The following is a 142,603-nucleotide window of genomic DNA, read 5'->3' as shown; positions in this document are numbered from 1 at the left end:
ATTTTTGTAATGGCGGTGTGAGCCAAGCGACTTGTGTCCTCAGTATGGACGAGAGTAGAGAGATTCTTTCAGCTCTTTGTAACCCTGATTTTGAATAAATCACATGGAACTGCATATGCCTTTGCGTAAGTAGGTACATTGCCAACAGAATGAACACAATATTACTAAAAAGAATATTAAAACATCAAACTGAACCTATCCCAACGTTTAAAAAGCCGTAGCTACTAGCTAGTTGTGCCACCTGCGCCGGGCTAGGGCGAACAAATATACAATTTTTGTTAGCGTTAACTCTTACGCTGGCGTTACCTCAGCTGCCACGCTGAAAGGACAAACACTTTATAAGCATTTTATTATGAATAATTTAGCCGGAAACGGGGTGGCCGGGCTTCCCCCGCGCCCGGGGTTACCCCGGCTTCCCCTAACTCCTCTCTTGACAAAGTTATAGCGAAAAAAAAACTTCAAAATTGATGACGTCAAATTTTCGAACTCAATTTTTAGCAATTCTAGACTACGTAGCGCAAAACAAAGACCAATATTAGACTTTTAGTGACGAACTGCATCGAAACGTTACCCATTTTATGCAAAAATATCAAGGTTGAAAATTGAAATTTGACCTAATTTGACCTGATCTTGATTTGACCTTCACCAGAACATAACTTTCACTGGCCCTAAATGTTGACTGAACCACATAATTGCATTGGTCATGTAAAATTGACAATAAAACATGCATCACACGACACTTTCGTAGGGGAGGATGGGGTAATTTGGCCGTTTTTTAGGAAGCGCTGTAGCTCGAAATTGGCGACATGTTTCTGCACTCTCTCAACGGTGGCAAGTGTAGCATTCATTTTACTTTCTTGCAGAGTAAACTGAAAATGATAGGGCAACTACGTCTCCCTGAATTTTGATGTTTTAACTTTTACAAGCGTCTGCAAAGCGGCCAAATTGCCCCGCTAGCAGGGTTATTTGGCCGGTGGGATGGAGCAATTTGGCCGGTGTTTTTAAGGCCTACAGGGTGTCCTAGAATTACCCGAACATTTATTTTCTGGCTAAAAGTACGACTGCGCTCGATTCTAATGATAGGCAGGGGCGGCGGATTCGGGGGGGCAGGGGGGGCAGCTGCCCCCCCTGGCAAACTCGTGGGGGGGCAAAAGTATCTTTTTGCCCCCCCCATAATTTGTGACATAACTTAGACAAGAAACCATATACCTGATTATTCTGTTCGATCATCTGAAGATGTAACCAGATGAGCTATACCTTATCAAACGTTGCCAATGCCTTTCTTAACCCGCGCCCCGCTGGGCTATTCAGCCATACGCGCCCTGCTGGGGGGGGGGGGGCAGATTCTGCCCCCCCCCCTGTCTAACTTCCGAACCGATGGTCGTAGAAAGACGGGGAAAACGGCAATCGAAAGCTCTCAACAAGGCGGATCTTAAGAGCCCAAATTTTTTTTGCTTAAGTAGGTCAGAGGTCAGGTCAAGGTCAGGTCAAGGGTACAAAATGCAAGTTTCTACAGTATCGGCCTTGCACCGTAGTTGCCGAAGAATGGACTGAGACTGATTGCCCAAAACGTGTTCTTAGACTACCAAGACAATATTCGTTGCACACAATGTCATTCAAAGGTCAAGGTCAAGGTCAGGTCAGGTCAGGTCAGGTCACCAAAAACAAAATATAGAAAAGGGCATGTGCGACACATGTTTTATGGGTCATTTTACTCATGGAATTCAATAGGCACACTCAATAAGTGATATGGACCACCTCTGGATGAATTTCGGGTCGAGGTCAGGTCAAGGTCAGGTCAAGTGAGGTCAAATTTTGAAGTTGGTTGTTAAGGCCTAAAAAGGTGTCTATCCGATGCAGTTTTTCACGGCGAATCGAATGGTGCTATTTTCGTTTCCGCACGAGGTCTAGAACTTCCAAAAAAATCATTTTTCAAAAATTTTGTGTGTCGTGACGTCATAAAATTTTGAATAACTCCCACATTTTTGAACCGATTCTTCTAAAAATTGGTATGTAGGTGCACATAGACCTCGTCTTTGACATATATTCCGGTTTTTTCGATAAACTCAAAATTTTGGATTTTATAAATATTTTCCCAAAAAAGTCAGTTTTTTGGAAAAATTTTGGCCAAAATCCAAAATTTTCAAAAAACCGAGATAGCCATTTGATAGACAAAGTAGAATCACGTATAACCTTTTTTGTTACGTCTTGATTCCTTTAAAAATGAAGATGTTAGCGGCGTTTGAAATTTTGCCGTTTTTGAGGCGAAAATGGCGAACATGACGTCACTAAAACGTCAATTTCTCAAAAATTTTTCGACGGATTTCGCTCAAATTTTCAGGGAACGTGTCAAATTGATGTATGATAAGGTACTGAAAGTTTGACGTCACTGGCGTAACGCGTTTAGAAGTTATTGGCGAAAAACGGGAGGGGGGGGGCAGATTCTGCCCCCCCCCCAGCGGGGCGCGGGTTAACCCGCGCACCGACGGGGGGGGGGGCGGATATCCGCCCCCCCTGAGGTTTTTCGCGAATAGCGGGAAAACCGCGGCGCGTAGCGCCGCGAAATTTGGTATGACTATAACCTCATCAATTTTACACATGGTGTGCAAGTTTGAACCTCCTACCTTTTAAGGTCAGGTCACCAGGTCACTTTGAATGACCCAACCTCAAGTCACTTTTTTGCAACTTTGTCACCGTGCCAGAGCTGCAGTACATAGATATCGGAAGCCTTTGAAAGTCGCAGGATATTATTAGGTCATTAGTAGCTACAATTTGTATATCTCGGAATTTTGATATCGGTGACCTAAGGTCAGGTCAATTTCGCGACCTCCCCATTATAAGTCAATGGTGGAAAAATCAACTCCCTGTTTTTACCACTAAAACGGGTCGGAATGGCCCCATATACCATACATGACTTCATATACGATCAACCTTCACTACCTTGAGGTCTGTTTTGCTGTTGGGCAGCTGTGAGGTCATGTGACGTCATCAAAGGTCACCAAAGGTTTTTGGCCAATAACTCCGTACAGGAACAAGATACAGACGCGTGGATGGTCTCATTGTGTTCAGCTCGTCAAGACGCATCGAATGATATACATGATGACCTCGAGGTCACGTGACCTGAGGTCAACCTTTGACCTTGACCTTTCGAGGTCAACATATATATCATTCGATGCGGATTGACGAGAGGATCACGATGATGCCGTTAGTTTGTTCCTATCTTGACTAATTCGAAAGTTATTCGAGAAAAACTCTCTCCATATCTAGCGCCGCCATTTTGACTTTTTCGACCCCTGTGACGTCATCTTTGACCTGACCTGAAAATGACCTTAGTAAAAATTGTAGATCTTGGCCGTGCGTATCCGATGCCGTTTACCGCTTGTCGCCATCTTGCTTCGTTCTCGAGATCTCAGGGGGGGGCGGTCATCCGCCCCCCCCCCCGTCGGTGCGAAGTTGGCGCAGACCCCCGTCGGTGCGCGGGTTAAATGACAAGCGTTCGCATTCAATTGAAGTTTTCCTCTCTTCAACCTAGTTTTGGAGGTATTATAAGCGTCAACGTGACGCAGCGGGGCAACCCAGGCCTTCAGTGACCGCTTACAGGGGCGACAGATACGGGGCGGCAGAGGAGACATCGTTCCCTAGGAAACTTTGGGAGGAGGGGCAAACGTAGTATTCTTGCCCTTCCATAATTTGTGCCCTCAACATGAGGAAAATTTCCATAACCTGATAGTGCAGCTATGCGCTCCTACAGTTTGTCCAACGGTGCCTTTTGAATATGTGTAAGTGCTAACCATTTCCGCTTTATAGCTCTTTTTTCTTTTCAGATTCGATTTAGAGATATTTTAAGTGTGCAAGAGACGCAACTCATACCTTCAGTGGTCGTTTGCCGCTATTTTGTACTGTACCTATGTACATAAATGCCAAATCGCAAGCGAGCGGAGACGGAAGGGCTAGCCATTCGCCTGCGGGTAGTTGACTGTTGAGCGCTCGTAATAAGTCACACCCCTGATTTTTTTCGAGCGCAACAGTTTCCAATGCAAGTAACATGGTAAACGCCGAGGTCGTACTCATTGACCACATTGACCAATGCACGGTATGACACCCAGAGGCCAGTCATCAGAGATCTGCTTTGGGCAGGGCTGCGGAGTCGATGGATTTTCGGCGACTCCGACTCCGACTCCGACTCCGGCTTTCAAAAACCAGCTCCGACTCCGACTCCGACTCCGGGCAGAATTGTCGACTCCGACCGACTCCAACTCCCGACTCCGACTCCGCAGACCTAGCAGGGCTGCGGAGTCGACAGATTTTCGGTGACTCCGACTCCGACTCCGGCTCGGGTTTCTAAAATCGACTCCGACTCCGAATCCGACTCCGGTCACAACTGTCGACTCCGACCGACTCCGACTCCGACTCCGACTCCGACTCCGCAGCCCTGGCTTTGGGCATTCGGAGTTTTGTGTGGGGCCAGTGAAAAAACTGGATGTTCACAGTTCAGTATCCGCTTTATTTCAGTTTTCACTATTAATTAACACGCGCAGTGGAAGGGAGGGGGGGGCGGATTTCGCCCACCCCTCCTGTTTTTCGCCAATAACTCGCGCCGCAAGCATAATATCAATGTGAAATTTCGGCTACCTGTCCAGAATTGAACTGCGGATCTTCTCGTGCAAGAAGTAAGAAAATCGGTTCACAACTTTTCTAGTAATAGCGGTGTAAAGTCAAACATCCTGCCGCCGCGGCGGCGCGGCGGCGCGGCGGCCGGCGCTAGCCGTTACGCGCCGCCTGAATTGTAGACTGTGCCGGGCGGGACGGTTCCGTCTTTACATCGCGCTCCTTACCGCTGATTATATTAGATTCGCGTCAAATTCGGTGAGAAGACTGAGAAATGTACAGGCAATCATATGGTCAAAGAATTTTGAAAATCGGCCGGTAACAACTTGAGTTATGAGTGTGTAAACACAAAATTGTGATTGCCGCGTTTCCCGCGTCGGCCGATGCCGCTTCAGCCGGCGACATCTTACCCTTCGCAGGCTTCTAACTGCCATATTTATTGTTGGATTATCTAGAAATTCACCATACATACTTACAAATGTTTTCTCTTTCGTATAGTGAAAGATTTTAAAAAATCGGCCGGTAACTTTTTGAGTTATCGGCGTGTAAACGCAAAAAAGTCGCTAATATGGCAAATTTGACCACATTTGACCTCATTTGACCTTGAAGATATTGACCTAGGGTCATGAAATTCACACACAACAGAGTTCCCCATGGCCCCCACCTACCCTCCAAATTTCGTCTTTCTAGCTCCAGTGGGAGCTGAGATCTTAGGGGGGGGGGCGACATCCGCCCCCCCCCCTTCCACTGGGCGTAGTACTCGCAACCCTTCCACTGCGCGTGTTAAGTAAAAATTAATGTTGGAAACTTTTGAGGGCTAGGGCACTGATCATAAGTGGGCCCCCTCTGGCTAAAGGCTGGCTATAGAATACAGAGCATCGAACACGAAAGCAAAATCTAAGGCATTTTGGAAAAATGAGCATGCCCCGCAGCGTCCGATAACTACCAGGTCTTCTAGTGGATCATGCCAACGGGGTCCAAGTCTATAAGAGCACGATAGCACTAACCTTGTCTCACTTTTCGTTGAAGTCTGTTCCGAATGGTTTCGGCTACAGACTGGCTGCACTGAGGTCGTTTGGTATGTGCATGCTGTAATTAAAGCCACCTGAGGCGCCCCATGACACCATGGCTGAAGCTGGGTTGGAAATGCTTCGTCTTTGCATGGATATCACTAGCCGCTGATTCTCGAGTGCCTGGACCGGTAGATGTCGTGGCAAAATTTGGTGTGATAATTTGGACCTTACCGCAGTCAGCGCACCCTAGAGCCCTAATAAGGAAATGTAGCGGGGTTTCGCGGCGTTGCGGGGCTAACCGGGCATTCGCTTCTCCAGCAGGTGGGCTGGCTCGAGCGGGGGTGTTAAAATCGGCCTAGTCAGTGCGCTTCTACTCGTAAAAGCCCTTCTCGGTTCAGCCCCTCGCGAACTCGTCCCGACTCTGTCTTTACATTCTCCGGGGCGATCAATCATCGGAAACACATAGGCCAGGGTTAGGGAATGGGAGATAATGATAAATGATAATCAATTACCCTCGATCATATTGGTATAGAAAATCAACTCTATTTAACAAAAAGTCCCACTCTCAAACAACAGCGCCCTTCCTAGCTGAGGGCTATCTCCCACCGGATATACACAACAATCATACTTCCACTCGTGCATCCCTTCTCACTTCTGTCATACGTCCAGTTATACCTCATAATTATCAGAGTTAGCCGTCTCCGATCCCTCCCTCTTTGCCTAACTTCCCCCGGTGGTGCTAAGGCGTGCGCAAGTCGTTATTGAGTCATTGGCCTTAAATTTCATTAACCGTTATCCCTTCATAACCACAATGCTCCGTACATCAGACAAACGCTTCATAATGCTCACGCTACACGAATAGAATATACGAACCACCACAGATTTCGGCACTCCGCCCTTGAATTACGCGACTTATAGCGGGTCCAAGACCATGCCGAACTACCTACACACAAATAATAAACACACACGCACGCAGGTTATTGAGCGAACAATGGACTTACAGCATGGGCCGGTAAACCTTTGCAACAACGTACGCAGCCCTTGTCTTACTGCCACTCACGTGTGGACCTACCTTCTACTGCCAGTGGTCAGTCAGCATCTCTAACACACTCCAGCCCACGGTTCCGGAGCTAGAGCTCGCAGGGCACTCAGTAGCCCGGGCTTTCCGCGGCGGACGTATCTAAAATTTGAAAGCCGGGTTGGGTAACTAAAGTCCGTCCGTGATACTAATGACCGCATCTCGCACCAGCCATAGTTCAGGGTTTCCGGGCCAACCCGGCGACCTAAAAAGGGTTAGCTCTCGTCGGCTAACTACAAAGACGACACGCGTCTTCCACGCACGCAGGTCCACTCGGGGACATCCTGCACTCAACACACATCGTCGACTACCAGCGCATAGGCGTCCAAAGCCCTATCTATCCGTGGCTGGTAGTTAAGCTGTCGTCACAGACCTATTCGAAAGGACCAGAGCATGGCCGGAGCTACTCGACTGACTGCGGGTGGCCAGCACCGTCTGACTGCGATCACCCGACTCGAATGCTCGGTATCTAATGTTCACCCCCGTCTTGCGGCATTATACGTTCCTTCGCGGGGCATTACTCTTCCGGCGGCATACGATTCCCTCGCTAAGACGCCCGGGGTCCTAACCACCTCCGAAACTATCGCTCTTCAAATGACGTCCCGCGCCGACCACTTGAGGGACCGATAGCGGGCCTACCTATCTTTTTGAAACCGGGCTGGGTAACTAAGGTCCATCCGTGATACTGATGACCGCATCTCGCTCCAGTCATAGTTCAGGGCTTCCGGGCCAGCCCGGCAGCCTAAAATCTGCCCAGCCTCCGAGGCTGTTAATCCGAGACGGAACACCGTCATCTCGCGGCGGCCCACCCGCCGATACACATCCCAGGCGACGGCCCACGTGACCTTAATTATCACCCAGGCCTACCCTGGGCCGGAACAATCGGGCCACTGGTCCCGTGTCCCGCTAGCCAGAGGTTAGACAGACTACAGCCCGTCGTCCCCTCCGAGCCAGGACACGAGGCTGACCGGGTAACATTTCTTGAAACCCTCCTCGGCGGTCTGTGCCCGACTCGCCTTCATCCTCACGTTTAATTTCGCGACTTATTGCACGCATCCAGGGCTTACTCAATCGAGGCCTAATATCTAGTGGGGTCTGTCCGAGTTTAGCGTCATTCGGGAAACCCGATTTATCTATTTGTACAGTCCCCCTCCCTTTCACTCGCTTCTCATCTCCCTCCTAACCCGTAGCCGCGTCGGTGGACTTTCCACGCACAGGGGCGTGACGTGCATCATCTATCCCCCCCCCTGAGTTCCTTATTCATCTTAGGTGTGGGCTGACTTTAGTGGGAATGATTTACTGAGACTCTAGCTGGAACTAACAACTCATCTTTTCTCGTTCTCGTCCTCCACCGTCACCCCTTTTTTCAAAGTTGAGCCACCGACAGTGCGGACCAGGCTGAGCGGAAATCCCTTAGTTGAGGCCGTGCTGGGTTGGAAAATGGGAACGTATGACCCGGCCAGTGCTGACCAGACGAGAATAAGCAGCTCCTGTGCGGGCGCTGTTAGGCAGGAGGATGAACAGCTCCTGTGCGGGCGCTGTTAGGCAGGAGGATGAACAGCTCCTGTGCGGGCGCTGTTAGGCAGGAGAATGAACAGCTCCTGTGCGGGCGCTGTTAGGCAGGAGAATGAGCAGCTCCTGTGCGGGCGCTGTTAGGCAGGAGAATAAACAGCTCCTGTGCGGGCGCTGTTAGGCAGGAGAATGAACAGCTCCTGTGCGGGCGCTGTTAGGCAGGAGAATGAACAGCTCCTGTGCGGGCGCTGTTAGGCAGGGGAATGAACAGCTCCTGTGCGGGCGCTGTTAGGCAGGAGAATGAACAGCTCCTGTGCGGGCGCTGTTAGGCAGGAGAATGAACAGCTCCTGTGTGGGCGCTGTTAGGCAGGAGAATGAACAGCTCCTGTGCGGGCGCTGCGTTGGTCTTAGGACAGGAGGATAAGCAGCGTCTGTGCGGGCGCCACGTTTGTTAGGCAGGAGGATAAACAGCTCCTGTGCGGGCGCTGCGTTGGTCTTAGGACAGGAGGATAAGCAGCGCCTGTGCGGGCGCCACGTTTGTTAGGCAGGAGGATAAACAGCTCCTGTGCGGGCGCTGCGTTGGTCTTGGGACAGGAGGATAAGCAGCGCCTGTGCGGGCGCCACGTTTGTTAGGCAGGAGGATAAACAGCTCCTGTGCGGGCGCTGCGTTGGTCTTGGGACAGGAGGATAAGCAGCGCCTGTGCGGGCGCCACGTTTGTTAGGCAGGAGGGTAACCGGCCAGCACTGACCAGACGACAACAAGGGGTGGAATCGGTTCAGATGTTTGAGGCCAGCCTGGCCACTCCCGTGGTCTCCGAAACGTGTATAGTTCTGGTCGTCCCGTACGCTGTACTACCAAACCACTGAGCCAATCACTGACGGCCGCGCCGGCCGGCTCCACCCACCTTGAGCGGGATCGGGCCCCACGGGCTCGATAAACTACCTGGGCCCTATCGGATTTGGATGTCCCTTGAGAACCAGGCAGACGAGAAGAAGAACTGTTCTGTTACCAAATACTATAGCGAAATGGATACCTCGAAACCACTTCCTCTCCCGCAACGACTTCCTCTCCGGCTGTGTAGATGGCATATGGTCTGTGACATTTTACTCTCCGGTCCTTTCCTTTCACCACTCCTTACACTCGTATTACAATATGTACAAGTCCCATTTATTGACATTTTCTGACACAATGCTTTAAAATCCTGTACATGTCAAACTTAAAAGAAACGTTCTGGGACCCGGCCGTCCAGCAACTGAGTCTCACACGCCGCACGGTGCGGTGCACAGCCGCCCGTCCCTTTCCCGACTCCCCACGGAGCATAATCCCCTCCATCCGCCTTAATCACCACGGGGCGCCGGACGAGGGTCCATTACACGTCGGCACGCGTCTCGCACCACGCCCATAGTTAATTAATTGACCGAAATCGGATTGTTAAATTAAGCTACCTATAACTGAAGGTTCTCAAAATAAATTGAACTACCTAAACTGAATGGCGCCTTAATCACCACGGGGCGCCGGACGAGGGTTCATTCCACGTCGGCACGCGTCTCGCACCACGCCCATAGTTAAATAATTGACCGAAATCGGATTGTTAAATTAAGCTACCTAGACTGAAGGTTCTCAAAAATAAATTGAACTACCTTAACTGAATGGCCTAATCTATTGCGCAATGACACAAAAAAAAGAAACATAATGTGGCTCACATAGCAGTAACGAAGGGGGGGGGGGTGATTATTTGAAGGATTTAGGGACAAGGTGCGTGCCCGTGATCACCGTGACCTTACTTGAGATGGAGTCGCTGACATGATGGCCGTGTCCGTCCAGCGCCCGACCAGGCGGCCGGAGCCGCCGCCGGCGCCGTGATGCCAGCCGCTGGTGTCTCGTGGGCTGTCCACGATGTCAGATGTGAGCCGAGAGCGAAGAGCGGCGTCGAATGCGTCGTCCGAGGGAGTGCCAGAGAGCGTTCCAGTTCCGTTTCATCAACTTATACTTCTGATGACGTCATACTTCGGAGGGCCGGGCAGCATCTCCTTGTCCAATCTTCGTCCTCCATTCTCAGAAGCTGCACTCGGCTCCGCCCTCGAAAGTTCGTGATTTGCTGACAAAGTTCGGTTCCCCTCCGGCCATGGCAGTCGCACCCTTTCACGCAGCGATCGGGTGGAATTCGCCGCCGGCGCTCTGCGCCGCCTGAGGCGCCAGGTGGCGGCCGGCTCTGCGCCCTCCTTTCTTGTTTTTAGTCCTGCGCTCCCCCCTGTTTTGAATGTCTCCGGCCAGGTGTCCTTCTTCCATGGCGGTGACCGAGTTCCATTTCATCCTGTTTTCGTACAAACCGGGTCGGTTCCCGCTCCCCTTTCTTGTTTTGGTTCAAATCAGGGCCGGTCTGCACTCCCCTCTCCTTGTTCTTCTCTTCTGGCGGGGTGCCGAGCGTGGGACAGAGTCTTGTTTTCCAACGGCTAAACTGATTAATGGCTCGACACCGGCAGGATAGTGCGTTTCGGTATGCTATTTGTTGGCTTCAGATCCGGGTTCTCATGAAGTGGGGTGGTCATCTATAGAGGACCCCTGTTTGTCAGAGCCGACTGCGCCGTCTGTGTGGACGCCAGCTGGGACGGAGAGAGGGTATCACAGCCGATTTAGCCGGCTGACCGTGTCTGTGCGGCGCTCGCAGATGGCCGTGTTTCAGCTTATGGCACAGCTTGCAGTTCAGCATGAAAGATGAAAAAAATGTAACGCATCTGCGTTACATTTTCAGACCTCTTTTTATAGTCGCGCCCCGCGACTAAACGTTTGAGAGCCCGCTTCTGCCGTGCTATTTGGTGCCGTTTCGTCGTGTTTTTTGGTGACTTCTTTGACGAGAGCGGGTGGCCGTCTTCTAATGGATTGGTAGCTATTTCAACAGGAGTGTTCGGTTGGGGAGGATGGTGTAATACGAGCTTGGATGATTGGGACATAAGGAGTGCGGGTTTTTGTGTCATTGCACAGTATTTCAGGCCATCCTTACATTTCCAGAATTAAAACATTCACGTATTATCCCGTAAAACACCACTAACTACACATCAAATAATTTGCGCGCAAAACAATGGAAATTGAATGAAACCATTGAAATAATTAACACATGACAATACAAAATAACATTGGTACATTTGGTTACTATAATTCAGATCAAATTAGCGATAACATACCGGTGCAGATTCTGGTATGCCAAAGAAGTGAGCCCGGCACCTGATGGTGGCTCCATGAGCCACGACAGCTCCGGTCCGGGATGGCCGCGATGACGGACTGGCGGTCGTCCGCGATTTGGTCTCGAACCGGCCGGCTGCTGCTGTAGTCGTGTCCCAGTTCCGGATTTCCCCAGTCTCGTAGTTGCAGTCGTAGTTCGTCATTGCTGCCGATTGCGGCCGCCCTGGTGAACTGTCCGGCTTTGCTGCGATCGGGTCCAGAACTGGTCGCCTGTGGCTGGAACGTGGCTCCATCGTGTTTTTAGTTGTCACCACCGATCTGGCGGCCGCCGAGGTTGCGTTCTGGTGCGGACTGCCGGTGATGGAACGGCTGTCACATCCAGTGGCAGACTCGGCTACTGGCTACACTGTAGCCTTTCCGACGATTTTGCGGCTGTTGTAGGTGGGCCACAGCTCTGGCCTTCGCCGGCCTCCCAGTTGGTCTGGTTGTCACGGAAGTAGTAACCCAGCTTGACTGTCGACGCTGGAGCGGATGCAGTCGATGAAGCAGCTGTTGTCCCTGCAGTCTGCTCATGGTTGTTTGGCCGTGACTATGTACTGGCCCCGTGCAGGTCTCGTGGGTCGATCTTGAAGTGTGGGAAGTGGGGACCGCCTGCATTTGATGTAATGCCAGGTAACCACTTCCCAGTGCAGCGGGCGGCCCCGAAATGGGCTCGCAGGCTGATCCGGTCCATTACGGTTGTCTATTTCGCTCGAAACAGGCAGCATTCAGATCTGTCCGAATTGTCTTATCTAATGACGCTCTATAGTTGTAGTAGTCGTCACCATCACCCCAGTTGCTGCCTGATTTTGTTGACATAAATTGGTTATCAGTTTCTCCTCCTCCTGCTTCCGGTCTCTGCATTGTTATTTGTTTCAGGCGTTGTCTTCATTTTGAGTTCCCTCGGGCACTGGCTATCAGCATCAGCCAGTCGCTGTTGATGACTAGCTTTTTTCTGTTCTTCTGTCGGCATCTCTTCTTCTCTCCGCTGCACGTTTGCTCTTCCAACTGGCTTCGTGATGTTATAGTTCTTCAATCATTTGCATTTTGCTCTTCTCAGCTGTCGTTTCCTTTCTGTGATTGCATGTTTCCATTGCCATGTAGTATCAACGTCGTTTCCATCGGTATACTACTTCAATGTCTTCTTTCTTGCCGTCACTCGGTTGTGTGTTGTCCTTCTTGTTCTTCTATCGCGTGTTTACTCTCCCAACTTGATTCGTGATGTCATTATTCTCAAATCATTTGCATATTGTCTTCCCAGCTGTTGATTTATTTCTGTGATTTCGTGTCTGCACTGTAATTCAGTATCAGTGGCACCGTTTTCATCGGTCTCCTCCTTCAATATCTTCTCTTCCCGCCGTCATTCTCCGTTGTGTGCCCTCCTTCTTTCACCTTATTGTTCACATTGCTTCAATAACAATCTCGATCATCTTCAATCTGTGCCGTCACCTTTATTTCAATATCATACGTTCTATTTGTCATTCTTGCCTTCTTCAGCCCTGATTTCATTCCACAACATTCAATACCTTCATAGCGTCGCGCTCAGTCTTATCTTCAGTATGTACATCGGGTTCGGTAACACGTGACAGCCTGTTCTGTAACGGGGTTTCCCGTCGGGGAAAACGGCTCGTGGACGGTTGCCGGTCTCCTGTCAGTTCTCTCCAGAGGCGGGTCAGTCCACGGGTCACACATAGGTCACTGCACCTTTTTGGTATAGGATGGGTTCAATCTCTTAAAAATTGGGTTAAAATGGCATCCTCGGTGTGATTACTCTAACTTTGGATCACGGGATTTCACTCAAGGTTAGGGTTCGCTAGATGTGAGCCACATAAATTTAGTTAGCGATACCTGTAGCCGAAAAAAAAAACTATACTAAGCCCGCTCGCCCATCACTTAAAATTGATTCTCGAGTTACCCTTATCACTTCATGATATATACTCCCTCCAGCAATCCACGCTTTCTGATTTCAATCAAATCAATTTAACCCGAGTAACGCTGCACTGGGTGACCAGCTCCCACTGCATCTAGCTCAGACATAATAAGTTTTCTCACTCACGCTCGCATTTCCTCTGAAATTTTAGCATTGGGTTCGGCAATGCACGTCCGTCCACCGACTTCATGTTTCCTTTGATTGATCCTACCCCACGTTGGGTGCGCCAAATCTGTAGCGGGGTTTCGCGGCGTTGCGGGGCTAACCGGGCATTCGCTTCTCCAGCAGGTGGGCTGGCTCGAGCGGGGGTGTTAAAATCGGCCTAGTCAGTGCGCTTCTACTCGTAAAAGCCCTTCTCGGTTCAGCCCCTCGCGAACTCGTCCCGACTCTGTCTTTACATTCTCCGGGGCGATCAATCATCGGAAACACATAGGCCAGGGTTAGGGAATGGGAGATAATGATAAATGATAATCAATTACCCTCGATCATATTGGTATAGAAAATCAACTCTATTTAACAAAAAGTCCCACTCTCAAACAACAGCGCCCTTCCTAGCTGAGGGCTATCTCCCACCGGATATACACAACAATCATACTTCCACTCGTGCATCCCTTCTCACTTCTGTCATACGTCCAGTTATACCTCATAATTATCAGAGTTAGCCGTCTCCGATCCCTCCCTCTTTGCCTAACTTCCCCCGGTGGTGCTAAGGCGTGCGCAAGTCGTTATTGAGTCATTGGCCTTAAATTTCATTAACCGTTATCCCTTCATAACCACAATGCTCCGTACATCAGACAAACGCTTCATAATGCTCACGCTACACGAATAGAATATACGAACCACCACAGATTTCGGCACTCCGCCCTTGAATTACGCGACTTATAGCGGGTCCAAGACCATGCCGAACTACCTACACACAAATAATAAACACACACGCACGCAGGTTATTGAGCGAACAATGGACTTACAGCATGGGCCGGTAAACCTTTGCAACAACGTACGCAGCCCTTGTCTTACTGCCACTCACGTGTGGACCTACCTTCTACTGCCAGTGGTCAGTCAGCATCTCTAACACACTCCAGCCCACGGTTCCGGAGCTAGAGCTCGCAGGGCACTCAGTAGCCCGGGCTTTCCGCGGCGGACGTATCTAAAATTTGAAAGCCGGGTTGGGTAACTAAAGTCCGTCCGTGATACTAATGACCGCATCTCGCACCAGCCATAGTTCAGGGTTTCCGGGCCAACCCGGCGACCTAAAAAGGGTTAGCTCTCGTCGGCTAACTACAAAGACGACACGCGTCTTCCACGCACGCAGGTCTACTCGGGGACATCCTGCACTCAACACACATCGTCGACTACCAGCGCATAGGCGTCCAAAGCCCTATCTATCCGTGGCTGGTAGTTAAGCTGTCGTCACAGACCTATTCGAAAGGACCAGAGCATGGCCGGAGCTACTCGACTGACTGCGGGTGGCCAGCACCGTCTGACTGCGATCACCCGACTCGAATGCTCGGTATCTAATGTTCACCCCCGTCTTGCGGCATTATACGTTCCTTCGCGGGGCATTACTCTTCCGGCGGCATACGATTCCCTCGCTAAGACGCCCGGGGTCCTAATCACCTCCGAAACTATCGCTCTTCAAATGACGTCCCGCGCCGACCACTTGAGGGACCGATAGCGGGCCTACCTATCTTTTTGAAACCGGGCTGGGTAACTAAGGTCCATCCGTGATACTGATGACCGCATCTCGCTCCAGTCATAGTTCAGGGCTTCCGGGCCAGCCCGGCAGCCTAAAATCTGCCCAGCCTCCGAGGCTGTTAATCCGAGACGGAACACCGTCATCTCGCGGCGGCCCACCCGCCGATACACATCCCAGGCGACGGCCCACGTGACCTTAATTATCACCCAGGCCTACCCTGGGCCGGAACAATCGGGCCACTGGTCCCGTGTCCCGCTAGCCAGAGGTTAGACAGACTACAGCCCGTCGTCCCCTCCGAGCCAGGACACGAGGCTGACCGGGTAACATTTCTTGAAACCCTCCTCGGCGGTCTGTGCCCGACTCGCCTTCATCCTCACGTTTAATTTCGCGACTTATTGCACGCATCCAGGGCTTACTCAATCGAGGCCTAATATCTAGTGGGGTCTGTCCGAGTTTAGCGTCATTCGGGAAACCCGATTTATCTATTTGTACAGTCCCCCTCCCTTTCACTCGCTTCTCATCTCCCTCCTAACCCGTAGCCGCGTCGGTGGACTTTCCACGCACAGGGGCGTGACGTGCATCATCTATCCCCCCCCCCCTGAGTTCCTTATTCATCTTAGGTGTGGGCTGACTTTAGTGGGAATGATTTACTGAGACTCTAGCTGGAACTAACAACTCATCTTTTCTCGTTCTCGTCCTCCACCGTCACCCCTTTTTTCAAAGTTGAGCCACCGACAGTGCGGACCAGGCTGAGCGGAAATCCCTTAGTTGAGGCCGTGCTGGGTTGGAAAATGGGAACGTATGACCCGGCCAGTGCTGACCAGACGAGAATAAGCAGCTCCTGTGCGGGCGCTGTTAGGCAGGAGGATGAACAGCTCCTGTGCGGGCGCTGTTAGGCAGGAGGATGAACAGCTCCTGTGCGGGCGCTGTTAGGCAGGAGAATGAACAGCTCCTGTGCGGGCGCTGTTAGGCAGGAGAATGAGCAGCTCCTGTGCGGGCGCTGTTAGGCAGGAGAATAAACAGCTCCTGTGTGGGCGCTGTTAGGCAGGAGAATGAACAGCTCCTGTGCGGGCGCTGTTAGGCAGGAGAATGAACAGCTCCTGTGCGGGCGCTGTTAGGCAGGGGAATGAACAGCTCCTGTGCGGGCGCTGTTAGGCAGGAGAATGAACAGCTCCTGTGCGGGCGCTGTTAGGCAGGAGAATGAACAGCTCCTGTGCGGGCGCTGTTAGGCAGGAGAATGAACAGCTCCTGTGCGGGCGCTGCGTTGGTCTTAGGACAGGAGGATAAGCAGCGTCTGTGCGGGCGCCACGTTTGTTAGGCAGGAGGATAAACAGCTCCTGTGCGGGCGCTGCGTTGGTCTTAGGACAGGAGGATAAGCAGCGCCTGTGCGGGCGCCACGTTTGTTAGGCAGGAGGATAAACAGCTCCTGTGCGGGCGCTGCGTTGGTCTTGGGACAGGAGGATAAGCAGCGCCTGTGCGGGCGCCACGTTTGTTAGGCAGGAGGATAAACAGCTCCTGTGCGGGCGCTGCGTTGGTCTTGGGACAGGAGGATAAGCAGCGCCTGTGCGGGCGCCACGTTTGTTAGGCAGGAGGGTAACCGGCCAGCACTGACCAGACGACAACAAGGGGTGGAATCGGTTCAGATGTTTGAGGCCAGCCTGGCCACTCCCGTGGTCTCCGAAACGTGTATAGTTCTGGTCGTCCCGTACGCTGTACTACCAAACCACTGAGCCAATCACTGACGGCCGCGCCGGCCGGCTCCACCCACCTTGAGCGGGATCGGGCCCCACGGGCTCGATAAACTACCTGGGCCCTATCGGATTTGGATGTCCCTTGAGAACCAGGCAGACGAGAAGAAGAACTGTTCTGTTACCAAATACTATAGCGAAATGGATACCTCGAAACCACTTCCTCTCCCGCAACGACTTCCTCTCCGGCTGTGTAGATGGCATATGGTCTGTGACATTTTACTCTCCGGTCCTTTCCTTTCACCACTCCTTACACTCGTATTACAATATGTACAAGTCCCATTTATTGACATTTTCTGACACAATGCTTTAAAATCCTGTACATGTCAAACTTAAAAGAAACGTTCTGGGACCCGGCCGTCCAGCAACTGAGTCTCACACGCCGCACGGTGCGGTGCACAGCCGCCCGTCCCTTTCCCGACTCCCCACGGAGCATAATCCCCTCCATCCGCCTTAATCACCACGGGGCGCCGGACGAGGGTCCATTACACGTCGGCACGCGTCTCGCACCACGCCCATAGTTAATTAATTGACCGAAATCGGATTGTTAAATTAAGCTACCTATAACTGAAGGTTCAATGTAACGCAGATGCGTTACAGAAACACCCCACCCAGAGCTTCTGGATTCTCGTTCCAGTCCACCGTTCCTTCACCCTAGCCCGCCGCCGCGCTCCCTCACCTCAGCCCTCCGTTCCCAGCTTAACGAGCGTTTGGGCCTTAGCGTTTAGGCTTACTGTGTAAACCCATCGAGACAGCCCGTCTCCGTGAGCTTAGTTGGCGAGCTACTGCCTTGGGGTGGGTTTCTGGCGGATCGCTGTCCCAATAGGTTTAGATGCGACCGACTGTCTCTAGATGTGTGAGCGGTCTCCTCACGCTGTGAGCTAGTTTCAGTTGATATCTGTCTCAGAAATACTTTAAAGGAAGGTTAAACGGAAATCGAACGTAAGCTGAACAGAGTAGGGGAAGCCGGGGGAAGCCCGGCATAGTAAGCTCTTTTTCATTTTTATTACATACCATACGTGCTGTATAAAATGTTGGTATCCTGCTAGCTAGCTAAGTTCATTGGCCGTGTTTTCCCAAAAATTCGGTTTCGTGGAATAAGTATAAGGTTGAGAAAATCGAGTTTCAAAAAAATGTTTATTTTTCTGGGGTAAGCCCGGCATAGGGGTAACGCCGGCCACCTCCCCAGCGCTTTACAACGAGTTGATGAAACCATTATGTGTTTTCCAAATATTAACGGAAAGTGAAATATTAAGGTACTGATTAGCTCTGGACATTTTAGAGTTTATGTCACTACTGGTATTTTAGCTAGCATCTACTACATATCCAGTACAGGTCGATGAAAATCGTGATGCAAAATTGACAAAAAATGTGTATTTCATAATTCCTTAAAATTTATTTTTCTTTTTACCTTAATGCAACATATTGCATATCATTCGACTCGGCTGATGACGAAGAACACAACGACACCATTTTTGAAGCTCTAGCTTCATTGTCTGTCGCGTTATCTGCAAAAACGTAGTTTGACCCTAGTTGACCTTAAGTGACGTGACTGGCTTTGTCTATGATAACATGTTTATTTTCGAAATTTATCTTTGATCTAGGTGTAAACCAAACCTGCTCAGTACCTATTATCTCATGGAAAACATTGGTTTAGTGGCATTGCTCTCGGTTGGGGGTAAGCTTGGCCACTCGCCCGGGGTTACCCCAATGTGCTAATTTTTATTTCAGAACAGCGATATTGGAAAAAAAAAATGTCATACTTAGCCAGCCTGCCTCGTCACCCCTCACTACAAACACTTAAACGGTCCTTACATAACATTCGTATAAATATTAGTACTGTATGGTATAACATTAACAGTGCAAGATATCTCACTTTTTAGCTAAAACCCCTTAAAATATCATTTTTGCGCTATAACTTTAACAATATGCAATTTTTGTGAGTCTTAACTTTTTTGCTGGCGTTACCTTAGCTGCCACGCTGAAAGGACAAACAGTTGAGCATTTTATCGTGAATAATTTAGCCGGAAACGGGGTGGCCGGGCTTCCCCCGCGCCCGGGCTTCCCCCGGCTTCCCCTAAATGATAACGAGTTACCTCGTTGAAGAATGGCGCTCGCCTACTTCAAAAGGTTTGGCACCGTTCTTCAACATCTGATATGCGATCGGGTTATGGCACAATTTTTCCCATTGGAGCTTTTTTTCTAATACAGCAATACGAAAATCGTTACGTCGTCCACTGGCGGATCCAGGGAGCGGGCATTTAAAGCATTACTCCCCCTCCCCCTGCATCGCCCGAAATAGACAAAACGTACCTTATGTTTCCTAATAATAAATCTTTTATCAGGAATTTTTTGCTTTATACTGTTCAGCAGTATAAAGAAATCGGAATCCGAGCAGTTTTTTTTAATTTAGACACTTTTTTGGGGGGGTATCCCCTACAGCGTCGAAAACGCCTTTCTGGATCCGTCTATGACATCATCTCGACTGGGATCTTGCCCCCCCCCCCCCACGCCAAAATCGAATCCGCCGCCACTGATGATAGGTATACAAGCATCATACTTTTATAAGATATCCCTTAGCTATCGAGCTTGGGGACTGTGTGCTTTTGGTGACTGGTAACGACTCGAGTCAAGTATTATCCAGAGTCAAGTAAGAGTAGTCCTTTTCCGTTTTCAGCTTAAGCCACTAATAGGCAACCATGGTGAATCAACTCCCGTTTTCAACTTTGTAAACGGACTTTCGGCATGGTTTTTGCTGGAGAGCTTCAGCAGCTCATCTGCAAGCAGTTAGGATAGAGCAAAGCGCCATTATATCAGCTAACGAAGCCAGAGAGAGCAAGAGATAAATAAACCTGATTGACAAGCTTGGGCTCGGCCAAAAAGGGCCATGCACCAGTTGTCAAACGGGTGGTTGCTTGTCATGGACAACAAACGTCACTGATCTAGCTAAAAACTAGCTAAACGATAGATCAGGATTATCTAAAGAACATCAGTCTACTTTCCACCACTATCTTCGCAAAATTTTGAAATTTGGGGTCCCTCGCCTGAAAAATATGCGAAAACTACGGGAAAAACAGCGAAAATCACTACAATTCATCCCAAAAATATAACATATACAACAAAAATTATATTGAAGCACACTTTGTGGTCTAACGAAGGTAATCTGTCATTTGAACCGCCCGAAAAAGGCGTGTGTGAACGTCAGATGGCTACAACGCCCCAACAGCAGAGACGGCCAGGCACCCGTCGAAAATCAAATTGTGAGACATTTTGAGCCACCGTGCACTCATTGGGCTTGATATGATGGCCCAAAGACAACCGTTACCACAGAGTATTACTGCAGTAATATTCTACCAGTAAAAAAACTGGATGCCGTAAACCAAATGGCCATGAACGGGTTTGTTTTGGAAACCAAATCTGTTGGAAGCCAAAGGTCCCGCCATGTTCAGACATGGAGCTTCTCCACTTCAGATGTAAAAAACGCGGCAAAAGTGGTGTAGGCAGCAATTTTTGCTTTGGGGGATAATGCCTTATGACCCGGGAACACTTTGATGTTAAGTTTATCTTATATGATCGTATTATCCTCCGGCAACAGGTCAAAGAAAACAGGCCTTCACCCAGTTTCGAAATTTCGGGAGAGCCGTCAAACAACTGAGACCAGCAATGGCTGGCATTTTCAATCATTGTCGGCTGATCTTGTAACAAGCGTATCTATTGCATGTGTTATTTCACAGCCACCCTAGTTGACTAAATAGAACGATAAAAAGAAAAAAAGCGCAATCATATTTGCCTTATTTTATACGCTTTTTAACAATGTTCGGGTAATTCTGGGACACCATGTATATTTTATGTTACAGGCGAGTCAGCTTCAGCATTAGCAATGGCGTGTGTCCTATGCGCATGTTTAGGCTGACTCGGTGTCGCACTGCTTATATTCGAATATTTTGCCTCAGGTTATTTCAGCATTTTCCTGCACAACTGAAAATGCGCTTCCTTTACATACACTACTCAATCAAACCTTTGCATTTCATTTGTGATAAAAGTATTTTCACAATGAATCCAAATAATTAGTGAATAGTGAGAGGGCATTGTTTGGGAAAAACGTTAACTTTTTATTTTAGTAAGGAAATAATCGACTAATTTCACTTAAAAATTCTTAGCAATCAATGAAATAAATCAACTCACGGTCTCAAATACTCACATCTCGTAATCTTCCAATGTCTGCAAACAATTTGTCGATAGGCTGCTCCACTAGCACCGGCCAAATTACCCCGCATTGCCATTCTGAAAAGTTTTACATCCCCTCGCCCGCACATGGGGGTGGGTGGTTGCCATCCCCCCCCCCCCAGGTAGTTTTTCTGCTCTGCATTTAACATTTTTAGAGCTGGAAGCCTGATTTTTCGCTTTGTTCGACATCTGGCTGTGTAGCAGGATCATTGAAGACATTGCGTGCGGTTATTGGCTTCCCGAAAAGCAGCCGCAACACGCGTAGGAGCGCTTAGAGTGCCAGAACTTTTTGCGCACCCTGTACGTAGGGGAAAGTGGGGTAAGACGGTCAGGGTAGGTAAGACGGGCACCCCTTCTGCAGACCAAACCAATAGCGCTACGAGCGAGAAAAATTAGGACCAGAATTGCCTTTCCCACTACACACCACCATTGAAGTCTGGTGAATTTGTGTTCAGTCATAATCTTTTGTTTTGATTTCTTTAAAGCACTCATTTAATTGAAAACATCCATAATGTATTGTGCAAGATTTTGTGTGCAGCACTAGAGTTAAAAACTCGCAATCACTTGTGGTACACTCATATGCCATCAGTGTTCATTTACCGCGGATTTGCTTTGTCTGCATCAAATTGTCCACAGAGAAAAATCGTGCTGAACTTCTGACATTGAGTTTGAGGTTAAGACGGGCAACTATGAATCCAATGGGTCTGTAATGGTGAAAATATTTTTGTTGCTGTAGGAAAAAAAAGAAGCATTTCTAATAAGAATATGTTCGATTCCGATACTCACAGACATGTTAGCAATATTCCTTCGGCACAGTTTATTCTCGAATAATGAATGTGAAAAACGGCTCTACATGGCTTCTGAACTAGGGCCTATAGAGCATACACCTTCTGCACGAATCACTCGTATGCTGCCATTTCCGAAGCACTTGAGACCAACGAGCGACTGTATCAATGCGGCTAATCTCGGGCATTTGCTGCGAGCTGTGCTGGTCGGTGAACGAAGCTGGCCGTCTCGCCCTACCCATGTGACCGTCTTACCCCATGGGTTTTTGCAAGATTTTGCAAAATAGCTGCAATTTATTTGTTGAATCAGGTCTAAGTCTCAACTTCCGGCAAATGGAAGTAAAATGTCTAAAAAAGGTTTTCACTCAGTTTCCCGTTTCTAATGTTTCTAACCGGCCGAAAATGGCTCCAAGATTAAGGTGCCTCTCTTACCCCCACTTTCCCCTAGCTCTGAAAAGTACCTATTAGCCGTTTTCACGACGGGCTATCCGGCGAGTGCACCTCATTTGACCAAATCTGCACCTAATCTCTTTTACAGCAAATACCTATTTTTATTTTATGAATTTATTTTAGTGTTTTAATCGATGATACTCTCTGATAATATGACAAAGCAGGCATATATGCAATTAGTGCAACCCTAGCTGATAGCTACTAAGAGACACAGTGAACCTAATTTGACCAAATCTGCACCTAATCTGTGTCCAGATGTGCACCAAATGTGTAGGTACCAGATGGCCGTCGTGAAAACGGCTATTGAAAAATTTCTTTGCGGTGATCTGTAACTCCATCGTTGGGACCGAGGTCAATGCAACTGGGTTACTTGGTAAATCCATACCCGCTATCGATGGCCTTTTCAGAATTTTGAAAATCGGCTCGGTAGGTTCTGAGATAGCATAGCAAAAAGTCGAAACACTCCTGTAACAATCATGAAAATGCCTAATCCGTCTCGGTGCCTTAGGACGGCCGGGTTGGGTCGGGCCAGACTGAGTCGGCTTCTGGCCGAGACATAGCTTCGGGCTGTTGACCCGAGCGACCCCGGTCCGCTCCCACCTCCCTGCCCCACCAGTCGGCCGACTGACCCACCGTCTGGTTTAGCCTCTGCGCTGGTCACCCATTCATGCCTGTTTAGGTACGCTACGCACCCTACTCGCACTACCGTTCCGTAGAAAGCGGCTGCCAGCTGAGCGCATTGAAGGCATGGCAAGGACGGCTCTGGGAGGGGAACAAAAAGAAGTTAGTCTCAGGAGTCAGGACGGAAAATACAAACTTTTGTTAATTGCGAAGGAGAGATCACACGGAAATGTTGGTCTAGTCAACAAGGAGCTCCAAAGTCGTGTGGTATTGTAAGACGCGAGTCCTTCCGTTAGGACTTCCGCGCGCTAGCAGAGCTTTTGAGATATTGTTTGGTTTTTCTGAAAAAAAGTATTATCTACTTACCACCAAGCCCGTATATAGGTATATACCACGCCGTATATACCACGCAGTGAGCAGAGGGCTGCACCATAACTTGTAACAGTCGCGTTTGCATAACATTTTTGACGAGGCTCTAGCTCATTTAGTTTGCGATAATTTCGTTGCAGCTATCTTTACATATTTATAGGGGATAATTTTGTAGCTTGTAAAGCAACATTGGCATCATTGGCAACATAACAGGCCGAGCTATAAGCTTGCAACAATCCTATGTGAACGGGGCTTATGCTGAACATCGGTGGTTCTGTGGGAAAAACAGCCACTCTAAAAGTTTAGAGACGAAATAATATTTTTCATCTTCATTTAAAAAAAAATGACATAAAAAGGACTTTTTTTCTTGTCAACAATATTTCTTTTGAAATGTTCAATATTTCACAATTTGTTACATGCTAAATATCTACTTTATGGCGCAAGAACTTGGTTTGTCTAGCACTTGCTTAGCATGACGTCATTTCCGCTACAATGCTAGGTTTTTGACAGTTTTTCTTATAAATAGGATGAATAAGATAAAAATGTTTATGGCAAATCAAAAAATAAAATATTTCATAGTTCAAAACATGTTTAAAACAAAGCAACATAATTGAATCATAAATGAGCAGCCCTAGTATCATCATCGCGACATCCTAAAACAGCACCACCTACTTCCGTCCTCTTTCTAAGCCGGCTCGCTGTCAGGTAGGACGTGTGTTGTGTGCTGTGAAATTCATTGGTAAATATCTGCGAAGTGGCTGTTGTTTGATCGTTCTTTTGTGAATAGATGCGAGTCTCCATTTAAATATGTCATTTCCTAGCTTCTAAAAGGTTGTTGTTCGTTTCGGTTATTGAGATTTGTGACTAGTTTTGCGGGCTTGTCCGGAGGTGCTGTGCCGGCTCCGCAGGCTCTTTCAAGTGATCCTGGCTTGTCTGGCTCTTAATAATCCTGGATATTGGTATGAATTATAATTATGTATTATATTAAGCGATCTCTGTATTAAGATTTCTCGTTTTGGTCTAAATTTTTAACTGACTGTGCTTTGTGACATATGTGGCGCCACATGGTGTCTGCGGGCCTGAGCATACTGAATGTGCAATCTATACATTAGAAAGTACTTCATACGTCAAATGTTAATTGTCCATTTCTTGTTCCAAATGATATTTGGTGATGTAATTGTGGTGGCTCTGTTGTGGTCCCATTTGATGGTTAGTGGCTTGTGTAGATCTATTGCAGAGGGCTGTTCGGCTGCTCATTGAAAATTAAATGTGCTGCATCATGTATGCACAGCTCTGCCTGCTAGTCCTGGCCACACTTGTGTGCCATCTCATTGCGATGTTTTCTACTGTGGTTTCTTTGACATGCGGCTCAGAAATTGGAAGCATGGTCCCTTATTTCCAATTTAATAAGGCATGATGGTGTTTTTATGGGTGCGTTTTCCTTGTCAGTGACACACTGCCATTAATCTCTTACAAGTAACAACTGCGTGAAATTCCAACCCTGGTTTAAACCATATTTAAATGACAATCACCAATGAAACCATTAGTCCCATGCCATGGTCTTGCTGTGCATGAAATATGCTGCAACAGCTCCAAGCAGTGCAGTGCTGGAGGAGTGTGCAGAGCCAAGCAGCTGAAGTCAATTATGATGCACACAGTACAGATCTATTCTTAGCTTGCAAAGAGCCGTTTTTACCTCATTGCCCGAGTGATGAAAGCAGCACAACGCTGCTCATACCTGAGCAGCCCTCTGGGCTCAAAATTGATAAACACCATATTGTCAACCTTAAACTGACCAAGAATATTGTCAATATGATTAACTGCTCCTTGAGTGATAGGTGCACTTAAAGGGACCCTCCTACCTTCAAAAAAGTTAATGAATTGGCATGAAAGTGATGTCCCTTGGTTCAGAAAGAGCGAAAACGAATATCTACCAAATTTCACCGAAAAATATTCACTGGTTTTCAAGATATTAGGCTTTTACTTTTGTTTACTTTTTGGGATCTCCCCTGTTACTAGCGACTTTATTTGGAAGCAATAATTTGGCAGCCTTAAAGTGCGGCAGACGTTGCGCGCAAAGCAGCGTATACCACCACGTGTTAACGATGGTTTTAGTCTAAGATTTAAAAATCGTTAGATCTCCGGTGACGTCACAAATTCTAAGGGGGCATTCCAATGCATTAGCCCCTTTGAATCTGAAAACTGCAAGTTTGAAATTCCATATCTTCAAATTAAAGCATTTTTCGATGTTGTGAGTGCCCAAACCGGTATTTGCAGGCCATGGCCACCAATTTGGCTATCTCAACTCAAAACTAATGTTAAGGTGGGAGTGTCCCTTTAAGGCATAAATGTCGAGAGGATGCTAAAGCTCATGTAGTAATCATTAATCTTCTGCTGTTGCATTTAGCTTAGCTGTGGTGTTTCATGGGTTGTCTTTGGAAGTGGGGTCTGATGTAGGTACACTCTGGGGCAGATTGATGTTCCACCACTCCCTACCCATCGGGCTCCCATGGATCAGCAGTGGCTGCTGCCAGTGTTGCCTGCCCTCAGCACTGCTCAGCACTGCCTGCCAATGCCAGTGCTGCCAGTCCTGCCACTGACAGCAGCCAGTGCGGGAGCCATGAGATCCCGATGGGTAGGGAGTGGTGGAACATCAATCTGCCCCCGAGTGTACTTATGGATTGATGTGTTGTGTCCAACATGTGTGTTGTGGTCGTTTGTGTAGCATTACTGGCTCAGCTGTATTGTTGTGTCCAACATGTATGTTGTGTTTGTTTGTGTAGCATTACTGGCTCAGCTGTATCAGTGGAGCAGCTGAATCCTAAACTGGAAAAAGTATGAAAATGGTTCATTTATCTTGCAATGTTGATGTGTCAACGTAGTTGACGGTTGAAGTATAAAGTTGAACTATGAAGTGCAGATAGGAGGTTTGAATGTTGATAGCAGCAATGTTCTTAAAAGGGAGATTCAAATTTACCATTGCAAAATTGCTTGTAAGGTTGTCAATAAGTTGCTTACTTTCAGTGAATGTAGATATTATCTCCTCTGAATCATTTGGATGAAAAATTTCAGTTGTGTGGTCACTAAATTGTAGGGTAGTTGACTGATGTCTGCATATCACATGATCAGGGCTGCGGAGTCGATGGATTTTCGGCGACTCCGACTCCGGCTTTCAAAAACCAGCTCCGACTCAGACTCCGGGCAGAATTGTCGACTCCGACCGACTCCGACTCCGCAGACCTAGCAGGGCTGCGGAGTCGACAGATTTTCGGTGACTCCGACTCCGGGTTTCTATAATCCGGGTTTCTAAAATCGACTCCGACTCCGGTCACAACTGTCGACTCCGATCGACTCCGACTCCGCAGCCCTGCACATGATATTACTGAAACGATTATCAATGTTGAATCATTTCTTTGATTTATCTATTAGGCTATGATCTGTTGAAGGTGGGATATATGCATTGAAAAATGAAATGGAATGGGACTTATGTCTCCAGCAATCCTTACTTTTGCCCATATTTAGTAAATGCATGCCTGAGCATGCAACTGATTGTGTAACTTCAATGCTTCAGCTTCTGTTAGCAATGAGTTATGGCTGACTCATATGTTGTGACTACTGGTTACTTGTCTAGTTGTGCCAGTCGTCAATCTGGAGATCAGTTTTCATCAAGTTTTGTACTTCCTTCTGTAGTGCAGTCAGTTTGGAATTGGTTGCAGCTTGGTCCTTATTGTTATCAGACGATCTTCATTTTGGCGGTTCATAGCTTTTTACTGCCTGAAACTCATTGCGAATGTCCTGCCATGTGATACAGTCCCGACATATCCTGTTTGGCATTGCTATTGGAATTGAGATACTTAACATTGCGCGGACATGCTTAGGTATTGCAATATATTTTTTCCAGAACAAAAATGGAGGCCCACTCTACTAAATTAAGGATGATTGCTTTCTCAAAGTTGTTCACTTAAATACTATTCCCTTGGCATCCTCTCAGCCTGCCCTCCTGTCGCACCAACCCAGCTAACAATTTTTTTTATTTCTTTGCAGTCTCTTGTGCTGGTAGCCTACACATTCCGCCACCATGGGAAAGGAGAAGACCCATATCAACATTGTGGTCATCGGCCACGTCGACTCCGGAAAGTCGACCACCACCGGTCACCTGATCTACAAGTGCGGTGGCATCGACAAGCGTACCATCGAGAAGTTCGAGGCTGAGGCCCAGCAGGTAATTGTCAAGCTTACGAGATGTGATATAGTGCGGGAGCTATGAAGCAACGTATTCAGACGAGTTATGTCGTCTTACAACAAAAATTCGGGAAATTAAAAAAGTATGCGGGCGGCTGTTTTGTTTTAAAACATTGTTCACTACTGTCCAGCAATGTATACACACGCTACTCCCATGCACATTGCCTTGAAGCCCCATCCCCATTCCCCGCGTGAGGATGTGGTAGTTAAAATTCTGATGATACAATTTCTTCCTTTCAGATGGGCAAGGGCTCCTTCAAGTATGCCTGGGTGCTGGACAAGCTGAAGGCTGAGCGCGAGCGCGGTATCACCATCGACATCGCCCTGTGGAAGTTCGAGACGTCCAAGTACTACGTCACCATCATCGATGCTCCCGGCCACAGGGATTTCATCAAGAACATGATCACCGGTACGTCTCAGGCCGACTGCGCCGTGCTGATCGTCGCCTCTGGTGTGGGCGAGTTCGAGGCTGGTATCTCCAAGAACGGCCAGACCCGCGAGCACGCCCTCCTTGCCTACACCCTGGGTGTGAAGCAGATGATCATCGGTGTCAACAAGATGGACACCACCGAGCCGCCGTACTCCGAGGCCCGCTTCAAGGAAATCGTCTCTGAGGTTTCCACCTACATCAAGAAGGTCGGCTACGACCCCAAGACCGTGGCCTTCGTGCCCATCTCTGGATGGCACGGCGACAACATGCTGGAGGCCAGTGACAAGATGCCGTGGTACAAGGGATGGGAGACCACCCGCAAGTCCGGCTCTGGCTCCGGCAAGACCCTGCTGGAGGCCCTCGACAACATCGAGCCGCCGACCCGCCCCAGCGACAAGCCGCTGCGTCTGCCCCTGCAGGACGTCTACAAGATCGGCGGTATCGGAACGGTGCCCGTGGGCCGTGTCGAGACCGGCACCATCAAGCCCGGCATGATCGTCTGCTTCGCCCCGTCCGGTCTGACCACTGAGGTGAAGTCCGTCGAGATGCACCACGAATCTCTGCCGGAGGCCTTCCCCGGCGACAACGTCGGCTTCAACGTGAAGAACGTCTCCGTCAAGGAGCTGCGTCGTGGCTACGTCGCCTCCGACTCGAAGAACAAGCCGGCGACCGGCTGCGAGGACTTCACCGCTCAGGTCATCATCCTGAACCACCCCGGTCAGGTGTCGGCCGGCTACACGCCCGTGCTGGACTGCCACACGGCCCACATCGCCTGCCGGTTCGCCGACCTGCAGCAGAAGGTGGACCGCCGTACCGGCAAGGTGACTGAGGAGGCCCCCAAGTCGCTCAAGTCCGGCGACGCCGCCATCATCAAGCTGATCCCCAGCAAGCCGATGGTGGTGGAGACCTTCACCGACTTCCCGCCGCTGGGTCGGTTCGCCGTGCGCGACATGCGGCAGACGGTGGCCGTCGGTGTCATCAAGGGAGTCACCCCCAAGGTGGTGTCCGGCAAGGTGACCAAGGCTGCCGAGAAGGCCGGCAAGAAATAGGTATTTGCCCCCCACATGGATGCCACTTGTGAGACCGCAGGTGTTTGCTCTCCGTACCGTAAGAAGGGATGCATTTCGTTCTGTGTCACCGCCTGGCCATTTGGCGAGAAAAAGCTTAACTGTTCGTTTTCTCTGTCTCAGTGGCTTATGTCGCATTGTCACCGCAAGGAGTTCCGGAGGAAAAGAGTATGTGGAAACTAGCCCATCAGTTTTTTATCGACTGACCCATACTCTGCTATCCATGTGATTGTGTCACCTGGGCGTATAAATAAACCTATGGACAATACCGGGTACGTGGCCTTTCTTTTTTCCCGTGTGAAGGGTGAAAGGGTCAGATAGTAATTGGACACTGAATCTGTATACCGGTGGGGTGGGGGGGGGGGGGGATCGCAGTTGCAATTTGCGGAATGGAGATTCATAAATTAGGGTCACTGCCTTGAATGATCCTGTCTGTTGGATCACCGTTTCGTAGCCGGCGGGCTGTGGGTAGTGGTGTCTGGGGGAAGCGTGTGGCGCGGCGATGACGTCACGGTCGGCGGCGTGGGCGACCCAACTGGCCGGCCGGCGTGGGTCCACGTGTCGGCCGGCTGGTATGCGTTGGCATGGGGCACCATACGGGGCTCGGGACACCGCACACTGCGGGGGAGGACGGGTGGCAGGAATCGCTCGTCTCCCAGGCCATTCATTAGTAGTTGGAACTGAGTAGCACGGTGAATCAGATTCGCGTTGTTCGAGAAGCTCGCTGCACAACCGTTAGGTGACTGCTGGTTCCTGGAAAAGCCTGGCTCTGGGAACGGGGATGCTGATGCTTTTGAAGTTCTGATCATTGCCGGTCAAAGTATGCATCATATTATTTCCGAATGACTATTAGGATCATTCACTTTTGTCCGGCTCAACAATTCCTCCAAGGATCTGCAGATCCCTCGTATGAATCTTGAACCGAGTGATCCTGGTACGCCGGTCCGGTGCCTGATGTGCTTGCAGTTGAAACCGGGGCCCGTTTAGGTAGCCTGGAGTCTGGGGAGTCGAGTCGGTCGGCACAGCTGGAACCGCATTATTGATCGAATGAGTCATGTTCCATGGCGCCTCGGGGTCACCGTGTCGACGGTTCGGTAAACTCGGACAAGTGCCTGCAGTCTTTATACTAAAAAGACTTCACACAGTCTGAAAATCGCACGCTAACATATACACCAAACGCTCGCATGGCATGGATGCGTTATGTAATTGAGAGCTAATCTGCAGCATCTGGGATTTAGGTAGTGGGTATAAGATCTAGCATGCGCTTTCGACTGACTGCCGAAGGAGCCTGTCTTAGCTTTGACGAGCACCAAGATGTGGACGGAGAGACCAATGCAGTGCTTACTGCTCGCCATCTAATCCTCGTCTCCGGCATTTCGCTGGTCATGAGCTGAGAATTTCCCTCTGCCGTGCTCGTCTGGCGGAAAACCGGCAGCTCTGGCTCCCCTCCAGTCTCCACGGCCAAGGTCATAGGAGCATTGATCGGACGGACCTGGCGGCCGGCCAAGTCTGCCGCGGTTTTTGGGTGGGCTATCGGTTCGGCCCGTGGTAACTGGGGGCGAACAGCTGAAAATCTCTCCAGTCTGGGGGGGGGGGGGGGGCGTCTGGCGGTGCGGCGGCGCCTGCTGGCTGCTGCTCCCGGTCGAGAGGGTCGGCGGCCGTGACGTGGCCGCCGGCCGGGCGTGGTTCGTGGTTCCGGTACAGATGGCGCTGTCGGCGCGCCCCCAGCTGATCGCCGCCGCTGACTGGTTTCGCGGAGGCCACGTCTGCCATCCGCAGCCATATGGCGGCGCGCCGCCAGCGCCCGCCCGGGACGGCGGAACCCCTGCCTCAACAGCCCATCCCTCCCCGGCCGAGTCTCAACGGCTCACTGAAATCGGCTGTGGCGAAACGTTGTCCAACAGAACTCATCTCGGCTACCAATTTACCAAATATTTATACAGTATCTTGAAGCAAAATTTTCGTCAATACTGCCTATTTCATGGCATCTTTGGCCGTTTTTTAGGCAATGCCGTCCTTTCATTCAATAGGCACCCTGGTTCTTTCCGCGCGGAGAACCCGGGCCCGGTTCATTGCAGCGACACGAATGACTGAACATGATTCACAGGCCACGGCATGCAGGCTGCTGCCGCGTGGCAGCGGGCGACCGCTGCAGCCGCCACCGGCCGGGGCGGCGCTCAGACGCGAACAGCTGGTGAAAAACCCAGCCCGCGCCGCCCCGCACTTTTTGCGAGCTAACGGCCGGACTGGTGCCACATCGACAGACTTCAGAACTGATCGGGTCGATAATAACCAGTCAATATTTGTGGTTCAGCTGGCTGTCATACATTGCCCTCACTTCTTGCATCTCACTACACGATCACCTCGACCTGTAAATGATTTTACATCATTCCTCCACTTTCTAAACTAAGCAGCCGGCGCGGACAAAGTCATCCACTCTCCTACTGAAGCGAAACCAAACACGCCGATAGGGCTTTGGCCCGACTGAGAAACACGATTTCGTGAGACGATTTGTCGCAAGTTTGTGCAACACAGGCTCGTAGAACTTTGTTCACCAAACACCATTTTTTTCCGGTATAAAACATTAGACCCATAATCACTTTGACAAAACTATATTAGTCTTCGACGAACATAATAACCGTAAAAAACGAAATCAGTTTATACTTGTTTTACAAAGTGCACATTCTTGTAAATTGTAGGAAATATCTAACACCGACTCGTGACGTTAGATAACGTTCCCGAGCCGCTCTCCACGTTTCTCGACGTTATCGATCGACAAACAGTCATCTCGGGGACCGCAGTGCCGGGAGGGGGGGGGGGGGGCCCGGGGGGGGGACGCCACAGGACATCGCTCGCCGGGGGCAGATCGATCTGTGTCCCTTCCTCCCCCTCCCCTCCCACCAGCCCAGCTGACCGAGAGGGCAGCCCAGACATCGGACTGCAGCACCCGTCCATTGGACCGCACCGCTGCGGTATCCGCGTCACCTCAACGGCGACCTCTATACGACCGTTATACGACACTGGATGACCGCAGCAAACTCAACAAGACCGTCACAGGGGCAGGGCACTGGGAATGACAGCGGCACCAGTACACCAACAAGCGGACAAGGCAGGCTGGAAATCTCGCATGACTCCATATAAACCTCAGTGGCGAGCGCGTCTGCATCCGATAACAACCTAATCGGATAGGTCCGAATCATCAACTCCGAACAGACCGAACCCGGCGGCGGCCTTCGGTTCCGTCTGCGGCTGTGGCTCACCGCCGACCTCCGGCTGCGGCTCCAGCTCCTCTGGCTCCGGCTCCGGCGGGGCGGGCGGCGGAGTAGGAGGCGGGGCGGCCGCCACAGAGACCCCATCCAGTCGCGGCCGCGGCAGCTTGCGCGCCGGCTCGTCGGGCGCGGCAGCGTCGGCGTCGGCGGGTCCCCGGCGCCGCTCGGCCCGTCGCGCGCGACGCTGGGCCTCCTCCTCGCGCTTACACAGAGAGAAGAAGGACGCTGCCGGCGACACATAACGTTCTCAGACTGGTGGGGAAATCAACAAACGAACAGCTATTCATGGTGAGGTTAATTCGAATACCGTAAAGTGGGGCTATTTGAGACAGTGGGGCTATTTGAGACAGTATTTAAAATCGCTATAAAATGAAGAGCGTTTGTTTTGTATGTGATATTTTTGCTCAGGAAGGTGTGGAATCAAGCGGTAAAGCGCCTGAGCAAAAATTAAACATAAATTTCAAACGGTTTTTATTTTATAACAATTTTAAATACTGTCTCAAATAGCCCCACTGTCTCAAATAGCCCCACTGTCTCAAATAGCCCCACCTTACGGTATATCGAAGCACAACGGGGAAAATTAGTCAGGACAAGCTCAGTGTTTCAGCACTGAAGTCATCAGGTTAAAGACTGTTCAACTGCTTCAGTTCAACTGCAGCTCAAAACCCAACCCCCCAAACAAAACGAAAACTAGCATCCAATTGCATCCGAACACTCTTCCCATTGAAATTAGGCAGGGGCACATTTTTTCCGATGATGTAACTAACCCGTACTACAAACTAAGCGAAATGTCACTGGTTTGTACAAAGACCCAGAACAAAGTGGTGCTTTTGTATTCAAACGGTGTTTCTTTGGAGTGTGAACTGGCCCACATTGACCAGCCCGTGGTTGGTGAGCTGTGTGTATGGGGGGACTGGGGTTGGGGGTATGGTGATCTGCCCTGAGGGTCGGCCGCGTACCCTCTATACGGTCGGTGCGGTACTGCTCGGCGTGCTCCTCCGTGGTTACCACCAGCACGGGGAACTCGATCACCAACTGCTGCCTCAGACACTCGGCCAGCGGCCGGCTCAGCGGCAGCTCCAGGTACCTGAGCGCAGAAAAACCGAGTACACGGGTCTGTCAGGTACACACGCTACAGTACTGAGTACACAGGACAGAGAACACCGAGGTCAGGTACACACACTACATGATGCTGGGAACATATGTCAGGTACACAGGATAGCATACGATACTAGTACACGGGACAGGTATACGCAATGCACGAAACTTGATACACAGGTCAGGTACCTGGTAAACTGAGGTTAGGTACCAGATACCCACACTCCACAGTACACCCAGTCACACATGCATGGGATATCATTGGTATGCAGTACCCACTACCCATGCACCACGCAGATGCGCGGCATTGAGCAGATGGCTAGGACTTCTCGTCAAATACAACACCCCCCTCTCAGCAGCTTCCCTCCCGCTCTTCCCGTCACCGCAGATCATCCCTCCTGTTACCGCAGACCATCCCCTCCTGTTACCGCAGACCATCCCCTCCTGTTACCTGTCACCCTGCTGCACCCGCTCCAGGCGAAGGAACACCCGCACGGAGCCCGTCTCGAAGGCAGCGCGGTAGAACTGCAGCGGATCCTCCTTCAAAGCGTTAGTTGCCGGCCCGACCGACAGGTGTCGCCCCAGCGCCTCCGATAACTTCGTGGTCTCTGGCACTCTGCGAGCGGAGAGGAGAGAGCGCTAATAAATCACAAACGGAGCTGAGCTAGGACCACTCTACTCAAAACTGCTGCTTCATTATGTGGCGCCATTGGATGCTGTCAAACCAATAGAAAACATTATTGTACCATGCAAATGCCGATGCCTTGAAAGCATGGAGACGAGTAACATAACTCATACATTCAAATGGTTCCCAAAAACTTGATAACTCCTCCAACCTCCACCTGAGACTCCATCACACTCCCTACCCACACCACAGCCCCCCGCACCCGCTCCACTAACTCCCTCTAACATTTCCTCCCTCTCCCCGGTCACCCACTTGTCGTCGGTGACGACGGCATCGGCCAGCGGCAGGCGCCACTCGACCCTCCAGAGCAGCCGCTGCTGGCCGCCCGGATCCACCTCGGTGGTGTTCTGTCGCCGGCGCTCGAAGCTCTCCGGCAGAAAGTCGAGGCGCACGCCGCGCTTTTTGGCCAGCCTGCGCAGCCGGTGGAGGGCGGGCCGGAGCGGCGGCGGCGCGCCGTGGCGGCCGCAGCGCGGCGCCGTGCGGCCGGCCACCTCCACCTGGCGGCCGATCTCCTCCAGCAGACGGTAGTCTGACCGAGGGGGGCGGGCAGCGGTCAGCGGAGGGGCGCGGGTGACTGCGAGCGAGGGGCGCCGGCCTCTAACAGTCGGTAGTCTGACCGAGGGGGGCGGGCAGCGGTCAGCGGAGGGGGGTGACAGAGGGTCAGAGGAGGAGAGTGGGAGCAGGACACGTGGTGGGACTGGGAGAGTGGAGTGTATTGCTCATAGGCTTGAGTCTCAAGCAGCATGGTGTGCAATTGTTATTATGTCTCCAAAATAGTCATAAAACAGTTATACCAATTGACAGTTGGGGCATTCCACGACAAATCGACCAAAAAAATCGCGAAATAACACCCTACCTCTCCAATTTTAATGAAATTTCGGCTATGTGGTTATCTAGCCCGGCGATTCGTTTTGTGACATTTTCAATCACATCCGTCGAATACTTTGGGAGATATTGCCCCAGGCAACTTAATGACTAGCATAAAAACTATAAATTTCATCCGCGGATATTTCGCTAAATACTCATAAGATTCATATAAAACTGCATATCCCCACAATTGGAATTAAACAAAGATTTGTGTGATATCAATTATTTTGGAAAATTTTCGATTTTTATTTTTTTTACATATGATTTATTTGTAAAAATCAAATTTTGAGAATGTGGCCATCTTTTTTTGCAATTTATTTTTGCAGTAAAAGTCTTCTCAACGCATTGCCATTGAATGATGAAAATATTAAAAAGGTGTTTTTCCTCTTAAGGTCGCTATACAACATTAAATTTCGTCGTACAGTGGAAAAAATAACAATAACTGTCAACTGGTCCGAACTGAGAACGGTCAAATGTGATTGAGAGCTCATTGCAACTCTGTTAATTTTTTCTAAAGAGACTTAGGACACCTACGCAAGCTAAGCTAGGTCCCAAATAGTCAAAGACGTCATAATGACGTATTGTTCTCAAGAGAGCGAGGTTAAACCGCATGTGGCCGTGGGAGCGAGTACTATCCGCCTCTGACGGTTTTCTCATCACTGCTAGGGACGCAATGGCGATAGAGCGCTGAAAGTTATTATAACTTATCTTCGATTTAGCTTGTGACACCAAACGAACTTTATATAGGGTCACTTCACTGAACTATTACGTCAAATAAGTAAGTCTATGTAATGTTAAAAATGTCGCAAGAGCGAAATGCCCTCATTGCCAACAATTATTTACGAGGAGAATGTACTTCACGCATTCTTTGCTAGGTCCGATGTTTCAGTTTTGCTCCTGGACCTTGCGTGACGACATAAAAACGGAACGTCATTTGTGACGTCACTAAGGCTGTTTGATGGGATAATTTTTCGTCAATTGATTCCAAACAAAATGAGGGCATTGAGGGAAGGGTCATCAATGTAGGTACTCAAAATCATCTCAATCGACCAGATTCGTAACCTGAACGACTTCGTTCTGACCTTGACCTGAAGTAAGCACGTTAAGCTGAGCTTTCCAAAATATCAGCACACCATTCTTCCCGGCGGAGCATCATAAACACGATGGTGCCAGATAAGTGTCAGGTACTGAAATGACGGTGCTGCGACCATTTGGGGATTTATTGACAGAAAATTAATCCCTGGTTCAGGGCATTTGACCTGACCACAGAGGTCACCAGTTGACCGTAATGATATAACTGTATTTGGAAGAGGTCAGCTGGTGTTTTCCTCAGGTCGAAGTCACATCAAAACCGCTGAGGTCAAGATGAGCTGGTCAAATGAGGCCATGTATCAGCCGTTTTCATGGCGGATGTCAGACGAATCTAGCCAAATCTGTTTTACTGTATAGCTATTTTCATAACGTAATTTTGTTCAAATGTTTGATTTAAAAGGAACGTCTGATAATATGATAAATAAGGTCAATAAGCAACTAGTGCAACCCAAGCTAAAGCAATTGAGAATCAACTATGAACCAAATTTGACCAAATCGCATCAACTATCAGTAAATGTGTGTTAGATACTTGTCGTGAAAGCAGCTATTTTAGGGATATGATTAGGTTCAGCAGGGTTCCGTGAGTTCACGCACTGGTGGCTTATTCGACTCGCGAGATTAATTCCAATCAAGGTTATTGACAAAAAGAAAAACGATGACCTAAAACGACCATACAAAGTACTAGCAATTAGCATAGGTATACGACGTCATGGAAGGTCCCGAAAAATCGCCCTCTGCAAAGTGTATGGAATCACGATTACAGGTGTTTGATAATTGCTGACAGGCTTCGTTCGTTTCCGGCATCAAAATAATAGTTTCAATGTTTCAATATTTCCCATTGACTTGTAATAGTGAAGTCACGTGGCCAGCTTGACCTCGGGTGAAAGTTAAAGTTGGAGGAATTGATGTGAAATCTCAAGAGCCGTTACTATATGCCGTTACTTAAGTTTCATCCCCTGCAAAAGGCTCACTGAGGGCGCTGTAAAGCTGCAACTTTTTGCATCGTTCCGATATTTATTTGTGCTGTCATAGGTCAGTAAGCTGACCTCAGCCTCAAAATTCTGTTGGCGTAAAAAAATCCGGCTTAAGTCAATGCTCAGGTAGGTAGGAAGGTATGTCAATTTCAGCTCTCCAGCCTTACAGCGTTGCAAACGATCTCGAGAAAACCGTTGGGGCTGCACATCAAACCTTCGGCCAGGTGGAAATAAAAATGCTATGGAAGTGAATGTTAGTGAAACATGGAGCATCCCAAGCCACTTAATACCTTGAAATACATTAATCCAAAACGTTTGAGATGCTTCCAGTTCCAGGCATCACCGTTCCGTGCTTCTATGCTCAGGATACAGAAATCCTTCTCCACGCCGCAACCCCCCTCCGGGCTGGACAGGCAACTTTATCTCATGCGGGCTGCTCCCTTGGAGCGGCACCGCTGCTCCCGTGGGAGCGCACAATCCCGGCCAGTTTTCACGTCGGTACTTGTAATTTTGTTATCTGCACCCTCTCTGACCTGGTCACGCCCCAGTCAATTGCAATGAATTGCTTCCAAATGCCGCACTTTTGTCTGCATATATTTTGTGTGTGGCATATTCAATAAGCAAACTCACTGAAAGCCCATTATTACATGGACAGAGCGAACTTCATGCGATTACTAGGGTGAGCCTTCTCCTCATTTGACCCTAACACAGCCTCGGCTGTTATGAGCGTTTACACGCCGATAACTCAAAAAGTTACCGGTCGATTTTCTTTTTTCTTTCACTATACGAGAGAATATACATTTGTGAGTATGTATGGTGAATTTCTAGTTAATCCAACAATAAATATGGCAGTTGGAAGCCTGCGAAGGGTAAGATGTCGCCGGCTGAGGCGGGATCGGCCGACGCGAGAAACGCGGCAATCACAATTTTGTGTTTACACACTCATAACTCAAGTTGTTACCGACCTATTTTCAAAATTATTGAACCATAGGATTGCCTGTACATTTCTCAGTCTTCTCACAAAATTTGACGCCAATCGAATATAATCAGCGCCGGAGCGCGATGTAAAGACGGAACCGTCCCGCCCCGGCACAGTCTACGATTCAGGCGGCGCGTAACGGCTAGCGCCGGCCGCCGCGCCGCCGCGGCGGCAGGATATTTGACTTTACACCGCTATTACTAGAAAAGTTGTGATCCAATTTTCTTATTTCTTGCACGAGGAGATCCGCAGTTCAATTTTGGACAGGTAGTCAAAACTTCACATTAATATTATGTTTGCGGCGCGAGTTATTGGCGAAAAACAGGAGGGGTGGGCGAAATCCCCCTTCCACTGCTCGTGTTAAAGGGACTATCCCACCTTCTAAAATGTTGTTAAAACCAGTTAAATTGTGCCCGACTTTATAGATTGGATGACCAGGAACACGGTTCTGGCATTTATTTTTCATTAAACATCTTAGGCTTCCCATATTCTAAACACAAACTTTCAAATATGTGACGTCACAGCCCAAAATTACCTCCTTCCCCAGGCCACATTACTGTCATAAAGCTGATTCTTTTTACTCTGTAGGCACCACAACAAAGTTCAGACCAAGTTTTAAGCGATTTTTCAACACACAAACCCATTAAAATCAGAATGACTAAACGAGGTGACGTCACACTAACGGTCGCTCCATGTTGAAGATAGGGCCTTGTACAAGGCCCATTTTCAAATGAAGGGAACGAATTTCTTCAACACCAAGAGGCCGCGGGGGTTGCAACCTATATAGATAGTGGTTTCTGAACCTCGCCGCAAACTTGGCTATCTCAACTCAAACCCCATGTTAAAGGTGGGATAGTCCCTTTAATATTGCCGTAAATAAAAAATTATATAAAAAGTTCAAGGCAAAACACCTCTCCAAATTTTTGTACATCTAATTTTCATATCCAGAGGCATCTTTTGGCATAATCTTTTTGGCACAAATTTAATGGCCACATTTTGAAAATAAAAAATAAAAAATGTATTAATTAAAAAAATGTTGAGATTTTGAAAATTTTCAAAATATTTTGATTGATTATTTTTCTTCAGTCAATGAGAATTTCAATGATATACATATTAATTGTACGGTAATTGGGCGTGGTCCGCGCGACGACTGCGCGTGCGCGGGAACCGCGCGGCGGCGCGCGTGCGCGGTGCGCGTGCGCACCGCGCCTGGTTGTTATGCTGTACCGCAGTGTCATCGTCCGCGCGGGTCAGTTGGCCCGCGCGGCATTCTGAAATAGACCGGCAGACCGAACAGCTGTGTTCCTCTACAACTGGCGACGAGGAATACGGACAGCCAAAGGACGGGTGCTGGACTGGGCGTGGTCCCGGTCGCCGCGGACGGCTCTGGTATTGAACCTGTCGGACACTGAGGCGTCTGCAGCAGCAAAATGGGTGAGATCGAACCATTTAATCCCGATACGGACTCATGGTGTGAGTGGGAGGAACGTTTTGTGTTCCTCTTGGAAAGTAAGCAAATCACTGATGGTACCGTCAAGAGAGCTCGTTTGTTGACTGCTTGTGGGAAGAAAGCGTATACATTGTTTCGCAGTTTGGTGTCGCCGGCTGCACTGCATGATAAATCGTTTGAAGAGCTGTTGGCAGTGATGAGAGCTCACAAAGATCCCAAGCCATCGAAAATATTGAGCAGGTTTCGATTTAGCCAGTGCCATCGTGATCCGTCTCAACCTGTTGCAGACTTTATCGCCGAGCTCCGCAAGGCAGCAGAGCACTGCGAGTTTGGAGGCACACTGGAAGATCGACTGATGGAGCAGCTGGTGTGCGGCATCGCTGACGAGCGCATCCAGAGGCACCTCTTGGCTGAGCCGCAGCTGGACTTCTCCAGAGCTCAGCAAGTCAGTCTGTCGCTCGAGATGTCAAGTAAGGACGCTCAGGTCATCGCAGGTCAGTGCGGGGGCACGGGCCACGCCACTGTCCATGCTGCTGCAGCGCAGGCGAACACAGAGCCTTGCTGGCGTTGTAATCGTGCCAATCACAGTCCGGATATATGCAGATTCCGTAACTTTAAGTGTCGAAACTGTGGTCAATTCGGCCACATTCAGAGAGCGTGCAGGCGCCGCCCACGGAAGACGGCCACTTCTGGGAGGCGCCGTCAGTCGGCCAACAATGTCACCGGCTCCGGCGATGAAGAGGACTGGGAGAGCTGGGTGGAAGCCGAAGAAGCAGTTGGCCAGATCCGTCGATCCACCGACACCGGCCCTGCTGACGTCAGACAGGTGGGTGGCTCACCTCCGTTCACGTGTGATGTTAAACTGCAACAGACTGATGTGACTATGGAGATCGACACAGGCTCTAGGTACACGCTCATTGGAGAGAATACTTTCAGCATGTTAAACTGCAGGCCCAGACTGAAAGAGTGTAGGGTTCAGCTCCGAGCATATACACATCAGCCCATTCCTGTGCTTGGGGAGTTTTGTACGTCCGTCGAGCACAATGGTATGACGTACCGTGGTATGAAGGTGATCGTGGTGAAAGGCACCAGATCCAGTCTCTTGGGCAGGGACTGGTTGGAGGCTATCCGAATCAATTGGTGCGAGGTCAAGGCGGTCTTCAACTCGGCCATCGACCAGCTGAAGGGAAAGTACCGTCAAGTGTTCGAGCCGGGGCTCGGTGAGTTAAAAGGGGTCGAGGTGAAGCTGGAGGTGGACCGCTCTGTGACCCCCAGATTTTTCAGACCCAGATCTCTGCCGTACGTCTACAGGGAGAAGGTGGAAGAGCAGATCGAGAAGGATGTCAAGGCGGGCATACTGGTGCCGGTGCAGCACAGCCAGTGGGCTGCACCACTGGTCCCAGTGCTGAAAAAGTCTGGTGAGATCAGGGTATGTGCCAACTTCAAACTCACTGCCAACCGTGCCGTCAAACTGGATCAGTATCCATTGCCGCTTGTTGAGGATCTTTTTGCTCAGTTAGCGGGAGGAGCGATTTTTTCAAAGATTGATCTGGCACAAGCCTACAACCAGATTCCCATTCATAGAGATTCGAGAGATGTTTTGACGATTAGTACAGCTAAAGGGCCCATGTCCTACACGCGCTTACCATTTGGAATATCAGCTGGGCCTGGGATATTCCAGCGAGAGATCGAGAAGGTGTTGAGCGGCATGCCATCTGTTGCCGTGTACCTCGATGACATTTTGGTGAGCAGCAGGTCCACTGAAGAGCACCTGAAAACGCTGGACGAGGTCCTTCATCGCCTGCAAGAAGCTGGACTGAAGGTACGTGCATCCAAGTGTCAGTTCATGATGCAGAAAGTGGAGTATTTGGGGCATCTGATCGACAGGGACGGCATCAGACCGACGCCAGCCAAAGTGAGTGCCATCAGAGATGCTCCAGTTCCTAGAAATGTCAAAGAGCTGCTAAGTTTTCTCGGAATGGTGACTTACTACGCAAAGTATCTGCCCTCCCGTGCTGACAAGTTGGCCCCGTTGTACGAGCTTCTCCGGAAAGATTCCAGATGGCGCTGGGGCACCGAGCAGGAGAAGAGTTTCCAGTGGGCGCGGAACGCGCTGACGTCGGACTCGCTCCTGACGCACTACAGGAGTGGCCAGCAGCTCGTCCTGGTCTGTGACGCCTCTCCCGTCGGCATCGGCGCGGTACTAGCGCATCGAGAGGCTGACGGATCAGAGAGGCCTTTGGGGTATGTATCGCGTACTCTGACAGAGTCAGAGCGCAGATATGCACAGATTGACAGAGAGGCACTAGCCATTGTGTTCGGCGTGTGCAAATTTCACAACTATCTGCTCGGAAACCGTTTTAAGCTGGTAACGGATCACAAGCCACTGTTAAGACTGTTCGGGGAACATCAGGACTTACCGACCATGACCTCTGCCAGGATCAGACGGTGGGCGCTGAAGCTGTCGACCTACAGTTACAGCGTTGAGCACAGACCGACTGATCGCATGGGAAATGCCGACGCTCTGTCTCGTCTTCCGTTGCCCTTAAACAAATCATGTGAACCGGAGGAGCTGGTTCTGATGGTTGACAGTCGCGTAATTGACGCAAAGAGGATAGCCCGACTCACAGCTACCGACCGAACGTTGAGCCGAGTTCTGCAGATGGTGCAGTATGGTGATTGGAGTGAAGGTGACGATGTGCCACAATCATTTACCGACAGGAAACTGGAGCTGTCAGTCACCGCAGGCGTCCTCATGTGGGGACACCGTGTCATCATTCCAGAGAGGGCACAAGGCGAGGTACTGGCCGAACTACATGCCGCCCACCCCGGGATGAGGCGCATGAAGGCGTTGGCACGAGGCTACGTCTGGTGGCCGGGCATCGATGCCGCCATCGAGGAAGCCGTGCGGAGCTGCCAGCCATGCCAGGAGAGCCGCCCAGCACCGGACCGCGCACCGCTGAGTATGTGGCCCTGGCCGGACCGCCCGTGGTCCAGGATTCACATTGATTACGCTGAGCCGGTAAGAGGACGGTACGTATTGGTTGTCGTGGACGCCCACTCAAAATGGGTAGAGGCTGAACTGTGTCACAGTATTGGCTCGAGGACCACCATTGCTCAATTGAGAAAGATGTTTTCACGCTGGGGCCTTCCTGATGTACTCGTGTCAGACAATGCAACAGCATTTACTTCTGAGGAGTTCCAGGATTTTTTGCGTGAGAACGGAGTAGAGCACAAAACGATAGAACCAGGACACAGTCAAGGGAACGGTCTGGCAGAGAGGATGGTGAGAGAAGTGAAGCTGGCGCTGCAGCGCTCCGGCGGGGGACAATGGGATCTGTGTCTCGCAAACTGGCTGCTTCACCAACACATTGTCCCTCAGTCAACAACTGGTGTTCCGCCCGCAGAGCTGATGCTGGGCAGGAGGCTGCGGAGTAAGCTGGATCTTCTACGGCCGAGCATCCGGGCGACGGTGGTCAGAGGTCAAGTGAGACAAAAACAAAACCACGACGGTAAGCGTACGCTTCGAACTTTTGATATAGATGACCAGGTTTATGCAAGAAATTTTTCTGTGGGTCGTCCTTGGGTACCCGGCACTATTTGTGCGATCGATGGACCAGTGTCATATGTGGTACGATTAGAAGACGGGAGATGCTGGAGACGCCACGTCGATCAACTTCGTGAAAGGGAACGAGACTCAAAAGAGATCGATCTCCCAGTCGATGAACTGAGACGCAGACCCCTGTCCACAGGATATCGTCAGCTACCTGAGCTGAACCGGAGCGGAGAGGTGACACCTGGCGGCAGCGCTGACGGAGGTCACACGTCTGTCTCTGGCTGGCTACCGGCTGCCGCCGCCGCTGTTCAAAGGCCGCTCGCCGCGGCGCACGTTCGGCCGCCGGCACCTGGTGTTGCTGCTGAGTCGTCTGCCGAGCCGCCTGCTGGGTCGTCTGGCGAGCCGGCTGGTGCTGGTGCTGGGCCGGCTCCGCGCGAGGTCTCGGGCGCTGCCGTTCCGTCATCGCCACTATCTGGCCGGGTGCCGCTGTTGCAGTCCCAGCGGACGGCTGACCTCATCGGGCCGTCGTCGCGGCCCGATGACGCGCCTGTGTCTACGGGCACTCGCAGTGAACTTGTGCGTCGCTATCCGACTCGTGTAAGGAACAAGCCAAACTTTTACGTGGGAAAGTAATGTACGGTAATTGGGCGTGGTCCGCGCGACGACTGCGCGTGCGCGGGAACCGCGCGGCGGCGCGCGTGCGCGGTGCGCGTGCGCACCGCGCCTGGTTGTTATGCTGTACCGCAGTGTCATCGTCCGCGCGGGTCAGTTGGCCCGCGCGGCATTCTGAAATAGACCGGCAGACCGAACAGCTGTGTTCCTCTACATTAATGTAAGTTACAGACCATATCTTTATATAATGTGAGTCAAGAAGAGGGTTACTCTGTGCATTTTGAAAAATGCCACAGGCTATAACTCGTAAACTGTTTGTAGTATAACGCTGAAAATAGGAGATTAAGAATCTACGGTACAGATAACCCCCTAGACGCAATTTCATCAAAATCTGAGAGGTAGGGTGTTATGGCTTGGTCGATCTGTCATGGAACGCCCCAGTTCCACCAGCCCCCACTCAAGATGGAAAAATCTGTCTTTAGTCATTTAATCATAAAAGATAGCTCCAGTTTGCATGCTGGAGCTGACTTCAAGTTCCAATCACTGATGGTGTCCTCACCATTGAGGATGTCCAGATCCCCCAGCTGAGACATGGGCTTGTATTTGACTTTGTCCCGCAGACCTGTGCACTGTGTCTCTTCCTTGTGGCGCTTGATGCATTTCACACTGCAGGTTCTCCACAGGCAGCCTGGACATGTGTACTTGGCAGGCTCGGAACACTGCTGGCAGACAGGCGACCTGAAACAAAACAATCATGCTCCAGTTGGTTTTCATGTAAACATGAGCACCAAAAATTGACTAATCAACCTGTATCACACACCTTCACTTACCTATTTTGGAACCCCACAAAGTCTTTTCTCACATAACAAACCATGGAAAAAGGATCAGAATCCCACTCATTTTTTTTTTTGGAAAACCAATGCATTCGACATTGCATAATCATTAATTTTCATATCAAATGATGATATGTACCAGAGATTCTGCCCTGAATATGTAGGTAGGTGCCTACCTAGCTACCCACATTGCATAAAAGCTTCAGGAATAAGATATTATTCACAAATTTATCATTCAAATAGATAAGGTAACTAATTTATTTTTTACACTAATTAACATGCGAGCTGGAATACAAGTTTTTTCCTAGGTGTGTTTTATCATGAAGTGTTGATCTAAGGTAAAATACATGATTAACTGTCAAAAGTCCGACTAATTAGTAATTTGATCTAAATTCAAACTGACTTACTTCAATGACTTGCTCATCTCCATGTCTCTCATCCTTTCTGAATCCTTGATGACTTGGTCTTCCTGCACATCTCGCTCATGCCCATTTTCAGACATTTATTTTACAAAATTTTAACTGAAGCTCGCAAAGTAATCAATCAAAATCAGTCAAATCTCCAATTACACCTATTCCACTACCGTCCAAAACACGTGTGTGCCGTCGCCGTGTGTGCCCACTCCACGTGGATTTGTTTTTGAGGAGCGCCGAAAACGTCGGTCCTGCGGCGAGGCTGTCTCATTTCAATATCAGTTATTTTGCAGACGTTTTTCCAAATGAACCAAATGACGGAATGTTAGCAAAAATCAAATATCCGTAAGAGGTAAATGCATGGAAAAACAGAAACTTTGCGACTTGCATGATTTGCATGAAACCCGTGTTTCATGCCATCGTGATTTCTGATTTTAGTGCCTTTTTCTGCCCTGACGCGCCCTGCGGGCTGCGCTGCGCACACCGTCGTCATTGTTGCTAATTGGCCATTACACGGTAATTTGATTATAAAGCCAGCCGGCCGAGCCTTCACTCAATATACCCTGGGCCAGTCATACGCTTTTGGCGTTCATTCGGACAAAAGATGACCTCAGTATTGTACAGCACCTCCATCACGTATTTCGACCCCAGACTCCAGTCAAGCCTCCTAACCTTTCCTGACATTATGCGCTTACCCAGATGGGCGCAGAGTGGGTACTTCATTCTGATCCGAGCACATTTCAGCGGCCGCTCCGTCATATGTCTACAAATGGACAAGCTAGGTGCTATAATTGACATTGCTTTTGTTTTCAGCGAACCATCCTATTTGGCATATTGACACTCATTTCCATAATTCGACGTGCCACTTACGTTTTAAATATACGAGATGCATGAGAGTAGTTGGCTTTACAGCCATTGTACAATACTTAATCCCCGGCGAGGATCGTGGACCCTGCTAGTTGTCATTACGCGAGATCGGCCGTGGATCCTCTCAGCCTTGCTGTATAACGAAACCCCACTTTGCTTCAGCATTCGCCCGCATTTCGTTTCAGAACAAAAACAGCCATCAACAGGTCACTTTCCTCATATTATTAACACAGTGAGCGCGACAGACATTTGTACCAGCATCCTCGTGTCGTATGGCGTGCATCACTCCAAATGGCGCCTGGGGCGGGCCCACATACCCGCCGGCCGGCTCCGTAAACGGGCGGCGCTTACCCTGGCGGTGAGCCGCCCGCCGCCGCCCGGCGCGCACCGCTCACAGCGCGGCGCAGCGCCACAAAACCGGCACGTCCCGTCCACCCATATCACATACTCGAGGGGCGCGCGCCACCGCCGCGCCCACACAGCTATACACACAAACGCCAGCGCACGGCAGGCGCCGGCGAGCCAGCCGCGCCGCCGCATCATAAGGCACCAGGCGCGGCGAGCGCGGGCGCGCAGCTTTGAACGTGGCTCGCCTGTGGGCCACAGTGAGCCCCGTGCTATAACAATATCGGAAAGTCTTCTGGTTCTCGGCGCCCCGAGATCAGCAGGTCCCCATCTCAGTAGCTCTGTAAAGACACAGAAACACACCAGTCCGTCAACTAGAACCGCCCGAACAAACAGCCGCTGTTACACGAGCAATGAAACGTTACACAATGCAAGTCGAGCGATACCGAGTATAACCATATATGGTGTGGTAGATTTTTCGTCTGCGAGGCCCAAGAACTCAACTAATGAGGTTGTCAACAACCAGACAGTCACAAACAATGACAAGTGCTGAGCGTTACTTCTTTTCGTTGAACATTCAAATAAGTGAGAATTCTCCAGTTGACACCAGGGTATATTTTGGATACTCGGTCGCCGAGAGCGCCCCATTTCTAACGAATCGTTCGTGCCGACATCCCAATTCGTTTGTGGCCACACAGAGCCGGTGACACTCGGCCGATGTGAGACCGAATTCGATCCCTGTTTGTGTTGGCAAGGGGCGCTGACAAGCAGGCGACGCCCGCAGGCCTTCGGCGAATTAGTACCTCTATTGACGATTACCACATGCATGTTTGCGACAAATAAACAGTGGTATCAGTGTCTAGCAGAAACTAGCAGTGGCGCTAGCGACGAGCAGTGACTCAAGTGAATTGTCAAGTGGCCTTCAACATAGGCGGCGGAACGGGGCGGGCACCGGGGCACCGTGCCCCCTTGATTTGGCCATTTCAACATTAGCCCTATGGGCGTTGAATGGAAAGAGTGGGACCAAAAGTCGGCAGCAACCCCTCCCCTTAATTGAAGGTGTTTTGCCGCTACTGGCCTTCAACCACCAAGCCGGGCGATGACGGCGGTTAAAACTGACACTCACCTAGTCATCCACCCGTATAATCTACTTTCGCTACCTAAGCTAACCCCTGCTCCCATTCCTAAGCCTCACCGTCTCTTCCACCTCACTGAACTCCTCTACCTAACCGTTCCCGTTCGGGTGAGGAGAGCACCCGAACTGTCTCCCTCGACCCCTGACTCTCCCTCCCTCCCTCCGTCCCTCCCTCTCACCTGTCCGTTCAGCCGGAGCGGCTCCGTCGGCTCCTCGTCGGCCTGTTCCTGTTTGAGCGGCGCGCAGAGGCCGCCCCCGCCCCCGCCGCCGGCTGCGCTCGCCGACCGATATGTGAGCCGCTGGGCGGCGTTTGTACTCTCGTTTGTGCCGTTGGCCGGCGGTGCACGGAAAAAGTCGGCCGGGAACTGCGGCCGCGGCCGGCTCGGGTCGGCGTTGCCGCGCAGCTTGGGGTCGATCTCGAACGGGTAGCTGCGCGGTGGCCGGCCGCGCCGGATATCGTCAAACTTGCGCCGCCAGTCGGCCATCTCGGCGTGCCGGTCCCGCTGCAGCAGTGTCAGCGACAGCTCCTGCCGAGGTCAGGTCAGAGGTCAGGGGTCAGATACAGCTCCTGCCGGGTCAGGTCAGGGGTCAGATACAGCTCCTGCCGGGTCAGGTCAGAGATCAGGGGTCAGATACAGCTCCTGCCGGGTCAGGTCAGAGGTCAAGGGTCAGATACAGCTCCGTCGAGGTCAGGTCAGGGGTCAGATACAGCTCCTGCCGGGTCAGGTCAGAGGTCAGGGGTCAGATACAGCTCCTGCCGGGTCAGGTCAGAGGTCAGGGGTCAGATACAGCTTCTGCCGAGGTCAGGTCAGAGGTCAGGGGTCAGATACAGCTCCTGCCGGGTCAGATCAGAGATCAGGGGTCAGATACAGCTCCGTCGAGGTCAGGTCAGGGGTCAGATACAACTCCTGCCGGGTCATGTCAGGTCAGGAGTCAGGCAGCTCCTGTCTGGGTCAGGTCAGGTCACTTGGTAGGGCCGGAGCCAGGCGACGTCACGCAGCAGGTCGGTCTGCCCGAGCCGGTCCGAGATTACCGAGTGTCCACAGCGAAGGCCGACACGACCACATCCGGCGACCAGGGACCGCAGTCAGTCCATTGCCCGCCAGCTAAACGGATTGGGACAACGGAATAACACGTGGTATTGTCTCCTGACGCACGGCTGAGACCAAAATCAGGCGCGAATACTGGGAGGGGCAACACCTCGCTTGAAAATGTTACTACTGTTACCGTCAAGTTATCCTTTTCATTCGCCATGTTACGCCTCAAAATCTTATTCCCAAAGCTATAACAAGCTTTGAATGCCTAGCTCATTGATTCATTGATCCATTCATTCATTGATCGATCAGTTGATTCCTTCATTCATTTACTCCGTCAATCGTATCTCCCTAGTCTTTGTCCGATTTCCCTTACAAACACGGCCTACATAGATTCCATCCAAGACTAGCACACAACTTTTCTGACACTGGATGAAACACGCTCCGGCTCGACCCACTATTTGCCACCGACTGGAAGCTGGCCTTGACTGTAACAGTAACTAACAGTCCGCCACCGGGCTGTCCCACATACAGTCGTGACTATTGGACGCTGCCTGTGTTCAGTCGTGTAGGAGCTCCAGAGCTCCCGTCACCCGTACACCCGCTGCCGGGCTTCACATGACTTTCCAGCCGCGGGGAATGTCTCCGGCGCGTCACCGTCCCCAAAAACAAGCCACCGAACTGGCAGTGTGTCACGAACGGGCCACAACACCGGCGCCGGGCGGGGCGACGGACGGTTCTCGGGAAAGAAAATCGTGATTCGCCTATTACCGAGCGGGCCGAGCGCCGCGGAACCGGCCGCCGCTCCAAGGCTATTTCCCCAAAACAGCGATCGTATCGGCGAAAAAACGCCGAATTACACGTCGCCCAGCGGCGCAACAATACGTCGCACCCGATTCGAGTTTTTTCTCTCCCACCGCCTATAGGCAACTGGCGTTACTACTTGTTCGTTTTCTCACCTGCAGATGGCAGTAGTTGGGCCAGGTGCCCTCCACGTTGATGCTGTCCGCGCCGTCTGTCCTGCCGGGCACGCCGAGCGCCTCCAGCTCGGCGTACGTGCCGCACGGCAGCCAGCCGGCGTTCTCCAGTCCCATGATGTGCGTCTTGCACCGAAAGTGTTTGTGCAGGGTGCCGATGTTGTGGAACCCTCTCATGCAGAACAGACACTCGTAGATGCGCCGGTCGCCCTGCGGCTTGCCGAACTGCCGGTGAATGTTGGCCTGCCGACGAAAGAGATCATTTGGGTCAGTTAGGTCATCGGAGTCACACGAGTCAGGTCACAGCAAACATACGTCACACGGAGTCGGTTGACAAATACACAAGGGGTACGCGAGGCCAATAATGTACAGGGTGTCTCAAAAGTTCGCTTACAGGTACCAGCCATGCTTTTTTGTCAATAATTCTGAATCAACATGAAATTAACAGTCGAAATTTTGCATGGGCATTGGTAACAACCTTCCTCAAGCAGCTTCATTGTTTTCAAGCGCATTCGACCCTTCATGAGCTCACAAAAAGGGTTCACCTCTGACCATGGATCAGGCATGAAAATGGAGGTCGCATACTCGGGTCGGCTGAGAAACTCTCTGCTTCACGAGTAATGGGAATGGTCAGGTCGGAAATGACACATGGCAAAGTGTCGGCGAGGATGAGTACAACATGATGGTCATCTAATAAAACGGTGGCTAAAATTTTTGAAGGACAAAACCATGCGAGACTAACAGCGCTTTGAACGACCCTTGTACCGCAGCAGACTCGTGCTCCGGAAAGCAGCTGAAAATGCAGTCCTAACTATTGAAAACTGACTAGAAGCTCACAGACAGAGGTTACCCAGTTTCAAAAATTGCAGGTCATCATAAAATAAAGACAAAATATCATTTAAAATTGTTTATAATATCTATAACGCTAAATTTTGAGGGAAAACAATGAGAAAATCGTCAATGCCGAGGACAAGTGACCCTCCAAAAGTGTCAATTAATGTAAAGTTTTATCTAACGAAGTTTCAAGAGGCAGATCTGGAGCAAATAGCTTTCTTTTACACACAAAATCCGGACAAAACCGCACGATGGACAGGTTTTGGCCATTTACAAAGCAGAACCTCTCCTGAGGAAAACACTCCGGAACCCAGCGAAGGTCTTGGCATTGGGAATGACGAGCGTTCGGGATTTGCAAATTTTGCAAAATGTGTCTAAGAAACAGATGGCCGACACATTCTGCTACGATATGCTGCGAAAAATTTGCCCCTGGCACTTTCCATTTGTTCAGGAATGGGGTTGTTTTGAAAAGGAAAATGGTGCTTGGGAGGTCGGCGCCAGTCATTCATGAAGGAGTTAGCGCCAGAGAAGACCTACAAAATACTCACGGATGGTGTCGATGCAAGCTATCGGCTTTCAGGGAGAAGCGGATGTTGCCGGGGAGCTCGTCAAACCTAAATCCGACGCAGAAACTGCGGGGGATTCCCCTACAAGAGCTTGAAAGCTGGTAACCTTTTATCAGCCTCCGGCAGCTGACGGAGTGACGAAAATCGGTATGGGCAAATATTTTTGGAGATACAGCAAAGGGTTTGGTTTCCAACCTTCCGAATCAGTTGTCAAAGCATGCATATTTGTCTAGTGTACACACGGACACCAAAACCTTAGATTTTTGGCTGGTTCTTATATGCTTTATTGACATGGGAAATGTGTAAACGAACTTTTGAGACACCCTGTACGTACAGGGCACACACGGTCCGGACCACTAAGGTCACTGGGGTCATGTCACATCAGCTCCAGCAGAGAGGGGAGGGCAGGGGAGGGAAGGAAGTGAACTCCGAGTTGGCACGGCCCCTGAGGGCGTGGACCGCCAGGGAGGATCACTGACGTCACTGCCACCGGCTCTGTCGGCAGCGGGCGGCGCTCCGAGCCAATACAAACGACGCCGTCTGACCGGTCAGGAACGATCAGACCCCCTCCCAGCGGGTCAGACAGGGGGCACGGACCCACCACCGAGTCTCCATCTGTTCCGCCAGGCCTGACCACACTTATAACGAGGTTTTCAGCCACCAATGGCCCCCGCATGAGTTATTCTAACGATGAATTACCACCCACTGATTGGTCTATTAGCTGGTACACTGAACAGAAAGCGAGGGCACCAGCTGCTGCACAATCCTGACTCGGCGATACGGCATCAGGTCATGGCTTATGTACTAACAGGCAACAGCTCAGTCTCGGCCGGGAGCTGGCGCCCGCAGACACTCGTTGTCGTTCACAAATAAACAGACTGTAGTGCCAGTACTGACGAGCCAGAGACGAACAACAGGCTATGTCGGCATGATGTGGAGCATTGAGACAAACACGTCTAAGACAACGACTAATTGGGTTAATAAAAGGTTTCGCGTAATGAATTGGTTGAGATCCTATTACAAGCACAAACGCTCCAGTCAACAGTAATGCTGCTAGCGGACAACACTTGACTGGCGCATCACTGAATGGGAAGATATGCTGAGTGCTGACAAAATCCAGGCCGGTCGAATGGGCGCCAAATAGCCTAAATATACCCTCACGGAGCGGACTGGCGCGGGATTTCCGCCGAGCTCGCTTCCCGGACCGCCCTGCGGCGCCACACGGCCCTGGTTACTCCTGTCGCAGAGCTGAGTCGGACGCTAAGCCGATGGACACGATAGAGGCGATACCAACACCGGACCGGACCGGGTGAGAGATGGCTGACAGAACATCTCCAGCCCTCCCACCAGTGTATCTGAGCTGATCCCATCCCGTCACCGACCTTCCAACTCATCTCCGCTCCGGTTCCGTCCCGTCAAGGCCGTCCCCCCCCCCCCACGTCACCAAACCATGTCTGACACCCCGAACCGTTTCAGACGCATTTCCCCAAACCGTCTCCCATTCCCGTCTTAGTCCCATCTCTGTCTCTGTCCCAGCTTCAACAAGTCTCCTTCATCCGTCCCAGTTTTTTCTCCATCTCCCATCTACGTCTCCTACCCGTCTCTGTCTATCTTTGTCTCCATCTTCATCTTCAGTCTCATCTCTGTCTCCCTGTCCGTCCCCATCTTCTTCTCACGTACCTTCTGCAGATGGTCGTTGCTCTTCCTGTGCTTGTTGAGCTGCTGCTCGGAGCGGAAGCTGACCTCACACACGTCACACCGGAAGCGTCGCTGGTCCATCTGGTGTGTCTTGGTGTGAGCCGACAGCTGGTTACGGTTGACAAAGTCGCGCTTGTTGCACACCGTACACACCAGCCGGTCCGAGTTCCTGAGGGGGGGGGGGGGTCAGAGGTCAGCGGCAGGTCAGCGACGGCGGGGTGAGGTCAGCGGTCAGAGGTTATCGGCTGTGTCAGCGGCGGCGGGGTGAGGTGCGCTCGACAGGTCAATCGTGGGCTAGTGCTAAGAGTGGTGAAGAAGGGAACCGAGGAAAAGGAACACAGTCACTATTTGATGCATGAAATAGCCTAACCAGCCTGACTGCTTTTACTATGGGAGTGAAAACTTTATTTGATTGCTGATTTGCCAGTCCGTAGTGAGCAGGATTTGCATGGCGGTCGCGTTATGCTCCCCCGTCCGGCGGCCTGCATGAAAGATCACGAAGCGCGAGTGGCCCCAAAGTCGGCAGCGCGGACCGTCTCGCTACTAAGATCCCGCCCCGATAGGCGCCACTCCGGTGTTCGAGCCGGTGACAGCGGGCCCCGCTGGCGTGTACGCCTTGTCAAAGGACCGCCGCACAAAACAGCTGCTTTAGAGACGGTTTAAGCAAGTTTTTAGGCGCCGCAGAGGTGACTTTTGTCGCACTCTTATGATGTGGCCAAAACGGATATAGATTGGCTCAACAGATCAAGGAGTTAAAGAATGCCGGATGCATCCGAAAGTCCCCGTTAGAAATAAAACACGACGTTGACTAGCGGTACACATTTGACATTTTTCATTCATACCATATGTAGGCGTTTCAATATACTTTTGGCACGGTTATCGCAAGCCCTAAGTGCCTATCACAGTCAGAATCACATTTTCCTGGGATCATAGCCCGCAATCACAGCCATTCTCGTGACAGCCTAAGCAGTAAAAGTAAATTTAACTGTAACGCACAGTCGTACTGTTTGAGAAGGCCCGCTGCTAGTCAGGTTTTAAAAGCACAACCTTCGCATACTGCTAACACCCTGGAAAACTCGCAGTTGATCGCAAGAAGCACGTTTTCTGTGCTAGGGCGGCCAACGCACATGCAACTTGATAATTTAAACGGGATGAAATACGCCTAAGGCCTGAATGCACGACCGTGAAATGAACAAAAGTTGCTGTGAGGCCTTACTTGGTAACGCGTCATACCAAGTGTGCGCAAACTTTACCAATAGACCATCAGTTGATCGGCACAAGCTGATTATACCGGAAAACTGCGTCAGAAACATACACTTCTCTTTAAAATAGCTCAGAAGAATTAACATAAAACGTGGCAGCACATTTGTGAGCACGTGCATTCAAGAGGCAAAAACTACTGGCAAAGTATCTCACGCGATGACGTTGGGGGATTACAAATCGCCCGGAACAAAGAACAAATAACTTCAGACATAACTAAATTCAGACAGACATGCTTCATATAGCATCCCCTCGTAACGCACAGCCCTAACCATTGCTAAATCTTCCACCCAATGCACAGTTATATGCCTATGTATATCTCGGTGTGCGAGCACATAGATACAGAAGGTGTATGGCAACAAAGCGCACATCGAACCCATCTTCCGCTGAACCCCCAGTGTTCCTAGCCCGCCGCCTGGTCAGCCAGAGCTGGTAGTGAGTGGCCCGCCCCGAGCCGGTGGTGACGGGACAGCCCGGACTACTGGTAGTGACCCACCTGTTGAAGAAGGACGAGTCGCTGTGCTGGGCCGGCTCGGCCGGCTCCACCCGCTGCGTGGGGCGCGTCAGCGCCAGACCCGGCTGGCCGGCCGTCACGTTCGGGTGCATCAGGCTGGGCGCCGAGCCGGCCGGCTCGGTCGTCCCGCTGGCCGCCGCCGCCTCGGGCCGCGAGGGCGCGAACCCGGCGCTGGCCCGCTCATGGCGCACCTGGTTGAAGATGTCCTTCAGAATGGCCTGCATGCCGCCGGCGGGCGGCGCCGAGCCGTCGGCGGGCGCCACGCGCGCCGGCTCCGACACCTCGTCTCCCGGCGACACCACGTCGATCTCGATGTCGACGTCTGAGCCGGCGTCATCGGTCCCCGCCGGGGAGATCGCCCTCGGCGCCGGCGGCGGCGGGGGTGGCGGGGGTGGCGGCGGTTTCTCATCCGGCATCTCCTCCACAACCACCGGGAGTCGACTGCTTTCGGCGGCCGGCTGCGGCGGCTGCGGCGGGGGCGGCAGGGGCGGCGACATGGCCTCCTCCTTGACCTGAGGTAGCGTCCGGACCACGGCCGCCACTCCGGCCGCCAGTGCAGTCACCGTCACCGACGGCGGCACCGGCGCGGCCGGCTCGGCGGAGACGCGCCGCTGCTTGGCCGGCAGCTCCGCGGCGGTCGGCGGCAGGCGGAGGGGCGCCGGCCGCTCCTCCCGGCTCACGTCCAGCCGGCCGAGCACGGCGTACATGATCCCCAGCTGGTCGGCCTCGGCCAGCGGCCGGAGCACGTCGGCGGCCGAGCGGCGCGGGACGGCCGCCGGCGCCGGCTCGGCCGCCGCCTGCCGGCCGCTGCCCACCGACAGGTCGATCGGCCCGTCCTGCTCCTCGTGCCCGGCGCCGGCAGAGCCGCGGAAGGTGACCAGCGTCTCTGCCGCCGCCAGGTCCTCAGCAGAGCCTGCCGGAGCGGGCGGCGGGTCAGTACGGGGCGGGCGGCGGGTCAGTACAGGGCGGGCGGCGGGGGCGGGCGCCACCGGACACCGAGCCGCGTGATCTCATCCAGCGACAGGGGTGACGTGGCGCCCGCAGTCACTGAACATGGCTGCACGGAGCGGGCCGCTCACCAAAAACCGGCGATACAGTGGCTGGGCCAACTGGGGAGCCAAGCAGCGACATGATGTGCAATGTATTAGAGACGGGGCCGAGGGAACAGGATAGGGCATGGCGAGGTTGTGGTTAGAATATGCCTAGGATATGGGATTTGGATCGTTGAGAGGGAAGTATTAGAACTAAGCATGCAACCAGGATGTTCAAGATATATAAGATCAGTGTCACAATGGCAGTGAATCACAATCCCGGCAGCTGCTGGTTGGAAGTCCATCCCATCCTCACACTGAAACCAACCCTGCCTTAGAAACGGCCCGAGTTTCAGAGATTGACTGGCCCGCTACCCACCCCGTGATCTCCGGGAACAGCATCGGCCTGTATCGGCCGTGGACAGTGGACAGACAGTGGACAGATGCTGGACAGGCCGTGGAATGGGTGTGGACATCGACTCGACGGCAGCCGCCACACCTAGTTCCTGCAGCGAAAACTAGCAACCGGCCCGCAGCAAAGGGAGTGGCACCGGGCGGAGCGCACACCCTGCATGGTGACCGAACACACGGCGATCGGGGCTGGACTCGCCACATCGGAGCACCGGGGAGCACCAGGGAGTGACAAGGAACACGGAACATCTCAATGGGACAGCGTCGACACCTCAAAACAGCACAAAAACACCACACAATATCGCATTCCGACAGAAAGTCCCGATTACGAATCAGCGCGACACCGCAAAAAAAAATCACACACCACAGAACAAACAACACCTGGGCTCCGAGCACCGGCAGGGCGCTGTGACCAGATCCAATCGCGGCCACCATCTTCACCGACACGCCCGCACCGTCAGGGGAATTCCATGGGAAACATGGCTCCGTCTAGGGGGAGGGGCGCTGACAAAGCACCTTCCTCGACGAGTCACCGGGGTGGGGGTGGGGGGAGGGAGAGAGGGCAGGCTGGACGGTCAGCTGGTCGACAAAGGACACACCCAGACCTGGCTGGGTGGACAAACGCTCACCCCGTTAGAGGAAGCGCCATCGATCCTGACCATCCCCACACTGCGCGGCGCTGAGAGCTGTCCCGTCCTGTCCCCTGGGTGCTGTCCCAGCCCGACCCGTCCCCGCGCCGAGTTACTCTCTGCGGTCCTCGGTCGAAGTTACCTGATGCGCTGCTGAGGCGCCGGTGGCGCGGACTCCGGCTGGCCTCTCGGTCCCGCTCGTCACCGGCGCTGTCCCAGCTGCTGCCCCAGCTCGGCGGACGGCCGTTCCTCTGAGGGGACAGAGCAGATACACGTCAGTATAGCCACATATTAAAGACAGATTCCAGTCAGGACCGTCCCACAATACAGTCAGACACACGTCAGGACACACATCACCTGCACAAGGGCTGAACACTGAACAGCAAACTCCGCAAGTCGAACACGGCGGTCCTGCCACCCGTACAAGCATCTGACACAACATATCAGCAAGCCACATCACGATACAGGCGTCATGCGGCACGGGACTAAACCGAAGCCGGGAGGATAAGTCAATCACGTCCGTTTGAGCCGATCACAGCATCAAGCACGTCAGCTGGACGTCAGTTTCACGTCAGTTGGCCTGCGCACGTCACTAGCGCCTGTTGATCGCGGCAGTTTGTGTTTTGACGTGACGTACTTACTACACGACACGGAAAACAACACCTAAACGCTACAGAATCGATGGTGCTTCATTGACGCTGCATACCGCTGCCCCGTAACGCCTGAGAGATCTCATGAATACCTGCAGGGGTGGAATTCTACGAAACCGTCCAGCACACAACGCTCCGCTGCATGCAGGCAAGGATTCATCAAAGTTCCAGCGCTGCAGGATCTAAATAGCTAAATATTTTTGGATGCATCGAATGCGCTCCAGAACGCTGAATGTGGACGGATCGGCTCCAAATGTGGCACAATGAGTCTCCAAGAGCATTCATTGTAACGGTGCCGGACAGGCGGACAGAAAAACCGGCGGACTTGAAGGCCGATCGGGTTTGTCGATGACTCAGTGATTGAATGAACAATGCTATCGCGGGAGATCGCAAACGGCCGGGATCGATCAAACAACTCGACACGGCTGCAAAGGATGTGATTGACCCCGCTCTATCCCGGTTACGACGGCTTCAGTCATCAGCTATATCGGACATGATTCCACACATCAATGCAAACATCGCACTAGAGCCACAGAGGCGCAATTATCTGACCTAGCCAGGGCAATCAGCAAACACCATCGTATAATTTACATCGGCTTAAGCTTACTCACGAATGTTTGGACAGCACGAACAGACTGCCATTGTCTAGAACATGCCACGAGCCATCAGCTGAGATGAACACGAGCCTTAAAGCGGGTACAGTATGAAAGGGAGGAGAGGGGGACAACCCATCCGACTCGCTCCGCCGCACAGTCACACTGTGCTGTGTTGTCCCTGTGCCCCGGGCACTGAGCTGTATAACAACAGAGGAGCTGTGCTGTGCTGTGCGGTGTTACATTGTGCCGCGTAATAGGGATACTCAGCTGGGCTGTGCTGTGTTTCAGGGGGGCTGGGCCGAACTGCGCTGTGTAACAGAGGTACACTGGGGTGAGCCTCAATGGATTCCCGCTGATGTCACAGATACATGAGATGCGACAAGTCGTGCTGCTGCATTTGGCAGACGTGTCTGCAGACTTATGTAACTCCTCCGCCGGCCGCCTCCGAGTCAGTCCTGTTTTATGCACCCTGTGACCTGGGCGGCTGTGGAAGGTGCGCCGCTCCCGCTCTACTGCGCAGGGCTGGGTGACATCGCACGGGTCCCACTGTTGGTATTTACCGCGGTTCGTATGGAGAGGTCGGCCCCCAGCAGGCGGCTGTGGACGGGTCCTGCTCCTGCGCTGCTGCTGCTGCTCGGGTACCGGTCCCGGCGGTCAGAGCAGGCCGCCGGGTCCGTCCTGGGGGACAGAGAGCACGGGGAGGGTCAGAAGGGGTCACAGGGCAGATGAGGAGAGTCAGTACAGGTCACAGTCAGAGGTCAGTACAGGACACAGGCAGAGGTCAGTACAGGTCACAGCCAGAGGTCGGTGCAGGGCACAGGCAGAGGCCCGTTCTGGTGGCAAATATAGTGTCAATGTGGGTGACAGGACACATACTCGTACAGGAGTCACTGCGCATCACCGAGCACAGGGAGAGGAGGTCAGTTCTGAGGACATAGAGCACAGGTAGGATCACTGCAGGTCCCACGGCACACAGACAGGGATCAGCACAGACCGCAGGCTCGCCGCTGTCGTCATGCTGACACATGCCAGCACCACGTCACTACCCTGTTGCTTAGTTACCAGGGCAACAGTCCCCTGACGGAGCGGGCGCGACTGTTTCCCTCGTCCGTAACAAAGGACATTCCGAGCAGCTGACATCACGTCCCGCGAGTCCAGCTCACACTCCGTGTCACCCTCCCGCTATCCGGGGATCTGACGGTCTCGACTGGACAGTACTGAAGCTAGGAGGCGAGCTGTGTGGACGGGGTGACTCCAAACAGCACTGATAGATCCCCGTCCCGCCCCTGTTCTTACTACCCCGTCGCGCCCCAGCCGTGCTGTTCATCCGTCCGGCCCCGCCCCATCCCCACCCACCTCAGCTCTGCTCAACGACTGTGCATTGCAAGCCGCATCACAGCTTATGTTTTGGCTGCGGAGAAGGATGAGGGTAGTGCTGCTCGTGATACAAGAAGGGCAATTCATCGAACCTTCTCATGGTCCAAGATATCGCACCAGACCTATCCTCAAGGTAGTTGGAAAGCAGTTTAGGCAAAAAAAAAAAACAAAAAAAAACTAGCGAGCTCCTCTTCGTCGGCTACCTTAGGATAGTTATGTAGGTGGGGTGGGGATTGCTCACACCCGAACTGGCCAGTAAGGCCTCCCGTCCGTATAACCTGGCCATATCCGTATAACTGGCCGTCCGTATCCATATCCGTACAGCTGGTCAGTAGGTCCTTGAGCCGGTCGCGGGACACCAATCCGGGCCCCGGGGTGCACCTGGGCGGTAAAACGGCCACTGGCGGCCATCGACCGGTCCCATCGACCTGCCGACCCCCAGGAGGAGGGGGGGGGGGGGCGTGACGCAGTACGGTGACTAACGGGGGTGGGGAGGACCCCTCCCCACCGACCGTCCGCGTCACAACACGGAACAAAGCTGTGTGGTCGGACACAACGGGTGACCACGTGACAGCCGCCCCAGGGCACTCTCACTGCCACTGTCGGCGTTTGTGGAATGGAACACCCGGAACCTCGAATATGCATCCTGACTGAGTCTCACATTTCAACACTTGCCTCATATAACCCCCTCTTACATTAACGTTCCAAAATTGCACTGCAGCGACCCAAACTAACAACTTCCCTATGGACTCGCACTGGACACCGACTCCGCCCTGAGCCTTGACCTTTCCACCACCAAACACCTCCCCCCCCCCTCTACACCGCGGCAGACCCCGTGGAGCGCTATCCATCCAGCCCCTCCACTCGATAGGTTCGGCGGTCCTGTGGCCGACCCGGGGACGGAAACGGGGACGGCCGGCCGTGTCCGTCGCCCTATCTGTCTGTGACGCTCAGATAAGGACAGCGGGGTGACCCTCCGCTCTCGTCACCGAGCACCACGAGTGATAACGGCCGGCCGACGGCCTGGGAAACACGAACGGCACAGGACTACAAGTGGTAGGAGACGTCAGTTCGAGACACAGCCTCACTACTGGCAGGTTATCTTCCCCGCTCCATCTTCAGGGGTCGGAGGAAAAAAGCTCAAAGTTGAAGCATTCGTGGTCGTAATCACTTCTAGGATTGTGTAGCGGATTTCGTACCCCAGCTTCAACGGTTAGAAACTCCCAATCCTGCCATTCTGTTAGTTCATTGAGAGTCTGAGACTCTCGGGCGCGTCGATTATGGGATCACATGCTAGCAGTGACTATAGTACATCCTGTCCTGTATCCCTCACGTCGGTACCCGAGCCACCATTCCGTCCCGTTCCCTGCGCCGGGCTGCCGTCTCCGTCCCGTTCCCGGACATGCAGCAGGCGCGGCTGATCTCAGTCTGGTTCCGTGACAAGGTCATCCGGCGGCCGATACCGACGCCCACGGGGCGGGACGGGGCGAAAACACCGCCGGTGCCAGACGTGCACACGTTACCGGAACGCTGCACACACAGCAGAGTCCCCGCTAAGAGGACTTACATGCATGAGACTTTTGTATTCTCAAACTTCCAAGGACTACGGTCCCGAGCGCTCGAGGGTTTTCAGCAAGACGCCATGCCATATGCTCGTTTCGTGGAAGTTGGCTTAAAGTTCACAGGATGTTGCGTCAGCCTATCTGCTCTGCTATTTCACCCATCCCTCTCTCGCTCCCTTCCTCTCTCCTCCCTATCCCACTCGCTTTTCCCCGGTCTGTCTGCGCCGGGCGCTCAGAAGCTGACAGCTCGTCCCGTCCCGGGTCAGCCGCTCTTCTCCTCCGTCCCGGCTCAGCTCCGTTCCGGCTCGTTCCGTTCCGTCTAATTTGACGGGCAGGGACGGAGGCGTGGCCGGCCGTACCATCGCCCCGCCCACAGCAGATGACCGCTCACACGTAGACCGAGTCAGAACGGCCCGCTTACCCCGAGCACATGCGTGTGCGTGTGTCACGCCGGCGCGGCTGTGCGTGAGTCAGAGCACTCAATATACCCTGAGTCAGAGCTAGCGGAGTTCCGCGCTGAATCAGCCAGCACCTCCCCCTCCCCCTCCCCGCGCGTGCCGTACTCAGCGTCAGCTGTCGCCTGGCGCGGAGTCGGCTCGGTAAAACGCCGACGGGCCGACGGAGGGCGCGGCCAAAAGGGCACGGCCGGGAGCGCGGACGGTGACTGACGAGGGGCCGCCTCCCTGACAGGTGTGCTGAGAGATCGAACAGATTACTGGCGCTTCAGTGCTGCTCTGGTGAGGGAGGAGACATCACAGCACAGGCGGGATAGTCCCCGACACTCTGGACTGTGTCGATAGCAGAGTGACAAGGACGACTCTCAGTCCCGGAACAGGCCGTCAGCGCGCCACACTGGACTCGGCGATAGGCCGGCTATCGGAGCCGGCAGGGCGGCACGTGCTTCCACGAACGTCCCGTACCACCCGCGGCTGTCGGTGATAGACCCGCCTGTCCCTCCCCACTGATATCAGATGCACCATCCGCTATCGGAAACACACAGAAACAACTATCTGAGGGGGAAGAAAACAATATAAAAATGCTCAATTTTTGCCACACCATGTGCCAGTCGATTACAACTGACATTCAAAAAAACTCTGTAGCCGAAGGTAACTCATAAATGAAGTTTCCGTTCCGATGAAACCTGTTCTGCTCACACGGAGTGCAATGCAGTATGGCTTAAAGCGTCCGCCATCATATCCTATTTCGGGCATCGTGCAACTTGGTGAACCTGGTATCGCCCATCACTTTTCTGAGAAGAGAGCTCCCACATCCAGGCCCAGAAGATACTGCGGAGGCTGCCGTGTTTTCTGACAAGCGAATCAACCACGGACCGCCAAAGTAACTCCCCTGGGATGCAAAAGTTGGAAACGTTGCCTCCCTAGCGTTCAACCCAATCACGGTATCCTCACTAGAAAAAGCTAAACACATATTATTACAGGAACACGTATCTCGAGATCGAGCTGAGCTCGGACAAGGAACCGTACTCCAATCAATCCACAACGCTCGCTTATCCCATCCAATGACGACACGCAAAGGGGCAGCATACCAGCCTTCCGGCCCAACTGTACATTGCACCCGCACACCTCCGTCGTTCGCGGCGCCGCGATGATTCCGTCAGAGCTAATCACCATTTCACCCCCACTCGGAGCAGCCACAGCGAGGCGTGCACACAATTAAACGCTCAACGAGACTCGTCCAGGAACCGGGCCCTCAAAGTATTCCACAAAACCACTCTTACCTCGAAGAATCCACCTCGATGCGCTTATCACCATTTGAACTATCCCTTGACATGCTAGCCAGTGCAGTAAATAGAGCCGTAAAAGCCGATATAAGCCGGGTAGAGCGAACTCATTAGGCGATTCCGGCAGTCGGGTGGTGCAGACGGCGCCGGCCGGGCGCTGCCGCGGTCTGCCCTCACGGTAAACACCAACTTCCCCATTCTGCAGCGGTTGTTTGCCCTATCCGGCCAGCCACCCGTCCTTCACTTAAATGCCCGCCCATCCCATAAACCATTCAACTATTAAACATCCAGTAGCTGAATAGCTGCTTTCTGCACTTAACCACCACATAACCTTTCCCATATTTTAACCCCCTTCCATCACAGCCCTCGTCGTCATGCACGAGCTTTCCCTCACCCACCCTATCTCCCCCCATGCCTTTCCATGCGAGTCTGTTCTCGCTGTATGGAGTCCCGTACCTGTCTGAGCAGCTGGGGCAGGGCAGGGAGGCGCCGCCGGTCACGCGCGAACAGGTGCAGCCGGCCGCCGACCGCCGCTGGCCTCCCAACTCCGTCTGTGGGAGTAGACGGACACAGGGGTCAGCTGGGGAGCCAAGGCAGCGTGGGACAGCTAACGGCAGCAGTTTGGGGGGGGGGGGGAGGGTGCTTACAGAAGTTCATGGTGACATGACACTCAGAGACACACTTGCTTCACACGCAAGCACTACCCAAATCGCAGCTCTGCGCCCAGCCCACCGACCGCTGCAGACACGCAGACTGTCTGCCGTCATCTGACTAGTAGTGCGTGTTTTGTGAGCCACACACCCTACACACACCTCAGCTCCATCAACATGTGTCAGCACGGGACGCGTCTGTACGGGGCCGCTGCAGAGCCAAGGCCAGCCGCCTGTCGCGGCGCGCTGGACCCCTTCCAGCAGCGCTGGCCGCGAGCCTGCGGATCGGGAGCATCGGCAGAGCCTTACGTCACCGCCTGCAATATCTCACACCGGGCCACCGCCGCAGATACGGTCATTACTGCCGACGAGCTGCTCATTTCTCCTCGCTGTTCCTCATCCATCCCTCTCAGCCGTAGTCTTTCATCCTTCAGAAGCGCCGCATTCCGCTGCATCCCCCCAGAGTGCCGCCGGCTGCTGACGGCCCACGGTCGGCCGGGGCGGCGCGTCTCACGCTGACACTAACGGCCGGCCGGCGGCCATCAGCCGTCAGTGACGGCTGCCGTGGACACGGGCCGTGCACGGGCGGCCGGGAGCGCCGAGCCGGCGCCGGGAGCGGCGGCGGCGCGCGTGCCGACCGCCGGCGCCGCCACCGGCCGGCCGACCGGGGCGACACGGCCGCCGCGCCGCGCCGCTTCCACGAACCCACCGAATTCCATGTGAGGCGCGCCGGGTGCAGCCCAGCGGCCGTGCAGCGGACAGCATCGCCGACCGGCTGCATGTTGTGGTGTGCTGTTGTATGAAGTGGTGTTGGGGTGCAGTCCAGTTCGCCGAACAGATGAGAGACGTAGGATCAGCTGACTGCCGAGTCTCGCTGTTCACTGACAACAGGACACGGCAGGCGCGGCCGACAACAGCAGAGACAGAGGCCCGTTTGCACGGCTCGCCACTGCACAGGAGGGCCATGTGGCTATCCAGTGCACAGCTGACCACAGCCCATCATCTAGCCTCCATCACCAAGCAGCGAGCAGGCGCCGTCGGCCGAACCCGTTCCAGGAAAACGTGCGCGCCAGACGCCGCCAGACGAGCATAAATTAACCTGCCGGAATGCTCCAGCGAATGCAAACAAAGCCGATCACCATGGGCCGTACAAATATGGCACCTGGCTCCATTGAACGTCGCGCTCGGCGTGACTGGCGCGCCACCATCTCTCGCTTCTGCCGAGTGCCACTGCAGCTCTGGGACCGTCCGGCCGGTCGGCAGCGGCCCCTGTGACCGCCCGGCGGGTCACTGCAGCGTGCACCCGCGGTGACGCCGCCGCCGCCGCCGCTCCTGTTACGCGGCGCGTTCCAGAGCGCTGCATGGGCGGCGCGGCGCGGCGCCGGCCGGCCGGCTGCAGGCTCCAACAAGGTCACATTCATACCGCAGAGCGGTGCGTCATGCCGGCCGAGTTACCACGCCAGCTGGCGGCGGCTCGCACACACCGCGCCGGGCAATACGGGCGGCTCGGGCAGCCCGGTCACGAACAGGGGCGGGCGGCAGGGCGACGGACCGACAGGACTCGAACACGAACACGAGCGGCCAGCGAGAGTGGCGCCAGTCCCAGAAAAGGGAACTGACGCGGGAGCTCCGGACTCCGGGAACGGGAATCCCGCTATTATCAGACATGCAGTCAGACCGTCCGGGACAGGGGAATTATGAGGCCAAAACACGGAGATATAATGGGAGCACGGCGCCGGGGGCGGATTTCAGACGTGTTCTCAGCTGCTCATATCGCAGCCAGTGACTGCGACTCAGCCGTAAACACCAAACCGGTGTCCTGCGCAGTTGTCTGCTCGCCACGGCTGACAGAAGATAGCGCCGTGGGCTGGGGAGGGGGAGGGGAGGGCACGGGTCCGAGTGGCCCGGCTGCATCACAGAAGCTGCAGCGGACCGCCCACAGGGGGGGGGGGGTGCAGGACAGCCAGACGGCGCCAGGAGTCGCGCCACGCCGCCCGCCGGACGCGGGCAATAACAGTCCGACAGGGCGGCGGGCGCGGCGACCGGGCGCCGGCCGCCCGGCTCCGGCCGGCCACCAGCAGACAGCCGGCGGCGGCAGCGGCAGCGGGCGATACACAACCAGACGGCCCTACTCCATAGAAGGCAGTCCGGCACCACCGTGCACCCGCTCGCGTGAACAGCGAATTCCAGGTGCAGGCGCAATCTGCATGCTATTTCCCGGATTAGTCGTTACACTGACGTAATGACCAGCCGACGCTTGCATGAAAATAGCCAATCATTTGTTTATAGCCGCATATAATGACGCATTGAATACACCTCAGTCGGACACGGAAACTGAGCACTTACCACACATCCCTGCTCAGTTTGGGTGAGAAGACCATTACAAAAAGACTGGAGGCTGCCGACAGCCATTAATCCCATTACACAAAAACATTGCTGACAGAGAAACAGAAACGGCCACACTCTGAGGCTTCGAACGGCTCATCATTTCCACCCTATGGCTTGAAGTGAGCATCACTTCAGGTCAAATGACCGTGACAAACATAAAACGACAGACGAGTCCGCTCAATCAACTCGGGGTTCACATTCCAGGGGGTTCGTGACAGGTCTGGCAGTCCCCACCTGGCAGCGGGCACCCAATAAACATCTCACCCTTCTGGCAACTGAACAGGTAACCAGGGCCCGGTTCTTATAGCCATACTTTCAAGCCTCACTAAGCCTAGTGACACTTGGAATTGGCGATTTTGTTCTTATAGCCACCCTAAAAGTCTCACTAAGCAAGTGACACTTGCTAAGTGTTAGTGAGAACTCGGTTCTCGGTTCTTATAGCCACCCTAACATCGAGCTGCACTAACCCGGAAAGTGGGACTCGTTCTTATAGCCATACTAGCCTTAGTGATACTTACTGGTAAGTGTGACTTTGGTTAGGGAGGGTGATACCACCCTAACCGCAGTTAGTGTGACATGATTATAATAAAGCACTTTTGGGACGCATGTATCTTCGCAACCGTTCAACCATTTGATGAGCAGTCTTCTCTGTTTGTGATCCCATACCTTCTACCCCGATATTGGCTAGTTTCGATGCATCTGGGCGACCGTCACTGCACGTGCCGAATGCAAAATGAAGAGGTGTCACGTTCGTTCACATTACAATAATCCGGCAATTACTGGGACTATTGTGCTGGAAGTCGGCATGTAGGTAGGCGCCCACTAGACAATGCATATCCACGTGCCACAGTTGGGGTGCCGCTGCACGTGCGCACGTGCAGGGGTCGATTCCAGATCTCGAGAACGGCTGAACCAATTGTGCTGAAATTTGGTACATGGTTAGGGACCGGTTAGTAGAGTGCCGTGTGCAAAAGCCAGTTGGGAACCATTTTGCACGTGCGCACGTGCAGGGTGCCGCTTCCAGATCTCGAGAACGGCTGAACCAATTGTGCTGAAATTTGGTACATGGTTAGGGACCGGTTAGTAGAGTGCCGTGTGCAAAAGCCAGTTGGGAACCATTTTGCACGTGCGCACGTGCAGGGTGCCGCTTCCAGATCTCGAGAACGGCTGAACGAATTGTGCTGAAATTTGGTACATGGTTAGGGACCGGTTAGTAGAGTGCCGTGTGCAAAAGCCAGTTGGGAGCCATTTTGCAAGTGCGCACGTGCAGGGTGCCGCTTCCAGATCTCGAGAACGGCTGGGCCGATTGGACACTTTTTAAATGGGATTATTCGCGCCTCCCGGAAATTCAAGGGAGAACAGATAAGGGGTTTGGAAGAAATGTGTCGTTATGTATCAGGCAACCAACGCTTTATCGATGATTTACGATAACCCGCGCCCCGCTGGGCTATTCAGCCATACGCGCCCTGCTGGGGGGGGGGGGCAGATTCTGCCCCCCTGTCTAACTTCCGAACCGATGGTCGTAGAAAGACGGGGAAAACGGCAATCGAAAGCTCTCAACAAGGCGGATCTTAAGAGCCCATTTTTTTTTACTCAAGTAGGTCAGAGGTCAGGTCGTCAGGTCAAGGGCACAAAATGCAAGTTTCTACAGTATCGGCCTTGCACCGTAGTTGCCGAAGAATGGACTGAGACTGATTGCCCAAAACGTGTTCTTAGACTACCAAGACAATATTCGTTGCATACAATGTCATTCAAAGGTCAAGGTCAAGGTCAGGTCAGGTCAGGTCAGGTCAGGTCACCAAAAACAAAATATAGAAAAGGGCATGTGCGACACATGTTTTATGGGTCATTTTACTCATAAAATTCAATAGGCACACTCAATAAGTGATATGGACCACCTCTGGATGAATTTCAGGTCGAGGTCAGATCAAGGTCAGGTCAAGTAAGGTCAAATTTTGAAGTTGGTTAAGGCCTAAAAAGGTGTCTATCTGATGCAGTTTTTCCCGGCGAATCGAATGGTGCTATTTTTGTTTCCGTACGAGGTCTACAACTTCCAAAAAATCATTTTTCAAAATTTTTGTGTGTCGTGACGTCATAAAATTTTGAATAACTCCCACATTTTTGAACCGATTCTTCTAAAAATTGGTATGTGGGTGCACATAGACCACTTTTCTGACATATATTCCGGTTTTTCGATACACTCAAAATTTTGGATTTTTAATTATTTTCCCAAAAAGTAAGTTTTTTGAAAAAAGTTTGAGCCAAAATCCAAAATTTCCAAAAAACCGAGATAGCCATTTAATAGACAAAGTAGAATCACGTATAACCTTTTTTGTTACGTCTTGATTCCTTTAACAATGAAGTTGTTAGCGGCGTTTGAAATTTTGCCGTTTTTGAGGCGAAAATGGCGAACATGACGTCACTAAACCGTCAATTTCTCAAAAATTTTCCGACGGATTTCGCTCAAATTTGCAGAGAACGTGTCACATTGATGTATGATAAGGTACTGAAAGTTTGACGTCGCTGGCGTAACGCGTTTGGAAGTTATTGGCGAAAAACGGGAGGGGGCAGATTCTGCCCCCTCCCCCGCGCGGGGCGCGGGATAACTTTCCTTTTGCTCGATGTTATAACGCATTCCTTAGAATAAGGCCTCTAAACGGTGAAAATGTGACCTTTGACCTGACCCGTGACTTCATCATTTGGACCTAAATCAATGAAATTTGGTTACAAGGTAGTTCCCCGATGGAGCTATCGAATGCCGTTTGAAATTTGAAAATCGGTCGGTAACCTTCCAAGATCATAGGGGGAAACGCCCCCACCCCCCTACGTGTGGCAGGGTCCGCCGATGGCGGTACGGGGCGCGGGTTAAGTGCTTTTTGTCAATGGCGTTAATAATTTCCAAAGAACAACAACAACAGCAAAGAGTCAAAGGTAAATGTAAAACTGCATCTCAACGTATTGGTTCTTATTCGAATATTCGGTCATATGCATATCCAAAGTATGAATTGAACAAATTGCACGTGACTGCTTCCTAAAATGGACAGATTTGCCAGAAATGACAACATTTTAGAGATGCAAAGTTCGTTTTGCTTGTCTCACTCAAAGTCTCCCTAAGGAAAGTGACACTTATCATAGGGAGGCTTTAAAGGGACCATCCCACCTTAACATTAGTTTTGAGTTGAGATAGCCAAGTTTGCGGCCAGGCTCAGAAACCACCATTTATCCTGGTCGCAACCCCCGCAGCTTTATGGTGTTCAAGAAATTTCTTCCCTTTACTTGCAGGGTGGGACCAGCTTAGTCCCTATCTCTTAACCATTAGCGGTTTCTTGATGACGTCAGCAGTCATTTCAACGCCCGCCATTCCTTGAACCCGAGTTTTGCTGACCTTGAGCTCCCTTTGTTATCAACGTGAAATCCGTCGTCGGCGCTGAGAAAGCCTATTGCTTTTCATTTTAATTTGAATATTAGAAGATACCCACCACTGGAACTTGGACTGATATTATACCAAGGCCGAAGATGATCAAGCTGCCTGCTATATCTGGAGCTTGGTGTTCAACTTCAACATGGAATAAAAAACAAAATATCAAAGCAAACTGGATATGGTACTCCAAGTTAAAGTCCAAAGAAATTTTGAAGAGCCGACAATTGACATTAATTCTTTTCCTGCAAGGTTTCCATATGGAGATCACACCATGAAGAAATATTTTTGATGTTAACAGTTGAAGGGGATTGATCATCCAGTTTTGACGAAAGTGACTGTCTTTGGTAAAGGATGTCGGCATGAGGTGCAATTGTGCTTGTGAAGTGGTTATAACTGGTCTTTTCACAGTATTAAATTAAATGTGCCATTGCAGCCAAGTGTGTTATCATGTAAGGTAAAATCAAAACCACAATGTTGGTTTTACGAGCATTGAGAAGGCTGGTAGGTAACACCTGCCTGTGCTCGTAAATCATGCTGCCAAAGTTTTCTAAATTAATTTTATCATACACTTTTGTTATCCAGAATGGTTGCACTATTGTTTGGTATCATATTATTCCATGTAAATATGGTAGTGTAAAGTCCGACCAACATGTTACCAGATTTGAAGCTGTTACGTTACCTAAGTACCTGTTTTTTACTGGCGTGGTGAATGTCACCTGGATTTTGTTTTGAGGTGCAGACCTAGTAACTCTGACTACATGGGTTTGAAGCTATAATCTATTCTGTTTTTACTGGCCTGGTGAATGGCGACTGATGTTGTCCGTGGATGGCACTGAAACAAATTTTGAGTGTCATGTACAGTGTTTTAATACAATGCTGAGGGCTGAAAGTTGTCTTGTTTAGAGTGGTGAAAGTTCAGGATATGCCGGCCACCATGGTGGGTCAGAGTTAATGTGTTGCAGTCAGTTCGGCTTCGGCAAGCACACGGATGGGCATACGCATCAAGACCTGCTCTGCCATACTTTCAGCCAATTTTAGCTAGGTAAGTCTTTTCTTTTTTTCTGCCAAAAGCTATGACATTGTGAATTTCAGTACCGTGGCCTGTGTGTAGCTTTCAGGAAAGCAATTCTAAATAAAGCTCTGATAAAGTGCAAAATCAGCAATGCAGCCCTCTATTACATTTTCTACAACATCTTACTTGTTCCTTGCATGGAGAGAAAAATGCAATGTTATGAATTCGTTTATTCACATAATTTGACAAGCATGCAGTTACCTGCTACTATCACTGCACAAAACAGCAGAAAACATCAGTTGATCAAACACAAGACACAACAGAAGTTTACAACATATAGGGCTGCCGAACCTGCTTCCTCCCACCACAGTTGATGCCATTTCCTAGCCTGGCTTGATGTGAGCACTGAATAGCTGCTTTGTCTAATTACAGCTCACTACCATTCAACTTAAACTACTCTCTTCAAAGTAAGAGTGAGAGCGTTCAGTGTTCATAGCAGCTCGACAGACGACAGACAACAAACATCTTGACAAACCAACCAGTATTTGATTTGGCTAATGATTTATGTGCTTGTTGTATCATGGCCAAACTACTTTAACAGCAATAATCCCTGTTTCATCTTGATCTTGCTTTTATTTCCATTTGAACTCAGATCTTGAAACAATCATCTGAAGTGATATCAGATACTGGCTTCCGTTTCTCTTGAAAGCAAGTTAAAACAACAATGATAAACTAAGGCAGGAGATGTGAGTTGTGGCAGTAGATTTTTGATTCAACATATGTAAACCTTATATTGCTTGAGACCTCTGTGACAGACAAACAAATAATTATAGTTTTTTGATAGTTTGGATTCTTGGCTTGATTTAGCAAATCAGCTGTGAACCTTGACTTTGAAATCACATAAATGTCATGGTACCAGAACAAATCCTCGCATGACATTTCTTCGTAGCACAATTTTTCGTCCGCATTTCTTCGTCTACAAATCTTCGTCGGTGCATTTATTTGTCCCTCAATGCTTACTCTTGCATATATTTGCGTTGAAGAAGAAATGCGAGCCGATTTTCATATACCCTGATGCGAGACAAAGTAATGCGATACGAATAAATGCCCTGACGAAGATTTGCAGACGAAGAATTGCGATACGAAGAAATGCCATAAGAAGAATTGTCCTGGAATCCTTCATTGGCCATCATATATTGACCTTGATAAGATAAACGCATCATTCGCGCAATATTTGTCGCACTTTGATACCAAATTATTGCTTCCAAATGCCGACGTAAAGAAAACCTTTATGTGACGTCATAGAAACAGCGGAGTTCCCAAAAAGTAAACAAAAATAAAAGTCTTATATCTCGAAAACGGGTGAATATTTTCCGGTAAAATTTGGTAGATGTTCATTTTCGCTCTTTGTGATTCACGCTACATCACTTTTATGCCAATTCATTAACTTTTTTGAAGGTGGGAGGGTCCTATAAGAACCGAGACTATAATATGGGTGGCTATATATGGGTGGCTATAAGAACCGAGACTTCAAGTCGCCCTAAGATAAGTGTCACTTTGGCCCAAGTGACACTTACCGGTAAGTGTTTCTATAAGAACCGGGCCAGACTACGATCAATCCGCTAGCAGTGGACAGCCGCTAACTAATTACCGGACAACCGTAAGCTTAATGACACCCCTTACGGACTGCCAGACGATCTATGTCAAACTTCGGACAGTGGTGAGGGTGAGACAGCTGGACCCTCGTCGACAGCGGGCACCAAAAGGCTGGAACCGGGCACCGGACAGCCGGGTAGACCAGGTCACCGGACAGGCAGACCCGGGCTCCCGAAAGCCTCCGAACAGCTAGCCACAGACTGACAGCGGGCACCGGACAGTCACCGGACAGTCGGTCCCGGCCGCCGGACAGTGGGTCTCGGGCGCCGGACAGTCGGTCCCCGGGCACCGGACAGTGGGTCCCCGGACGCCGCCGCCCGCCGTATATCAGTGCACGATCGGCGGGAAATAGCGCGCCTTCTCAGAATTGGCGCCAGTCGGCGTCAGCGCGCGGCCACGAGGTGATTTGTGGGGCGATAGGTGCCACTCGGCGGTCCCAGCCGCTGGGAAGATCCACCCGTATCACTCTCTAGGGGGGGGGGGGGGGGGGATAGGCATGAACAGAGCAGGCAGGGATGGGTGGTAGTTTCGGTTGGATCAAAGACGATCTAACGCTACACACTAGGATGCATGTAGCGAGAAAGTGTCAAATGGTCCGGAACAACATAAGACTTAACGCAAGCAATCTCAGCAATCAGCAGAGTTGCGTTATTTGATGAAAATACGCCAAGAATGAGAGCAGCGCGCATGCCTTCCAGAAATCGCTCCCCGAGTCTCCTCCGTGGAAGTGCATCTTTGCCAGCTCCGCGAACCGAGCCGCGTCAATACCGCGCGTCCCGTCTGAGCATCGGCCGCGCTGCCGGAGACAGTCCCACAGCGGGCGGGAGCAGCCAGAAGCAGGAGACTGCACGGGAGTAACACAGATGCCGAGTTCGCCTCCCAGGTCCGATATTATGTGCAGTGTGGAACTGGAAACAGACTGTTCCAGGATCCGCGGCACGGTAGAAGACTGCATATGGGGAGCGCTGGTTCCGAGAAACATACCTCTTGCCCAGAGCGTTAGAACGACTCGTTACAGACGAAACGAACAACCCTTACGTAACCTTTCACAAGCTGTAAAGGTCAGATAAGTTTTGTCCGAGAGGAATACGAGTACTTGAGAAGCTATACGATTGGAGCAATATAATCTGTAAGAAACCATATGATGTGATCTCACGTACTCTGAAAAAGAAACAAAAATAGCACACCAAGTAATACCACGCGGTCCTTGTGTGGTATCCACTGTGGAACTTTACACCCCCCCCCCCACACACACACACACACACGCGCGCGCGCACACATACCGAGTGGGTACGTTTCCCGGTGCCCCGGCGTCCTACCTTTTCGGCCCTCCTGCCGGTGCTGAGTCGCGGCTGTCGGAGACCGGTGGCTGCCAGGCGCGGCTCGGTCGGCCCCAGCTCCGGACTAGCGAAGCTCAGTCGGCCGAACGATCCACGATTCACCGACAGGCGCAGCGTGGAGAGCGCGCGGGTGACGGGCACACCGTCCGCCGGCGGCTCCGAGTGCTTCCACTGGGAGTACATCGACACCTGGTGGCCGCCGCACTTCTGCTCCACGTAGTTGGGCTGCGGCTGGAACAGGCTGCAAAAGTACAGCTTGGTCGAGCTCTTGTGGCCGATGTACGTGTAGCACTTGCCGTTCATGTGTGTCTGCTGGATGGCCTTGCGCGGCCGCGGCGTCTCGGGGCTGTAGAGGGCCGCGCCGCGCTGAGACTTGTTCACGTATTTCACCGGCTGGAGGGGCAGCGAGCTGGGCCGCGGCAGGCTGCCGCCCAGTTTGCCCGGCGCCGGCTCGTCAGCCGCCTGTACCTGGATCTTGGGCGGCGGCCGCGCGGGCGGCGGCGGCGGCGGCGGGCGCTCGATGCGCGCGGGCATGTCGGAGGCGGCGCTGTACGGACCGGGGATGCCGGGGATGTGCGGCACCGGCCGAGACGGAGATCGCCGCGGCGCGGGGCTGATGGGCGGCTGCAGGATGGCCGGTGAGCGGGGGGCCGGCGCGGGGGCGGGAGCGGGGGCCGGCGCGGGAGCAGGGGAGCGGGCGGGGGCGGGAGCGGGCGCCGCCACCGCCGCCAGAGGAGGTACATGGCAGGGGACGGTGACGGGGGCGGTTTGAGCAGCCGTCGACGGCGGGAAGTTGGGCCGAGGGATCTGGATGGTGAGTTTGAGGTTCTTGCCGCCGCCGGCGCGGGTGGTCGACGGCAGGGCCACCACGGGCGCGTGGCTCGGCTGTCCGGGCACCGACAGCAGACCGGAGGACGGCGACTTGGGCGAGCAGAACCGCTTGGCGCCGCCTTCCCGTCCCTCCCTGCCTTCCCGTCCCTCCCTGCCACCAGGACCGAGCCGGCTCGGACTGGGCGGCAGCATGATGGGGCCCAGCTGCGGCGTGATGTTGGGCGCCTGGATGGCCGGGTAGAACGAGCCCGTGAACATGCTGGAAATGGGCTTGTTGAAGTGGAACGGGTTGTGCTGCAGCGGCGGCGCCGAGCCAGTGAGCCGCGGAGTTCCCAGCTGCGAGCCGCCAGAGCTGCTGTCAGACGAGCCGCTCATCTCGATCATCTTGCCGCCCGAGTTGAGGTTCGACTTGATGGTCATCACCTGCGGGCTGGTCTCGCGCGGCGCCGCGCTGGCCGGCGGAGAGGACACGTAGAAGCTGACACCGGCGGAGGTGCCCGACACCGACTGGTTGACGCGGTAGGTGCGCCGCTCGCTCGACTCGTTCACCATCACCTGGCCGCCGCCCATGTAGCTGAGGTTCTTGCGCTCCTCGAAGGGCGAGCGTCCGCCGGGCGGCGGCGCGGTGGCTGGCGGCGGCACCAGCGGCTCGTAGCGCGCCGCCGCCGCCGCCGCCGACAGCCGCTCCACGTCCGGCGAGAGGCGGCGCCGCTTCAGCTGCGGCGATCCGGCCGCGCTGGAGAGCAGGTGCCGCTTGAGGATGTGCCCGCCGCTGCCGGCGGCCGCTCCGTCCGACAGCAGCGGACACGGGCCGGGGTGCGAGAGGCCGCAGCCGACGCAGCGCGCCTCCAGCAGACTGGGCATGGCCGTGAACTGGAGGCTGTCACTGGGCAGCGGCGGCTCCTCGGCGGCGGCCGGCACGCTGAACGAGCTGCGCAGCAGCGCCGGCGGCTGGCGCGGCCGCTCGGTGGGCCGCGGCGCCGTGTCGTGCTGCGCCTCCACGCCGATCACGGAGCTGCGCCGCGCCAGCGCCGGCGGCGTGGGCGGCTCGGCGGGCGCCGGACGCGCCGGCAGGAACAGCGAGCCGCGCCGGCTGCCGGCCGACGGGTCCACAGAGGTTACCCGGCGCACCGTCTCACGCTCCCGGCCCAGCGTGGTACTGTGGCGGCCGAAGTTGTCCAGCGCCCGCTTGGTGATGCTGAGCTGGGCCTCGTTCAGCTGGATCACCTTGTCGATGTGACTGACGACTCCCTTGGCGCCGGGCGAGCCGGGTGGATTCGGCGGTGAGCCGGGCTCCTCCGACCGGCCGATGATGTGCTCGATGGAGTGGCTGATGTGCTGTCGGGAGGAGGCGGGCCCGCCGGCCGGCGGCGGCTCGACGCGCTCCGAGGTGGCCGGCGGATCGGCCGGGGCGGCCGCCGACCAGCGCGAGGCGGCCGGAGGCGCCGCCAGGTCCAGCGCCGTCCAGCTGTCCGTCTCGGACGGCGCGTCCCCCTCCGCCTCGCTGATCTCGCTGTCCGTCACCTCCTCGTCCGAGGGCAGGTCGCCGCCGTCGCCGCCCGCGCTGCGAGCCGCGTGCTTGCGCGTCTTGCAGTGTTTGACAAAGTTGCTCTTGGTCTTGAAAGAGTACTTGCAGACGGCGCAGGAGAACGGCCGCTCGTTGGTGTGCGAGCGGATGTGCTTGTCCAGCACGCTGGGCTTGGCGAAGAAGTTGCCGCAGAAGTTGCACTGGTACTTGCCGGCCTTGCGGGCCGCCTTCAGGGCGGCCTCGTCTGCGGAGGGCGGGGGCGGCGGCTCGGCGGCGGGCGGGGGCGGCTCGGGCAGCTGGCGGCGGGCCTCCCAGCCGGCGGCCACCAGCTGGGGGCGCAGCGCCGCCGCCGCCGCCACGGCGTCGTAGCCGGCCGGCTCCGACAGACACGACAGCAGCTTGAACTTCTTGTGGTAGTACACGCCCTCTGCCGGACACACAGAGACACAGGTGTCACACAGAGCGATACAGACACACAGAGAGACGGGGGTGTCACACACAGAGCGGCACAGACACGGGAGGCGGGGCAGAGCGATCGGGACAATCATCAACAAATTAGCGACATCCCGCATCATGGTACATCAGTCAACAATTCATCATTATTGTTGGCCATGAATTCATGTGATGACATTGCTGGTACCCGTTATTGCAACCTCAACTAATTCTAGCTAGTCGGGAGCGACATCTTTCAATAAATTCTACCACAATGATCTTGCAATTATACGGAACACAATTACCTAGATTACATCACTAGCATTGATGCTCATGACGTTAGCAATAGCGACAATCGATACACCAAACGATCCGCGTCGCTGTTTTTACACCGATCAGGAACAATCGCGGCCGGTGACCGGAAAGTGAGGTCATAATTATGAACTAATTGTTCACCACATCATTAACTGATTGAGCCGCTGAGACCGTGAATTTTCCGGCCAGCATTATCGCCGCCGCACACATTTCCGTGTGCGAATAGCGCTAATACCCCGCAATGATTCCCGGAACCTGCCTCGGCTATACAGGGAAGCCGAGAAGGAAGTGGCGCCGCCGGCGCGACGTTTTCGACGCGGCTCCGTTTCTGGAGTACAATTACGGCGCGTATCGTCGCCGTCGGTAATCAGTGACGAGAGACTGCCGGAACCGGCCTGTGTCGCTGGCGGCCGGTATAATTGCCCTAATGCGGCGGATCTTGGAGACCTGCCCCCCGGAGGCGGACGGAGAGGCTCTGTGCGAGGAACCCGCGCACACCGCCGCCAACCGAGCAAACGCCAAATGTAGGTGAGCTGGCTTATGTAACGGTCTTATGCATAAATATCGGTGATAAGGGAGGAAAAGAGGGAGGAGAGAGAGCAACACTGGAGATTGGAGCAGAGAGGGAGGGGGCTCTCCGAGAGAGGGATGTGAGCTCCAAGCCAACGGATCTCTCCCAGGAGCAATCATATATCTACGAATGCGGAGAATCTTCTGTATTACAGAGGCCATACAAAAAGACATCCGCTGTAAGACGAAAATTGGCAAAAGCTTCGGTGGCAAGCGATATTTGATGTGATTACGGTCGTCTAGATACATAGGTATTATCAATCACGGTAATAGAGGGCACTCAATAATGATTTTTCCCTGAACAAACGGAAACCGCCTCGGTGCAGCTGCTTTGCTTCCCGGTAGCAGGGCGCTGTAAGAATAGGCGGCTGTATTGGTCGGAAGGCGCGGCCGATCGATGAGAACCACATGTGAGCTGCGCCTGTTGGCAGGCACGCCGCTCCTAATCGCCACTCTGGCAGATCCGACTGTCCGTGAAAATACCGACTATGTGCATATCACCACACCTCACTTTACCTCACAAACTCACCCCTGTGATGATCTGCATCAGAGTGACCCGCCAACTTCACTTCACAAGATATCACCTATCCTAAATGTACCTAATATAGCCAAAGTTAGGCAGCCTCCCAGGCTGATATAACCTGCCAGGTCGAGTATTTCCCCATGCTCAGTCACTGCAGCACGTGCGTCCGATTATATCAGATGACACCGGACCGTCAGATTGACCCGTGACCTCAGCTGACCTTTACACATTCCCGTTGAAGAGCGCACGGCGCCGCAGCTACCCCGAACCGAGCAATAGAGGGGCCACTGTAGCACCGACCCCGACGAGTTGTCAACGGAACCTGATCACTGTTCCAACTAAATCGGCCACAGCCGCGCCATCCAGGCTGGGGTCGCTGCCGTTTAGGTATAAGTTCTATTGACCGTCCGCCCCTTAACGGACGGCGACCGCAATCAGACCAGCCACGTGGCGATTGACATGGCAGCGCGGTGAAAAGATGCGTCCAGAGGTTGTGCGTCATATATCTAACGTTCGCTCTTTTTGCCCACGGTTAAGTAGCATCGAACAAACCGATCGATGCCGGCCATCCGCAATGACAATATGGTTATGAGTTATTGGTGTTACATAATGTAGCGTTTGTTTTTATATATCTACAGCCCTTACATCAGTTCTTGTGAAAAGCATGCGATTGTTTATTGACGTTCGCAGAGGAGAGAGGGGAGCAAGAGCGAGAGAGGGAGAACAAAGCTTAAGCCTGTTGTGTCTTTGAGAAGGACAGATTCGCTTCAAAGAAAGTCAAACAACAAAGAAGTACATCAAGAAAACCATCCACAAAGATACTTCGCTTGTGGAAAGAAGTATCAAACCACACATCGTTTCCCTACGCCTCGATCCTCGCTTCAGTCAACAGTTCCCTATTCCGTCTCTAGGGACAGTCACAATTCACGAGTCTAGTGCTTGCACCCGGCTGGCTCGGAGTACCTCCCCCAGTCGACTCCGTCGGCGCCGACGTTCTGGGAGGGGGAGGGGGGGGGGGGGGCGGCGCCGGGATGCGGGCCGCCCAGACTGAGTGGGTCCGACCATCGCCGAGCAATCGATGTCGACCAGCGGAGCGGCAGCCCCGCCGGCGCCGCAGCCGAGAGACGAGCTTCGCGGAACCGGCGCGCCGCGGCTTCCCGACGCCAGCCGTGACGTCACCCGAATCTGTACCGATCGCCGCGAGTGTGTGTGACGTCACAGGGCGAATTGGGACGACGCCGAGCGGGATGGGAGGGGGGGGGGGGAGACGCAGAGAGATGAGCAAAACAAATACAGCAGCAAAAGTAGTGATGTAATTGTCAGGTGATTTAAAAGCCCAACGGTAAAGATCGCAGCACCGAGCCTTTGTGATGATAAGGCTCTGATTGGGAGCACTGTTGGTAGGTAGTGTCGAGCCGACAGCGGACGGCCCCGCCCCCGCCCCCGCCCTGGCACCGACCGCCCTGTCACGGCCGGTGCGGCGCTGCGTCAGCGCGGACACATCAACTGAGCCGCGTGACGCGCGCCGCCGGCACGTGCGTGACAGATACCGTGACAGACAGCGTGACAGACGCAGCCGGAATGTGGACACCAAATCGGGCCCGCCTAGACACCTGCACATACCAAATATATGGGACCGCAGGACAAAGGCCAGCCACTTTGCAGCTGATGTTACCAGGACACGTAACTATGAAACATTAACAAATGTCATCGAGCGAAGAGCCCTGCATCATGTAGGATAACGACGGACAATTAGACATTACGCTGTGGGAGAGTAATTAGGTGCCACTGTTACGTCAAGACGGACGGAGCTGTAACAGTGTTACAGAACATTCATGGCACTGATAATGAAAGCTTAAAATGCTCGAAACTCGAGGAAAATAAAGCTTCGCCGTGCCTTACACCTTGTTACCCACACATTCCCTCCTACCCACTCAAGTCGGCAGTGTTTGCGCTCCAAGTTTCACCGAGATGGCCATCGTATATTCGATCACAGATGTCGCCACTGTGACCTGCAGAGCCGTGAGGGGAGGGGGGGGCTCGTCGGACAGCGGAGGAGGGGGAGGGAAGTTACAGCCCCGACCACCGTCCGCCGTCGGCGGTCGGCGGTCGGCGGTCGGCGGGGGCGGCAGACGGGCGCCGCTTCCGACGCCTTGCGCGGAGCCCGGCCACTTCTTCCGCCACTGAGTCACTCCGACAGAGGCGGTTCCGGTGACGAGACTGCCGTCCCCCCCCCCCTGTGACGGGCTGGAACGACCCAGAGTCGGCCCGGCAGACCCGTACCACTTTGGAGCGGGGAACGTCGGAAGGGAACCGTGCCTTCAGGAGTGAGCAGCGCGGATACTGAGTCGAGATTTAAAGGGGAGAGGATTGCTGATCGCTGTCCAGATATATGCTGATATGTTCCAGAATAATTGCAAAATAAATCAGAACGGCTAGCATAAGACATACCAGTGTATTGAAGGGCTTGCAATGCAATTAACTATAGTACCTTCTCTACACAGGGTTCCGACAAACCATGGGAACGTGCGGCTGTTGAAGATGTTCAGGGCGATTGGCATTTAGCGTCCACCCAGGGACTCGACAACCTGTCTGCACCCGCGGTATTCCCAGCGTGTTCAGCAGTGTCCAAATCGATGGTATTTCCGCATTTGAAGTGGTTAGCTGTATCGGTACTGGCACTCAGTCGGTGCCGAGGATACGTCCCAGATTCACGGACATTATCCATCTCCAAAATGAAGAGCGCTCTCAACAATGCCCGGAGTAGACACAAATCACTTCGGTCCTAAATATCCCAGCTATGTCGATTTAATTCGGTCAGCGATCCAAATTCATCTGCCGGCCTTCGGCAGAAGCGTAGAGCCATGCGGCACAGTCTAACTGCAGGCGTCCACTACTGCTGCCATCTAGCGGCGTAAAGTGTAACCTACACGGAACGGTCGCTACGCGGGATACCAGTAGGCCACCTGACACCGATTTCGGACTACGGACTGCATACACTTATCCCCGCACACCTGACATAATCGCCGCTGCATTGTTTTGCCATCGCGTCCCATCTGTTCTGCCCCGCGCGCTGCGTTGAGTCTCGCCGAGCGCCAGGTAAGCCAGCCGCCGAGACGAGCGGCCATCGATCCGTTGCTCAGCGGCGGCGGCTGGAGCCGCTCACCGGCGCACCACTCGACCCAACGAGCTCCGAGCAGCGGCGGCCTTGCGACACTGTCCACTGGGAGGTGCGGTTTCACCGGCGCGGCCGCCGGCGGCCCGCCTCCGCACGGCGCCGCTCCAACTTCCAGCGCGCGCTCTGCCGTCCGTCAGGCCGACTGCAGTGGCCGGCCGGCGCGCCGCTCGGACGCCGTCCTTCCTGGAACGGGGCCGTGCCGCGCGCTCTATGTGATGGTGTCAGGCCAGGTTCCCGGTACTCTCGGCGCCGCCGAGCGCTCGGCAGAGCACCGGCTCGGCAGAGCACCTCGTGAGGCTTCGGCCGGCTCCGGAGCAGAGCCGCCGCAGCTCTCGGAGAATGAAGCAGAGAGCCGCCGCAGCTCTCGCAGAATGGATCTCGGAGCCGCCGCAGCTTTGAGAGCCGGCTGGCCGCAAACACAGCCGTATAAGGACAAAGGTTGATGTATCAACAACAAATGCAGTGATGACAGGGCGGGACGGGTCATGCAGCATAGGCGGCGGAACGGGGGGGGGGGGAAGGGCACCGCGGCACCGTGCCCCCTTGATTTTGGCATTTTAACATTAGCCCTATGGGCGTTGCATGAAAAGAATGGGACCAAAAGTCGGCAATGCCCCCCCCCCCCCCACTTAATTGAAGGTGTTCTGCCACTAATGTCACGCAGTCGGCCGTCCACAAAGGGAACAAGAGCGGAGGCTGAGCTTAGGGAACGGCATTACGCTACTCCGTTGCCATGGCTTCGAGCCCCGTAACTGCAATGCTCGATGCATGCCAGCGACAGTTGACAATCTATAAAGCGGCAATATTGGCAGCCAGGACACGTGTTTCTAAGTCAACATTGGATCGGGGCTGGATAATGGGCGTGCCAGTCATCGCGTTTTTCCTGTTTGTAGCCGGCGTGCAAGACGTCAAAGGCTATCACGCCCCGCGGACCAGTCGTAATCCATTACCGACCAGACAATAGCTCCAGCCCGGTATCATGCAGCCGGATCAGTATCAGATGAATTAGCGCTGTAATACTTATCACCAGCCGTAAATGCCAGCTTAAAAAGTCCCATTCAATCCGTCCCGGCACATAAAAATCGGGCGACGGTGCCGTTTATTGCCTACGTTTGCTGGTTGAGCAGCGCCGTACGTTCGGCGTTGGCAAATGCGTTTAGGAAACAATGATCAGCACCACCGGAGATGGAATAACACCAGACCAGCTATCAGCTGCTGGAGCAATCAGTCAGTGGGGCTGGGAATGTCCCGAGGGGTGGGACATCCCCTGTCCCCTCTGGTTATCACTGGTGAAACCACTGTCGCCCACAAACAGTCGCCGCATCCGCCTTACATCTGCGCTGTTGACCAGGTGCACACTGGGCAGACGGACAGGGAATCCGGGCGTATTTTGTTTGCTTTCCGTCGGCTCAGCGGCGAATGAATCACCGACTGGTTCAGGACGAGTCGGGCTGCGGCAGCTCATAGAGGCGCACCTGGGCCGTCTCTGCAGCCGCCGGTGTCTGCACACTCCCGACCGAGACGGATGGCGGCTGTGGGCCAGGGTCAGGCGCGCGGGGGCACCGGGGGCTCCCGCTCAACAGCCGTCTGTGAGGGACGAACACCTGTGATCTCTCTCCCCCTCCCCAAACATTCAGCCATCGTTTCCCATCTCCACGCCCTCTTCCGTCTCTGCGGTTCCCCGACTGCCCGCGGCGCGCCAGGCCTGCCCCGTCGCTGCCCCCCCCCCCCTGCCCGACATTGCAGCGCAGCGACCTGTCCGTCGCCAAGAACCGTTTCTGTCGCCCGCCGCCCGCCGCTCGCTCGCCGCCCGGCCAGCCAGCCGGCCTTGAAATGTAATCTTTGGCGAATATCCATTCTGAGAACTAAGTACAGGCTGGTTTTCCGGGAAGGCCTTCACATTTGGTATATACCGAGCGTGACATGTGAGAATGTGTAATTAATTCGTGCAGGCTGGGGCGCAAACAGGTACGTCGGAACACCGTCTGGGCAGTGAGCACCCGGAGACGGACAGGGGGCCGTCTGGACACCCGGAGACGGACAGAAGGACCGTCTGGACTGGACACCCGGAGACGGACCGGGGGCCGTCTGGACACCCGGAGACGGACCGGGGGCCGTCTGGACACCCGGAGACGGACCGGGGGCCGTCTGGACACCCGGAGACGGACAGGGGGCCGTCTGGACACCCGGAGACGGACAGGGGGCCGTCTGGACACCCGGAGACGGACAAGGGGCCGTCTGGACACCCGGAGACGGACCGGGGGCCGTCTGGACACCCGGAGACGGACAGGGGGCCGTCTGGACACCCGGAGACGGACAGGGGGCCGTCTGGACACCCGGAGACGGACAGAAGGACCGTCTGGACACCCGGAGACGGACAGGGGGCCGTCTGGACACCCGGAGACGGACCGGGGGCCGTCTGGACACCCGGAGACGGACAGGGGGCCGTCTGGACACTCGGAGACGGACCGGGGGCCGTCTGGACACCCGGAGACGGACAGGGGGCCGTCTGGACACCCGGAGACGGACAGGGGGCCGTCTGGACACCCGGAGACGGACCGGGGGCCGTCTGGACACCCGGAGACGGACCGGGGGCCGTCTGGACACCCGGAGACGGACCGGGGGCCGTCGGCACGTGGATAGAGGCACGGTGCCGCCGGCACTGACTAAGCAAACGAGTGCTGCACTACGTAAACATGAACGATCGTAAGGTCTAGTTAAGGTGTTCTACACTACCGTAATGTCAAACGGCATAATTGGCAGTTCCCAATCCCTTCGATCATAATTCCTACTATACTTAATGTAAAACAACGGGCAAACGGAAATTCATCAGTCATGTTTCTGTTTTATACGACCACCGGCTATTGAATAAACAACCAAACAAAACGCCCATTCATTCTGTTTCCTAAACATTCTTCCTGCTGCTCCGCCCTGCGCCAATATTTGCTTTCCCAAGAGGTGAGAAACACACACTGCTGTGGCCCCGGTAACTGGGGAGTGCCGCGGCCCACACAGCCCCCATGTCCGTGGTCCGAGTCGAACTGTGGCGTGTCGACGCGCAGTTACGGCGGCACGCATTATTTGCAGCGCGGCGCGGACGCTCTCGACCGCGGCTCGGCCGGCTGGCGTGGTTAGTGAGGGCGCTCCAGCTGCCTGCCCAGCGGGCTCGGACAGGGGTGCCGCGTAACACGGTAGCTGCCATGGTGTTACCGAGGTGCCGTGAGTCATAGAACACAGAGCTAGATTGAAGCTCAGGTGAGTGAGCGGTGATTGGTGAGCTCAGGTGAGGTCGGTTCACGGCACGTCAGGCTTCGTCTGGTCTCCAAACCCAGACAAAGGCCCGAAACAAGAACAGCTCCAGGCTCCAGGCTGCTGGATGCGGATTCTCCACCCAGAGTGCATCGCATTGCTCGAGCAGACGAGCGTATATTATCTATTAGGACTTGGAGGCCTACGGGCTCTCAAGTACCTGCCAGTTTCGTCCATTCGTAGAACCGAGCGTGGCGGTTGTTAAAAGGGTACCATGAAGAACGTCACGGCCCCTCCCCTCCTTCCCGCTCCGTCCTGGACACTCAAAGACTCGGTCATCGTTATTTATAGCGGCTGAGTGGCTCCACTACCCTTTGAGGTCTAGTACTCACGGGCTTGAGGTTCGCACCGTGCCACTCACTGGGCTATCTATCGTCAGTTGTGAGCTTTTGATCGGCCCACATAAACGTTAAAATAGCTGACGTTTTATCAAACATCGAATTGGAGAGACAGCACAGTGATGCAAATGGGGTTCACGAGTGGCCATAAATACGAAAAAGGCCCAAAATTCAAGTTCACTTAATCGAATGAATCGTAATATGGTCAGTCAGGCAAATGTTTGGGGTGTCTGAAAAAGTATGATTTTAATGTTTTTGTCAAAACCGGCCTCGTGTATGGATTGTCAGAAGTCGAGACATTTTCGATGTCGTAAAATGACTGTCAGGTACTTGAAATTCAACTGCCGCTAGCGTGCGTTCATGTCATACAAACTGCAAAAATCATACATGAAAATGATTCCCGAAACCTGCTGCTTCTAATGCCACGTCAAAAAAAGCCGTATCTATTTTGGTTTGGCGGTGAGCTAACTATTTGTAATCATGTTGCAACCGCAGTTTTTTACCAAAAATATTTGCTTTCAATTCACCTACAGCACTTCACACAGTGTGTGCCCGTTAGTGCACCATATCATAGCATTCCCTAATCATTTCTGAGTCGCATCGTGAAAGAATTAGGGCGCTAGCACAGGGCTGACCGCCGCTACAGAAGTTTTCGTCCGGCACGGTCGGGTGCCGCGGCGCAGCGGGCGGCCCGGGCGGCCGCGCCGCCGCGCCGCCGCGCCGCCCGGACGCCGCGCGACGGCACCCACCCGCCCACTGCGCGCCCACTGCGGCACCCGACCGCCCGGACAAAAACCTCTGTAGCGCCGGTCAGCCCTGTGCTAGCGCCTTAATTCTTTCACGATGCGACTCAGAAATGATTAGGGAAGGCTATGGTATGGTGGACTAATGGGCACACACTGTGTTAAGTGCTGTAGGTGAAACGAAAGCATTTTTTTCTTAGTAAAAAACTTCGATTGCAACATGATGATAAATAGTCAGATTACCGCCAAAGCGAATGAGATACGGCTTTTTGTAACCCAGCATTAGAAGCAGAAGGCTTTGGGGATCATTCCCATGCATAATTTTTTCAATTTGTACGAAATGAATGCAAACCAGCGGCGTTTGAACTTGCGAGCGTCTGACCGTCATTTTACGACCTAGAAAATGTCACGACTTCTGACGATTATACACGAGACCGGTTTTGACAAAAACATGAAAAACATGTGATTTCAGATGCCCCAAGCATTTGTCTACTCGGCCATATCGCAATTAACTCGATTTGGTAAACTTGACTTTTGGGTATTTATGGCCACTCGTGAACCCCATTTGCATCACTGTGGACAGGCGCGTGGCGTACCGTACTGACTATTTCTATTTGTAGACATTACATAAAACATTCTGAAACCCGATTTCAAAACCATCTCCGCTTCAATTCACCGCAAGAATTCCCATCAGCGGCAACTGCGCCACGACGCTCCGGCACCCAGTCTACACTGTGCCGCCGGCCGCCGTTCGCGGCGTCCCAGCTGCGGCACCTGAGCTGGTGACAGTACCCGCTCGCCGCCCGCCGGACCCGCCTCGCCCGCTATTCAGCCGCTGCATGCGCCGCCCGTCGCCGGTCTCGGGTCGGTGACGTCACCGACCGGCGCGCGGTGACGTCACCGGCCGGCCGAGGCCGCGGCGCGGAGCTGCTGCTCGCCGGCCGAGTGCTGAGTCAGAGAGGATACCTCCCGGCCGGCCGCGCAGGCAGGCGAACGGGGCCGACTGGACGCCGCTTGGCCCTTAGAAACGCCGCACCTCACAGAGGCTTCCGGCAATAGAGCAGCGTCAGAAAGCAGCCTACAGCTGCCGTGGTCGGTCAACAGGAATGACTCACGTTTCATTCAGCGCAGAGCGGCTACAAAAACCATCTTTCATTCAGTACGGATCCGCAGCTGATCATTACCTGATCCGGTGGCATAACATTTCCGCGATCCGCCAGCAGCTCGGCCCGGTGAGGGGGCGGGGCAGCCGTCGGCGGCGACCGGCCCGCCCCCTCCCAGCCCAGCAGGCCCGGCGCGGGGAGAGGGGGAGGGGGCGGTCCGGCCGGAGAGAGAGGGCCGGCTCCGCCCCAAACAAGGCAGTCGCCGCGGCGGCCGCTGGCGGCGCCGGTGGACAGCGAAGGCCGGCAGACACCCTCCCCTCCCCCGCTCCCCTCCCCAGTCCGTGCAGCTGGGAGAGCGGAGAGGTCGGGCTGCAACCTACCCCCCCCCCACACCCCCACCCCCACCCAGCCGAGTGGCCGCGCTCGACAGAACACGCCACGCCGAGCTTTACAGAGAGCTGGCCCGTCCCGTGAATGAGAGGCCGCCTCGTGAGTGAGGTGGGCTGTCCGCACTCTGCAGTGAGTGAGTTGGGCTGTCCGCACTCTGCAGTGAGTGAGTTGGGAAGGAGTGAGTTCTCGTGGCTTTTTCTCTAACCTGTTCAAAAGATCAGTACAGATCAAAGACAAAACATATCACAACTAAAAAGCCCAGTGGATGCGTCCCAGCTTAGGAGGTGTACGCGTGCACATAAAATATCCGTGTGTAGTGCAAACACCTCTGGCTCTCCCGAGTCTGTATCGCATTCGCAGCAGACTCTGAATGCACTGCGATATAAATCAAAAGAACGTTCCAAAAGGAAAAACTATGCTAAGAGCGGCGTCAGTTCAAACGACTTTAACGCCGAGGTGAGCTCCCCGAACTGTTCGCTAAACCCGAGGCCCGTCAGACAGCTGGTTGCGTCAGAAAGCAGCACAAAACTCGGTAAGCACGGCCACAAAGACGATCCCGCCACAAAAAAAACAACACATGACGGTCCAGACGGAACTGAGCACGTGATTTGCTTCAGAGAACCATCAAAGCCCCCTGGAATAATGATCTTAGGTAATTGGTGTACGCCATTTCCCGGATGAGCAAATCAACAATGCGGATGCATCAAACGTATAACCTTTCTCCTTAGGGCAGATAAGTCTTTAATGGGTATTTATGAATGAATAACTTCCATTAGCTAAATATAAAACAAGATACATACATGTTTAAAGTTTTAAAGTCACTGCCTGCACACTGAGGTTAGTTTACAGGGTGTAACGAAATTATCCGGACATCTTTCTTCGCGCTGTAATTAAGAAGCAAGACATTCTGATATTTTCCCTTTTGAATTATTATATAGCCACCTTTCATAAGAGCGCAGGTACACATTTTTGGAGCATTCCAGCCACTGGATTTTCCAGCACAGTGGGTTTCATATAGAATGGCGCCTTACTAACCTGTGCCCGCAGTTGGGCGGCGCTGGTGGCGGGTGTCCCCTCATTCATCTCCTGATGGACAATAGTCCATAATATATCGACGGAATTGCATGGGAACTATTTCCAAGCCATAGCCCTTTAGCCCAGAAGAACAAAAAGGTCCTCTCGGCATCACTTCTCATTCTGCTAGGGACTTGAAGGTGGTGCGCCGCCCCGTATGAAGACTGCGCGGCTTGAATCAGGTATCGGTACACGTTCAGAAACCGAGCCATCCTGTGCCGTCTGGTTGAGTGGCTCCAACCAATCGCTAGCCAGGATGTTGCGCCGGTAATACTCGTCACTGATAGTGGTTTTCTGTGTCGTCATGAACAGCTTGAATATTACACAGCAGCTGAACATGCTCCAGGTCTGGATTTTGGCCGGATGTTTGACGCCGGCGACGGCCGGCACATTCGAGCTGCTGGCAGCCAACACATGGCCGATTTGACGGTTCAACGGGTATCGCAGCTCGAACAGCTTCCCATCCGACCAGGTCACCTCATTCGTGTCTTCCTTCGACCAGTGGACACGCCCTGGCCTGAAGCCAAAGGTGGTGAACTGGTTGTTTTCCCGTCAATTTCATTGTCTTTTCCAGTTTGAAGGGCAGTAAAACCAAGCTAAAGGGCGGGTAACGGTGAATCATGATGTGGGTGGGACCTCTTATTATCTACCTTGGTAAGAATTCGAGTCAGTATGCGGATTAATTGGTGCCGTTTCCTTGTCGCTATCTTGACAACTCTCCTCACCACTTGGCAAAGGGCGCCTTTTGCGATCGAGGCCGGGCTGAGTCTGCCACCAAGTCCCAGCTTATTACGCCTCAGGCAGATGTGCTACTGGCTGCTGCTGATGTCCAGCTGCTGACAGACCAGCTTCTGGCTCATGCCACCATACCACCAACACGTAGCCTTACTACGAAACGAGAGACTGTACTCCTTTCTCTCCACTGCCTTAAACGAAAACTATCAAATGAACCCGTCGGCGACTCGACTCTTACTCAGAGCAAGAGTCATTTCGCAAGGTCAGGTCACTGCTGAGTTGAGAGCAGATACCAGAGGTATGCATTCATCCAATTTTCCAGCTTCTGACATTAAAAGAGAAACTGTGCGAGCAGATATGGCGAAAAAATAGATGTCCGAATAATTTCGTTACACCCTGTAGACCTACCAGGTTTACAGATGGATGTGGTCCGACCAGACAAGCTTCATGGCAAAACAACCCGTCTTACTCGATGTTGAAATAGCGGGGAACTCCCCAAGACTGCTGCGGCCTGGACTGGAGTGTTTGCACATTTGCATATCTCAACTCGACAAAACTTCAGATAGCCCCAAAAACGACTCGAAAACCTGTCTTGGGCCGACGCAAATAACTGAGTAAATTCATGTCAAGATATCATCTTCGCATTCTCAATTACCCTGTAAAAGGATATAGTTTGAGGCACATCCACTGGATTTTTTTCGCGTCAAAACAAGACGAAGTTGTCTGGTTCGGGGAATGAAACAAACCCTATCAGGCGATGCGCCGGTGGCCGTGTTCCAGGTTTGTGCACGACGTGGCTCGGTTGGGCGGCGGTGGACAGCACGAGACGCCCTGACGGCTTCAGGCCCCCACCCTCTTCCAATGCGCTCTCCACAGGACGACTCGCCCTGAACTTAACTATACGGAGAGGCTATACTTAAAGCCTCTCAAAGCATTGAAGGGCTGGCTCTGTACGGGGTGTGCAGTACTCTTTTACAATTTCACTGCATGCATTATGAAATATTCAATGTAAATGACACCGATAATGAAACCGATCCCCGTAACGTAAATATTTCTCTCCGTTGTTTCTCAGAAATCCTAATTTTGCTTCTAAACATAGGTACAGTGCATGCGCAGTCCATCGCCATCCGATATCGCCATTTTGTTCATTCATTTCTTCAAAATGCGACCTGACATTGATCTTGATGGCTTAACATTACCCGTCTTTCGGTATTGTGAGCACAACTAAAAATAATGCTTCCCAGAATATAGATATCAAACAATGGCAAAGCCGAGAGAACCGAAGATTATGTTTATTTCTTTTCTTAATACAGACAACGCTAAAAAGCGTGGACATCTGTTCCATATTTATTTAACGTCTTGTTCTTTCGATCCAGGATCTCTTTTTCACAGAAAGCTGTTTTCTGTTATGTCTCTCGGTACGGGAGAACTGATGGCAAATGACACCACAGTTCCGTCTTCCTGCCGGTGACAAGCGGCGGTGACGCAAGAAAACTACGATACCGAAAAGGTAATTGGTCATATTAAGCACAAATAAAAGCCAGGTTCAGGTGACGCGCCCGCATGGGGAACACCGGAGGAAGCGGCGGCTTCTTCCCGGGAACCGGACAGGGGGTCGGCTACCCTGAAACGCTGCCGCGCCGGCGGGGGACCGTTAGCCACCGCCAGCGACGCAACCGCGGCCATTATTGTTTGTCGCGCAGCCACTTCCCGCTCACGAACAGCCGTGCACAGTTCGGGGAACAGAGCCGGCCGCTGCCGGAGTGGAGTCAGTGGGACAATGCCGGCGCGGTCCATTGCCTTATAGTCCATTTCATGGTCACCCTCTGCGCTCAGCGCCGGGATACCTGTCAGCAATACACTGTGTGCGTGGAAATAAATTAGGGGAAGTTGGGGCAATGCCGGAGTTGGGGCAAAGCCGAAATTCGAGATATTTCGAAAACCGTAAGACATGGATGCCACCTGTCAGTGATGCTCTGAAGCTTAAGTGACTACAATTATCGCATGTTTGTTACGAGTCGTCATTCGGAATACTTCGACTGTGAGGGCGCCAAGAGCGTTTTCAAGGTACGTTTCCCTTGTACTACATGCGCCTTTGAAGCTGCATTTCTTACTCATTATGCTACCGTTTGTCTGGCCAATTCGGTCAAGTAATCTTTAGCATGTCTTTGCATAAGTGTGCTGCCTATTTGAAATTTATACAGCACGTTGAAAAGTTATGGGCCTGCAAATGAAAGTATGGCAGGCTGGGGTAATGCCGAAAACGTGCGATTACGCACGTGTTAAAAGCACGCTACGTGGACTTCATTGCTGTAGAATAGCAACGCGTATTTTTAGTCACACAAATTACACTTTCAACCGACACAACGGCCTGTTACCTATAAGGAATGATTTACCTGGCATGTTCTTATTATATCACACAATTATAACTTCCAGTGTGCACCGCGTCCTCAAGCTCTTAAAACGCGTGTCAGCTTTGATCAATTCTGGATAAAGTTTGAGATAAAATGGCAAAACATCAATGTCGGCATTCCCCGTAGATCATTTCTCCCATTTTCGGCTTTCCCCGCAGTCCAGGGCAACGCCGAAAAAGTCACTTCTTTGATATTTTTAGTTTGTGCGCTTAACGGTATGCGAATTCATCAAATGCGCCTGGTATGTTTGAAAGGCAAAAGACTGGCCTCTCGAATGACGCCAACAAGAATAGCTTATGTTGTCTACCTTGCGTGCTACGGGCGTCAGAAAAAAGTCTTCGGCGTTCCCCCAACTTCCCCTACAGTTTGATGAACAGCCTTTTCATTAACATCTGAGAGTGAGAAACTCCGACAGTGAAAAGTAGGGCTGGCAACATGTTTACTCTTGGTGCTTAGCTTTTGAGTCCTTAAATAAGTTACTCACATTGTACAAAAAAAAAACTCAAGCCTCAAACTAAGGAATTCAATAACAGAACTTCAGCAGCAGCAAGCACATCAAACGACAGTTGCCGTGTCCAGTGTCCACGTATGTTACATACGCTCCCTGTCAGAATACCAATGGTCCAATACCGCCGATCCGTGGACTGTAACTCCATTAGCCGACTGCACTCGAGTCGCTCGTGGCGCTGCTATTTCGGAGTGTCCCCGTTCTGGCGAAACACGTTAGCGTCGTCGCCAACCGTCCGACCCGAAAGGTCACCGAGGCATCCATGTCAGCGGGCCATGCAGACGCCGCCGCGACTGCGACCGAACTTTGAAGGTCAGCTGGCCGATATACCTTTCAATGAAGAGCCTAAGGAATCCGGTGGCATCAAGATCAGTATTGAGACGGTGTCCCGGTACCAGAACTGCCCGAGACAGACCTGTTCATGGAATGGCGGCGGATCTCGCTCCACATACGGCCTACAAACCACGACGTGCACCGAGATCAGAGTGGCCACGACACTCAGAGCTGATAGTCGATCACATGATGGGGCGGGATGGTGAGTCACCTGCAGGACCGGCAGACCAGACGGACCCTCGAGTGGTGTGGCCGAGATGGCCTGAGCCCGCCCACACCATCGCCTGCAGAGGCGTGCCTAGTATTTACTCTGAGCTGCCCGGGAGAGACTGTCTGCCTCGGCCATATCCAGCTATCACACAAACGTAGCAGGAGGCAGTTCTTCGTAAATGTATCTCGAAATATCATTCCCGAAACAAGTGCAAACCTATAAAGAAGTTGAAAGCCAGAGGCAATCAACTTCTTGAAAATCCGTGAAAATCCGACTAGGTGTGATTTGCTTTAGAAGAAAAATAATATAATAGTTTGACCAAGATGTAAGATACGTTTGACTGTAAGATACGCTCCATCGAAACTTTCAATGTAAACGGCACTGTTCAATGTTCAAATTGAAAGCGACTGACACATCCTAATAATCGAAGTAGGCCTGCGCCCCGCAGACATATTACGTAAAATTGAGCCGTCGCCTGTGACCCGAGTTAGAACATGGTCCGGCTGCCACTCTGGTCCGAGGAATGCACTGTGGGCTGCAGCCTAATCCAGAGTACTGAGTCAGCCGGATCACATCCAGTGGCTGCTGCGGGCCGGCGCCGCTGTCACCAGGTCGACAGGAGGCCCCACGGGTCAGAGCGGGGTCCGCGGAGACATCCAGCCCTTCAGCCGGCCGGCCGGCCGGACGTGCTGCGAGGGTAACCCACAGGATTCTACAACATCTGGATGGAATGCATTACATCATTACACCAAGTGACCGGCAGTAGATGTAGCTATGCGGTCTATTTATGGATAATTAATAACCGCACACGGCTCGCTAATGGCTGCGCGGCACCGTCCCCCGGCGTCGAAGTCGCACGCCGTCGTCGCCCAAGGGCAGGGGCACCGTGACGCCCGGCCGTCACGTGACGCGGTTCTCGGAGACGGCACGGGCCGGCTGGCCGGTGGGTGTTACGGCCGTCACCTAGCAACGGGGCCCGCCAGCCGCCAGCCGCCGCCGCCGCCGCCGCGCCGGGGGCCCCGCCGGGTGGCGGCCCGGCGGCCCCGTCCCCCCCCCCCGCTGCAGCCGGCCGGCCGGCCGCCACGAGCGCAGCAAAGGAGCCGGCTGCAGGGGGGAGGGAGTAAGAACCCGTGCTGACCTCAGGTCACAGATATCACCTTCCACCGTCAACGGAACCTGTCGCCTACTCAGTCAAATTCCCTCGGCGACAGCACATCGGACTCGTTCCGAACAAAGGCACGCGGTGAGCTCGAACTTGACTTTCACCTGTCGGTGCGTATTCGACCGCCGGGTGGCGTGAGGCGCGCACGTTTGGCCCGCTTCACCCCCCCCCCCCTGCCCCGGTGACGGCCGTGAGCGGTACGACGAGCCCGCTTCCGGAAACTCATCGGCCGGCGCGCTTGGTCGGCGCCGCTGCCCTTTGCTGAAATGGAGTTTATTTCGGGGAACTGGGCGCCGATCCCAGTCGGTCCAGCGCGCGCCCATAGTCGCCCTGGAGTGGCGGGTCCGCTGGAGTTACGGTAACGCAGTCACGGGACCCGCTGTACCAGGTGACCTTTTTATTAGAGTGTGTCAAATGTATGTTGAATGCGATGCGACACGCACTACGCCAGACAGGAACATTTACCTAATCGAAAGTCGAATGACAGCCCTGGATCAGAAGGGTATAGTCCCCGAGGCATGTTTGAACGAGGCAAGCCGTAACATTCACACAGCAGGTTTGCACTCGCTGACTACGGGACTCCACCGCTAGCTTGTGAGTTGTGTCGACACTGCGGCGTCGGTGCGCCGTTCCAAGACCTCTCGGCCCTCGGGTATGAGTGACTTCACTGGACGTAAACAGACGCCGCGCCTTGAGTGCAGCACGTCATCCCATCAGTAGTTACAGCGCATCACTGCAGCCCACCAGCACGTCAGTGAAGCACATCAGTGCAGCCCGTCAGCGGCTCCTGCCGTCAGCGGCGGCGGATCAGCTGGCCTTCTTGTCGATGATCTCATACCTGAGCCGTGCGCCGCGCGCCGTGGGGGAGCTGGGGACGGGTCGGGGGGGGGGAGGGGTGGACATTGTTTGGCCCCGGGCCAGCCGGCCGGCCGGCCGGATGCGCCCCTCCTGGCGTCACTGAGTCGTCTGATCTCCCGTCCGGCAGTGACTTGACGCACACAGGTGGGCGGAGCAGGGAGAGATTCAGCAGATCAAACAGTGAACAAACGGCGGCAGCAACTGGTCGAAATAGATCTCCGGTGTTATGTCAGCTTGCTGCCCATTGTCCCAGCGCAGGGCATAGGGTAGCAAACAAAAAACATTACCGCACGACAGAACCTCGATTCGGAAAAAGAACACGCGAAACAAACATTGGGCTAGGAATAAAATAATGAAAAATAAGCTGACAAAAGCCAGAAGTCGGCCCATACATAAACTGACTGACATGCGGAGACGGATATAGGATGGCTGCTCGATACCACTGCTCGTCGATCGACCTTGCTGAACGAGGGCAGCGGCGTCTTCGGTACGAATGCATCGGTCGGTCGGGCCTTCCACGTGGAACGCCAGGTAACTAGAACTCTACGGCAGAGGTCCATCTTCGTTGAGTCAATCCATCTGCAAACCTGAGCGCTCTGACAGAGACGCAGAGACAAGCTGCCAGATCATCTCCTTTGCGCATCAGCGCAGCGTCCGTGAATAGCCGTCCTATTCCCGGAGGGTAGGTCAGCTACTTCCAGATATGGCTCAGAAAGATCAATACCCACAGATGGAAGGAGGTGTCGATTATGAGTGGAAAAGAACAGTCTTCCGAAAGATAGACGGCAGAGATTTGTGCTGCGATCCAGAAGGAAAGCTTGGCTAGTTCTATGGACGCATCAGCCCGACGGTAGGGGTGCGGTGCGAGTAAATATAATGTTGAGTACCGTTTTTACGAGTCTGAAATAAGCAGCTACTGGTACAAGTCCCAATCACCCCAGCATTTACATCCAGTGTGTAGTAAAGAAAGGTTTCTAAAGCTACCAGCTAAGACGTCACATATGGACGCAGAACACAATGCGAGTTAATTGTACGAGGCAAATAAGACACATCGTCTTTTACTGCTTACGGCACGGTCAGTCCGGATGCCGCAGTGAGGCTGCTTTGTCTCTCCGGGGAAGATATCCTACACGGAGTCCTTATCTCCCACGCGGCACGCAGTCGGTTCGGCTGACCACGACAGCGCTAGCAGCGTCGGCGCTGACGGAGTTCCCAGAACACGGCTCGATTGGCCATTACGCGGCCGCCACGGCGGAGCGGTGCCGACGGCACGACTCGGTCGCCATGGTAACCGGGGGGCAATTGAAGACTACAGTCTTGAGTAATGCATACTCAGACCCAGCTTCAGCAGGAGTGGTTCGAACAAGTGCCGTTATCGGAAGCGCCACTGTCAGGCAGACATATTTAGTTCAAATCTGTTCCCAAGAACAATATCCAAGTGTCAAAGGCTCAAATCGCTCGGCTGATCGGCCGTGTACCTAAAATGACACGCCCATTCATTTGCCGGCCGGGAAGCGAGGCATTCTTGTGGCATTTGTCTCGAAACTCGATCACCCATTACCGGCTAGAGATTACAGGAGGTCAGCAGTCGGCTCACCACGAACAGGAAGGGAAAATCGGCCTCTGCAGCGGCCTGACCGGCGGCTGATGCGGACGTTACGTGGGATTATTAGCGATTACCAAAAACACGGCGGCATTTCTTCATCTCTCGTCAGAATTTCTAGCCGCCAGTAAATGGTTAGAACCTTTTCATCGTTGGTACGTCGTATAAGAGTGTTTTGCGAGAATTGTAATGGTTGGAAAGGACATAAGAGCATGCATTCGCCGCTAGCTACGCCCCAATAAAGCATTCCCCTTCGGTCATATAACGGACCATTGGACACATGCGGCCACCATCCTGCCAGCGCAGTGTTCTGAATCAGTTCAGTGCAGCCCGACCACGGTCCCAACTGGCCTCAGACATAAACGAATGAGGCCACAGCTCGACTCCATGCACAGTGGTTTGGCCAAGCATCCATATCATGCCGTAACGCAGAGAAGGTAATTTGGTGAACAACAATGCAGTCAATATACATAGCTTTTTGCATCATTACAAGCTACACATACTTTGGGTGTGTAATTCATGAGGACAGCAACTGCCAAAAGTTATTCACCTCATCCGTCCCAAAGGCAACCCCAGGTATAATTTCAGGCCTATCAAGTGCGGCTCCAGTGGCGCAGTTGGTAAGGCGTCGGTTCTGTGGTCGGGAGGACCCGGGTTCGATCCCCGGTGCCGCCCGGCTTCCGGACTGGCGTCCCCAACTGTGTCACTGGGGGGTGGGGTGGACTCCCGCCTTGCACCGTAGCCCTGAGGAGGAGCAGGAGCCCTCCCATAAATGGGAAAACATATCCCGTGTGGAGGACGAGGAATAAATAAAAAAAGTGCCGTGCTCACTGCAAGTGCCGTGCTCACTGCCAATGACATGACCGCAAACAATATAGGTAGCCGTGAAAAACAGCATCAGCGAGCACCGGCGCGACTCCAACTGGGCTCCCACGGTCTCGCTATACCGAGCGACCGTTCGGCTGGCGATCAAACGGTCTCCGAGGTACTGAGGTAGGTACTGCGGTAGCCTCTATCCTTATATTTTTTCTCTACATGTCCGAATAAGTCCATTACGACCGAGTAGCCACTTCAGTCGTTTTCCCCTGTAGAACGTCCCGCACTACGAGTGGCCTATCCCATGGGTCACCTTAGCGCGTTATTTCCTCTCCCTCCCAATGTTCCTGCTCAGCGCCCGTCTGCCGTGTACTCACCGTGATGCCCTCCGTTATCGGACGAGCTGGCGTCGCTGGACGAGGCCATTATCCAGGCTGAAACAGACCATACGCTCGGTCAGAGGCGACAATATACAGCACGAGTCGAGAGGATAGAGTGACGCGGGCGACGGTACAGAACTAATGACACAACAGCCGTCCGCAGTTCGCACATCATAGTGTAACACAGAAATGGGTACCCACTTAGTTACTTCTGAACAATGCAACTGGAGGAGAGAGCAAATAATAGCCACGCTCGGCCGCTGATACTCGACCTGAGAGAGCAACACGAGCCCTCTAAACACAGCACTCTGTTCAAGGTAACGGCTATGACGCTATAGTGAAAATAAACAACGCCAACGGCTGGCGCCTCCAAAACTGCAAGCTGTATCAGTCAGAGCACTGGTAAAGGATCTCGTGTATAAAGTCATAGTTAAGCTAAATAGTCGGACTCAACATTGTAAACCGTCTAACTCAATGGTCAGCAGTGCCGAGTTGTTTGCACTCCCTCTTGCTGCGTGTAAATGACTCGAGCAACTCCAACGCGTCAACGCTAGGTAAACAAAGCGGTTTCCAGTTACTTTCATGTTACCTGTTGAAAATAACAGCCTTATGGGGAATAGTCGGAATGTCGTCAAATAAAACTACCAGGCATAACATATGCGCATTGCAGGCTGCAAAAGTAAATACGTCCGTTCCATTTACGTGAGCTGACAACAGGCTAACTAAAAAGAAGCGTGCCTTTTCCGTCTCGCGTAAAACTCGCGTCGTAGTTTGGAGATGAATGCCCAGAGGTGCACTAAGCAAAACTGCTTCACATTGCCCACTGGTGGAGCTGTTATGAAGTTTGTCAGACTCTGAACGAGCTACGATAACAGAACCGATGTCACTGCACCGGTATGAGCCGGTGACGAGTCGTCCACCGCAGGGGCGACTCGCATGCCGCCTAGAGGCCGCTGGCCGCTGCAGGGGCGGTACGCCTAGGGGAGGGGGCACTGCCCGCTGCAGGGTCGCGGAGGGGATCGGCGCCTCTCGGCCAGACGCTGCATGGTCCGGCCGGGTCGCTGCAGGCCGGCACGACTCCGGCCCGTCGAGGGTGACTCACCGGCGGCGCCGAAGGTGGTCGGACGCAGCTGGGCGGGCCCGCCGGCCGCCGTCCGTCGTACACCCGCCCACCGGGGGTCGGCCGCGCACGCCACCTCTCCGTCCAGGGTCCCCGCTGTCCACCCAACACCCGTCCACTCTCCACTACCCGACTCACACCGTCCACAATCCGCCGTCCGTCAGCACTGGTAACTCACGCGCTGCCGCTCGTCACCACCACTGCGCCCACACAGCAGCCCGCGTGCCGTGGCCGCCGGTCGCCGCGCGGCCACCTGAGTCGGCCACCGACGCCGCTCCGTCGGCTGCGCGGCGCGTCCCACCGGCGTGCGTGTGCCGCGCGCCGCTCGGCCGGGTCGTGGCGGCGGTGGAGCGAGGCACGCGGCCCCGAGCGCGTCTCGGCCAGCGCTGTCGGCTCGCCGAGCCAGGACACTGCTCGGCTGGGCTCACACACGGAGAGGGCGGTACGGGCGCGCGGACCGGACCGGCCGCGGACGGCCACTGCCGGCCGCCGCCGCCGCCGCCGCCGCTGTCCGCCGCCACTAGCGCCGCCAGCGTCGCACCGCCAAACCTGCTGCCGGTTCTCGGAATCGGCGAGCAGTCCGTATCGCGGCGCCGCCGGGCGACCCGGATCGAATAAATTAGCACGGCGGCTCCTACTCGAAATGGTTCGGGACATTTTCGGAAGGCGGACCGTCCCGACCATTTTATGAGGAGGTCGCGTGTCAGCGGCGGCGCGAGCGGAGGCGGGGGCTGCAGCACAGACACAGACCGGCCGATATTATTGATATTCGGGCTCCCGCTGGCACGGCGCTGATCTGCTGATCTCTGCCGCTGGCCCGCTGACGCCACGGCAGGCTTTGCGGTCATGCCGATCTGCTTGAGGTACTCAGCAGCAGTCAGCATTTGTTTGCAACCGGTTCAGCGGGCCGCGCAAAATACGAAAGCGGGTCGACGGGTACGGCTGGCACCAGATAGAGCCCTCTCACTGCACACATGTGCCATGTTAAACGATGGGGAAGTCTACAGAGAAAACGTGCACAGCGATGTGCCCTGCAATGTGATAAATAATTCACGGGGTTTCCTCGCCTTATAAGGTGGAGTTACGATCATGGTTAAATGATTTTCCGCATTCGGTTCTCCTTGGCACCACGTGTCTTAAGTTTCCTGTACAAACTGGACTGTCGCTAGCTACCCCTCGTTGAGCTTGACACATTGAGCATTCGGGCAGCATTGCAAGTGTTCATTAATTTTAAAACGTTGCCTCATCCCTCTGATTCATATATCGATTCCCTGTTGTCCATCCTAGCATGCTGTCAGCTCATTAGAAGCCTCTGTGGTCCTAGCGTGTCGGAGTCTGCTCTGACCCTTCACCACTCTCAGCCAGGACCATCCAGGCCTGCCTCCTTGCCTGCCAGTTCGGTCTCCAGGCCTGCTGCACACGAACCGTCACTTTCTCCGTGCCCGTCGGAGCGGCCCGCTGTTCCGCGTCTTGCGATCTCTGCGCGGCTGCTAGCTCCGGGCTGCTGGCTCGGCGGCTCGGCTCGGCGGCGCGCCCAGCCGTCTCACGGCCGCCCGCTGCGGCCAGCCGCCAGCCGCCGCCAGACTGGCGCCGGCCGCGCTTCCGGCGCCGAGCTGGCCGCCGAGAGCAGCCGCGCTGGAATTCCTCTCCGGCTGACGTCAGCCGTAAACAGAGTCCGCCGCCCGGCTATGAGGGATAGCGGCCGCTGCCAGCGGCAGAGGCGGCGCCGGCCCGGCGACCGGGGGTGACCGGGCGGCGCGGGGGGGGGGGGGGCGCCGGCGCCCGCCGACCGGGCCCGGTGACAATTATCCCGGCAATGCACGCGGCGCCAAAGATAGCTGGTGGGCCGGTGACGTGGCGCCGCTCAGGCGGCGGCGGCGGCAGCGGCGGGGCGGGGGTGACGCCACCTGGCGGCAGTCCGGCCCGGTCCGGTCCGCTCGGTCCGACTGTCGGCGGGCCGCGCGGCCGGGTCGTGGCGCCGCACCTTCCTCCCAGACGGACGGACGGTGGGCCGGGCGGCCGGCTCCGGCTCACCGGACACCGGAGTGAATGGGGAGGCGGTGCCGAGCGACCGCGCGCTGGCGGCGGCACCGTGAGCCGGCCCGGCACCCGGGAGGACGGTCACCCCGGCACACTGGGACAGGCGCAGCGGGGGAGCTGCGATTAACTCATGAGGATACCGAACAGCATACAAGGTGGACGGTGGTTACTGCTAAAACCCAATCAGCAATTTCATACCATCGTCGAGGGAATACTCTGTTCCGTAGGCCCGTTCCCAGAAAGTAATTTCGACGCCGGTTCAGTGATCACCGTGTCACCTGTCTTGGCACTGCGGCGTGGCCGTCGCTCCCCGGACCGGGACTGTCACCGGCCGGGCTGGACGGGTTGGACCGTCAGACCCCAGCCCGGCACCCTGCCCGCTGAGCCCCTTCCTGACCCGGCGGCCCTGCCGTCCGAGGGCTGGCGCCACCGCCAGTCCCCACTTCATCGGCGCCGGCGGCGGTAAAAATATAGTTGATCCGCGTCCATGAACAACACTGCCGAGAGCGGGTCCGAGCGTCGGACCAAGGCGCCGCTGCCAGCTGACCCCCCCCCCCCCTCCCCCCTCCAACGGCCACGACCGCGTGCTGCGGTAGCCTAGCGGGGTAGAGTAGGACCTCTTGGAAAAGGTAAGCTTCCATGAAGATGGAGAACCCGCGGCGACGATAGAAAGAAGCGAGCTATCACAATATCGGCCGGCGAGAAAAGAAACGCCTCACTTTGATTTCAACAGCTCTATTCAAAACATAACAGAAATATCGGGGATCAGCTAGAATTCAGTTTACATTCCTCGCTATCCCAATCCGGTCTGAGGGGCGCCGGGCTTTCGGGCGGTGTCCGTTCTGTGAATTATTTCGCTATCGGCCCGGGTGGTGCCCAAGACCGCCGGCCGCGTGCCTGTCCGTGCTCGGCCGCCACGGCCCATAAACAGTCCAATGTTTATGCCATGGGGCCGGTCGAGATGCAAGCTCACTTCACAATTTTGAAATGCTGCGAGGTGTTGACATTACGCGAGGAGCTACCGGGGCAGACGGAATGGGTTCGTGGTCGAGGCACGGCGCACGACCATGGACGCCCCTGCCCGTTCGACCAGGGATAGACGATGGTCCCATGCCCGTCTGACCAGGGAGGTCCCCAGTCCACCAGCGCACAGTAGGCGATTTCGCTATCCTAGCACTTCATGAGCTATATCTTAAGTTAGACTCAAAACCAGTCATCCTTAAACCCCTTATTTTGTGCCTAGTTTCATTGCGCTTCAACTGATATAAGTGTTTGCATAAGAAGTAATCAGGTTTTCTTTGCAACGTGCAAGAGAGCGAGCAATGCCTTTTCCCCATAGGCTTAGCACAGGACAGAAGAGGCTTAACAAAAACATATACAGTGTTGTCTGTGTCATGACTTACTTCTCAACTAGCGTCAGTTACGGATGAACCACTTGATCGCAAACCACGGGTGCTGGTTTTGCAAAGAAAACATTGTTGCAAACATAGAGATCTCTGTGGTTGCAAAGGCGCTTTCAGACTGGTCTGTTTGGGGGAAAATAGTACCAACAGACTACCACATTTCAGGAGATCGCAAGTTATCGTGTTTTAGGAAGAAGGTAATTATCGGTGAAATGAAAATGGTTTAGCGCTGAAATTGCATGTAAGCAAAGCAAAGATGCAATTGCAAAGCAAAAAAGAGGAGACCATGACTTGCGAAAAATTGTGGTTGTTTGAACGTTCCGATCACATGTTCTACATATAAATAGCTTTAGCTAGTGCCTAGTATCGTGTCTACCTACAACGTAAGTGTAACGCTTATGTTTGGTGGTTGGGATTCAAAGTTGCGAAATGAATGTACGCTAACGGAGTTAAAGGAAGGAGTAGGAATTTCGTTTTCCGTTTGGCCTCTAAATGAGTTAGAACTTCGGTGCCACGTGGGCATGCTGCTCTCCCCGAACGGAAGCCATTTCTACCTACCCGATTGTAAGTTTTTTAGGTCAGAGTTCCCAGGTCACGAAAATGGTCGAAGGAGGTCAAATTGCATACCATTTGATTCGGCAGATCTTCCTGAGTTCATTAGTGGCTTGCCTGAATCGCTAGCTCAATTTGTTGGGGAGTTATGGACCAAAAACTATAATGACCAGATCATAGTGACGTCATAAATGACGTCACGCAAGTTCAACAATGCAAAAGTAAAGCATCGGACCTTGCAACAGTAAAGCTTGAACTAGTTTGATATCGTTCCCGGCGCCAAAATAGCAGCGTTAATTTTACAACATTGACTCACAATGGTGAGGTCATGTGATCGACCTGACCTCATGTGACCTTTAGGGAAAATCCGAGACATACAAACTGTGAATCCTCTGGAGGATACTAGGTTCTGTAAGTTTCATCTCCATGTGAAAGCTGCTCTGGCATTGAGGGCTTTGCGAAATTGCGACATCTGAGGATCGTGCAGAGGTTCACTTATGACGTCATTGGTCCGTGAACTGACCTGACCTAAAAATGTAGTTGGTGTCATAAGATTCGACTTGAATCAAAGGTCAGGTATGCCAAGTTTCAGCTTTCTATCGCTGGTGAGTTCGGAGCTGTCGCGAACAGAATCTTCGGTTGGGCGGCGGTACTTCGCTCTCCCCTCGGCCCTGCCCCCACCTTATACGGTAAGGGTTGAGCAAAACGCCCATAACTCCGTGAATCGCAAAAAGTCGCAGACAATTTTAACAGGGTATTGAGAACAAACATTAGGCTACTAAGTAATGGTGTTTTTGTGGTCGGATCTCGCGGACAGTAAAACATGCGCATTGCCAAACGTTGTACACAGTCTTGAACTGATGCAGTCAAAAAGGTGTAATGCAAAATATTATAGAAAATATAGAGAAGCTTCAAAAGTTGAAAGTATGGCATGCATATTACTTCGCAAGGAATGAGGTTTCAATCAAAATTAGAGTTTTCAATATATTCAACTTTTGTCTTGATTTACAGCTCTAAATATAACTAGGATCAAATCACGACCAGGCACCAGAGCTCAGCCTCTCCAAAAAAGGTCGTGTTTGGACGTGTGTGGTTTGAAAGTGTTTGGCTTGATGTTACAAATAGTGTCACATTTCGGGTGCTGGGATATTTAGCTACAAAATACGCCAGTATTTATTCATATTTGCCATCATTTTTTTCGGGCCCCTGAAGCGCTAGAATGCATGGATCGCCTACAGTGCAGCGCCTCTGCCCGACCCTCCTCCCCCTCCCCCGCCAGGGACGGTGTCCCTGCCTCCTGATCAGGCGGCGACACAAATTGGTTTCCACAGTGTAATGCAGGCTGCGAATGTCGGAAGCCACACCAAACGATTTCATTCAAAGTCAGCCGAAAGCTCAACAGATACCTACATAAATGACGACCACTCAGCAGTGTATTACAAACTCACAGGTCATCAATTACGATTTACGGACATACATTCATTCGAATATCTGATCAGGCCACTATTATAGCTTCTCTTTTCCAAACCGACCGCGGCGATATTGACTTGCTAACTCGCAGCCTGGACAAATCGCAGCAAATTAATAACAATCGCCAGACAGGCGGGGAAACACAGGCACGACAACAAACATGTGCAGATGAAACCCGCTTTCTGAACTGCAAGCCGACTCAGCCCGCCTCGACCTTATCTTCATTAGGTCCCCGACGATCAAATGCGTCAGCCGTCAGGCAGCTGAGCGGGAATGCACTGATCAAATCATCAAGCCACGCCGATCCGTCACAGCATTTTCATCCTCTACATTCTGCAAATGGTTAGATACTGAGAGCCAGGTGATGAGATAGCTAACCAGCCCGCCCACTGGCCACTTCTGACCGGTACCGAGATCCATTTCTCGTCGCAATCGACGAGTGCTCCGTCCGCGCCTGTCGGCGAGTGCGTCACTTAGCGCCGTTCTCGGCACGCGCCGCCCGCGTCGGTGACGGTAACCGTACTGAGCGCACAACGACTTTACGGTGAACTGACGGCGGCCGTAAGAGCTCGAGATGGCGAGTCGACTAGCTTTTGCGACCGGCTGATCAGCAAGGATCGACCGAGCAGCATAGTTCGAGCGAAATGTCAGCCGGCCAAGCCAACATATTATGAAAGAATGACTGGATCAGGGATGATTGGCAAAAAGACCGAGAAGCACATCATATAGCAGGAAGGTTGCATAAGCATCCTTTCCGCCAGAACTGATGGTTAAAAATCTTCAGTGGATAGTTCTGTAAGCAAGAACGGTGAAGCGATCGTGAGCAGGACGATATGAACGATTGGTGAGGAGAATCACCGTACGGAGGGACGCCGAAATGACAATAGCGACTGGCGGACGTCGAACGGGCACACGACGGGGTCTGGCGCGAGTGGACGCTGTTCACAGACCCACAGCAGGCAACCCCTGGCGGCTGGCTCCAGACCCCAGCAGACAGACAGACCGGCGGCGAAGTGAGCCCGAGCCCACTGCGAGGTCGTGTCCCGACGGTGACGGGTCAGCGGACTGCCCCCACTGATCCACACTCGTGCCAAACGCTTGGATCCGCTTTCATATGTGATCTGTCACCGTCCGTTACGCAGCCGTTCAGAGTCAAATGAATCGACACGGCGAGGGGGAGCCCACAAAAGTTGGGGTAGGTACTCACCAGATTCGGCGACGGACTGATGGCTCTCCTCACGAGGCGCACCAGAAGGTGACAGCACGAGTCTCCTCGACTTAACAGCAGCGCGTGGGCACAATATCCACGCCACAAGAGGCACCCACACAGTCCATTCACCAGCACCTTCCAAATACGACTATTACTGGCGGCACGCAGCACATCTTTGGGGCAGCCCCACGCGGCCGGCGGGGGCTAATGACTGGCACCCCGGCCGGACGGGGTGACGGGCGGCAGACTGGCGAGGCGTCCCCTTGGCGCCAGACCCCCGGCCGGCCTTCCGCAGCCTGGCGCGACGGACCGCGCGGCCGCCCCGGGGTCGGAACACGATTATCTGATCTGACCCCGGCAACTTCAATGGGCCTGACCGCGACCCACGCGGGCCGTTACCCGGTCCCTGGTGGTATTCTGGCGCCTTTCTCACGATTCAGTCACTGGAGGGAGATTCCTAAAAGTAATGTCATTTCACGCATTTTCCTGGAGCCAGAAATAACGTTCGACGGCGCTCCACGAGTTCCGCAGTCCTGACCATTGACGATAACTGGTGGGCGGCCGCGGCAGCCGAACCGCTCAGCGGAGCCCCTGCCCAAATGTTGGAGCCGCTCGGCGACACGTCAGGACGCATGTCCCCTCCCCCCCCCCGTTTGTCACGGGGCGTTCAAACACGGATACGAACGGGTGGCAACGGCCAAACCGGCGCGGCGCAGCCGGCCAACCTCGTTCCCATCAAACACGTTAGCCCTGACATTTGAGGCTCATGTCAAAGCGTTTGACGATTCGGAGCGGTAAAGCTGATAATCCATCGGCCCATGGGCTGGGGCGGGGAGCTGACATTTGCTCCACTGCGCAGCACAACTCTGACATGTCTAACGGAATGCGCAGAGTGGGCCACGCCGTAGTTCCGAGCCGAGCCTGCTCGAACAGTTCGGAGGTGGCTGCTTCATAACGTGACTCAGGCCGGAGTCGGAGCATTATCCACTGTTCAGGACTTGCACCGTATCCATGAGTGAATCACATAACTAGGCATTGGGTTGCGGTCCAGGCACGTCGACTCGCCACACTGTAATGGCGCAGCAGGACAGCCGTGCCGGCGCCGGACTTCTACTGACTGCACCCTCCGAGCGCCTCCCTGGGTCAGCGAGGTCAACGAGGGGTCAGCGGGGGTCAGGCGGAGGTCAGCCAGGGTCAGAGCGGCCGCCGCGGCCGGCGCCCCCGCCGTCTGGTCTGGCCAGGGGTTCCGGTTGCACTGCACCGACACAGCCGTCCCCAACAATGAGCTGTAAAACGGGAGACATACCGTTCCCTGTGACCGCCAGTGGCGGCGCCACCATAGGGGCAGGGGTGGCAGCCTGCCACCCCTGCCGCGAGGTAGGGGTGGCATTGCCACCCCTGAAATATGGGACAAATTTGAAACGTCACCGACGAAGAAGACTCGCTGGCATTGCCACCCCTGAAATATGGGACAAATTTGAAATGTCACCGACGAAGAAGACTCGCATACCTACTGCATAGTCTTAACTATTCGAGGCCCCTTTGACCTTTAACCCTCGCCCGCACATGGGGGGGGTGGTTGCCACCCCCCCCCAGGTAGTCTTTCTGCTCTGCACTCAACATTTTTAGCGCTAGAAGGCTGATTTTTCGTATAGCTGCTCCTCTATCCTTTCTTGATGTCCACTGAAAATTTCAGGTTTCTGTGATTTTTTGTTTCGGAGATATGACCTTGTTTTTCAGGTCATGTCATGACCCAAATGGCCAATTCTCAACATCTTGCGTTTGCCATGGGCCTTGCGAGCTTTTGACACCCTGATTTCGGCCTTTTTTGCCAGTATTACCTCCCACCTATCATGGAACATGTGGTTCGACGATGTACAGGGGTCAAGGTCAGGGTCAAGGTCAACCTAGGTCATCTAAGATAATTGCGTTTTAGGCAAGCTGAATTTACTATTTTTGAATTTTTTGACTGCATTTTTGGTAAAAGCTTCTCAGAGCATGATTTCATGTAATATGGACCCAAAAACAATCGGTGCACACATCAGTATACACACAGACACACACAGACATACAAACACATATAATTGAGCTTGACCTAACTTGACCTGAAATGACCTCAGCCGCAAAATTCTGGTCGGGTAGTGTGACAAAGAGGTTCTAGCTGGCCTGGCACCAGAAAACAGCATCGTCATCGGTATTTGATAAGCAGCGCACTTGATATCCAACGGTGACCCAAAACAGCAACATTTTTTAGTTTGACCTGACCTGGACGGTCAATGACTGACCTGAGAAGGTAAAACTGGGTATCATTGGATTCGTCTCTTCCCAAAGAATCTTTTTGGTCTTTACCGCTAAGCTCTATCTCCAACAGGAACGAAATGGCGCGGGGGGGGGGTGGCAACCACCCCCCCCCCATGTGCGTTCTAGGATGGGAAAATGGCATGTGCGGGCGAGGGTTAAGTCTACACTACATACAGGAGGCCCTTTTACACGTGGGAAGTTATCTAAGAGGCCTTTGCGTCACACAGGAGGCCCCTGTGCCCGCATAGGAGGCCCCTGTATCCGCGCCCTCACAGAAGGCCCCTGGGCCCTGGGCCCGCACAGGAGGCCCCTCTGCCCAAATAGAAGGCCCTTTGCCCACAGGAGGCCACTGTGCCCGCATAGGAGGCCCCTGTGCCCGTACAGGAGGCCCCTGGGCCCTGGGCCCGCACAGGAGGCCCCTCTGCCCAAATAGAAGGCCCTTTGCCCACAGGAGACCACTGTGCCCGCATAGGAGGCCCCTGTGCCCATACAGGAGGCCCCTGTGCCCGCTCAGGAGGCCTCTGTGCCCGCTCAGGAGGTCCCTGTACCCGCACAGGAGGCCCCTCTGCCCAAATAGGAGGCCCCTTTGTCCACAGGAGACCCCTATCCCTATGCCCGCACAGGAGGCCCTTTTGCCCACAGGAGACCCCTGTGCCCGCACAGGAGGCCCCTGTGCCCACACAGAAGGCGTCTGTACTCACACAGGAGGCCCCTATGCCCGCACAGGAGGACCCTGTGCCCGTACAGAATGCCCCTGTGCCCGCTCAGGAGGTCCCTGTGCCCGCACAGGAGGCCCCTGTGCCCGCACAGGAAGCCCTTCTGCCCAAATAGGAGGCCCCTGTGTCCGCACAGGAGGCCCCTTGCCCAAAGAGAAGGCCCCTTTGCCCACAGGGGACCCCTATCCCTATGCCCGCACAGGAGGCCCCTGTGCCCACACAGAAGGCCCCTGTGCTCACACAGGAGGCCCCTCTGCACGCACAGGAGGACTTTGTGTCCGTACAGAATGCTCAGGAGGCCCCTGTGCCCGCACAAGAGGCCCCTGTGCCTTAATAGGAGGCCCCTGTGAACGCACAGGAGGCCCCTCTGCCCAAATAGGAGGCCCCTGTACCCGCACAGGGGCCCCTGTGCCCACACAGGAGGCTCCTGTGTCCGTACAGGAGGCCCCTGTACCCGCTTAGGAGGCCCCTGTGCCCGCTCAGGAGGTCCCTGTTCCCGCACAGGAGGCCCCTCTGCCCAAATAGGAGGCCCCTTTGCCCACAGGGGACCCTTATCCCTATGCCCGCACAGGAGGACCCTGTGCCCTACAGAATGCCCCTGTGGCCGCTCAGGAGGTTCCTGTACCCGCACAGGAGGCCCCTGTGCCTTAAAGTGACCATCCCACCTGAACATTAGTTTTGAGTTGAGATAGCCAAATTGCTGGCCATGGCCTGCAAATACCGGTTTGGGCACTCACAAGTCACAACATCGAAAAATGCTTTAGTTCGGAGATATGGAATTTCAAACTTGCAGTTTTCGGATTCTAAGGGGCTAATGCATTGAGATGCCCGCTTAGAATTTGTGACGTCAGCGGTGATCTAACGATTTTAAAACCTTATACTAACATCTTTTTGCAGCAGTGGTGGTAGGTATATGCTATTTGCGCCCAACATCTGCCGCAAACGCCGCACTTCCAAAATGAAGTCGCTAGGAACAGCGGAGATCCCAAAAAGTAAACAAAAGCAAAAGTCTACTATCTTGAAAACCGGTGAATATTTTTCGGTGAAATTTGGTAAATATTCGTTTTTGCTCTTTCTGAACCGAGCGACATCACTTTCATGCAAATTCATTAACTTTTTTAAAGTGGGAGGGTCCCTTTAATCGGAGGCCCCAGTGCCCACACATGAGGCCCCTCTGCCCAAATAGGAGGCCCCTGTCCCTGTGCCCGCACAGGAGGCCCCTGTGCCCACACAGGAGGCCGCTCTGCCCAAATAGAAGGCCCCTTTGCCCACAGGAGACCCCTGTGCCCGCCCAGGAGGCCCTGTGCCCACACAGGAGGCCCCTGTGCCCACACAGGAGGCCCCTGTGCCCACACAGGAGGCCCCTGTGCCCGTAAGGAGGCCCTGTGCCCGCTCAGGAGGCCCATGTGCCCGTAAGGAGGCCCTGTGCCCGCTCAGGAGGCCCCTGTGCCCGCACAGGCACAGGGGCCTCCTTTGCCCAAATAGAAGACCCCTTTGCCCACAGAAGACCCCTGTGCGCACAGGAGGCCCCTCTGCCCAAATAGGAGGCCCCTTTGCCCACAGGAGACCCCTATCCCTATGCCCGTAAAGGAGGCCCCTGTGCCCGCACAGGAGGCCCCTCTGCCCAAATACGAGGCGGCTTTGCCCACAGGAGACCCCTGTTCCCGCACAGGAGGCCTCTAAGCCCACACAGGAGGACCCTGTGGCCAAATAGGAGGCCCCTGTGCCCGCACAGGAGGCCCTATCCCTATGCCCGCACAGGAGGCCTCTTTGCCCGCACAGGAGGCCCCTTTGCCCGCACAGGAGGCCCCTTTGCCCGCACAGGAGGCCCTTGTGCTCTCACAGGAGGTACCTGTGCCCAAATAGGAGGCCCCTGTACCCGCACAGGAGGTCCCTATCCCTATGCCCGCACAGAAGAACCATGTGCCTACACAGGAGGACCCCTGTGCCCAAACAGGAGGCCGCTGTGCAAGGCGGTGGACGACCATATGTGACGGGGGTCCACCAAGGTAGGGTATCCCCAAATCTGCCTTTCTCATCGGATTTCGGCCACTTATTTTTCCACCTTGATCACTGACAAGACAAATTAGAATCTTTTTTTAATCTTCGAAATCTAGGCCCTCACGGGACCCGATGCACAAAACGTGCAGTTATAAAGGCAAATTAGTTATGTCAGCGGAACACGGGCCATTCTAACAGAGGCCCACGCCAACTAAAAAGGATGGTTGTGCTGAAAGGGACCAGGGAAGGTTTTGAAGGCCAATGCCGAGTGAAGGGTTCGACAACTAACGAGATCTCAAAACATTACGATGAGAGACCTGCTTGCTAAAATAAAAGGATGAGAAGTTTAAGTTTTCGTAATCTGATGCGGAAAGGACCTGGCGCTGGACCCTCGGGAATCAGAGTATAGGACCTTCTCAGATCAATATTGCCTATTCTGAAGCATCGCGGCACCCTCCGAAGTCGGTGTAGGGCCTTTAGAGGCTGGTTTTGGAGACGGACCTGGATTTTAAAGAGGCCGTCGCGCGGCGTGCGGCGCTCAGAGGCAGCCATGGGCCGTCTAAAACCACTGGTCTTTCGAGCATCTTGGTATCCAAAAAGGACTTGAGCCCATGGGACACACCTCATTTCCAGCTACATATGCTTACCGTGGTTAGAACCTTAGATGTATAGTGTATACATAATGTGCTTATTTGCTTATTGTTTCGTTTTACTTCGTTATCAAGTGATGGCTGACAAAATATTGGCAGGGCTCAGGGAACATTGATAGGACCCAAATAAACATCGGTAGGGTTCGGGGCTCGGGCCCTACCAGGCCTATACAAAACCACACCCTGCCCTGTTCCTACACAGAAGGCAACTGTGCGGCCATAAAGGACGCCCCTGTGCCACTGGCGGATCCAGAGCTCCGTTTTTTTTTGGGGGGGGGGGAGGGGGCTAAACGTTGGTACAAGGCCGCTTTCTGTAGGCAAAAAGTTGTTGAGCGGGGGACGAGGTGCACTCCGCAATTTTCAACCCATATCTTTCCATATACCGGCCAATGTATGGTTAAAAAAGTTGTTGAGTGGGGGGAAGGGAGTGCGCTCCGAATTTTCCAGACCGTTTTCATTCATTGCAACGGCATAATAATGAGAGTTCAGACAAAAAATTGTGGAGAGGGGGGGGCTTATATGTATTGCCTGTATTGCCCTATTCATAAGTGGAGCTTAGTGGCACGTGGGCGTTTGCATCATTAACCTGGGGTACCTGGCGCTTTAGCAACCGCATCCCTTCATTCTGCAGAACCACACACAGAGCGTCAGCTTCACTGACGTCTCTGGTAACAGGCAGATTGCAACCGCTCTTATATACTAAGAGGGGACCTAGTGCCGAACTTTGGAAAACGCCTTTGTTATTCGGAAGCGACTATCTTTTCAAATAACCTCAGCTTGTTCGTGTGCGACCGTTGGTGCCGGACGACACCCAGGTCATGGTCTGTGGCAACAAGACAGCCCTGTCAGATCTGGCGCATAGAGCAGGCCCTCTTTTCTCTCGACCTTTGGTTCCGCGCAAATTCGACAAAACTCACCTGATTGTTCTTGGCAGTAGACAAAAACTGCGGAGCCGGAACGTTACACCTCTCGGGGTGAAATTCCGCGAGCGTACAATATAACCCGTATTAGAAGCAAAAATCTGGGGGTGATCTTTGATCATCATCTTTCCTGGGACGCCCATTTATGTACAAGAAATTACGCGTAAATGCTTCGGGATCCGCATTGGCCTGTCGCACATACCTACGTCATTACCTTCCGGCCGAGATCTTGCCCGCCATTGTAACCGCCCTGGTGCTATTGCCTCCCTCCCGCGTCCGCTATTGCCTCCCTATGTACGGCAGCGGCAGCGGGAAGAATCTTGCTAACGGATTCAAAAGGTGATCATTGATCAACTTTGCCGCTCGTGTCGTCTCAGGTAGAAGGAAGTTCAGCCATTCTGCAGACGTTCGGAGGGCGCTGGGATGGCTCGATGCAGAGGATCTATTCAAATATCATACGCCTGCATTACTCACAAAATTATCAAATACCATACACCAGTGTCACTTTCATCCTTTATCCAAGCAAACCGTGATACACGAGTTCGGAGCACTCGCCAGGGTGACGACCTGCGACTGCCACCTGTCAGGACGGAGGCTGGGAGGCGCCGATTTCTGTACTATGGCCCGATGCTATACAACCAACTGCCAGCTGAAATGCGCAGCGTACGATGTCAATCGGTCGTTTTAATTATGCTATCAGGCAAGTGAGAAATAGGCAGTATAGTAGTAACTAGTAATGCACTGCCATGGTCACTTTTATCATATTTTGTTTAGGTATTTTTATCGTTTTTATGAAGGTTAGTTCGTACCGCGTCTGTAACGTGTGGAGCAGTCCCATCATTGTATCATTTGTTTTACCATTGACTCTAGGCAAGGAAAAGCCACTTCTGCGCAAGGCCATATATAGACTTCTGCGTGGATTTGCCCGAATACGCGGGATTGGTATTGGTAAAGCGAAAACGTTTTAAACTGCAGATAATAGATACACGTACTGTTTTTGACAAACGACCACAATTTTCACTTTTGAGGAGGCCCCAGAGGCGAAGAGGAGGCCCTCTTATGAAGAGGCCCCCTACTTCGGCCTGCCACCCCTGGCAAAAATCCGTGGCGCCGCCCCTGGTGACCGCTGAGGGTCTGAGGGGCCAGGGCGGAAGGGACCGTCGCTGATGACCTCCTACTGCGACTCGAGACAGTTTGTATCCACCGGTAGCCGAGACCCGTGAATACAGACGCTGTGCGATCAGGGCCCTGTTTCACCGGTGATAGCAGCACGCTGCTATTCCATTTTGCGAGCTGACGTCACACTTCTGGTAGTGTTGGAGGAATAGGCTTGTTGACGTCTCCATGGAAAACCAATTTGACACGTGTAATAGCAGCGTGCTGCTACCACCGGTGGAACAGGGCCCAGGCTATAAGTGGACGGCGCTGCGACACCGAGGAGCGTCCGCTGGTAGTCATGGCAACGGCTGCCCACAATCTCAGAAAGAGTCTTTATGTCTTCTACACAGAAAAACGGCGGCAAGTGCACTGTCCAGCGGAAATCAGGATCGTTACCCAATTTACTCTATTGCAGGAGGGGGGGGGGGAGAGTTCAGGTAACGAGGTCTGAGATTCCCTTCAGAGGGGGAAGGGGAAGAGGGGCACAAAGAGTTAGTGGTTACCGCACTGGTTGAAGGTGATATCTAACAGGTAGAACTCGAACTTCGGAAAAGTCACGTAGAGCAGGGAGACAGAGCAGTGGAAGGGGGGAAATCAAATTCGCATATGAAACAAAATCACACGTATCCAACCGCATGTCATATGCACTATAAATAGAGCTGCAAATGCTCTAGACCGTGAAACAAATAGCGAATGAATAAGGCAAGGCCTTGAACTCATTTCCGCGTATCAAGCTGCTATGGCGACCAGAGTGATGCAGCCTGGCTCATAGAAGCGCGTTCTACTTCGGCATCCAGGGTATTGGTGAACGGAGCGGCCTTTCGAAGCTAATATTATCTTTCTGCGTGTTCTGCGTGGCCTGGGAGGAGGGGAGCGGGGGGGGGGGGCGTTCCGTCTCAGAGCCTGCACCGGTACCGTACCGTTTGTACCGGAGGTGGGTACCCGGTACTGTACCGCGCGCCAATGTCTCTGAGCCGCGGTCCCAAGAACGGCGCCACGGACGCGGCAGGCAACACGGCCTGCCTGATACATATCATTTCTGCGAACGGCTGATCCGCTCGGCCTGGCTCGGAGTGCGGCGGGCGCTTCACACCGGCCCGGCACGGCACAGCGCGGTTCACACAGCTCCGTCAGTCACTCCCGCTAAAGACCACCGCACACTATCCATTCGGCCGCTTCACTCGGCCGTCACAGTGGCGATTTTCTTTTACTGCGGCGCCGGCCACTCTGTCCCTGTGCGCTTGATCGCACATGGTCTGCTGCTCCAAATGCACGTAAAAACGGCACTCACGCGGCCAGCGCGTGGCGCGGGGAGGTAGCCAGCTGGTGCAGAGCAGAGTACAGGGAAACGTCAGGTCTCAGGGCGGTCAATACTGAGCGCTCGGCCGGCCGCGAGGTTGTTTCTGCGACTCGCGGAATGTCACAGAGAGAGACGCTGGAACGTAAAGTGGAGGGATCTGGTAAGCCGAGCTGGTAGCTCGTTAGGGGGAGGGGGATAGCGGCCAGCTCGGGGAAGCGCAGGAGAAAAACACAGAAACAAAGAGAATGAAATAGAAGATACTTCCGATGCATAACATAAACAAGATCCCATCAGTCGGCTTTGTAATACTGACAAGTGACACGTTTCCTGCATGTAAACGTCTGGATGGCTACTTTGTACGCAATCCCATGAAAATTGTGTCGCTCACATCGACAGTCGGAACCCGGAATAAATGAAAAAAGATTTTTAGCAAATACGAAAATAAGCAGCAAAAAAGTCACCTAGAGTAGTAAACACCCAGCGTATTTAATGCATAATGCATACATAATGCAGCCGGATAGTTACGGGAAGGTGTTGATTATGAATGGAAGACTCGTCGGAATGGGGCAGAGGCGCAGAGGAAGAAGGATCCAGTACCATCGGGAAAAGATAAGAAAAACAGGCTGCGAGAGATCAAAGAAGTGAGGATCAGAAGAGGAAGTCAGGGAACGGCAAGCATCCGTTTTACAACGATTAGGACTGCGCCGTGAAAGTGATTACAACAGTCATCGTTAGGCACATGACTGATGGCCCGGCCGTCCGGTGCTATGGCACGGGCCGGTCCGGGTCGGTCCGGCGCCGGCATGGCCCTCCGCCTGTCGCCCGGCCGGCCGGCCGTCAGCAGTCATGCTCCTGCCGCCGCCGCCAGCGCCCCTAGCGGCCGGACGGCGAGATACACGCGTGCAACCGGCGCGGCGGTGCGCTCAATCTGCCTTCCCGGAAACCATTGATGGCGTTCGCCGAAAGCCTTGGTCTTATTGAAGCGGACTGGGCGGCCGGACGGAGGGCACGAGCGGACGGTAGCACGCCACCGGTGCTCCTGGCGAGCTGATGTCCCGGGACTGATGGGTGCTGGGGTCACCAGCCGATCGCTCATGAAACGGCCGGGCGGGATGAGGCGACCTGTGGGGATGGCAGGACAGTGAAGCTCTGGAGTCACATCGAAGGAACAGGCACACAGCGCTGCCGCGGCACCTGAACATCAATGGGGTCAGCCTTTGGTGGCATATTCCCCATCACCCGTTCGGGTAACACAAGGTACAGCTCGGCAAGGAACAGTGGCCATGGACGAAAACAATAGCATGAATAGGGTAATCACTGCTTCAGAAGCTTCAAGAGCTCGTGTGGGAGCTGTGCTACGGGAAGTCACCGACGGTGGCTGACATTTGAGAAGCAAACTTTCAGTCTCAATCAATACCACCAGAAAATAGCATGTCGTTTCCACAAATCTACCAGAAGTTCAGAGGTCAAGTTTGGCGGCGGAGCCTGGCGGTGGCCAGACGATTCGGCGCCCATGCCATAAGTTCGCCGGCCAAGTTTCGCAGTTGACGGTTCGCCGAGTGGCGGTCCCGTCTCACGAATCTCTCTGACGATGTCTTCTCATGAGCATTGGTTTCTCGCGGCGTTCGGGACTGCCCGGAAGTGTTGGGGGTGAGGTGCACCTGCCACAAACGACAGGACCGCCACCATCACCACCGGAACAATCACCATCAGCACCATCACCAACATTGCCCGCCAGTGGCAGCTGTGTGCGGCGGGGCGGCGCGCAGCGGCTACCGTCCGCCCTGCACACCCAGCAGTCATTCAGCGCACACACGGTATGCCAGTGCACGCCGGGTGGGGTCGGGCAGAGGCCGGGAGCGCCGTGCCTGCCCGGCACCTGTCCGGCAGAGCAGGGGCGCGGACAGCGGCCGAGCTGACCGCTGATCCGGCGGCGCGCGGACCGGACACGGGGTGGAGGAGCCCCGCCGGAGCCACCGGAGCTGGGAGCCCCGCCGGCAGCGTCGCGACAGCAGCGTGCAAACAGTTTGCTCTGCAAACCTCCGCCCCGTTTGTATACTCCCTCGATAGCGGCACGGATGGCGCGGCCGGCGCGTGGCCGCCGGCGCCGCTCAGAGTCCCCGGGCGCGACTCCGGGGCGCCGCAAGGCCACGGCTCCGGGCGCCGGGAGCGTGGCGCCGCGGCGCCCAGACGGAACGCCCCGGGCGCCGGTCATTGAGGGGGACCTCTGACCGCCGGCGGACCCCAGTCCCGCCGCGCAGTTCACCGACGGCGGAGCTGTCCGTATCCGCGGCGCCATCTCCCACTCTCGCCCAGTCGTGACACAGCCTGACCGGCCCGCTCGTCAACGGCGCATCTCCTGCCGACACGGCCGGCGCCACTTTCTTCACCGTGTCCAACACGGCCCAACTCGGCGCCGTGGAGCACGCTAAGCCGCTGCCCGGCCAGCCCAGGTCACGCCCCGTTTTCCGTCCCGGCCCGCGCTCGCCGGACCGAGTGCATGCTCACACTCCGAGCCGGATTATGTCGGGGATTAACCATCTGGTTCCTGGTGCCTGGCAGAGCCGAAAAACGGAGTCATCAGTCGATCTTGGAGACCTTAATGCGAGAGATTCTTTTGTTACATACCAGATGGCAGATACCATATCAAAAGTAAGTCGCACTTGCGCACACGGTTTGCCGATGGTACTCATCCTCCTTTTAAGATCATACGTCTGACATGGTGGAGCCTCCGCAGACTTTCCTGAGAAACGCACACAGTTACCACAGATCCACGCACTGTCTTAATCAAAGATGGGTCTCCTACCTCCTCCAACTGCAGCACTACCATGAGCAGCACACTGAGGTGCGCGCGACGCCGCCAAACGAGACCAGACCAGACCGGGCCGGGCCGAACCCTGCACAGCCGAGAGCGAGGTGAGAGCGGCCACTGATCCGCCGCTTACAAGCCGGATGTGGTGCGGCCCGGGCCGGCCCGGCTGCTCAGGTGCCAGCCGGCCGCTCTGGTAACGCTGCCCGGAGAGGATCCGCGCCGCTCGACCCGCCAGCAGCGCCGCGGCGCTGATCAGACGGACCAACTCTCCGAAGGACGGCCGCATGACATCCTAACCGCAGAGACTCCGAGCGAGCAAAAATGGCGCCAATGGCGGCTGTGCGGCGCGGCGCATCTGCAGCGGTCAGATAGCGATAACCTGTCCACATGGCGGACAGCGCTAAACACATCGACCCGAGCGGCCGAGATAGGCGCGCACCACGGACTGAGGAGGCAAATCCCGACTCTGTCAGAGCTCAGAGAGAGCACATTGGCATTCTGAGCTCCAGAACTGGATGTGGCTTGACCGATTCACGAAAATCCGATCAATACCCACTCCGGCATGATTTCAGTTCGTAGAAACTCAATGTAAAATTGACCAGCAGCCTCCATTCAGTAATTGCATTTAGCGGCTTTAACCTAGCTCCGGTTTCTTTAGAACCCAGAGTTGAGCGGTCGGAAACTAAGCCGCATACTTCGGCGAGCAGTGTAGGTAAAGAAACGTTTACCAAGTAGGTGACGGATGATTTTACATACCTCCCCTGACAGTAGGTAATTGGCCTTACGAATCATTAACCGTACGAGCTTATCTTACTGCACATGCGCTCCGTCATACTGGTTCGCTTTCAATGAGCCAATATTGACATAAAAGGTTGGCAATCACTGGCGGATTCAGAGGGCATTTAGGGGCATCAATAAAAACCAACAGTGGCCAATGGACATCACACGATATAACATGCAAACGCCAAACGACTGCGAACGAGCAGACGAGAAAGTCAACTATGAAGTGAGCAAGCTTTTCGAACTGAACTTCCCTTCTTGCGCAGCCGTCAGCCGCGCAGTCAGAGCCGGGAGCCCACAAGTGGGGCGGCGGCTTTAGCTGCCTGCCTACCTGACTACCTATACCGTCTAAAGCCGGGATTACATCCACACACTGAACCTATTGATACATGTTATGACAGATGCTGCCCGGATTTTACATACAGGTTCAGAGCTGGAGCGCATATGCAGCCCCAGCTTTGAGCTTTGGGTGGTTCTTGTTGTCACCTGACCAGCAAAGCCTGGTATCCACTACACAGATCTCCTTGGGCCCTTGGCGTTCTGAAGAGTGAAAAGTCAAAGATTGGAAAGCGAATATAACATCTCTTACAATGAACTGAAGTCTGTGAATGTACTGGAGCTCCACCAGAGCGGTTCTTAGGATCAGCATTCCTGGGCTTCAAATAAATCTGAGGTCAGCCTATCGGTAGATGTTCGCTGCCGATAGAAGCACGCGTAATCGCGACTCTGGGAGAGCGGCAGTATCTGTCGCCGCGGTATTTAGGACCAGTGATTCATCGTATCAATGTTCATTGTTCAACTCTCAGAGAACCTGTCGACCCTCCTCGATGGGGTCGAGGATGTGAGGGATTAGGCGTGGGGGAATCCGCAGTACACTTTTTCATTTTCTTTTCAAGAGATGTTGCTACGTTTCTTCACTATGACATCGCGGCGTTTCTCGACAGCCCGTGGTACGTAGCGCCGCTCACATTCACTCCATGAGGACCCGGGGCCACGTCACCCCCGTCCCCACGCCACAGCTGTGCACCAAAAAACGGCCGTACCTAGCGCACGTCACAGGTGGTGACGCGGCGGGTCACCCCCCCCCCCCCCGGGCCCGCTGCGGCGCCGGGCTGCCGGGCCGTGACGTCACCGTCTGGGATAAATAAACGGCCGGCGCTGCGGCGGCGCTATCGGGGTGTCCGGCAGAGCGAGGGCCGCCCGGCCGGTCGGCGCAGCGGCGGCCCGCCCGCCGCCCGCCCGGCCGGCCAGCCGCCAATAACGGAATTCCTGCGCACTGCCCGCCAGGGCTGGGCCTGAAAACCGGCCCAGCGCGACCGGAGCTGGGTGAAAACGGACAGGGACAGACCCACACGGGTCGCTGGTGACGAGTGGTACAGGCACACGACGAAACACAGTCGTTAGCGGCGGGTTCAGCCGGCACTTACCTCGCACGGTCCGTTATTGGCGACTGCTCCGACGTCCGTCCGACCCCGCTCAGCGCCGTGCGCGGCTGCCAGAGCCCCAGCGATGGACGATGGCTTTCTGCAGCGATCCCCACTCGCCGTCCATTCCCAGGCGCCGCGCGGCCGCGGTCGCCAACGCCAGCACTGTCTCGTCTGACCCTCCGGCCGTCCGTCTCGGGCGCGTCACCCCTCGAGCACCGCCGCTGTCACACAGACGGTACTCCACTCGCCCGGCCTGTTTGGATTTGTGACGTCATCGCCAGCGATTCGTTGAAGGTCGTTTGCCAGATCATCGATTCATCACGCTGCTAGCGACACCTGTCAAGGAAAGAATAAAGCTGAGCTTGGGTAGATGCCGCCACACAGCAGGCAATAACATAGAGGGCGGTCCACTCCACAGCAGGGTCCACATTTATTCGCTCTGGTTACCAAAACAATGCTGATTGCTGAATGTAGATTATTTGGCCTTACAATGCCAATAAGCTTGAGAAACATAGGGGCGCAACTCAATATTCATGAGGGGTGTTCACGGGCACCGCACACTGCTGCGTGCGGTGTGTGCGGTGCGTCCAGCAGGCGTGGGGGTAGGGGATGGGTAGGCGGCTCTGACGTCACGGCTGCGTGCGGTGGACGGTCCGCTGTGGCCAGTCCCGACCGGCCACAGCGGTCGCTGTGTGCGGTGACGGAAGGCTGACGTAGGGACGCAGTGGGCGGAGCTTGGACCCTGTGTGCGGTCCGACCGCACACAGGGTCCGTGAACAGCCCTAGGGTCCAAAGCTGTAACCCCTCCTTATTGACCTTTGACAGGCACAGACAAAAATAGCAATTAGCAATAAATAAGCTTCACTTTCTCTTTAAGAATATGACCATATTTTTGGCTATATCAATTAGAATCTTAATTCTGCACATGCACCACAGTCCTGCTGAAGTTCTACTCAAGAAAATTGCGAATGCTGCTTACGCGGATCCCTGGTTCACTACAAGAATACTCGTGGCTTTCAATGAGATTACAATTACAATCGTAAACGTGATTGTAATTGAAATTGCTCATGAGTAATGCAGAATGAATCAATCTAATGATGTGTGAACCAGATTTAACATCACCAGGGCCAACCGGCATTCGTGATTGTTGTAATACATGATACATGATACATGATACATGAGATTATACAGTCCCAAAATGTACTGAACTCAATGTATGTAAAAATGACTGAAATGAGGCCATTCCTAATCTATACGCTTCCAACAGGCAACATTCTATTTTCTCACTTCTCAATCTTGATCTTGATTGCCTTGATCTTTCCCCAAGTCAAAAAAGCAAGTCGAAGACGATTGTGTTCAACATAATCGGCGCAGGGGTAAAAAGGCGCTGTTCATCTGCTTGCTTAGGAAGATTTGATAGATTTGATTGGTCGATATAAGAAGGTCGTCATCAAACATCCTCAAGGACAAATTTTAGAACATCTTTATTGTGACAACTGCGCCAGATATGCAGGAAGCTGTCGCTGGCACAATATTGATATCGAGGGCTTGCGGCTTGGATATTGCTAATATCGCTCAGTGTTTTTATATACAATTGATATTGATTATTGTTGTAGAAAATGGGGTGAAAAGTGGGGATTCTGAGGACAAATACCTTGAGGAAGTTCCTTCAGCTTTCATGAACAGGAAGAAGTGCAATGCTTTGTAACCAGTAGGTAGGTACCTAGTTTCCATCTTGATCTAGTTACCTACCTACTAACCTGCAACCAGAAATTCAAGATTGAGGCAAAAGGAAGGCTTGACATTTTTGACAGCGCTGCATAGATCACCTCAGGTATGTGTCTATAATTTTGAACTTTGATCCTAGTGAGTTTTTATTTATTAAAATCATTAGCGTCGCCACGGGGGGCAAGCGGGGCAGCTTGCCCCCCCAACCTCGGACGATCTCAGGGAATCGATACAGATTCGATGAGATTTTGGAGTCGGGAAAAATGGGGGTACCTTTCTGAGAATGTCTGTGACTTGTGAGGCCAGACTCGGCTGGAGCGTGCAGTTTAAATCAGAGTCTGACTCGCAGTCGCCAAAATCTTCAAAACTCCGAGTCCAGACCCGGAAATGTCAATGCTGTGATTCATTTCATGTTCCTAGTTCGTTCTTTATTACATTTTACAGCTGATTTTCATAAGTTTTGGATTGCTGACACAATTTTCGCTCAAAGCGTGAAACGAAATCTTCGGGGCCTTTCTCAACTCTCGTCAAATGTCTGCGACAGGCTCAATTACCGTACAAGTGTCGCAGGGCTCATGAGCCTGCTTTAAACAAAGGCTCCTAAGGAGCTCCACTGAGCCCTAAAGAAGCTTTCAGAGGGCCCAAACGGGCCTCTGAAAATCCCACTGGTGTCCATGTTCTCTGAGGGCCCATACAGGGATCTTTGAGCCTTCGAACATTTCCGAGAACCTTACCTGGCCTCTGATAGTTCAGCCAAACTTTTGAGGTGACAGACTTTGCTAACCCCAAGCCGGCATATCTGAGGGGTTACAGCTCACGTGTCACTCTGAGGTCCGCAACACATGTTTATTATGTCCCTACGTAAGGTCCTTAGGGATTCGACACAGACCCCGAGGGTTCACACTGTTATCCGAGGGCTCCAGGCTCACCCTGGGCCTGGTCTCTTAGCTCCCGCCGCCCACACTGGCTTCTGAGGGCCCCACCTTGGGCTCGGAAAGCCCTAAAGCACCACGTACACGTAAATATTTGAGGTGACCCACGCCGATCTCCGGGATCCTAAGCATGCTTCTGAGAGTCAGCACTGACCCTGAGTGGCCTGAAATGGCCTGGAAGTCCCAAACCTATCTCTAAGGGATCCCTTGCCGCTATGCCGTGCGTAACTTTTGGTTCCGTTTAACATTTTTTGTTCGCGTTTGCAGCGCTTCCCTTCACACGAAAAACGAGAAACTTTTGTTCACACTCGAGTGAACAAAACACTTCCTCTCACTTGAGCAAAAATGAATTACTTCCGATTGTCACTTCCGACATTCACTCTCCGCCGAATGCCCAACTTAGCTACGATCGGTGGCTGGGATAGGTCCTATGCATTTCACGTAAAACCTCTGCATGCATGCGTGAATGGAGGTTTTAGCAGGGTGATCCGATTAAATGGAGCGTTTTTCATCTTTTTCTGGGTAATGATCATGAGCGTCGAGCGTCTACACAGGGGCCCACTGCAGTGCGTCCGCAATCGCAGCCACTATATACTATAATTCTACCAGTCGTTTTTGTCATGAAATTTCAAAATTTCGAATTTTTCTGTAAAAAAAAAAATACATGTCATAGCTAGAAGAAAACCTTTGTCACCATCGGATTCCTCGCACCATTGCGCGTCGAATGATATGTAAAACGAGTGAGTAAAGACTGGGGAAAGGCAAGTTTTAACACAAAAGTTGATTTTGCCCCCCCCTCCCCAACCGAAAATCTCTGGCGACGCCTATGATTAAAATAACTCAATTTTGATATGCAATGGATGTACCTACTATTTTTTGGATTCTGTCTGAATAAATCAGTGGGCACCGATAGACTGAAATCTGAAAACAAGGTGCCTGGGGAGAGTCTTTTCTCCGAGACGGTGCTCCAGTGGGTGCCAGGCCATGCCGGGCTGGACGGCAACGAGACCGCCGACCGCCTGGCTGGCGAGGCCACGGCGGGCGACCAAGACAGCGCACCGATCGACCTGTCGAGTGCGCGGGCCGCCGTCACGCGCCATGTCCGGGAGCTGTCGCGACGGAGGGCAACCGCTGCCCACCCGCACCCGGACCCCACGCCTGGCCACGACTCCCTGGCGCGCTGGGGGTCGGTGACGCTGTCCCAGCTGAGGACCGGCACATCACCGCTGACCCGCGACACGCTCTACAAGATTGGCCTGGCAGCCGACGACGAATGCTCCGCGTGCGGGGAGCCCGACAGCGTGGCGCACCTTCTGACCGATTGTCCGGCCTATGAGGCGGCCCGCCGCCGCCGCTGGGGTGTCGCCCCTCGCCTGGTCGACGTCCTCGGCGGCCCGGCGGCGAAGGTCGTCGCCTTCATCGAGGATGTCGGGCGGACCGAGCCGCCGCTCGACCCGCCTGCGCCGCCGCCCCCCTGAGTGGGTTGGCGGTGGGATGCAGGAGAAGAAGAAGAAGAGTTGATCAAGGCTTTTGAACTTGTCACGTGACAACCCATTGCAGGCCAGACTGAAAAAAATACACGTCATGCCGAATATGTCCGGCGCAGTGGCGGGATTGTGCTGAAAATTTCAGCGCACGTCCGGCGCAACTTCGCATGCGCCGAATTGAGCGCATGGCGGCGGGTGAATTTTTTTGGCGCAGGGCAGTCGCATAATGTTTTGGCGAAATACAATCACCAAATTTATGCGGTTTTTACATGTAAAAGTTCCTTATCCTGTATCTTTGTTCATTTCTACCCATAGACCATCAACCCCTGGACAACCTCTGGAACAGTATTGGCTCACACTGCTGTGATATCTAGCTGGTTTGGCGAGCTCTGACCTGGTTTTCTGTCCCCAGTGGTGTACTGACAACTGTGTGACATAGGCAGTATGTACTGCTGGGGTGGCACGGTCAGTGGTGAGCTGGGACTTGGCGGCATTGAGGAGCAGCAAGTGCGCACTCCTCGCCACCTGGCCACCCTGCCGGCCGGTACTCAGATTGTCCAGGGTAGGTCGGTCCTTGCAGACACTCAAATTGGACCTGGTGGCTGCACCATACCTGAGCGTCAAGTTATCAAAGTGTCTTAATTTAAAATGAATCTGAAGTGTTGGTTGTCACAGTAGCATGGTTTTCTTGTGAGATGTGTGATTCCATTTTTGTCAGACTGTGTGAGATTTATCACGTTTCATATCAGTAAGTTAGTATGCCGATATGACCAGCTGAGGCCGACAGTGTATGTCTGCGTGCTGCAGTGGCCTGCGGATACAACCATACGGTGTTCTTATCGGCTGAGGGGTCCGTCTTCACGTGCGGCAACAATGAGCGCGGTCAGCTGGGTCACAGCGGACAGACCACGCGGCCAGGTACCGTCCAAAGTCCACCAGCGGGCGGCAGCATCTGACCACCCGCCACCGTCAATATCTACCGTTAAATTTCCGGTGTACGATTTTAACCGGCTGGTAGCGTGTGAATCGGACGTTTTGTAAAACGTTAAAGTCTGGTATTGTATAGGTACCTATCGTTATGCCCTTAGGCTTGTTAAGTGTCATTGCTAGTGTTGCAGAAGATCAGGATGCTGATTGCTGACAAATCATTTGCATGACACGTGTAATTGTGTAAAGCAGCTAACACACTCATAAGCCCAGCAGATGGTGAACCATGCGTAGGCACTGTGCCTCACCAGAGCCGCGCTGTGGCCGTGTGTTCTGCTCGCCGCTCCGCAGTGCTGCTGGAGAGGCTGGAAAACTACCCGGTGGCGCAGGTGGCCGCCGGGGATCAGTTCTCACTGGCAGTCACCCGCTGGGGAGGGCTATTCTCCTGGGGTGACAACCGGCATGGGCAGCTCGGTAAGGAGGATGAGCGCAGAACTGAGCTGAGGGGCGACAGTCGACACGGACAGTTCAGTAAGGGGGAGGCCGGGGGAGGACAACTGTTAAAACTATGCTTCTTATTGTTATAATAATCGGTGGTAGGTGCTAAAGTTAAGTTAGTCATGGGTGAGGGGGGTGTGGGGCGTGCAATTTTTATAGACATTACATTCATTGAATCGTGTTTAATTTTCGTTCCCTCGCCCTGAACAACACGTTTTCTTTCTCTATCACTGTGCCCCAGCCCAGCTGAGCGACCTGTGTCCGTCTCTGTCCCGCAGGCACCGGCGACCCGACCGAGTTTATCCAGCGGCCGCGCCAGCTGAGGGCGCTCGTCTCCAAACGGGTGGTACAGGCTGCCTGCGGACAGGCGCACTGCCTCGTCCTGACAGACGGTAGGACTCGTACCGGAGGCGGGTCTGCGCTCAGACTGGGTGCCGTGGGACTGCGTGCTGATGTTTCCATCCATTAATTAGTCCTCAGCAAAAAATGTCATCAATACTTACATTGAAATAGCTTGTAAAGTAAATGCAAGAGTAAAACGGTTGGCTCTCTAACACAGTCTGAAGAACAGTTTCCCCGCTGAACACACGTCCACCCCTGTGCCGACAGACGCCGGCTGAACTTCAGTTTGCCGCCTCTGCCGACAGATGGCGAGCTGCTGTCGTGGGGCTCCAACGAGCACGGCCAGCTGGGCCAGGGCACGCTGGGCGGCCCTCCCGTCTCCCAACCCCGCCTGGTGGCCGCGCTGGCCGGCCTGCCGCTCGGCCGCGTGGTCTGCGGCGGCCACCACTGCCTGGCCGTCACCAAGTGCGGCCGCGTGCTCGGCTGGGGACGGAACGCGCTGCACCAGCTCGGTCTGAGCAGCGAGCAGGACCAGCCGACGCCGGTGGCCATCCGCGGCCTGGGCACGCAGCGCGTGCGACACGTGGCCGCCGGCGAGAACCACTCGGCGGCGCTGACGCGCGAGGGCGCCGTGTTCACGTTCGGCGCCGGCGTGTACGGCCAGTTGGGGCACGGCGGGAAGACGAACGAGGTGCACCCGCGCCAGGTGATCGAGCTGATGGGCAGTGCCGTGTCGCAGCTGATCTGCGGCCGCCAGCACACGCTGGCCTACGTGTCGGCCGGCGGCGCGGCCGGCGGGAAGGTGGTGGCGTTCGGACTGGGCGGCTCAGGTCAGCTGGGGGTGCCGGACACTCCGCTGGCGCGCACGCCGGTGACTGTGGCCGGGCCGTGGACACGGACTGCAGAGGGGACCGGCAGTGAGGACGGGCCGGGCGGCGGTGGGCCGCTGCGGCTCTTCTGCGGCGGCCACCAGAGTTTCGCGGTGCGTCTGCCCGGCTCACCGGACTCGGCCGAGGCGTGTGACGACCGCCAGTGGCCGGCCGGCTCCCAGATCCTAGAGCTGACCGCGCCGCAGGCGGACGCCATCCGCGAGGCGGCGCGCTCCAGTTCCTCGGGCTCAGAGTCCGACTGTGAGCGGCGCGACCGGCTGCTACAGTTCGCCGAGACGGCGCTCGGCAGCGTGGCATGTCTGAGCGGCTCGTTCCTTCCGGCCGGTCCGCGGCACGTCTGCACCTCGCTGCAGCCCAACCTGGACCTGTCCGCCTGCCAGCGCGCCATGCAGACCCTGTACGGCGTCACCAGCGAGCCGTTCGCCGAGGTGGTGCACGCGCGGCTGGCGGCGGTGCCGGCCGCGCTGCCGCCGCGGCCCGCCGACCCGGAGGCGCTGCGCGCGCTGCTGGTGCTGCTCTGCTGGCCGGGCCTGGAGCAGCTGGCGCAGCCTCTCGGGGACGCGCTGCTGGCCGTCTCGGAGCTGGACTGGGCCGTGCTGAGCGGCTGGCTGCGGCAGCTGCCGGCGCCGCCACTGCTGGCCACCATCGGCGTCTTCAAGGCGACCGTGCTGCGGCTGATAAAGCGCGCCGACACGCTGACGCAGTGTTCGGACGGCAGCTGGCGGCTGGGCGGCCGGCTGCAGGCCACGCTGCGCGTGCTGCGCCGGCTGCACGGCGCGCTGCTGGAGCAGCCGAGGGGCCCGGCGGCGGGCCGCGGCCGGCCGGCGCTGGCCGTCACCCCGACCACTACCCCGGCCACCACCCCCACCGGCGCCGGGCCCGGGCCGCCGTCCGGCGCCGTCACCGACGAGTCGTTCTACATGCCCGAGCTGACCGACCTGGTGAGCGTGCCGCTCGACTACGTGGGCTGGCAGCTGGCGTCGGGCGGCGCCGGCGGCGACCGCTACTTCTGCCACTTCCCGTTTGTGTTCGACGCAGCGGCCAAGACGCAGCTGCTGCAGACGGACGCGCTGCTACAGATGCGCTCGGCCATGGAGCTGGCGGCGCACCAGCAGGTGGCGGCGCTGCTGACGGGCCGCGTCAGCAGCGGACAGTTCCTGCAGCTCACCGTCAGCCGCCGCCGGCTGGTCGAGGACACCCTCCAGCAGCTGTGGCAGCTGACACAGGACGACCTCAAGAAGCCGCTGCGGGTCCGCTTCGAGGGCGAGGAGGGAGAGGACGCAGGCGGCGTGCGCAAGGAGTTCTTCTTAGTGCTGACTCGGGAGCTGCTCGACCCCAAGTACGGCATGTTTAGTGAGTTTGGCGAGACCAACACCATCTGGTTCAACCCGGACTCGCTGGAGGAGGACGTCATGTACCTGCTGATCGGCATCGTCTGCGGCCTGGCCATCTACAACAGCACCATCGTCAACCTGCCCTTCCCGCTGGCGCTCTACCGCAAGCTGCTCGACCAGCCGCTCTCGCTGGACGACCTGGCCGGCCTCTCTCCGATGACGGCTCGCTCTCTCTCGGACGTCCTCAGCTATACAGGAGATGACCTCGAGGAGACCATGTGTCTGACGTTCGAGGTCACCCGCGAGACGTTCGGACACGTGCAGACCATCGAGCTGAAGCCGGGCGGCTCGAAAATCGCCGTCAACCAGTCCAACAAACACGAGTACGTCGACCTGTACATCGACCACATGCTCAACACGTCCATCCGGAAGCAGTACCACGCGTTCCACGAGGGCTTCTACAAGGTTTGCGGCTCCAAGGTGCTGCAGCTGTTCACGGCGCCGGAGCTCATGACGCTCGTCATCGGAGACGAAAACTACGACTGGCAGGCGTTCGAGCAGAACGCCGAGTACCGCGAGGGCTACCAGAGAGACTCGCCGCCCGTGAAGCTCTTCTGGCAGGTGAGTCGAGCGGAGCAGCTGCGGGGGAGGGCTAGGGAACGGGTGGGCCCTGGTAGCGGGGAGCCGAGCTAGTGGGCCCTAAACGGGTGGCCTAGCCGGGCAGGTGTTAATAGGGATGTGCTGAGGGACATACTGGGCACACATACTATGACGTGTTCATGACTGGGTTGCCCGAGTTTCGGCTTAGTATCTTGTCAATATAGCGCTCCTTGAGGCGTCTTGTTATTCCGTGCCTAGCTATCCTGCGGTCCCGAGGCTCACATTTATCCTTTTTGGCGTGCATTTGTTGGAAACTGGGCATAATAACTATTCTGAGCGACCTTCCAAGTTTGGCTACGTACGAATGTCCAAAGTCCAAGTATGTCCAAGTACGAATGAATAAATTATCAGATCAGCTCTACCGGAAACGGTGCCTCGTGTCTTATATTTAATGTGAACTTTCTAAATTCCTAAATGAGTTCCTAAAAATAAAAATCTAAATGAGTGTGCGGCATAATGTCTCGTTATTAAGATTTTAGCGCTCAAACATCATTCGGAGGTGTTGCATGCTAACCGAGGACCGGTCACGCCGCTACGGTCGCCTGTGCCATCAAATGACACACTCATTCGTCAGGAGCTGGACTATTGCTGGACAAATGTGCGTGTCATGAACTTCTACACAACTGTAGGTACGCTCGCCAATCGCGGTCCGCCCAACTTTGCAGCGTGGTCTGTCGCGGGAACGCGCGGCCTACCGATGTATTGACTACTTCGTGTCGTTGCCGGTCTTACATGGAGAACTGCACCACAGTGGGTCGTTGATTTTTGCCAGAGGTCGTTACGTAGACACTGGCAGAAGCCAATGGCCCGCCAAAGTCCCATGATCACAGGACTGGCCATTTTGTCCATGTAGGCTACGATACAAGCCCTGCTTCAGAATGGGTACTCAGAACCGGCCAATCTAGTGTTCATATTGTCGCAGTCGACGCTAATGTTACCCTCCACATCCAACTCATCGGTCAAATGTCCCTACGGGCTCGGTGAATACTTTGCGACATTTGCATTCAATAGCTTTCATTCATTATTTATAATATGCTATGAACAGCGGATTTCCAAACCAACGCGTCCCATTCGGAGCCATTGTTGTTGTTTTTTTTTCTAATGCTTAGTAAAGGACCACTAGTTGATTTGTGTTGTGTTGGAGGGGTGAGCAAACAAAGCCTGCTAAGGCAGTATTAGTCCATATTAATAACCTTTTCCCTGGGCTGCCTGAATAGTTACCGTGCACGGAAATTTATCGGCAGTAATGACTGATTGACTTCCGATGAATCACCGTTAATACCCATATCATGCCGGAAAGCATCAGTATAATCACACATCGAGTGTCGAGCGGCATATGCAAGTGGTCCGGTATTTCAATAATAAACAAGGAAACGGTATCGCCGATGCCGCAAATGGGGCGACTGAACAGTGATCAGGATTCAGGGGATAGTTTGTATGCTTACCATACCATAATGATCGATCTGTGAACTCTAAATAAGCACTCGCCTTACGATAGATGCTTCCAGTCTTTACAGAGTGTAGGTTCTAACTTCACATCTGCATCATTTAATAATCGTCTCCATGCGATGCAGTGTGCGTGCTTAGTGCCCTCCTGGCGTGACCCATGCAGATTGGATGCTGTTTGGCGATCGTGGTGATAAATCCAGAGTACAAATATCAGTTGACGTGTCGCGTGCCGTTCTGCCGAAACGTGGTGCTGAATGACAGCGGCCTAACAGCATAGGAACTTTTTATCTGCGCTGCTGCATATTACAATGAATCGAGGGTAATTTACACTGCTTCATCTTCTGTATAATAGATGTTTGTTCCATTGGAAACCTGGCTGTGTATCAGAGACGCTCAACGTTCGGCATTGATGGGCCCGGCATTCATCCGTGATTTGCGATTGATGCTCCACAGTCTCAGTCCCGTCTCGTTCCCTCCCTCCCCGCCCTCATCCCCCTGCTGACCGCGGTGCCGCCCCTCGGTCAGGTGTTCCACTCGCTGACGCTGCAGCAGAAGAAGCAGTTCCTGCTCTTCCTGACCGGCACCGACCGCGTTCCCATCACCGGCATGAAGTCCATCAAGCTGTACATCCAGCCGGCGCGCGGAGGCGACACCTTCCTACCTGTGGCGCACACCTGTTTCAACCTGCTCGACCTGCCAGAGTACGCGACGGCCGAAAAACTGCGCTACAAACTGCTGCAGGCCATTCAGTGCACCGAGGGGTTCGGACTCGTGTAGCGCACCGCGACTGTGGGCAGGTGAGTCGCTGAGTCGGTGAGATTGTGAGTCAGTGACTCGCTGAATCAGTGAGTCATTGTGAGTCGGTTAGCGGGACTAGCGGTGGCCGGGGTCCCCGCTCAGGTAGCCGGCCCGTGTCTCGTTCGAGCCGGCACAGTTGTCTCTGCGTGCCGCGTTCGAGCTGGCGTGGCCTACAGCCGTCACTACTGCTGGTGACGCCAGAGGCGGTGCTGGTGGTGACTGGTGTCGGTGTTGGTGCACACAGTGGAGTGTGTACTCGGCACCATTTAGAGCTTCAGTCCTGGCTACCTCAGTACGGCAGTATAGTGAATCAGAGATGTGCATAGGCCTTGTCCGCCTTATGTGTAATGCCAAAGCACAGCCAGTAGGAAGACACATTTTGAGCAAGCCGATCCGAACTATATTTACTCAAACCAAACGGTTGCTGATTATCACTCATATTTTATTCATTTTTATGGTAAATTTGTGTGTCGTGCCTTTGCTGAGGGTGTATGACCCATCATCGTTTACGTTCCCTCCACAAACTAAATGCAGAGTGGGTGTGAGATGCAGTGCAGCTGCTGGTAACTAGCCAGAAGCTATTAACTAACGCGAGACTGGTTTAGTGACAATGTCAGAAGATAGTGTGTTATAGTGTCCGCGGTATGACGTTTTCACTGTGTGCATTTTCAGTCTTGCTCATCCGTTATGAACTGCCGATTTGCATGGGAATGGGTCGTGATGTATCTAATCAGTGATGTTCCAAAGCCCGCACGTAAAGGCTTCTCTCGAGTTTCGAGAAACTCCTGTCATTTGGCAGTTACTTGTTATGATGAATGGTCAACACACATTACTTGGCTTTCAGCTGCCGCGTTTCAAAACATGCGAACTCTCATTACAAGCGTTCTTTATACTCAGTGAATAATTGTTCCGTATTTTTGCAATACTGGTGAGACCGATGATCGATTGTGCCGGGATTTGGCCTTATCTTGCACTGTCGCATGGTCGAGTGATATCGGGAAGTTTGCCCTTCCGCAGAGCAGAAGGGAAAGCGGTATCCGACTGTACGGGCGGCGCAGCGCAGCGTACTGCGTGGTGCTTTCTACATGACAAAGGACAGTGACGTTATGAGGCCGCAGCTTAGCGCTGTTGCCTCCTACCCGGTGCCTACTCTCTGTGGTGCTGTGTGTGGCGCCGTGTGTGACGCCGTGTAACGCCGTGTGGTGCCGTGTGAGGCCGTGCAACGCCGTGTGGTGCCGTGTGAGGCCGTGTAACGCCGTGTAATGCCGTGTGAGGCCAGGAGAGGCCAGTGATACCCTGTGTTGTGTCGTGCGATGCAGCTGGATAACCGATAACCGTGTTCTCAGAAGGGCTTCCCAGAGACAGTCGTAACCCGTCCAGACGCTGCCTCGAGCCGCCATCAAACGGGACGCCGTACTCACAGCGGCGCTATGTGCACGGGTGTACGTGAGGTCTCAGCACCGAGCTAATCTATGCGGAAACTGCCGTGTGATTTTATCCCTGCCCTGGCCGCTACATTTGCTTCATTGGAGCCTGTTGGTTGCCAAGCACTCTTGGCCGGTAGAGTAGTTTAGTCATTGCAGCATGTCAGCGACATATCAAAATCCGAGTGCCGCAATCATGTTATCGCTCGTGTGGGTTGCACTGTATTTGAGTTTAGCCTATTGTGGTACTAAATAACGTGGTCAGTGATCGTGTTTATGGCGCTTCGTGTATTGCTCTGCTATCACCTCGCCTGAGTCTCGGTGCCAGCAGATACGCCTGGTGCGCACACGTTTGGTGAGTGTCTCACCGGTCGGTGAGAGTGTGAGCTTCTGACGGCTGCTGTGATGTGCTCACCGTCAGAGTGGGACGGACCCGGCCACGGGACGGTGGTGTGCCCCGGTCCGCGCCGACCGCCCGCGGCCTGCTGTCACCGTCCGGTTGTTTATGTTCGGCAGTGAATTAGTGATATAATAGCCTGGACCGCCGGACTGTTCAATACACAACTGGTATCGAACCGAACGTGTCAGCGAATCAGAATGGGTGGACAACAGAGGGTGTATGAAAGTGGTTCCTGAGTGTTTTCAGGCTACGCAGGAAACCGCTTGACTTATTTTTGGTTTCAACTTTGACTTTTAATCAGATGATAGCAATGCAAAGGCTGCGACATTTCGTGTCACGAGTTTCCCACCAGCTAAATATCTGGTTATCCAACCAATTCAACGTCTGTAAAACATAAACGTTTGTGATCCTGCGCTGCTTGTAGCTGAAAGGTTATAAGCACCGAGTAATTACATCGAGTTCAGCGCACCCAGCTCCAGTGTTCCAATGCGCTCAGCTGCCCCTGCACGGTTCGTCGGAAGGTCATCTCAGGCTCAAAAGAAACGGTATAGACCATTCGAAAGCTGACGGTGAGCTGAATCCAAAAATGTAATTTTTATCAAAATCGATCGATGGCCTTTTTTGAAAATTGCTTTTTTGTAAAAACTTTATAATTTTTTATTCAACGGGCTGTCCCGGGTATTCTTAAAAACATAAACATGTTTTTTCGAGTTCCAGTGAAAGCTGAACGCCAAAAGAACAATATTTAGCGAAGCAATATTTCCCAACATTAATATGCGTCTCCCACAGCAGACAATAGGGCGCAATCACACAGCTCAGTGTCACGATGGACCAAAGTCGGCCAAACAGAAGCGTGAGATGACCCTTATCGACTCGCAGACCCGGCGCTCTCGGCCCGCCTGACCAGCCACGGAAAGAACGTTCGGCTCTCGTTCTACTAAATAAATGTTATAATTGTCAGTTTAACTGTCCACATCGCTATTAAAGTTATTCAGGATACCTGTGAGGAAAATTCATTGTTCTGCTTGATTTATAACATGCTTTAATTTACATTTTTCTTATACATGTTTTGTTCCATCCAGCTGCGCTCAGTGCCCGCGCAGGTGAAGTGAGCGGGGTTTCACTGTCAGAGGCTGTACTGGTAACAGCTGCTCGGCCGTGCGACCGGTCAAAGGTTACCCAGCCCCACCGGGCGCTACCCCCACTCCACCCAAGCTGAGGCCGGTGCAACCTCTGACATTTCAACGCGGCCAATTTTCCTTATATGGGCATGATACCAAGCTCCATTGAGCAAAGTAGACATGAACAAATGCAAATTGATGCATGATGTGAAGATGACCGAGCAATGAATCTTCTGCTCATGTATCCTGAATAACTCAAGTACCGACTTGAATCGTTAAACTAACAAATATGACGCCCGTTTAGTAGAACGACAGCCGAACCTCCTTGCCGTGGCCGGTCAGGCGGGCCGAGAGCGCCGGGTCTGCGAGTCGATAAGGGTCATTTCACGCTTCTGTGTGGCCGACTTTGGTCCATCGTGACACTGAGCTGTGTGATTGCGCCTTATTGTCGGCTGTGTGAGACGCATATTAATGTTAGGAAATATTGCTTCGCTAAATATTGTTCTTTTGGCGTTCAGCTTTCACTGGAACTCAAAAATACATGTTTATGTTTTCAAGAATGTCCGGGACAGCCCGTTGAATAAAAAACTATAAAGTTTTTACAAAAACGCGATTTTCAAAAAAGGCCATCGATCGATTTTGATAAAAATTACATTTTTGGATTCAGCTCACCGTCAGCTTTCGAATGATATATATCGTTTCTTTTGAGCCTGAGATGACCTTCCGACGAACCGTGCCTGCGTTCCGCCACTCGCCACCTCTCTGCACCTCCAGCTCCGCCGCGGCTGAATTCACCTGCGGGGGTAGGCAGCCCGCAGTGGTCCGGTGTCGTGCGGGACAGCCTACCCGGTCAGGCACGCCAGCCGGCTCTGAGCGCGTCCTGCCGGGCTGCTCTTTGTAAACGTTATATCGGTTCAATGCTGGTAGTTTGACCGCTGACCGAGCCGGCCGGCCGTCGGGCGTGAATTACTGAGTATTTTGATGGTTTTGGAATGACTCATTCCATACGGCTGGAAATCGCTATGGGTGATATTTTTAGCATTCGTGGGTACTTGTTTGATTTTCATCATCCTTCTTTTTTTACCTCAATCGTTGCTTTTTAATTATTGCCCTTTAACAACATTCAGGTTCAGCCGGGCCAGAGAAGAATTTATTGGACCAGGTTAGCCAAGTCGAACCAAATGACCCTCACATTGCGTCGCTCGGACTCACGTCCCCCGAGCAGACTGTGTACCCATGTTCTCCGCGAGCCTTTTCAGACTTGTACTTGTTGATGTACGTACATCAAGACAGCACTTAGTTGTACTTGTTGGGTTAGGGCGCATAGCCTCGTCGGGCCGGGCTTAAGCGTCCGTAGTTGTTGTCATCAGTGCGCCATTCTTGTCTCGATCGAGTAAATGTTGCAGTCGGTTGCAGCCAGATGGTTCAGAGGGAAACTAAGCAGATGAAGGAAAATGATAGGTTTGGCATGGGTTTATATTCGGGCTTTGGATGACGTCCAGGCAATAAATGTCCGGTGGAGTACCTATAATTTGTGAGTTAGTTTCTTGCACAGAACTGATAAAAAACTTAAAAATTAAGAAATAGAAAAGATTGTTTCTGGTTATTGAGTCATTCAATCATTAACGTTCTTGACCTCGCATCTGTCCAGCGAGCCATTCAGTTCAAATAGATCTTCAGGCAACGTCTGCTCTTGGTACCTCACTCCACTCAGATATCAACTTGCGTTGGAAGTTTCATGTCTCATGATCATACCGAACCTCTACTTCGGAACTATGTGACTGCTTCTACAAAAGAAGGGACCGGATCGTACAAAAGATAAACGAAGGTATACGTTCAAGAGAAATATAAAAAACTACAGAAGCAAACCAGTAGGGTAAGGCGCCTAATTAGCGACTCTTTCCTATTTGCGACCTACCTCTCTACAGAAAAACTGGCAGGAGAAAACGGGGTAAAAACGTGATACATCCGGGAGCGAAAGAGAGAGAGAGAGAGAGAGAGAGAGAGAGAGAGAGAGATAGAGAGAGAAAGAGAGAGAGAGAAAGAGAGAGAGAGAGAGAGAGAGAGAGAGAGAGAGGAGAGATAGAGAGAGATACAGAGGCATGGATACAGACATAATGCGTACCTGTGGTTAGTGAGGGACTCTACTGGAAACGGCTCGAACATCTGCGGATGGACCGAAGCAGTATGGAATATTTAAACTATGTATTACTAATTACAATGCATTATCTAAGGCATTTTATGCTAATTGAATGAGTTCTTTTAGAATCAATATACGACAGTCGCACAGAGAGCGATAAGGGAACTGTCACCATCAACCTTCACCGACCGATAGCGTAATGGTCGCTCGGCAAACCCCGGTGGGTTGTAATCATCTCCAGCCGATTGAACTTGCCAGTCCCGGTGCGGAATCAGACGGGCCACTTGTGGAAGCTTCCTCAGTAAATGGCACGGATGGACCGAATAGGTCAGCCCATTTAATTCTGTGACGAAATTAATTGATGACCGGTATTGCTGCTAGAATAATCAGGGGTCGGCAAATGGTGGGGCATGCCCCCTTTGGGGGTAATGGAGCCCTTTCGGTGGGGGTAATGAGGGATTCTGAGAAAGCCTATCTTTTTAGAGTTTGTAGCTCCAGTGTTGGAGCCATCGTGACTGTTGCATCCCAGGGTTCAAAGATTAGCCCAGGCCAAAGGCACAGCACACATTGATTAGATACCAATTTTCATGTACCTGCTCGCCTCACCATCTCACCCCTCCGTACAGTCGTACAAAAGCAGCTGCAACTTTTAACCGTCGCCCGTCTGTTGGCGTTTCAACAGCCGCTAACGTAAGGGGGAGGAGTCGATCGGACCCCCGCGGCCTCTCGGACTCTGAGATGGAGCTGTGCATAAAAAAGACGAGCGTGCTACCCGTGACAAAAGGAAGCCGCTGCTGCCCATTTTTTAAGGTCCTTGGTCATTTCGTCTCATTCAGGAGGTCAAAAGACAAGTGTCGAGAAAATCGGGACCCGCTATAACTTGTTGAAGTGAGATTTTATGGCTCAAGATGATCTCCAGAAAAAGCTCATAAGCCAACGGTCATTATGGGTCCAGAGGCCAGTTTCACCAACAGAAAAATAGCGGCCTGCCGGAATTTTTGCCTAAAGATCGTTTCACATATGGAGCGTAAACGGTAAAGCCCTATCCGCTTACGAGCCCATCACGTTTACGCTCCGTATGTGAAGCGGTCTTGAGGCAAAAATTCCGGCAGGCGGTTATTTTTCTGTTGGTAAAACTGGTCTCAGGTCATGATATTTTCCGGGCTGGTAAAAAAAAAAAAAATGATGAGCTCGAGAGTACAATTTGGTCGTGATCGAATGCCTTTTACGTGAGCTTTTAACGAAAAACCACCCGCCGCCCCTATACGTACAAAGGTTAAATGGGATATAGCATAGGCGGCGGAACGGGGAGGGCACCGGGGCACCGTGCCCCCTTTGATTTTTGCATTTTAACATTAGCCCTATGGGCGTTGCATGGAAAGAATGGGACCAAAAATCGGCAGTGCCCCCCCCCCTCCCCCTTCATTGAAGGTGTCCACCGCTACTGGGATGTAGGTATTAAATGTTTTGTGGAGGAAGTGTCATGTTTTAAATTTGATGCATTGGAAATGCACAAATACCCAAAGAGTTCCAGGACGGTATGGAATTTCAGTAAACTTGGTTGTGTCAGCAATGGGGTCTGGTAGGTGGGGGTAATGGCCCTGCCTGGCGCCCAAAAAGGGGGCACGACCCCGAATGACCTGCCGACCACTGTGCTAGATAATAAGAAGAGCTGTTCAGGCTGTTAGTTTTCCCAAACGACCGCGCCACAATCCACAGAGCGAGGTCTCGTACAGTAGGTATGGTCGGCAGTTGGACTCGGGGCCCAGGGGTAAATCATTCTCAGGATCATGTTCAGGTAGGTATGTCACATACCTAAGTTAGTTTAGCAGAATATGGATACCTATCTGTGAGGTCTTTTAAAAGGCTTCTCTCTCCCTCTCTCCCTCCCTCCCCCTATCTCTCTCTCTCTCTCTCTCTCTCTCTCTCTCTCTCTACCTCCCTCCTCCTCTCCTCCCTCTCTCCTCTATCTCTCTCGCGAGAGAAGAGTGTAAAGAGAGAGAGAGAGAGAGAGAGAGAGAGAGAGAGAGAGAGAGAGACAGTGAGAGAGAGAGAGAGAGAGAGAGAGAGAGAGAGAGAGAGAGAGAGAGAGAGAGAGAGAGAATTAAATAATGAAAGATGAGCGGCGAGGAAAGATTCACAAACATGAACAATGAACAACACACTGGTAGACGGTCAAACACTGATCGAGCGTCATGACTTCCGTTCGGTCACTGTGTCGCAATTAGAGGGTGAGCGGAAAGTCCTGACGCTTTTCAGCATTTTTTTTTTTAATGCCATTGGTTCATAGATACTCAACAATCGTTCGAAGCAATGACCAGGGGGCAGGGACATCAATTCAGGTCGCATGCTGCGTGCTTATTCACTGTACCTAACCACCATCTGCGCCGACGACGGCCTCGACGTAGGGAGGAAGCGCCTGCGGGTTTTTACGGTGTATGACATTTCTAGGTCCTCCCATGGTGTCATGATTCCAGCGAGTCATGCCAGCGACTCCAGGCTGGGATGAGAGGTGGCCTAGAGCTTGTTCTGCAAAACGCGTAGCATGCCTTAGTCGAGCGGATTAGGCTAGGAGAATACGGCGGCCTAATCTTCTTTCGCCACGGTGATCTGGCCCGCCAGGCTACTCTGTCAGTTTGGCTTGGACGGCGACATTGTTCGAGGGCGCTTAAAGCTATTGAAATGCAAAGTGACCCTTAGGGCAAGTCCCACGAACCCCTCGTGGACCAGCCTGTTATTCATTTATTTGACATTGACGAAGATGATGGAACATTTGTGTTCATCAGACCCCCGGATTTTCTTCGATTGCCGCTGAAATGCTGCTTTAATCTCGGCAGCCTTGGCATACCGTGGTCGTACCTGACTGAGAATATTTTCCAAGAAATTCCAGTGTCGGAATGCACCTTTGCCTGCTCAACAGTTCGCCGAAAAAGGCCGCATCGTGCTGCAGCTCGCGCCTCGTTCAAGTCGCTCCGGGCCCCCGCGTGTGGGCCCTCAGCGAAGAGGCGCATCTTCGCCCATATACCCATCACTGAAAACGTTTTCAAAGTCATGTTTACGCGACCCCTAGCTGAGGGGTGACCGAGGGGCTATGCCTGTGGTGATTGGTTGCATGTCCAATAATCATAGCGCGCGTTAAACCACGTCCAAAGCAAGTGCCAGGACTTTCCGCGCTATATTAAAGAGCGGGCATGCTTTTTACCCTCTCCCCCCCCCCTAATAGGTAACTGCTAAACATATCGCCTCGTCAAACACTCATGAATGGTATGCCCGTGCTTCGACTGTATCTATTCTAGTCACATGACTCCACACATTGCGCAATTAACGTGTAATGCAGTCTCCTGCAGTCGTTACTACGGTGGCAGTTTTGGGCGTGATAGGTCGTCCGCATGTGCTGTATGAGCTGGGCGTGATGCAGAATTTACCGCCCACGCGTCATGGACGCTCAGCACCCCGACCCGACTCCGCCCAATATAAGGGGCTCGTCGGCTCCGACGGCCAGTGTCGGCGTCGTCGGTCGGCCGGCGCAGTCTACCGTCTTCCGCCGGCGGCGCGCGGTCGGGATTACACTACTCCACGGAGAAGGAACATCGCCGACAGAAGGACACGACTGGAGACACCTTCTGACTGCAGGCAGACCACTCCATACAGACCTTCCCAGACGTGACACGAGCTCTGACCACCTGGATGACTTTGGCTGTCTTACTGACGGACGAAAACGATTTTAGACGGTGGACTTCAGCGATTTCAACCATAGCCGGCGACTTAAATTTCCCGAAAGTTTTATTGCTTTATATAAATGCGCTGATTTTGTGTTCTGATTTTGACAGACTTTCGCAGGAGCCCCGAGATCCCGTCACCACCGGCAATAGGAATTGTCTTTGCCTGAAATCCAAGAAGTCAACATTCCAGCACAAAGCATCGAAAAAAGTGCAGAGAACCACTTTGTCATTCACACCTTCCTGAAGTGTCAATCTTCTCCATGCCACCGCTTATAAGCAACCAGATACTCTCCGGGACTGTCATGGAGCAGAGAAGGTGGGTGGTCGCTCTAGCCGTCTTGTCTCACCTCTCCAGTTGTGAGCTGAGCGACCCTGTCTCGTCGCCGACCGCCGGTCTCACGCCAACCGCCGGTCTCTCGTCGCCAACCGCCGGTCTCTCGTCGCCGACCGCCCGTCTCTCGCCGTCCTCGCTGGCCGCTCTGCTGGACACCGTCAGTGAGACTGTCGGCGCCGACTCGGTGGTGGTATTCACCTGCGGCGGTCGCTGGCCGCTGGGCCGGCGCGCTCCCCGGCTGCCGCTGCTGCACTTCTCGGCCGGCTCGGAGGTCGCTCTGGTGGACCACCTGGACACGGCCGGCTCGGCGCCGCTGATGGTGGTGCCCCGCGCCACCTGCCTGTCGCGGCTCAGCGCGCTGAACCTGACAGTACCGCGCGGCCCGGCCGGCGCCGTCACGGACCGGTGCCGGCTGCTCCTCGGCTCGCCGGCGCTCTCCGTCACCCGGCCGCTCTGCTGGCAGCCCGCCGGCGGCGCCGTCACCGTCTGGCGGCTCGAGCGGGACCCGGACACCCTCGGAGCGGCTGTGGCCCGCGCGGTGCGCCGCTGGAGGCCCGGCGAGCGGCCGCCCTCGCTGGCCGAGCTCGTCACCAACCAGACGCTGGACGTGGTGTTCGGACAGACGGACCCGTTCCTGGTCTGCGGCCAGCTGGAGGGCCGGCTCTGCATCGACCTGGTGCCCGGCGTGGAGGATCAGCTGCTGCACGCGCTGGCGGCCCGCCACGCGCTGCGGCTGCGCTACCTGGAGACGCCAGACGGCAGCTGGGGGTCGCGGCGCGCGGACGGCACCTTCACAGGCATCATCGGCGAACTGCAGGCCGGCAGCGCCGACATCGGCGTCGGCCGCATCACCGTCACGCTGGGCCGCTTCTCGGCGGTGGACTTTGCCAGCGGCCACTCGGTGACGCGGTTCGGCATCGTGACCCACCCGGTGGAGCCGAGCGCGGCGCCCACCGACCCGTTCAGCACCCTCAGCGGCCACCTCTGGACGGCCATCATCGCCTCATTCGTCGCCCACGTGCTGGTCTGCTCGCTGATGGCCCGACTGAACTTCCGGACGGAGAAGAAACGCGATGACGTCGCCAATTTAAACGTCGATAGTAGCAGTGACAAAGGTGCGGTTTGTGACACGGGTTCGCTTTGTCATGATGGGTCATCTAGTGTTTGTTATATTTCTCAGAATACTGACGGTAAGAACGGTTTTATTGACACCTTTCTCCGCGAGACGGAGAACGACTTCCGGGCGCTGTGCCAGCAGTCGCAGCCGCGCCTGCCGACCGGCGGCCGTCAGCGACTGCTCAGCGCCGTCTGGATGACCGCCGCCATCATCTTCTGCACGTGCTACACGCGGGACCTGGTGGCACACCTGTCGCAGCCGCCGAGTATGTGGCGCGTCGACTCGCTGGCCGATCTGGTGCGCCGAAACTACCGTGTCATCGTCAACCACAACTCCAACTCGGTGCTCGGCTGGCTGGAGGAGCAGCGGCGCGCCGGCGCCGGCCTGCGCGCCTGGAGCCGCGGCCGGGCGCACGAGACCCTCACGGCCGTCTCGCGGCACCCGGCGCGCCGACTGGCCTTCATCGGTCCGGAGGCCAAGCTGCTGGACATCCCCAAGCTGCTGCAGCTGCAGACCAACGGCAGCCTCAACGACCGGCTGTACGTGGGCCGCCAGCACTTCCTGATCACGCCGTCGGCCGTGGGGCTGCGCCGCGGACTGCCGCTGGCCCGCTTTCTGAGCTCGCTGGTTAGCTGGGCGCGCGACACCGGTCTGATCGAGGCCTGGCAGCGGCGTGCCAACAGCGCCCGTGAGACGCGCGCCGGCCTGCTGCGCGCTCTCTACTGCCGGGAGCACGGCGGCCGGGCGGCGGGCTGCGCGCTGCCGGCGCCGCACCGGCCGCTCTCACTGCGCCACGTGCAGGGCGTGCTGGTGCTGCTGCTGGCCGGACTCGGCTCGGCGCTGGCCGTGTTCGCCCTGGAGCTGGCGCTGGTCCGCTGGCAGCGCCGGCGCGGACCGGAGCTGCCCGGGCCGACCGGCCGCGCCGGTCCTCCAAATCTGGCCAGACTGGGCCGCACAGAGCGCCGCACTGGGGAGGGGTTCGATAATCTGGTCATGCAGGAGACTGTAACCTGATCGACGCTATATTTAATTGCCTGCTCCTGACCGTGAAAATCTGTTGGCAGTGCCTGCATAATAATATGGCTGAGTGCACATGTCTAAATGAGCCGCAGTTATCAACACATTTAGATTACAAGCGAGATTAGTTGGTGCGAATCATTTATTCCAACTTGGCAATGTGCACGCCATGCATTTTGTCCTGTTTGTTATGCACACCATCAATGTGGTCAGCAAAATACATGTTTTTCGCCGCTAGGACAGGTGCGACGAGAATCGCAGGTGCGCAGCACACTGCAATGTCAACCCGCACCGTGCTGGTTACCTGCGTTTTCTGTCGTGCTGGGTGGAGGGCGTTTTTACGCCCCCGTCTGACTCGGCTCCTGTGCCACGTAAAAGCGACACGCGGTAAGCGGCATTCCAAAGAGCGTCAAAAATAATGACGGAAAAACCTCGGTCCGGTCATTTTTTAGGTCAAGTCAAAGGTCAGGTCGCCATAGTTCATCAAAGGTCAAACTTTGTCCATTCAACAATTTTGGAAACTGCCAGCGCGTAACTCGGGAACCAATAGAGCTACAGCGCCTCGGAAAAGCACTTTGGATAGCCCTTGTAACACTCTTTCTGAACATTGTTCTCAGATTTGACTTAAGGTCAACGATGTAGCCTGCAGCGGGAAAAACTGCCAAGTTCTGATCGAAGGCCGTTGGGAAAAGTTTTTGACAAAAACAAGTAGATTTTCGTAGTAACAAATTAATTCATTCAAAGTTTTCAAAATTTGCAATCCCGAGAGCTGAGCGGCTGATGGAACACCAAAATGTACCGCTCATGAGCGACTGGTCAGCGGCGGCGGCGGTTGTTTCACATGTTTTATTTTTGTTCCAGAGTGGTGCCTCGAGTTAAGCGATTGCGCTTTTGCACCACTCTGCTATCACTTATATGTTGCTACATTGTGCCATATGTTTCATTGATCATACTTTATTTCTCGTGTATCTTTTGTTCCTTAATAAACGTTTTGTGTGTGTGTGTCATGTGTGTGGGACCTTTTGTAGCCTTAGATGACCTCAGAGTATAAAGATGGGGCACAGGTGCACTTTCTTTCGATTTATTATTTTATATTTACCTGCACCCAGCTGTCTAGGCCCTATAGGGCCTAAAACTAACACTCTTAGACCCTATAGGGTCTAAGAGTGTTAGTTTTAACTTTCATTCAAGAGAGGTGCAATTCAATTTTCTCCCATTGACGTATGATGGTCGATGGAGAGGCACATAACTTATACCTAAATGTCCGTGTTTATCGCTATAAATATACCTAAATGTGACGTATTTTCTTCGGTACCAACTGCGGTGGACTTTATTGATAAACAATTTTTTTTAACGTTGAGGGCTGAAAAGGATCGAACAGTGCTATCAAAATGTTTCATGCAACCCTCTTTGGTCTTATTTCTAATTCACAGTTCATGCCGGAATAAATCGAGTATGTGTAGGTACTCACCGGATCAATACTCGTTTGTCCGCTGCAGTAAGCTTTGTTGTTTGCGGGCGCAGCCCTATTGTCACCGCCACCCGGGGCCCCACGAGGGCTGTACTCGCGCCACTAGGACGACGCAGTTATAGAAATTGGGTATGAAAGCCAATGCTGGCCGGTAGCGGTGACCATTTGTACTAATTGTGTTTGGCATTGTGCACCTATGTTACCTGGGGCTGGGACGGGGCGCTCATTGTTTTCTGTTGTGTGCGCGGAATAAATAGCTTGGCAGACGACCGTTTCAGTTAGTTTGCAACCGTTGCCGGCAGGTGGCAGATATGAGTGGTCAGGGAAGGGCAGGTGGCGCTGACGCAGCAGATGCTGAAGCGTCATCTTGCAGCTATGCAGCTATGCAATGCCTCACCACGGCTCAGGTCAGGGTTTGGGTAGATGGCGCTGCAGCTGCTGCCTGCTGATACGGTATATTGCAACTATACACGGTGTTTCGCCGCCCAAAAGGCGTCACTTAGAGCTCCATGACAGCACACGGTGCGTGGACCTCTATTGGGCTATTCAGCCTACGGCATCAATCTATTAGAACGATGTTGATACTAATGGTGTGAAGTGCTTTAGCGAGGAACATAGCGAGAATAGATACGTGAAGAATCATTGACCTTTTCCTCGAAAATGTAAAAACAATGCCAAAAGTTATATTAAATGCGGTGAGCTTTAGGCTACAAGCCTTCATCAAACCAACAAATCAACAAAATCAACAAAACGTCAAAACAACAAAATGTATCGTGTCATTTTGTTGGTTTGACGAAGGCTTGTAGCCGAAAGCTCACCGCATTCAATATAACTTTTGGCATTGTTTTTACATTTTCGCGGAAAAGGTCAATGATTCTTCACGTAGATATTGATACTGGTGCAGATCCAGCCACCCTGCAACCACCTTGGGTTCTAATTAGGGGAGAGTGGTGCAGGAGGCCCCCCCCTAAGCTCAGTTGCTATTCTTAGACAACTGATAATATTTAAGAGCTAACGTGTGCATGCGCTGTGAGCATGCATCATTTTCCCATACATATTTGCATTCAAAATGAATCTAGG

General features: G+C 53.6%; 5 protein-coding genes across 11 annotated transcripts in view; 3 read left to right on the top strand and 2 right to left on the bottom strand.

The window, feature by feature from the left end:
• LOC122383694 (protein lin-10-like) overlaps positions 1-114 on the top strand; it is a 19,359-nt gene extending 19,245 nt beyond the window's left edge. Inside the window, exon 9 of the mRNA XM_043370382.1 lies at positions 1-114. This exon is cut by the window's left edge and continues 1,228 nt beyond it. The gene's annotated coding sequence lies outside the window, so the exon portion shown is untranslated.
• Positions 115-23,718: 23,604 nt separating this feature from the next.
• LOC122383693 (elongation factor 1-alpha) lies at positions 23,719-29,269 on the top strand. Of its 6 annotated transcripts, none has more exons than XM_043370378.1 (3): positions 23,719-23,962; positions 27,302-27,479; positions 27,740-29,269. In XM_043370378.1, exons 2-3 carry the CDS (start codon positions 27,336-27,338, stop codon positions 28,976-28,978), a joined length of 1,383 nt encoding a protein of 460 aa, XP_043226313.1. In that variant the 5' UTR covers positions 23,719-23,962; positions 27,302-27,335; the 3' UTR covers positions 28,979-29,269. The 6 variants fall into 6 exon arrangements, with proteins under 6 accessions (XP_043226313.1, XP_043226314.1, XP_043226310.1 ...); XM_043370379.1 differs by having other exon boundaries at positions 23,937-24,216; XM_043370375.1 differs by having other exon boundaries at positions 23,939-23,996.
• Positions 29,270-31,592: 2,323 nt separating this feature from the next.
• Positions 31,593-45,059, bottom strand: LOC122383692 (box C/D snoRNA protein 1-like). Its single transcript, XM_043370374.1, has 6 exons — positions 44,819-45,059; positions 44,138-44,316; positions 34,301-34,577; positions 33,815-33,979; positions 33,225-33,352; positions 31,593-32,490 (listed from the first exon to the last, which is right to left on the bottom strand). Exons 1-6 carry the CDS (start codon positions 44,911-44,913, stop codon positions 32,174-32,176), a joined length of 1,161 nt encoding a protein of 386 aa, XP_043226309.1. The 5' UTR covers positions 44,914-45,059; the 3' UTR covers positions 31,593-32,173.
• Positions 45,060-45,892: 833 nt separating this feature from the next.
• Positions 45,893-118,079, bottom strand: LOC122383691 (proline-rich protein 36-like). Of its 2 annotated transcripts, none has more exons than XM_043370371.1 (11): positions 117,733-118,079; positions 95,870-95,926; positions 72,498-75,304; positions 62,508-62,602; positions 57,932-58,049; positions 56,268-56,376; positions 54,037-54,967; positions 52,263-52,449; positions 49,165-49,425; positions 47,351-47,698; positions 45,893-46,377 (listed from the first exon to the last, which is right to left on the bottom strand). In XM_043370371.1, the coding sequence occupies exons 2-11, from the start codon at positions 95,916-95,918 to the stop codon at positions 46,369-46,371; spliced, it is 4,914 nt and encodes a 1,637-aa protein (XP_043226306.1). In that variant the 5' UTR covers positions 95,919-95,926; positions 117,733-118,079; the 3' UTR covers positions 45,893-46,368. The 2 variants fall into 2 exon arrangements, with proteins under 2 accessions (XP_043226306.1, XP_043226307.1); XM_043370372.1 differs by lacking the exon at positions 117,733-118,079 and adding an exon at positions 96,975-97,451.
• Positions 118,080-119,285: 1,206 nt separating this feature from the next.
• LOC122383690 (probable E3 ubiquitin-protein ligase HERC4) lies at positions 119,286-130,776 on the top strand. Its single transcript, XM_043370370.1, has 7 exons — positions 119,286-119,566; positions 122,292-122,441; positions 122,687-122,797; positions 123,158-123,280; positions 123,583-123,696; positions 123,952-126,491; positions 128,505-130,776. The coding sequence occupies exons 2-7, from the start codon at positions 122,324-122,326 to the stop codon at positions 128,754-128,756; spliced, it is 3,258 nt and encodes a 1,085-aa protein (XP_043226305.1). The 5' UTR covers positions 119,286-119,566; positions 122,292-122,323; the 3' UTR covers positions 128,757-130,776.
• Positions 130,777-142,603: the final 11,827 nt, after the last annotated feature.

Source organism: Amphibalanus amphitrite, unplaced genomic scaffold, assembly GCF_019059575.1.
Source record: "Amphibalanus amphitrite isolate SeventyFive unplaced genomic scaffold, NRLGWU_Aamphi_draft 000170F_arrow, whole genome shotgun sequence".
Taxonomy (NCBI): Eukaryota; Metazoa; Arthropoda; class Thecostraca; order Balanomorpha; family Balanidae; genus Amphibalanus; species Amphibalanus amphitrite.
Note: the sequence above shows the minus strand (reverse complement) of the source record. Positions and strands in the feature narration are given on the sequence as shown.

Coding starts and splice junctions, on each gene's coding strand:
- LOC122383693 (XM_043370378.1), top strand. CDS start 27,336: ATGGGAAAGGAGAAGACCCATATCAACATTGTGGTCATCGGCCACGTC. Junction 27,480..27,739: donor TCGAGGCTGAGGCCCAGCAG/GTAATTGTCAAG, acceptor TCTTCCTTTCAG/ATGGGCAAGGGCTCCTTCAA.
- LOC122383692 (XM_043370374.1), bottom strand. CDS start 44,913: ATGTCTGAAAATGGGCATGAGCGAGATGTGCAGGAAGACCAAGTCATC. Junction 33,980..34,300: donor GCCGTCGTCACCGACGACAA/GTGGGTGACCGG, acceptor CTCCGCTCGCAG/AGTGCCAGAGACCACGAAGT. Junction 32,491..33,224: donor CCGCACCGACCGTATAGAGG/GTACGCGGCCGA, acceptor TGTCGCCGGCAG/CGTCCTTCTTCTCTCTGTGT.
- LOC122383691 (XM_043370371.1), bottom strand. CDS start 95,918: ATGGCCTCGTCCAGCGACGCCAGCTCGTCCGATAACGGAGGGCATCAC. Junction 75,305..95,869: donor CGATAACGGAGGGCATCACG/GTGAGTACACGG, acceptor TGTGTCCGGCAG/AGGGCGTGTACTACCACAAG. Junction 54,968..56,267: donor GCGCCTCAGCAGCGCATCAG/GTAACTTCGACC, acceptor CCGCTCCGGCAG/GCTCTGCTGAGGACCTGGCG.
- LOC122383690 (XM_043370370.1), top strand. CDS start 122,324: ATGTACTGCTGGGGTGGCACGGTCAGTGGTGAGCTGGGACTTGGCGGC. Junction 123,281..123,582: donor CAACCGGCATGGGCAGCTCG/GTAAGGAGGATG, acceptor TCTGTCCCGCAG/GCACCGGCGACCCGACCGAG. Junction 126,492..128,504: donor CCGTGAAGCTCTTCTGGCAG/GTGAGTCGAGCG, acceptor CCCCTCGGTCAG/GTGTTCCACTCGCTGACGCT.